Below are 144,179 nucleotides of genomic sequence, written 5' to 3'. Positions count from 1 at the left end.
TTCTGAGAGGCACCTGAGAAGATGTCCCACCTGCTTTAAAATATCAGGATGAAAAGAAAGAAAGAAAGGGAGGGGAAAGGAGTCTGAACATTGAATCTAGCCTATTGCAGTAAATTCTACTTTTACTATGGCACTAGGATATTAGGGGCTGTGTTACATGCTGGGTTCCCAGGATGGACAGTTCAATGGACTGCATACCATGTAACCATTGATTCGATGCCTTGAAACAGAGCTTATAGAGAAAGCTGCTGGGGGAAATAGCACTAATATAGACTGAGATTGGTTACTAAAATGGAGAGAAAAACTATTAGATTGCAATCATTTTATAGGAAAGTGTTCTTAAGTGCAGGAAAAGGAGTTTATGTTCCATGTAGAAGAATCCCTGTAGCACAGTTTCAGCTTATTAGTACTAAATTGACCACAGCAAATGAGCGCTACTATTGTCAATGACCTGGCATTTTATAAGCACACTGGGGCTCAGTTTTAAACTATTTTACACACATAAAGAATGTGAGATGGAAGACGAAAGCAAGGAAATCCACCCAGCAGTCTCAGCTTCAAAGATTGCTGCAGAAGAGTGCTCTCAGGGGTGCACATGTAAGTACAATGAGATTTGCTTTGCTTCTGAAGTTTGACCACTGGCACTGATATATGAGGCTCGAACAGAGTAGTGATAGCCTTTAGCAAGGGCATTGCTAGGGCTATGCACAAGTTACTAAACAGAGTGTAATTTAACCCTTCCGAAAGAGAGGAGGCACTGAAGGTATTTAAAAACCGGGAAAGTAATAACAGGCATTGGTGTGGGGGAATGAGCTGGTGCAAGAGACAGGTCCTGCTCCAGCCCTGTGTTTAGCATGGCCCAGTATTTTTCTGTGCTGTTTCCCAGTGATTCGCCTTGCAGAGTTAATCTCAAGCACACGTGTCACTTGATCTGGCCAGACAGGGGCTTCAGAAGTCCTATCACTCCAGACTTTGAACACCCCCAACAGAATAACCGTCCTGGAAGTCTGGCCTGCAGTGAGTGCTCTACCAACCTCTTTAATGCAAGTGCAACAAATATTCTGGGTATGTCATCATGCATGAGGCTCCTGCAGCCCTTTGTCAAATGAAAAGCCCTTACATCAATCCAAGTAAATTTGTCTCTCTGCAATTATTTATATTGCCATGTATTCATCCAAATAGAGCTGGGTTGACAGCATGCTGCTTCATCAAGTCTTCAGGCAATTATAGTATGTTCCTGTAATCCAGAAAGGCAGAAACAGAAAATCTAAAGACAGCAAGTGCAAGGGCCACCATTTTGGTGAAAAGTATCATCTTAAACTAGGCAACACTTGTTTCATGATGCATCTCTGGCTATGGCAAATACTGAAGAAGTGATGATAGCAGCAGCAACAGTAGATCCCAGGACACTGCTGGACTTCAGTGTGACATTTGATGAATACTTTTAAACAAAAATTTTGTTGAATCTCCAATACTGAGAATCAGACTGCAGAGAATAGCCACGCTTGGATAGACACAACCTGGATGAAAAAAAGGGTGCTGCATCTGTATCTTATTTTTAACAGGATATGTTGCAGCATTTGTTGGTGAGGCTTTTTGTGTTGTGTCAATAATCACAGCACAATTTCCTTCATCTAAATCCAGTGTTGATTAAACTCTGTGCTCAGTGAGTCCACATCTGAAGTCTTGACATTCATAGGATTTCAGATGTCAGCACGACAATCAAATAGCCAAAGTAGAATTGGTAGGAGGCCATGGGCAACACAGAACAACAATTTCTGATGCCAGTTTCCCCATGCCAACAAATATTTACATACCATCCAGCCTATCAATCAACAAGCAAATACTTTGCACTCAGATACTTTGGTGCTCTTTGAGTTTATTACACTTCAGCACTTTCATCCTCTAAAGCTCTGAAAATGCTCTAATTTGGAACTCAGATTTTAAAATGCACAGAGCTTCCCAGGTACGATGTCTAACAACGTTAACAATGGCTGGTTTCATAACTCCCAGAAGAATTTGTATGCAATTAATGTTCTCCTCCTCTGAACAGAAACCTAGAGGTTTGCAAAACACACCATATGTTTGTCAGTTTGCCAATGAATCAAGATGCTTTTGCAACCTTCTGAGTTTCAATAATTAATGGCAATGTCTAAAACCTAAACCACAGTTCAGGGGCCCAGAACAGAACTTTTGCTGTGCCCAGTGTCTTCAGCATCATCACGGCTGAGATGGTTCAGCTGAGAAACTAAACACTTGTATTAACTCCCATTTTCCCCTTCTGTCTGATCTCCCATCTAGTTGCTGCTGACTGGATTCACGCAGAAGTCTTATTATACAGAGTAACACTATTACTCCCACTTCAGGATATAATCTCAAATACTTGAAATGTTCAGTACTCCAGTGTAATCTGCCTGCGCTGACTTATCTTAGTGACTAAATGTAATCTAACAGTTTATGGATTTGCAAATATGTTTTATTCTCATCAAGTGGCTCGTTATTCACTTTAGCAGACTATTTGCAATTAATTAATATAACAAAGTTAAGTAAACAAAATAAATCAGTTAAGTCTTAAAACTGTGTTCACGAGCAGGCTGGCTGATTTTTATGAGCCATATTTTTTCAATTATTATTTTGAAATGTAACTGCTTGAAAGGCTGATCCAAAAGAGAGGACTTAATGTTAATGCCTTGTGTACCTATTTCCTTTATCCCAGGATAATTCTTCTGAGACTTCCTTTGCTTCCACACTTGTGCATGAACAGTTCTGCCTTAGCTGAGAATTTATGAGTAGGTTTCTTTCCTTTCGGGTGAAGATTTTACTTTTTGTTAGTCTACTAAAAGTGTCTTCCTTTTTATTGATTCCCAGATGATCTGACCTATTTCAGTCTTTTTTTCTCAGCTAGATCTAAATTTGCAGGTCAAGAGAACTGATAAAGATGCAGAAGACTCCTTAACTATCTACAATATGCAGGATTGCTTCCCTCTTTTTTCTCCTCCAAAGCAGAATTAGTACAGGAAGTGTCCTAATAATAAGATCACTAATGCTCTCGATTCAGAATTTAAAACACCAGTTGAAATGGGTTATTCTTTAGTTTTACTCTTATCAAGCTCATTTTAGTGTTATTAAAAAAATTTGAACAATCAATGAATTTGATGTATATTTGATTTGCCATATATGTTAGCAATTCCCAGTATCAGCGTATTTGTTGATTTTTCTCAAATGCACCATAATAAGGTTGGTGTCACATTGATGTGAGAGACTGTGCATGTACTTTAGCTCTGTAAATGCAGTATGTTAGAAAAATTCAGAGTAATTCCTTTAAGAACCAACCAACGAGCCAGGCAGCGGATACACTGGCACCCCTCGGACCACCACCATCACTTCCATTCCTGGGGTAAAACTGCTTCTTAACAGCACCCAGCAGGAGATGCAGAACAACGCGCCATGGAAGCTCTGGGCAACAGGGGGAGAAAAACCAATTGTGAGAGTTGCGGTGGAACATTAAGTGGCCATAGGCGTTTCATTATGGACTCTCTCTTTCCTTTTAGCACTGTGAGTGGCAGTAGTAAAAGCTTAAGACATCTCTTAGTATTTCTGGGATTCCTGTGCAAATGACTACTTACTTGCAGTGGGGTTCATCTGTTGCTAAATTGATACAGCAGCACTAATAGAGTGCCTACTATGAACAGAAAGAGTGTTAATGCAAATTATGGCTTGCATCGATGTAGCTTAATTCGGCTTGAAACTGGCAGCAGAAAATCCCGGCACAGATAACATCTAAATCCTATTTAGCTTAGCACAAGACAACATTATTGAGATACAACCCTGGCTGTTCTTTAAAGATTCACTATCTGTTTTGTGAATGCTATATCCAGTCCACCTCCATATGGTTATTTTAAAACAATTTTAATCCAAATCATTTTGCTTCTATTTTTTGATGGGAAGTCTGATTATCAGCTACATGAAAATGGTAATGAAAAATACCTGCCTTTCCCCAAGAGAAAGGTAGATTTTGATCAAAGAAACAACTACTCCAGAAAGGAAAAGGTTTCACCATTCAGGCAAAAAAAAAAAGAAATCTTTGAACAACCTCCTTGTCTAGTCCCCAAAGTTATTTTCTCTGGAAGTGCTGGTGCAGTGACTCCTGGGCCCAGCAGGATGAGTATCTCATAACTCTCATTTCCCATTAGAAAAATCTAGGCTGCTTCTCCCTGTATCCTTCCAGTGCACCACATCCCCAGGCTCCTGCAATGCAGGTTTGCCAGATCAGCTCGTGGACTCTGTTACGGGCTTTTGCTTGTAAGACTTGCAGTCTGGGCAGGATGCCAGGCCCACAGGGAAGGGTCGGGGCATGGAGAACCAGCACTGAAATTGCACAGGAAGAAGCTAAGCAGAAAAATTCTGACAAAACAATTTTCCACTGGAAACTGCCAGTTCAGCAAAAGGGGTGGTGATTTTTACTCACCTTGCAGGGGAGCAAAGACAGGGCTCCAACAGAGTACTATCTGCTTTTCTGCCAGTAAATCCTCTCCCCACTCTCCAGCAAGCTTAGAAATCATCAATGTCCTGAGGGCTGAAAAAGCTTCTAGTTTCCCAGATGGAGACTGTGAGCTCAAGAGCCCTCATGGCCACAGCTCAGCCAGGACTCACACGTCCTCGAGCAGAATAGAGTCCCCCAGGAGAAGCCTGAGGGAACAGATGCCTTGAGAACCTGAGAACTTGAACTCCTCCAGTGATGCTTCCTTCTGAAAGTCTTGAGTGAGACATTTTTGATAGTTTACAATTGTTTTTTTCAAAAAAAATCCCTTCCAGAGGGAATTCCAGAGAGAAAGTTTTGGCTTTTGGGGTTTTTTTTGTTTGTTTGTTTGTTTGTTTGTTTTTTATTTTTTTGAGTATGAATTTTGCATAGGATGGATTGTCTAGCTTTAGTTTGGATTCAAATGGCAAAATATTTTCCAAAATATATTGGTTTTAAACAAGGTCAGGGTTTATAACATCAAATTCTATAATTATTCTCTTAATCAAAACTGAAGGCCAGAGAGACAAACACATTCGAACATGAAAACAAGAAGTCTGAAAATTTCCCCTAAATGGACAAATCTTCGATTGCTGTACAGTTGCCAACAGGACTTTTAGGTCACCTTTTCCTGGTCCCCAGTGCATGAGAACAATCCATAGGAGAAGGGACTACGAAGAGGATACCAGTGCTAGGTCATTTGCCTCAAAGGGCCCTTGAGGCCCTGGGTAGCCATAACCATATGTCTGCTTTAAACTTATATTGAGGCCTAGTGCAGTCTTTCAGCAAGTTAGAAAAGAAGTGAAAAAAGTTAGAAGTTATTTGCAGAAATAGTTTGAAAATACTTTGTTTTCTCTTGTTTTACATTGAAAAGGGCATGGATTGACTGCTCCATAAATACCATCCATACCATATATTCTGAATACTACAGACCGGATGACAGCAGAATATTTCAGATATGGGCATGCCAGTGCCCAAGTGCGGCCAGAGCTCCCAAATTCAATAAAGCAGCTTAGCAATTCAAACAGCAAACACCCACTGCACTCATAATGAAGGACTGGGAGAATTAAAGCGTATATCCTTCACTGACTCCCACCATCTGATGATGATATAAAAATGAGGATAGGCAGGCAGATTTCAGCATTGCCATACCAAGAGGAATAGAAAACTTGTTCCCTGCAGATGAAATAGGGGAGCCATGAAAAAAAAAATGCTGTCACACTGCTAAATGCTGTTATAAATGCAAAGGGCAAAAATACATTTAGCAGTGATATGTCCAGGATTGTACTACGAGTTCGGGAAGTAGCTCTGCACCTGGTGCAACAACAACAGCCTACTGTGCTGCCGTTGCGTGGTGCTGGAGAGAGCCAGAGTAATGTGGGTGCCCTTGCAGAGGGCCCCATGCCAGTGGGGACAAAGTGCTCTCGGAAGAGGGCAGCGAGGAAACCTGCGGCTGACTCCTCCATGGGAGCAGCCGGCAGGGCCTGGAGTGGTGTTAACAGCCGGTGAGGAGGAGGAGGCTGCTCAGAGCATCCTCCAGCAGAGATGGCTGCTGCCATGGCAACAGCAGCTATATGGGAGAGGAGGATAGAGACACCATCTGTGCTCGGGTGATTATTTTTTTTCCCTTTTTTTGTGGTAGAGACGCCCTGAATGTAGCACATTCCCTGCTGTTGTTGGATAGAAAATGGAAGTGTGCGGATGCCCCTCTCCCAGCAATGCCGCCCTGGGTCCTGCAGCCGTCCGGGTAGCTCTGCCCAGAGTCCTGCGGGTGTTGGTAACACAGCCCTGAGCGTGGGGTGCTCCCAGCGCCGAAGAAACAGACTCCTTAGCAGCATCCTGGTCTTACTTGCACTGTTTTTACTGCAGCTCGCTCAATAATTTTAACACAGTTGCTCCTTACTTTCTGTAGATGTTCAACAACAAGCATCACTAAACTTCCCCCTATGTTGTAATCTATAGACTACTGCAGTATCTGCTCCCAGCCACGCCACCATACACCTCAAGGAGCTTCATCCTCACTCCAGAGGACTCTGACAACCAAACTGCTTCCCAAGGCTATTCTGCCCTAGAGCCTCTTGGGTCAAACTAAGCTCTTTGGTGGGGCAACTCTAATCCTAACTGTGATCCACTGAAAGTTAGGTGAGCAAGTCTAAACCAGCCATCTATATCCCATTTTCTCTCAAGGGCATCTGCTAAAGGTGAACTATCCTGCCTACTGAAAAGTAGTAAAATCACACTCTGGTAATGCATATCTTTAGCAATGCATAGGATCAATCTCTGAAGGTTTCTATTTCTTTTTAAGCGACACACTACTCACTGGATTAAAGTGCAACTTTCAAAGGCTAATGTTAGATGAAGAGATGCTCATCTGTAGAGTAATGGTGCCAACAGGCCTATGGAGTCTCATTCACGTCACACAATTTACTCGCATTTCTTGCTCCCTGCAGTCGCGCTGATGGCTCACACTTTCCAGGCTGTGCTATAGCCTCTCTCCTGCTCTGGGACCCCCCATGCCAGACACAGCTAGGGAAGGCCCTGCCTCCTCATTGCAAGATGCCAGCTTCAAAATATAATGTGTTTCTTCCAGACAGAAATTATCCGAGAAATGTGATTAGCAATTGTACCTACAGGGCATATTCTGAACTCCAGTTACTGTGTGATTACCCAGAGAGTCCACTGAAACTCAAATAACCCATTTCAGTACATTTACCAGTTATCATGCAAGGATGGGTAAGAAACAATTTGCTGTTTAAAATCAGCAAATGAAATCAAGACAACTTTCATCTTTATGAGTTTCATTTGATTTTCCTTTACTCCAGATGAACATCCCCCCTCAAACTAGAAGTCACAAGTGATTAATATATCTTCTACTGAAAGCCACCAAGGGCAGTAAATTAAATCTACAACGTTCTCCCTCTCTCACTCACACACACAAATGGTCTAGAAGCCCATGCAATGCTTCCTATTGGTGTGAGATTGCCAGTCAGCCTAAAAGCTATTAGTACTGGTTAGAGAGTCACAGAATGATTTAGCAGAATTTTAAATGACTGCTGCAGCAGCTTGTTCCACACTAGAGACTGGAGCAGTTCATGGAAATGCAGGTGGAAAAAACTTATGAATTTAAAGTTATTTGACAGCTATCTCTATTTCTTTTTTTTGAAGGATCCTAATTCATGCACATATACATCATCTTTTCATAATTTACTTTTAAACTTCCTGGTCAGACATAATATAAATGTTGCTAATTTTAACTATTTCTTTCAGTCATCTATGCTGGTAGATGCTGTGCAAATGAATGTTTTCAGAAGGATCAGAGATCCACTAACATATCAAAGGGGAATTCTAGTAATAAGTGACAGCTGTACATCATGTGCATTGCAAGACCTGTGGTTTGGGTCTACCAAAAGCACATGCTACTGAAAGTCACTTGTAAGTGTAGTAGTAACTAGTAAGTAAGCAGTAACTAGTAAGACAGAGAAACTGAAAACCCCTAGGTCCTTCAACCCCACCTTTATATTATATGAAAGGAAAATATCTAACAGCATATATATTATTCTATTCATATAGCTGGTCTTTACAGGCTCTTTCTCATCAGCTGTGAAGAAAAAAAAAATCCCATCATTACAGAAGCTAGAGTTAAATTTGGATTTTGGACCTTGAAGTTTCTGTTTTTCCCAGTGAAGATCGAATACCGTAAGACTTGGGATCAGCAGGTGAGGAAGTGAGAAAAGGGACAAGTTGCCATCTTTCAGATGTGACTGCACAGAACTTTAAGCTGAACTGACAGCTTGCAGTTTCCACCCAAAGTGGCAGATCAAACTAAAGACTGTGAGAAAGTATGAGTTTGCCCAGTCGCACTAACCTCAGGCATTCTCTTGGCAAGGACTTCACGTCACTAGGCTATGCAGGTTAAGAAGGAGCCTTTTCTCGTTTGAATGAAGGCAGACCCTGTCTGCACGGGAGAGATCCTCTCATGTTTCTGCATGCACACAATGCACACAATTAATGTAGGTGGGATCCTTTCTCTGAAGTGTTATGAGCTAGCTAGGCTAGCTAGATCACATGCAGGTGCTAGCATTTTTGGCTCCCTAAGATTCAGTAAGGATCAATTTTGATTTGTGAATGTACAGCAAGAGAAAAATCTCACATTCACATGGAAGACTTACATTTTTCCTGGAGGAATCCAGGCAGAGAAAAAGAGAAAGGCTAGGAGAAGTAAAGCTTACATGTCAAAGACATTCTTCCCTTCTCATTTGGCATGGCAAAATGATTTATAAGAATGCTCTCCTATTTATCTTGGAGTTAGCTTGTTTGGTTATAGGTATAAATAAATGGACAGGATTTGTAACCACAGCCTTGATTTGTCAAGAATTACAAAGGATTAGTCACAGAGAGGGGAAATGTTGATTCCTCAGACTCCATAAACCTCAAACATTTAGTAGGTAGGAAGGTTTCTTGACTGCTTCTCTATCTCAGTTCTGCCAGTCAATGAGATCTTATGCCACACAATAAAAGCTGTTAAAATGATGAGTACTGAGGTAGTTACTCAGGTGGGAACAGACTGTTTTAGATGTCTAGTCTAGTTATTCCATGCCACATTAATTTTTGTACCACGCCAATTCCTATGAAAACATGCCACTGTCGAGCAGTGCAGTCCCTCTCCTGGTCTTTCTGGTGCCAACCCACCTTCAGACTGCCTTCTGATCCTCCTTCATATTGTGACACCCATCTCCACCTCATTTCTCTACTTCTGCTTGTCTTCAGGCTGATCTCATCTGCACATTATTCAGTAGACATGATTATAGACTGGTAGAAGTATGATCTAGTTGGATTTAGCTGAAAGAAAAATAAGACGAATGGCTTTTGCAAATTCATTTTTTCCCCCCATAGAACCTGGATTTGCGATAATTTCTTCCTTTTTCAGTACAAGAAACAATGTGAGCTATAGGTTAAAGCCAGTGAGCTAGGAAAGCCATTTCCTCAGGAAATCCAGCCTCAGAAGGATGCTATGATGTGTCAACACATCACTATGAAGTTCTTGGTAAAACTCATATTAAAGGCACTGTCATATAAAGGCTAGATCTATTGATCATTTATGTCTATGCAAAGACTTCAGATAGCTTTGAATTAGAACTTTAAAAAAACACTCAGCATGAGAACCCATAATGCCCCAATAAGTCCCTGATCTCTGACTGGCATTTTTTTTTGATAGAGAGGGAGAGAGGCTGGTGAGTGCTACAGCAAGTGCGTTCTCTATGCACTCAAGCTCAAGGGCTAGACCCTTTTCTGTCGTGCAACCATTTGTTTTTGCTTTAATATTTGAGCCTTTCCAGCTAACCATTTCATGTAGGTGGCAAAAATGAGCAGGCAGGTTACTTTTAGGCCTAGAGAACCATTAGCCAGAAGATAGCCTTTGGCTGGCCATCACAAATTTCCCTCAGTTAAAGCAGTCCTCAGGCTCCCCCAGCTTAGCCCTGAACTGGAACCTAGGTCAGACTTAGGCTGATTTTCATTTCAATTTTCTGCCTGTCCAAACTAAGGCAGGCCTCAACAAAACAGAGCTGGAATTGCTGAAGATACCATTTGTGAAATCGCATTTGTTTTATAACTCCGTGACAGTCATACTGGTGTGGGAGAAGAAATCCTAAATATCCTGAATCGTGAAGCTGCAAGCAGGTTGTCACTTAAAACAAGAGGTCTGACAAGTGAGATCCTCTGAGACCGAGGCAGATGTTTAGAAACCTGAAAGAATGTCAGAAGTCCAGGCTATGTACTGCTTGCTAAAACTCTAGTACATTAACACTTCAGTTTCTGGACACTATTCCTAAGCTAATAGAGTTTTTCTGCCATGTTTAGGGGGACAGTGGGGAGTTGGTTATTTGGATTTTTTTTTTTTTTTTTTTTTTTTTTGCTGATTTTTTTTCTCCAGGTATATATTCATTTAGTTTTATGCCAATTTTCCCCATGACCTTCATGCTTTTGTAGCTGACCAGAACCAAAAATATGAGATTTTTACAGCATAGTTAGAGCTAAAATAGATCTGTGGAACTATTGCATAAGAAAAGACAAAGCATCGAGATTTTACCTGCTTGTCACTCTTTAAAGTTTAAATCAATCATTCAAACTTAAGTCCATTCTGTTATTGGCTATTATTATCAGGTTCTACCTTCAACATGTTAATACTGCGTGCAGTCTTGCTGATTCCCTTGTTTTGACAGACACAGCCAGATATCAGCCAGCTCTCATTCAAGCACCTAAGGCAGGAAGGCGGAATGGATGAAATACAATAATCTTACACCCATGACTACAATTTTATACCCCTACTGAGCCGCAGTGGGAAACACAGGCTCCACTTCACTGCCTGCCTGGGGAATAGAGGGCCACCAGGTGCACACGGATACAAGCACTATAGTCATCACAGGCTAGGTGAGGTGAGTCTCATGATAAATTTCTAGAGGCTGATAGGAGGAGTGACAAATGGATCTACCAGCTTCCACTTTCCCACTGTGCACTGCATCACCCAAAAATGATGATGGGAAACCTCGAAATGTAGCTTCTCCAAATTAGTGCTGCAGAAGCGTTCATCACTCTAGGTCCACTTGCAGAAACTCTGGCTCTGTCAGGAGCCTTGAGCACCTCAGCAAGGCCAACTGGAAGACAGGGCGTTTGAACAACCTCTGGTGCGGGTTCACTGACAATGAGAAGGGACGTGAACTAGGCTGTTCCCACTGAGCATCACCCATCTGTCCTTTAATCTACCCGCTTCGATTTCTGACATGGCTGCCTCAGAGTGTTTCAGACTTGCACTCACTTCATCATTCATTCATTCCAGTGGCAGCCTATTGTTGCTACAAAGCAAATACATTTTATCACACCTCAGGGAAAGTTTCAGCAGATATGAAATCCATGAATTAACCAATCTGCCTGATTTCTATGTTTCTTTTTCAGTCCCATATCTCTTCTCTCAGAAACCTCTTTCTTAAAATCTCCCTTACCTTTACGATTAAAACCAACTGCAAATGTGAAGTTATTTATTTATTTAACAGAGCAGTATCTACTACAAGAGTTTTAGCTATCAAATCATTTTTATGGACAATGTAGTAGAGCTGTCAACAAGAACAGATGTGTGGGAGGGTTGAAGAAAAGGCCACGCACCTAACGCAACAAATATTTGGGTCCTTTCCCATGAGTAAAGCTTGAAATCTCCTTGACACTTTGCAGGCAGTGGCTGTTCACAACAAACTATGTGCATACACAGTAGAGAGAAGGGTTTTAGAGGGCTGATTGAAGAATCACACGATCACACTAACTGCTGTTTACTTTTTTCACACACACACATACAAAGTGAGGTTTGGAAGGGTGTCTGAAAAACTGCTGCTGCTTCTGCTGCCAGTTTCATTAACTAAAACAAATCTCCCTTGGGAAAAAAAAAGGAACAGAAATGTCATCTGCTGACATTGTCATTCCCTGCTGCCTGGTAAATAAACATAACATCTCTGTCACCATGGAAACATCTTCCATGGTCCAAAGTATGCAACGGAGAGGTATTTGAGAAACCCAGAAGTCTGAGGAAATGAGTAAGCATCTAACGTAGCATTTTATGCGGTGTCTCTCTTTTAAGTATTTGCACTTTGATATTTTTTTCTCTAAGGTATAAACATCTTAGAAAGGGCAGCAAGCACGTATCTTAGAAACAAAGCTTAAACATTTGCTTAATGTGTTGCCTCTGCAATGCCTAGCACTTTCTCCCTCTCCTCTGCCAGGGAGGGATTTCTAAATAATTGCCTTATTTGTACATCGAAAGGCACTTGTTTCTCCAGGGACATTGCATTTGTTCTCCTCATCTGATGCATCAACGTTAGAAAGACATTGCCATGAGCAACATACATGATGTATTGATTTACATCAACAAAGCTGCTCTTCTGCCCATGCTGTGTATACAGTCACCTGGAGGCCTGGCAAACATGTCCCCCCTTCCTGTGGGGCTGCGGTGCCACTGCCAAGGACCTGTCCACCCTGCCTGCTCCAGGCTGGATGCCCTCTGAGGGGCGTCTCTGTGCTGGCAGCTGCTAATCCTCATAGCAGCATCTCTTTCATCCAGACCTTATATAAAATATCTAGGATCCTGATACCTCCATTTGCATTTCCCCTAAAGCAGTTACAGCATGATCAAGGCAAAAACAGTCTATTCTTCTGGAATCTTTTATCATAAGGGTTAAGCTAGAGTGCAGATATTGGAAGAATATCCTGCTACATGTGAAAAGATATTCCTGTTTCTAGTTATCCAAAGAGATACAAATTTGGGAAGGCTTACTCTTCTGGTAATCCATACACTTTTTTGGACAAAGGAAGCCAAAAGAGAAAACATCTGTTTTCATGAATACCTCTAGACAGAGCAACTTGTTACTGGCTGTCAGCTACATTAGTCATATGGCATGAACGGCCTTACTGGAAGCTAGCATCCCACCAGAGACCATAAGCTTCAAAAAATGTAGGTATAAGCCATGTTTTGCACAGTTAATATGCATGCATTTACAGCCCCCTGTAGAGAGAACCCACTTCAGGGTAATGGTAGTCAACCAGTAGACTGACTGCAAACAATGTTTGCATTTCTACCTGAAGGCTAGCTCCAGAAGGTAATGAAAGGGGAAGGTCTGAGATGCTGATAGAAAACAGGAAATTAGCTTCATGAAAGTGAGGTGTAAAGGATTTGAGACCTGGAAACAAAAGGCGTTATAGCTGGACAGCTCCATGAAAACATAGTCGATTGGGTTTCAACAGGGATTGGGTTTCAAACAGGGACAGAGAAGAGGTTAACATATAGTAAAGGAGTGACATCAAATCTAGCTGCAAGGGCTAGGAAACATCATATGGAATGTAACAGATATGGAATGTAACAGATTAATTACAGTAATTACATTTAGAATTGTGTTTTATGTGTGATTTATTTCTCATCTGTTTCCAACCTCGAGTCCAAAAGTGTGATTTAATGCATAACAAAAGATATGTATTTATGACTAAATCCTAAAGAGGTATACCCCAAATTAAACTCTTCTGCCAGTACAAGAGAAAGGGCGAAAACACAAAACATCTCCCGGCCAGGTTCTTTCACATAAATGAAATCCTTCTTTTAAATGCTTTCTCTCATTCTGCAAATCTCTTTCTTATGATAGTGGAATCATGCATGCTCCATCCAGCGAATACAATTCCTAAACTGGGCTGTCCATAAATATTCTGATGTTAAAATGAAGTGTGAAGGAATTCATTTGAACACCACAGTGCTGGGAAGGGTCTGTGAAAAAGACTTAGAAGGCTTTGATGAATAAGAACTAATCAGCTTAAGAGTATTAATTTTCCACCTTCATAAAATCTCGATCCACACATGCTCTTTAGACTCTTCCACAGGAGTACAGTTGAGAAGACATTTGGAAACCAGCCTCAGCTCCACACTTGAGATTTTCCATTCAGTTAATTGCTTTATCCTGGTGAGAACCGTTTTGTTTCAATGAAGTGACTACTAGCTTTCACTGATATCACGGAGAGCAGAACTGATTCCTCCAGAACTACTCCTTTCTGATTTGAAAGTGTTGCTAATATTACAAGATGTTTTCTGAATATAGAGTTTATCTCACCCCCGCACCCTTCTTTTGAGTATCACAGTGACAATATCTAATTTCTTGGGGTTTTTTTTAACAGTTTATCACTTCTTTTTGGGACTGCAAGTGCTCCTTTTAAATCTTCTCACTCCCCTAGGATACATGTTATTTCTTCAAAGAGAGTCTAAAAGATTAATGTTTATGTAAAAGCACATTAAATCTTGATCAGAACCCCATGAAGTTAGTGGAAATGACCTTTGCCTTTTTACCCACCTTCTTTTTTTTCTAGGCTTGATTCTCTTCTCATACCAACTGTACAACAGTTTAACTATCCATCAACTTCAGTTATGTAGTCTTGATTTATTCACTGTGAGAAAATCATTTGTCTGGACCAATTTCTCCAGTACCAAGCCTTGGCAATTGCTTTTTTTTCTTATGCCTGTTGATTCACTTGATAGTGCATGCCCTAGTAATACCCTTCCAACTGCTAACAATTATGTTTCCTCCCGCCCCCTCCACAAGAGGAAGGGTGGATAAAGGTTCCTTTTGGACAAATTTTTAATATATATTTCCTAACATCCTTCTTTTATTTAGGAAAAAGTGCACAAGTCCCTGTAAATAATGGGATTCCTGATCTTTGGCAATGGAAAAAATAGAAAAGACATGAAGGTGAGTACTGTAATGCATTTTAGTTTTACCTTTCACGCTGGAAAAAAGTTTTGACATATTAAAAAGTCCCCATATTTCCTATAAATAAAACATGGGGCCATTTATTCCATATAATTTCTTGTTGATTTGTCTGGACCTGGGAAGTCAGAGGTGATACTGGTCAGATGTAACTATGATGGCTGATCTTCAACAAGAAGCTTGTGCAGCTTTCGCCTTCACTTTACTTGACTTAACCATGCACTCTTGGCCCCATATTTTCAGAAACATTAAAATTCATTGAATTTAACTATTTTTTCATTAAAAAAGGAAAAATGGCACACTTTTTTAGCCTGTGATTAGGAAGCACTCGTTTATTTATAGAGTCATTTGTTGCCTAAAACCATTTCTTTTCCATAATTGCTTTTTCAGACTGTTTGCTTATGTCGATCAGAAAATGTATTTTGGGAGATTAGGTCATTTGTACTTGTGCAAATCTGAGCAATAATTCAAATAAAGCAAGGTTAGTTTAAATGAATACCATATCTAGCACAAGGATAAACCTATTAAATTAAAATCACTGAACATAAGACTCTGCTGATCATGTACTTACAGCAGAACATGTCAAATGGAAACATCTTCTGTTTACTAATTTATGTCAATGCCACAAAGATGAGATGAAATTCCCTTTAAAGTTGCAATGTGTTTAGTACATATTGGAAGGTCAAATAGAAACTGATTTCCAGTTTGCAGTAAGTTAATGCTAGCTCTATCAGTCATTGTCAATAGCTAATTGTAGAATGTTTAAAACCCAAACAAACAAACAAGAGTGGTAAACAGTCAGCCAGTCAAGTTTATATCATTGTTGTATTTTAAGAATATAGTATATGTAGTATCTAGTATTTGTTTTTTGAAACAGCTTGATAATTCTGTCCATAATATTGCATATCCAGTCATTCATGGACAAAAATGTTGTTTCAAATGCATACCTCCAGCCTGCTGAACGTCACATGTGAGAGTAGTTCCACCAAACATGGAGCTGCAGTCTTCTTTTCTTTTGTCCATGCACTTTCATGAGTCTTTTCTTTTATTCTTCATAGTCACAATTTGTCAATAATCATTACACTGTTTGGATGAATGATTTTCAGGATGTTTGTAAAATATTCTTGTAAACCGTTTAGATGCCTGAACCACATACTATGGTTGTGGTTTCTCTTACAATGACTGAAATGGGAACTTGTTAAATGAAAATACAGTCATCTTCTGTGTTTCAGGAAAATACAGAAGAACATGCTTCAGGTAAAGTCTGTACTAAAAGGCTTTGCCAAATCAGGCCCCAGTGGATATTAGAGGAGAGCTACACACTGGTCATTTTGATAACCATTCTGCTCTTATAAAACTGGGATATTTCAGGATTTTTCAATATGCAGAGAAATCTTCTTCCATTATTGAATGCACTGATCAACAGGAAGCCCCCGAAGGAACAGATCTCTGGAGCAGCTGTGTGAATGAATTTGTCCCTCAGGTTTCTCACTATTTCAACATTTTGTGGGTGCAATATTAAGCAGAAATTCATCAAACTTGGAGTAGGCATTCCTGTGTCCTGTGAGTTCATAGATCCTAGAAGAATTCTGTGAGACCTGAGCTCCTCAACCCCTTGGGCAATGGGAAGGGATTATAACCTGCATGTGGGCATATTTTACATATGTATTCATGTGTATGCAGACATACATATGTATGTAGACATAAACTGCATCCAGCACACTGGTGGAAGGATCCCACCTGCACCTGCAGCCACAGGGCATAAAAAAGTCTCTGTCCAGGTAGAAACCATGTTGGCTAAAAAATGAATTGACCTGTTTTGCAGGAATGTAAAGGTGCTGGCCCTCTCTCCCACAATCTTGAGGCCCAGAAAATGAGTGATATTTTCTGCTGCAGGCTGGCCTTTGGCTACAGCTCGGTGTTGAGCAGCCTGTTCCCTGAATGGTCTGCTCATGCCTTGGCCATCTGACCACCTTGGCATAACACTGGGTATGGTACGTAGCGCAGAACCACGTCACACACCTACATTCTGATGGGCTACAAATTCAGTCCTCTTAATTCATTCACGTGTGTTATTTGCTCCTTGATGCTGAGTGTCTTTTGCAAAAACAGTTCCTCTTGACTCTTGCGATACGCCACCCGTTTTTTGGGGTTTTTTTTGCCCCAGTCAAAGTAAAACCTTGTCTTAGTCACGAGGTGGCAGCATTCTCAATGCTGAAAACGCCTGGTCCACAGGGAGGCTATTTGCTTTTTCTATACTCGGTTCATCAAGAAGGTATAAGTCATAATTTGTAAATAAAATTGAGTTTAAATACATTTTATTGATGCATTCTGCTTCAAGTATCCCCTAAAATGTATCACTTAAAGCTAACATTAAAAGAAAATATTATTAAGAGGGCATAAGGTAAACTCATTTAGTTGCTCAAATTGTATAACACAATGAATTAATATGGTAATGCATCTTCAGAGACCAGAAGTAGATAATAGAGGTGAGCAGAGGTTTTCTAGCTTGGCTTTGGAAAGGCAAAAGTAATTTATCATTATGTTGCAGTTCTGGAGAAGAGCATTTCTCATTTCTTCTGGCTCTCCTTCTGAAATTCTCTTAGTTTCATTTTTAAAATATCCGTCTGGGAAATTTTGTTTTCTTTTTATTTCAGACAGAGCTCCTATTGAAACAGCTGTACATAGCTTTGCCTGAAGTCAGCAAGCCTCAGATGCCTTTAGTTTCAGCTTTGTGCTTACACTCTTTAAGGGGCTGGAACAACCTAGGATATCTCTCTCATATATTCAGGTTACTTCTCCAACTGGTATAGGCAGTATATGAAAAGGATAAAATAATCCACATTTACCCCTTGTTGGCTTCTGTGGTTGGGTTCAGGGTGAAGCTCCAGCTATGATCAGTGCATTATGCATAACCTCACTCCTTCATGGCCATACAAATACATACTATGTCTTTATTACTTACATGCATTGTCCTATATGAGCCTATTTTTAATTAATAGAAAACAAAGCTCTTTTGACCTTATCCACAGGAAATATTGCCTCATTGATGCTAACCATAAATTAAGCTAATGCAGTCTGCATGCCCAGCATATTTCTCTCAGGTAACATTCACTCAAATATTAAACAGGGAGAGAAAAGCAGGGAAATCCTGTTACTAAAGCCGTGGTATCATTCTGTAATTGCTAAAAGGCATGTGAGAGAGAGTGTTTTTGCTGTGCCATATCAGTTTAAAGGAGAAAGCAGAGAAAAATATCTGATATAATCAAAACAGAGAGAAAATTTAGCAACGAAAAATCTAATTGCCCAGAAGGGAATGTGGTCTGATCCTATAGGGAGACAAACACCTTCAAAGGAATCCTGTGGAGAAAAAGACCCATTGCAATGGAGAATAAGAGCTGCTGTACAGATATATACTAATTAACCTTACTAATTCGTCTGTATTAATTAGATAGTCTCTGTGTTTTTTTGTTGTTTTTTAACTCCTAGCAGGACAAAGCAGCAGCAATACAAAGTATTTTACTTTGCCTTATGTACGCTCAGAGCTGGCAAACAGTAGATATCTCCTCACAAATGAGCTGTCACAAATTACTCCTTGTTTGGTGGTGACATCCTTGGTCTACATTATAACTACAGGAAGCCTAATCAATTATGCTCCAAAAATGAAATAAGAGCTCTATGGTGCCAGGGGCATAGCTCATAAAATTAATTACAAGGCAAGTTTACATATTGAAGAACCAGTTTATGGAGAGGCTAATAACTTTTGATGAGACTTTGACAGGATATTACTCACAAAGATTATGAAAACACAAAAATCATTTGCAGCTGGCTACTCCGACAGTGGCTTGCTTCTCCCAGCTGTGCATCCATCCATGACCCATAGTTCGAACCTTTCCTTTGTCAAGTGCAGACAAAGATGCCCAGCGATACCCTAGTATATACCCACGTAGACAACACAGAGCAGTTGCTGGTAGCCTGCTACCTATTTCAGGTAACTTCTGATCTGCTTGTCTCTCCCTCCTACATCCTGAGAAAACCTGCAAAATATAGCAATAAGGAAAAAACAGACCTGAACAGTTTTTTAAGGCCAGGCAACATTAAAAACATTTTAAAAAGCAGGATGTTATTAGTGGCTACAGTGAGGAAAAGGCTGCAGGGTGAGCCTTTGGATGCTGGTTCAATCCCAGGGAATCCACCCCGGAATGAGACCTCACAAACACCCTCAATTCAGGGCACTTCCAAGCACTGATAATAAGAAATAAAATTACTCCGACATTTGTGTTTGCTCAACTGTGGTGCATAAAAATGTAAAAGGTGTATAGTGACAGATGGCAGATCTTTGGGGGAAACAAGCAATTTTAATGGTAGAAACAAACAAAGCAAATCGTGGCACAGATTAATGAGGAATCTTCCATGCAAAGATTCAAAATGTGTTGCAAGTCAGTCTGCCAAATGGGTGGGAAGGCAGATAAATACTGGCACAACCACTACACAACTGGATAAACAGAGGCACCGTGAGGACAAGCATTTGCTGGTACGACAGCCTGAGTCACGAACCCAAGAACACCACTACCACTGGTAGTACATGCCAGCCACTGCTTTCACTGCTTCTCTGATCTGCCTACAAACTGTCTAGTGAATTGCCTTTAATAAAGCTTCAAGACACTGAGACCCATGTAGAACGTCAAATGATAAATAGCCTGCCTCAAAGATGCTATTCATAATCAAATCTTAAATATAATTCAGCTTAATGGAGTCATTGCTCTTCTGTGTACCATTTACAAGCCTGGATACTGTTCTCTGTGAGCTATAAAGGTATGTTGTTTGGAAAGACAGACTGTCAGCTATCCTGCACAAGAGCTCAGGAGTGATCTGCACAAAACCACTCTGATTGATGAACTTCATCAAGGAAAAAGTTACTAGAGAAATGAGAGTTCTGAAACTAGTGTATGTGCATATGTGTGTGCATGTGCATGCATAGGTGCCTGTTTCCCTTAATAACTTTCAAATGCATTGGCCAGTTTCAACCAAACATGTTCCACACATAGCAATCTCAAAGACACTGTTTTAACAAGTATTGAGTATTAGGAAAATAGGTTGCTGAGCAGGCAAGAGAGAGATCCTATCTATGACCCACTTCAAAAAAAGCTGTAGGATGAGTCAAGGGCATCATCCTAGAAAGCTTTACAGCACCTTAAAGCAAATCATTCATTTCCCAAGAACAAAGTACAAGCGTGTTCTTTCAATTATCACTATAATGTTGCCTGTTACTTAGACTGGGCAACAGATTTTCATTTAAATGAAGGTCTCCTCAGAAGTGCAAAGGGGCCTTTGGGGAGGTGCAGGGGAGAAAAAATGTAATTTTTCAGGCTCCAACTGTTCTTTTGTGTTTTATAAACAGCTGAATGACAGCTCAGTGATTAATAAGTTACATAAATAATTATAAGCGACATGTAGCTGAATCTAGTCCACATTCCAGACATGGTACATTAAATAAAGAGAATTCTGCTCTTCCCCCCAGAAGAAAATTTATCTGGCAACAGCAGATAAATCAGAAATGATACTATTAAAGCACACCCAGTTCTTTGGAGAGAGAGCTCATCAAAAACAGAAGTTTCTACTGAACACACATTCTCCAGCAAATCGATTCATTTACTTCAGTGCTACCTCACACTGATTCAGTACAAAAGCTTACTTTCTCCCTTTATTCATTCTCTCTGGTTAAGCTTCATTATTTACCTGGAAGTGCCTCTGTGAAGACGAGTTTTGAACCAAAACCCTACTAGAGGCTCGCACATGGGAAGGGAATTGCTAGTTTGCAGCACCAGCAGCAGAGCTCGCCAGGGAGGCACATCAGCTGCGTTTAGTTGGTCGTGTTTTACAGCAGCATGAAAAAACAGCTTGTACGGGACCCCTCTCTTGGGACAGACATCAAAAAAGTCAAAATTAAAGGTAGCACATGCCTATGTTTTGTGTTGTGAAGGCATGTTTATAATATATAGGAACTGAATAGCATCTCTTTAAGTAGTTTCTGACGTTTTTAGAGGACCTCTTTGTCTTCTACGGCAAAAGGCAAGAGCATGTAATAGAAGAGTAGACTGGCTTAGTACAATGAAGTAGGGTCTGCAAACATGTTTGTCTGGACCCCAGCTGTGCCCCAAGTTTCCCTCATTGTGCGGAGGGTAATAATGTGACCTCCAGTAAGAGCACCCTTTGGCAGGAGTGATCCCCATAGTCAAAAACCATTAAGAATTTTGCAATGTTTCTGAGGCGATTAAAAAGCCCTAATTAATACGCAGCTCCTCCTTCCCAGACTTTTGTTTTTATGTGTGTTATTTAAGTTTATATATATATCACTTGATTTTTGTGTCATAGCTCTCCTCAATGTGAGTGCTTCATAACTTCTTTCCTCTCTCAGGGAGAGGGAGGTCAAACAGTGAGCTACTTCGGTGTACATTAATTTCTATCATTTTTATATTCTAACACTAAGAAGTAGCTTTCCTTATTTTGATGTTCTAATGAATGAGTGGACATAATAAAAAAAGAAGAATTCTGGTAACAAATGCTGCTCTTTTCATGAATTTCAATAAAACACTGATCATCTGGCATATCATCTTAGCAGACAGTAGCCACATTTCCAAGAAATGTGATTACTTCAGTAATGGGACTGTGTTTCAAATGGCTCAGAGTGCGAAAATGAGGCATCATTTTCTAGATTCATAGATTTGGGGGTCAGAAGAGGCCTGGATGATCATCTGCTCTAAGCTCTCTTGTAAAATCACCACAGAATTTTGCCCAGTTGTTCCTGCAGCAAATACATTGCTTTTGGTGCAGCTAAGTACAGCTTTTTCCCAAGTGGCTTTTCTTGTTGTTCCTATTTGTTAGAGACAATAGTTAAACTTTCTATATTTATACTGAATTGCATCTTCATTCCTTTTCTTGCACTTAGGATAATTTAATATTTTTAAAGTAGCTGGTTGACAGCAAGACGAAGACTAAGATTTGGTTCCTGAAACCCTGTATATACACTTATTTAAATTAAATTTCACTCAGCGCATCCCCAGAGCAGGAGTCCTGCACTGTTTTTTCCAGTTATCAATACCAGAAGGAACAACAGGCATGGCTGGTAGTGTCACTAGCCAGGACCAGTGCCAGCTTTTTGCTGGGCCATGTACATTTTCAAAATGGGCTGTCTTCTGGGATTAGCAAACCAGTCAAATCTGAGAACTGTTCTAGAAAACTGGAGCTTCATCAGTTTTTCTGAGGATCAGAACATACTCAGGGACTCTGTTAGGTGTTTCCTATATAGGAAAGTTTGGCCTCAGAGCTGCCTGTCACCAGAAAAAGAAGTGGACCTATCTGAATGTCTTGCCCGTGTCTTGCCCATGCCTTTCCTGGGCAGGAGGATAAACATTTATTCAACCCTTGCTCTCTGAGCTCTGGCCATGGGCAGAGAAACCCTGCCAGCTCCAATGAGAGCTTCTATGTGAATGTTATCCTCCTGAGTTTCTTTTCTAACTTTGATTTTATTTTTTCTGCAATGCATAGAAAGTCCTCTGGCAGAAATGTCACTTTTAATCTGCTCTTTATACTTCTGTAGTACATGCTAGTGACCCCTATTTTATTTCGCAAACTTTGCCCTGACACAGCATCAGTTTAATTCCTTCATTTAGATCCTAGCTGAACAAAATTCACCTTGTTTTCATCTCCTGTTCTAATTCATTCAGAGCTCTTACAAGAACTTCCAAGATTTATTCTGTCATTTTAATCTGTTCTGGGAGAATAGATTATACAAATAGATGCACAGTTTATTTTTAGGATTTCTGATTTGTAAGCTGCAGTAAAAGTGGAAAAAATGCAATCTTCAGTAAAAACTGAAATGTTCATGGAAATTCTGGTTCATCTCAGTGACTACATGAGAAATACAATCAAACAAGGCAAGAGCCCCAAATATACGGGGGAAATATTAACAAGAGGAGAACATTTGCCTGTTTATTATGGGGTACAAGCGCTATGCAGAACAACTCTCTCTCTTCTAAGACTTCAGTTCCAGGCCCTTTGAAAAACAGAATCCTCCAGGAATTGGGGGAGATGGATATAACCAGATTAAAAGTCCTCTGCCTCATTATACATTGATTTTGTTGCTGATTTTAAAATAAATACAGTACAAATTGCAAACTTTTATTTTGGTTTTACCATATTGTACATCACAGTATTGTTCTAGTAAAGGTAGTTTTCAGGAGAGCAGCTCAGATAACAACACCGTAGATCTTGTGCAACCTGTTATAACCACCTGCATCCTGCAATTTTAAAAGGTCTTAACTTTAGGGACAATAGATGGGTCTTACGAAAATGAAAGCCGTAGAAATAAATCATCCATCAGTAATGAAAAAAAGAGAATGATATAATTTCTATTTGTCAAGGTATAATGATGTCACCATCCATTTATCCTCTGCACTTAAAGGTTGAAGCTATTCAACTAATCTCTCCCGAGCCACATACATCTGTTGCTTTAATGGTGGCTATAGCAAAGCTTTCTGATTAGTTCACACATCATTCATCAATTAGAACAGAAGGTAGAAGTTATTTCTCCCTACCCACAACGCTTCATTAAAAAAATAGCCTGTAATGTAATGAATGACGGCAAAATCAAGAAATAAATAAGATGAGAGCCTGTGCCTTAGCAGGTCACTATTTGAAGAATTCCACCTTTTTCTAGAGCAGAGGGAAAGGAGAAGAGATAGGCAAAGGGACACTCGACATCTGGCATGAATACATGCTTCTCTGGCTTAACACAATGACCTCAGTAAATAGTGGCACCTATATACATATGGTACATTACATGCAGGTTTACCAAAAAAGACTACTAAATAATAAGAAGCAGTGTTACTTACATGAAAAATTTGTATAGACCTTTGTCCATACTAGTGGTATAATTCTCAAAACCCTTGCAAAGCAGAGTAGAGTGCATTTTACCACTAGGGCAAATGAGTGATTTGTCTAGAGTTTCACATGAATCTTTCAGGCTTTTTTTTTTTTTTTTTTTTTTTTTTTTATATATATATATATAATGCATATACTGAAAGATGCAGTTCCAGTTCCTCCAAATTTATTAGCAAACAACCATCCTGACTGACAGGTAGGATATTCAGCTGAAGGTGAGAGGTACAGATTCTGTTTTTGTTACAGGTTCCATAACTGTTTTTCAAAAATGTATACAAAGTAGAGTGGCATCAGCTGGGGCCAGCTGTGACACCTCACTTCAAGCATAGTAATGCGTGGCTGCAGGATGGCAACGTGTCCAGCCTCCCAGCTGTTTCTCAGGTGAATACCTGACTATGGTATTGCTGCACAGCTGTAGCAAAGGGTCCCCAGGCACTGGAGGGGTCACAACTGGGAACATGTGCACTGATGATGTTTGAAGCCATTTTCATATATGTCACAAGTTCTGGTCTCAGCTAAGCCAGCTTTGCAGAAAACCATCCTCATTGCCTTACTGACTTCTCTCTCACAGCTGCCCAATTTGTTAGTCAAAGCCCGTTTTTCCCTCTCTCACAATGCTGCAAGAAATACTAGTGCAAACCCTGAGCTCAGTTCTTCCTCACTATAACTTCATTAGTAATAATTATTTCAGTTGAGAAGAGGGAAGTCAAGCTGGAACCTGATCCCACCATCCATTTAGTCAAAACTTCTGTTGAAGATGCAGGATTGGGCTCCAAGCCAGAGAGACTGCCAAGGCACAGTATGCCAATAAAAAAACCCTCCTTTTCAGTAATAGCAGTCACCAGCCTCAGTACATGGCAGCTATCTGCAGCCAGGAAATATTTTCAGGCTCTTGCCAGTGTCCTCACGAATGTCGTCTTTACTACAGCCCCTTGCATTGGCTTTGCAAAGCTACAGTGGCCAGTATGAAATAAACAAAACCTGTGCAGCTGGTAACCTGGGGGTGGATTTTCCATTGACTCCAGTGGGCTTACCCTTGGTGTTAGCAGCACCATGCTCTAGCCAGCTGAGTTAAACCTGCCCCCTATAACCCTGCGTTAGGATTAGGATAGACCTCCTCCTGATGTAGGTATCTACTACCATCCATAATATCTATTCTCCTGAAAGCTACCTAGGAAAAACATTGTTTCTTATTGATCAAGTAGAATGTTCATTATGCCAATGGTTTATATATAGAGCAGACCACACACAAATGTGATATTCTAATACTGATTGCACTTGGTTTGCTCCTATTTGTTATCTATTCATTTAAAGGGCTCTGGTATAACTATGTCTGCAGTTAGTAAAAACCCTGATGTCTCAGTGGAATGATATAGGTTAAACAGCATAGTGTATTTGTATCCGTGTGCACATTTGTGCAATCTGCGAATTTCAAGAGCTATGAGCACAAGCTTGCCAGTACGAAATGCATTTTAAGAGCTGACATTAAAGTTAATATGAAAGTTCAGAGGTGCAAAATAATTTAAATGCACAGAAGAGGTAGCAATAACGTTTCTAAACTGAGGCAGTGAATTATGTATATAAGAAATATTAAAAATGCAAAGCTGACTGTATTTGCATTTGGAATGCCCCCTAACCGTTACCAAGAAGGAGGAAATTGCTTTATGTTGAATTCAAGGGCATACTACTTAGCGCTCTATTTAAGTCAAGGAGGAATATCACTCATTTTTATTCTACCACTTAACTTGGGCTTATGTAATCTGTCTGGTAGCCAAGTCAGTTGTCTTATATTATTTTCTATCACAGAAAGAGAATATATAATTCAGTTGTTCAGCCTTTATTTTCACCAGCTTTGAAATCCCTCAGAACCATATCGCTGCATGTAAAATATGGGCTGTCATCAATCCAAGAGGATGGAAATACCAGTGTTGGGCAATGCTTTTCCAAATCACTTCTAGATAATCACAGGCCAAATTAAACTTAATCACCATTTAGAGAATACGTGGATGTTGTAGAATGACTGAATGACACCTGGTTTACTTGTAGAGAGTGGAGGTAAGGTAAGTTGGAGGTAAGGTATCATTTCAAAGTACCAGTACACAAGTTCATTTGGTTCATCTAAATGGATTTAAACCCTGCCTGGGATGAAAATGGGCTTTCTCTATCAAATTCTAACACCACAGTACTGTAGGATACATACATAGAGGATTTTTGAGAGCTGGGTAGCTCTGCAATTACTCCACCTCCCAGCTGTATTCATTAGTGAGCCCATGGAAATGTCCTTGAGGGTGGACATGCTCTGTGGCTCCCCATGCTGGTCTAGAGGCCAGTGCCTTTTCCAAACTACTGGCATGGCCAAGAGACAGCTGAGCCTCAGGCTGCTGGAACATGAACAGCTGCAGCCACATGTCCTGACATGATGGTCTGCTACCCCCAGCTGTAAATGAAATTTGCCTTTGTTGGCCACAAGTCCAACAGCTGGGGGCTGGCCATGAGCAGCTCCTGTGGATGACCAGGCAAAGCTCGCAAGCCTCAGGTAGCAAACAGACTGACCTGGAGCAATGCAGCTGAGCCAAGGGTTAAAGCCATTGTACTGCAGTCTAGAACAGGGATTTTTCCGTAGTCTTAACGGCAAGGGAAATTAAACCAGAAAGAATTTGACAATAAAGTATGTTCTTATCTGTCTCTGATCATATTATTTCCTTACCACTTCCACGTTTTCCATCCCGAGCAGCAAAAATCAATCAAATTTTGACTATATTTTTAGTTAGTCAGCTTCACTTCCAAGATCTGTGTTATATTTGTGGCAGGAAAACATTAAAAACCACATAGCTTCTTCCTCTGAATTTAAAAAGAGAGTAAGAGAATAAGAGGATCAAAGTGGAGTTTACACATTCCCTCTAGCATGTTGATTCACCTTTAGGAGTCTGCCTGCTGACTCAGAGAGAACCATTTCTTTATTAAATCTACTCACCAGGCCTGGATTTAAAATAACTGATCAAATGAATCCCAGTTAACTGTGGTAAACAGTAGGAAATAGTAGCATGGACACCCTTAAGGGCAAGATACATTTAAGTAGACAAGCAGTTTGCTAATGTATCTATTTATTCTCATTTATATTGTAGAAGATATGTAAGGTATAGAAGTATTATTTTGCAATATCAACATCTTGGTGTTTAATAAAATACATACATAAAAAGCATTCGAATTTCATTAGATATCTAAGGCACCTCTGTATCCCCAAAATTGCACAATATGGTATGAACAGAAATGAAAAATGATCCTTTCCTCCTGAGCTCTCCCAAAATAGCCTCTGAAAGAACAATATGAAGAGGTGATATTCAGTCTCCGTGTCAAGTCACAATGTTGCTTCTGATTTTGATGCTAGTAAGGAATTAGGCCTGAAGGTGGTACTGACAGAAAAATCTTGTAAACTGCTCTTAGGATACTTCTGCTCACAACAGCAATAAGTTATCAAAACTGAACTCAGTTTACCTCATGAGAATCATCTTAAGTGTAATTCTAGAGTTCTCATGGGATCAGCTATTTTTATGAAATGACCAATTCTCACCTGATATCTCAAAGGAACTTCTTTTCTTGCATAGTTTTGGTTGCATTTTATACAAGTGAGCAAAAGATGGTAGGAGAATTAGAGCCAAAACTAGGGAGAAAAATATTGCAGATGAAATTCAGACACGGGAATACAAACCTTCCATTTGAAGAGACATTGATACGAACCCCCGGTATTCTTGTGTCTGAGGGAAGAAGAGAAAAAAAAAAGGGGGGGGGGACACTGAGGGAGAAAATAGAGCTAGAAAGTTCAATATCTTCTTAATGAATATTAGAAACACAGGAGCAGCAAATCGACAAGTCAGAGGTCATGTGTTGTATCATCAGTGTCAATGAGAAACAAGGAAATAAATGAGACTTGCCAGAACAGACTTTCTCCCCAGACTGGGATACTTGGGGAGGAAGGGTTGAACACAGGGCTAGAAAATAGTGGTGTGTCTGCAGAAGAAAATGAAGAATAGATTAGCAGATCTTCAGCAGCTGCTGTAACAGAAGACAGAGAAGGGTGTTGAGGGCAGAGGAGAGGTGAAGTGGGTTGCATTCATACAGCGTAGTGCAGGACAAAAGGAGCAGCTATTCTGCAAAAGCGATGTTACAGGAGAAAGGTCAGATCCCGCTCTATGGAGAGTATTGCTACTTTGAAGAACTGAAGGAAATATTTGTGGAGAAACTTAGAAGAAGAATACCATTAATACTTCAGCCTGATATATTTTGTTTAAATATTAAAGGGCAAACTTATGCTGACTGTTAAATCAATATCAAATCAAGATTGGAATCTGTTTTACGATCACGGACAGTGAACTCCTTACTTTCCTTACTGCTGGAGTCATAAATGATGTCACATTTCAGCAGTCCTGTGGCTGAAAACACAGAGGTCAGAAATGCCCATTTTAATTAAAAACTTTAATTTGAAAGACAAAGTAGCACTTGCTGATAGTGAGAAGTCCCCCTCCCTGCTCCTCTCATGCTTTTGGAGTGCTGTGCAGGGCAGAAGCCAACCCACGTCCCGCTCAGCACAATCCGTCCCCCTGGCAAGTTCCCACCCAAAAACAAGCCTGCAATTTCCAGTATCCAAACAAGGCTGATGCGAGACCTGAGAAGAGCATAGGTCTTGAGATGACCCCTGATGAAGAACTGATGCCTCCTACTTGTGAACAGCACAACTCAGAAGTAGCCTGTGCATTTCAAACATAACTTTGCCAGAATGGGAAAGTCCATTCCCTTACCTTTCTCACCAGTACCACTGGGCAAGGTATCATTTGCTAATCAGCAGGGTTTGATCTGGCTTTCTTACTGTTTTTGCTGAGCATGAGCTGGCCACAGGTTCCCCTAAAGATATGTGGACTTAGCATCCTCAGCCTTTGAATGAGATCCCAGAGGATGAATTTCATCGAGTGTTTCATAACCTATAATGACTGAAATCAACAGAGACGTTTGCCACTTCCTTCTCAGTATTGCAACGCTTGGTGAATACATGTCAATGTTGGGAAAGGCTGCACAGGGTGTCATTTTTATACTATTCAAAAGGAAGCATTATTTAGTCAAAACTTCTGCATATTTTAAGGATTAAACATGGGCCACAGGTCTTTTCTCAGGGATGAAAATTTTTGCTGGCATGAGGTTTGTTGAAGTGATGTCTCCAATAAATCCAAAGACTTTCTTGGAGGCAGAAATTGATTCTCTCTTGCCTTACTCCAAATCCCTGCTGTAGATCCATGATGACACATAAACGTTGAGATTTCATCATCACGAGTTCCTTTCCTGGGTCCAAATTTCTTGTGTGGCCCATGACTGATGGCTGAGTACAGTTGACATCAATCACACTATTCAATAAAAATCTTCCAGCATAGTGACAATTACAGGCTTTTACGCTAAATCATTCACCTAGGAGAAATAGTAAACGTTGAGGAGATTTCACCAGACATAAACAGTGCCAAGAAATTTTGCATTGCTCTAGACTAGAAGGTCCCACAAAATAGCTGAATGCAGTTACTTTGCCACTGTAAAACACATGTGCATTTATTCTCTAAAGCAACATTTAATAAGGAGAGTTTTCTTAGCTCTTTGTCTTCTTTAAGCAGACAAAAAATAACCTTTCTGCAAAATTGATGCCTACTTATAAATCTTAGGGCTAGCTGTCTCTTTTGCTTTTAAATTTGCCCCAGATCTGTCAAAATTGCTTTCACAAGTGAGGCTGACATGACAATAATCTAAAAAAGACAATACTAATTGGAGCAGGACCTGTGTAACAGCTATGCCACTTTACAGCGGTAAAGTAATGCTTTCTAGTTCATATGCTATAATAATTCCTCTTGAGAAATTACATTGTTTCTGCAAGATTAGATTTTTGCTATATGGTGTAGATCTTAGAGTAAAGACCTAGAAATATTCTGCAAGTTTCCTCAAAAAGCTTTTGTGGAAGAGATTATGGTTTAAGATCCATTGAGAGCTTTCAATACCAACAGCAAAACGTCTGGTGTGAATTCAGCGCTTCATTTTACCACTGCTTTTCAGTTCAGAGAAACTGATAAAAGCAAAATATATTCAGTTAGGAAATACTTTTTACACATCCCATAACTTAATGAGTAGAGTTTATTATCTCAAATTTAATAAAAACCCCACTTTTTACTTCACAGAAGTTAAAAAAAAATTGTGAGTAGACTTCTTCCACTCTTACCTACAATAATTTGTGTTGGACACTCTCTGACTAAGGACATTGAACAAAATAAACTGACAATCCAATCCACTGTGATCCCCCTTATCACACTGTGTTGTCGATTCACTGTTAAGAATATTACTTTTAATTGCTTTATTTGAAAATGGCAATAACAGCCTATTAACCTGGAAATTAACTCTGGACAACTCTTCCTATGAGATAATATATGGATTCGATTTCGTTGAAATCTCTGTCTTTATGTAAGTAGCTTTTAGCTAATTTTGTTGGCTATGAATGGGTTCCCCTATTTCATTTAAATTAGGACAGAAGTAAAGGACTGGAAAGTTTCATGATGAGACCCATGTCTTTGCCTTTTGTCTTTAAGAAAAGCCTCTTCCTCACAGTGTAAAGGTTACTCTGTAAATGCAGTAACTTTTTTGAGCTAATTTTTTTGTATTTGAAGCATAATTGTATCCTAATTATGCATGTAGCCAAGGTCCATGAACAACAAGCAACATCCTGGATGCTTTAGCCTGATATGTGCAGATCTTTCATGTTTGAGAAAGTATTTGACACATTCAGTAGCAGTAGCCACAGAGTACGTGCTGATACTGCAGCAGCAGTGCCATCAGCTTCAGCACTGACCTGCTGCTCACTGCACCCTGACTCCTTTGCACTGCCAGAAGTTGCTTCTTGCTATGAAAGACAGCACAAAAGCCTCAGTGTTGCTTCTATCTGCAGGGCCTCTCGGTTCTGAATTCCTTTTTTATTCTTTTTCCTGGTTTCCATTTAGTCAGGCTTTTCTCATTCCCAGTGTCAGGCCAACTTTGACAACTCACAAGCATCATTTTATTTTTCCTCAAGGTTCTCTCCTACACATGGCCCAAACAGGTCATGCAGGGCATAGCACCACAAGGTGATTACAGCAGTAGCGCACAAGGAGGGCAGTGTGAACACAGTCCAGCTCTCACACTTTCCACATGAGAATAATAATCCCCGTGACAATTATGCCATTTAATGCTTTAGGGAAGGAAATAATGTTCTATGATCTCCATTCAACAAAATAATAAGTACCTATGTAAGATGTATGCCCTGCTGCCTCTGGAGTCAAAAAGATTAGTCAGGTTCTTGCAGTTAAACACATGCATGAGTATTTAATATGTTTTAATGATACTGTGTATTCATTTGTCTATTAAATGACTGTAGTCCTGGAAGTCCACAGCAGAAATAGAATGAACCTCATACATCAGATGCCTTCAGTGCACCAAACCCTGTTCCATGGCAGCAAGGGAATACATAACCAGAGGTTTTATATTGTGCAATGAAAGGTAGATATATTTCTTGTAGAATGATATGAAATATTCCTATTTAATTGTTTCTCTGAAAGAGTACTTAATCTAATGACCATTTCTGTATTTTAAATAATTTGCATACATGTAGACAACATTATGTTCAAGGTTGAAATCGTGTTCATTTTCTACAGGCTGTACATGAAGTATAAGAATTTGAAACCAGTGAGTATGCAGCACTTGCAAAAGGAGATAAATGATGAATAAGAGATACGCATGTTCATTTAAAAGATGTAAACAAAAATATTCTGTGCCTTATCCCTTTCATAAATCCCAGTCCTGGCTCTCAGCTTAGTGAACAGAGTAAAAATAGCAGCACCAAAAAATTTAAATTAATTTCCTTAACATAAATCAAGCTTTATAACACAGTTAGATCCATCATTACAATTTCTGATGTAAATAACAAAGCAGAATAAGACTGAGAAACCATAAAGAAATAGGCTATAAGAAAATACAGATGCATTTGAAATGTTCTTTCTCTGTTGTCTCTTCTGATGTCTACTATTGTGCAACAGACCGCAGATGTGATTGTGCCAACTTACGCCAATAGAAAACCATCAAGATGGACTTTCACTGTGTATTTTCTTTTTAGCCTCTGGATCTCCTATATTAAACAATTTTTATAACCTATTATTCTGATTTTATTCTGAGATTTACTCAGCAAACAGTAAAAATCCTGGTTATCTTCAAGCTAAATGAATCCCATTTTAGGCAAATGGTCTTTGGCTGTTATTGTAATTTGTTCTTAATCGCTGAACAGAAAAGCGATCAAAATGTTCGCTTCTGTTAGAACTATTCTAGCCAGCAACAGCTTTAAGAGCTGTATTTCTCCATGTTATATGAAGTAGAAGGTAATTCTAATTCAGAGCAAGTTTGTTGTTTCAACAAAGAACTTGTTTAAACAGCACAGGATCTAAGCAAGAGGGGCCTGCTTCCGCAGTGCGGTCACTCCGAACGGCTGCAGACCTGGCTTAACCAACCGATTGATGTGGGTTTATGGTTGCTTTGCACCGTCAAAGCAATGCGGATAGCTGGAGTTTATCAACACATCTTACCCTGGATATTCTAGCATTAAATGCCATATGGTCATTTACAGATGTGGATGCAAACTCTATTCAGACTTAAAGCAATTATCTGTTAATCAGATGCCATAGCAAGCTGTGCAGCATATTATCCTTTATTTTAGAAACAAAGTAGAGAGCACTGCATCACCTTGAATAGAAATGGAATAGATTAGGATTTCACAGGCTATATCTTCTTCCAATAAATGCTATTTCCAGTCCTTTGTTGATTCCTATTGCTCTTTTCTCCCTGACTGAAGAGTCTGAGCAGGCAAACTTACACCATTGGGTTTTCTAGAATGTTGTAATCCTTGCATCTTTCATATACTCCTCTGATTTTCTCAGTTAATTCTTTATCTCCATGGGCCATTTTATTTCAGTTCTTGAAGTAAATGGACCTCTGAAAATCAAAGCCCCTTTTTTTTTTTCCCTACCTCTGAGACATCATAGGGAGCTTCAAAACCTGAATGACTTTAATGACACTGCTAATGTCCCTTAAGTCTAAGCAGCAAGAAGTGTCTTAGCAGGAAAGAGTCACATCACAGGCCCTTTGACTGATTCAGCTCAAAACACTAACATGCGTTCTAGCTGCTTTGCACTGATTTGGACACCATATACTCTTAAGATCTCACTCGAAGGACATCCTGAAGCACAAGTGTACATTTTAAATTGTGAACATTCACCTACGTTAACTTTCGTGGATTTATTGTATACTTAAAGTTATGTATGTGCTGAAGTACTTTGTTAAATGGAGGCCGTACATGACGGGAACGACCTACTTATTCCTTGTCATCGTAATGGAGCAACTGTCACATGAGACCTCTGGTCCTCACCGATCGAGAGTTTCAAAGCAATAACTTAGTGCCAACTGACTCTACTTCCAGATGCCAGTCTCCAGAGCCAGACAAACCTCCCTTATTTCTATTCTTCATTACTTAATCATAATTTAATGATTATGGTGTCTATTCAATGATGTGAAGGTTTTCGATACCGGACTTTTTTGTCACTGCATTGCTCATGCATGGCTGCTTATTGTATGGAAGGCAATGGTAAAGGTCCTTTTAATTTCTTTAAAAAAGTACTGGGACCCTAAGTCAGTCACCATGTACAAAATCCATATCTCTTTAGTTTCCTCCTTATTCTCTCAGTCCTCCAACATGAAATTAGGAGAAATATTTCCTCATATTTCTCATGTCTGAATGTTATATCACTTGAGCCTTCTGTGTAATAATGTTCTGGAAGTGCCTGGTTAACAATTGGCAAGGCACAAGCAAGTAGCTTTGATCAATCTAAATCCTCATCCCTTGACACTTTAATCAAAATAATTTAAAATTCTATTAAGTACAATATGCAGAGCATTAACACTCTGAACCAGTGAGTGGTTAGAGCGTGGACACTGAGTGATCTGTCTGAGTAACAGCCTTGTTAGAAAGGCTATCATGCTTTGCTCCGTGCTGAATCATCAGGGAAGACAGTGGCAATATCGCTCTTTCATTGCTAATGTACGGCTCAAAGGATCTGACAGGGAGCTTAATGTCTGGCTACCTGAGAAAAGCTGCATGGCTTTCAAACCTGTGAAGGGTTTTATTGCAGTGTAAGTAAAATATCCCTTTCCTTAAGTCAGTGGATTCCACCCAGGAGTGCAGGCAGCACCCAGCCATCCTCTCTTCTGATTCATGCGGCGGTGCAATCCCCCAGCCCACGCAGTACAGCTGCTGCCTTTAGTTCTCATTTAGTTCAGGTCTCCTGTTCTGTCCCTAGTCTGGTGCTTCATCTCTCTCTCAGCATTTGTTTCTCCATTCTTTTTCTTAATGCCATAAAACCATACCCAGTGTCCTGAAGGAGAGCGCCAAGAGACTCTTCCAGCCGACGCCGGGCAGCTGCCATCTCCCACTGCAGTTGCAACTTAAGAACTGAGAACACCTAATCGCCATTCAAAGCTTTGTACTCCCTAAATGTACCCTGTCCCTATTCCCTGTCCCTATTCGTGTAGAGGTTTGTTTTCAGTAGCAACACTGACATCCATCTGAATAGCGACAAGGGAAGGTAAATGTTTTGGGTTGTTCTGGCTGTGCCTCTGGCCAGGTCCAGCAAGAGAGCTTCACACAGAAATCACAGGCATCCCCTCACCCCACTTCCTGCAGAGCAGAGCACTGTTCTTATTTACACAGTGCTTAGGCATGCAGATCTGACGCAAAGGCCACACCTCAGGAACTAGGACCACATACAACCTCATTTTTGTTGCCTTATTTAAAATAGAATGGGATAGATTTAGATGAACTCTCCATGCCCTTTCAGCCCTACTTGCTATAATTGTATGAAACTAGATAAACAACATACATATACACACACACATATTTTTCCTACTGTGTTATAAACAGGTCAATACTTGCATACAGATTGAAACATGAAAGGTGATAAAGTCGAATTTAAATTTAAGAAATGAAAGCAGAAGAAAATTATAGGAATTACCCACCTGAGACAGAGCCTACAGTCATTCCTGAACATTTTCTCTGTAATGCAAAGAACCACTTGAAACCACTGGAATACTGGTATTTTTAACCATCAGATGTCATACTTGGAAAAAGCAGTTTTCAACAGTCCTGTATACAACACTAAAACAAAGGGAAAAAAAAGAAAGAAACACACTAGAAGAGCTCTGAAAGCTTTTAGAAAAGCTTTTTCAACTCTGAAAAAAATGCAGGAAATATCAAATTAGTAGTACTCGTGAATTCTTTAAGTTGCAAAGGGTTAAATCAGCAGCTGTGATTATCAAAATAAAAACCTGTGAACATACAGAGATTTTTAGTGCAGTAAGTGAGATCATTACTAATTCCTCATTGCCAAACACATACTTCATAGTGTGTGTGAGAACACAGCCTCTAATCATTTTTTCTTTCCCAGTAAGATCTGGTAAAAAGCTGCTTCACTAGGTTTTGAAGCCCACTGGAAGTGCTGTACATTAGCTGAGAAGACTGATCAACCCGTACAGTATTAAAAAGACATTTGTAGACTCATTTAATCAATAATGTACAGTATTAGTGTGCAATTTAGTTCGAGAGAAGACAGCTGTAAGACTGTGATACATCAGCTAATGAAAAAGCAAAGTGAGTGTGATTCAGATACGTAGAGATGCCAAGAGGTAAGTCCTCAGGTGGTGGGAACAGTCATGGCAGCACCCCGGGGGTTCCTGAGCCTAAACCCCAGCTAAGGATTTGTTCCAGAGCGGTGGGGCTGGGGAGCTCTCTCGCATACAGCATCCATTCCATGCTGAGAGCAAGAAGTTTTAGGAGCCACAAAGGCATCACATTACTAATGGAGTCAAACAAGATGATAAAATGGCCCTATTTGACCTTGAAATATTTCAGAAGGTGACAGCTACCCAGGACATTTCTACACACGTGTTTGCCAGCCCAGTCTGAACTCTTCTCTGATTCCAAGCAAAGAGGATTTTCAGGGGAAAAATAGAATAAATTCTGGAGTGTCTGAATGAATTACCCTAAAATTGGACAGCAAACCCATATGGTAGCTTTTAGAGCCATTTTCTACAAGAACAGTTATCCTGTTGTAAGGGCTGGAATCTCCTTTCAGATTTGGCCCTATCTTACTGCTAGAAAAACTTACTGTTCTCTTTCAGAATGAATTTTCTAGATAAGAGGATGCCCATGGGCCAAGCTGGCCCTACGCCTTTGTTCCTAAACCAGTTTGGCAGCAGCTAGCGAGCCACCATGCAGAGAGATGGCAAAGCCCAGAGCAGCAGTGCTTAGCTGGGTGACCAATCCTAACATACTGTGCCCCAGGGTCAAAACTGTTCTGAGCTGCCCAGGAGTTTCTGCCAGGATTGAGATCAGCAAAGGAAGTAGGATTCAGTACTTAGAGATGGCTCTTCTTCCCATTCTCTTCTACCTTCTTTACATATCAGGTAACTGTGACAATTGCTTCATGGATGCACCGTCTGCTGCTCTCGCGGTGTGACCAGTTACCTATGTTTCACGGCACATTTCTTCTTCCTGGCTGAATGACTTCCCTTATCCACAAGGTACTCTTTGAGAAAGCAGTGCACAGGCTCATGTTGTCAATACTTCCTCAAACACATATGCGTTCCCATGAGAACAGACACGCTCATCTCCACGTTTTGCTATGGAACCATGATACTCTTCCTGTTCGCAGTTTTTGCTAGCAGAAGTCTGCTCCTTCCATTCCTAAGAAGGTGCAGGTAAACAGTGCAGGAGAAATTAGCTCAGTTTAGCATATAATGACTGGCAGACCTGGGTTTTTAAAAGAGGTAGAAGACTTTCTAGATCTCCTCAGTCTTCTCCTGCATAAAGCATCACATGTCTCTTTGTCATTCCACACATCACAACTCTACAAAGGCCACTTTAATGGGAGGTATGTGTGAGGTCAACTGCTGGCAAGGCTGTTTGAAACACCTAGGATTTGCTGCAGACAGTGAAGATTTTTCCTGTATAAAAAAGGAGGGATTTGAACTGCTATAACATGACATAAAAATCATTGCAAAATAAAAAATTACATTCATAAAACTTCAAGCTTTCTGAATTTTTTTGTAATCACTAATTCTCGGTTTCTCAGTAATGCTCAGTGTGTCTTACCTTACATAAAATCACCACTGATACAAGTTTAGTTTTATGTAATACTCCATATGGTAGATTCATAAAAAACTTCTACTGGGAATACCACCGTAAACTACTATTTTCAGCTATAAAAAATAACCATTAAAGTCCAGACATGCACAAACAAGGTAATCTTCCATAAATTTTGAAATGATAAAATACTACAAATGTAAATGTATTCAGCTCCCATTGCAATGCATGTAATTTTCATAGCTTTATTAGAAATCCTGCCGTTGCAGTGGTTTAGCAATAGGTTATAAATATAGCAGGAATGAGTCAGCATGCAAATCCCTTCTGTGGAAAACAATTTGAAAGATTTTATAGCCCAAAGCTGTTTATTATTTTGTAAGAATAGTAATGCAAGTTCATGTTCAAAACCTGCTGAGAGAAGAATTTGCAAAACATCCCATTACAGAACAGCCAGGAAAAAAAGCATAAGATCTATGTAATAGCGCTCAGCTAGAACATTTTCAGATCCCCCATTTAGTTGATGCTTTTCTTTTCCTGACATCCTCACTAGGGTCCTCATGAGATTATCACTGTATCACACTAATAAAATGAGAATGTAGCTAAGGCTCAGAATTTAATTTGTCAATTAACACAATAGTCCTCAATACCTCCTCAATACCTAAGACAACTCACAGAACAAGAAAGGTTTCTGGAAGCTTGGATTATGTAAATGAATTGTAATTCATTTTGAAAAGTTGTTTTTTTTTTTTTTTTTCAAAATTATTTTCTGTTTCTTTGAATATAACTGAGGACAGAAAATATTTCTCATGATTACAAACCCCTTTATAACTGACTCAAACATTTCTCTGTTTTACGTAATAGATTGCAAAGAACAGGTTCTCCAAACATGATCTAGGCAACATGATCCATGTCGCCTCGGTATACTAGCAAGCATAGAAACCTATTTGCTTTCAAGGCTGTCTCCATTTTGCATCTCATGCTGTGCTGAGAAACGTGATAGGTGCCAATGAATAAACAACGAGGAAGGTTCTGAAACTGGGCTATGGTTGGCAGCAAAGGCAGAAGGGTGTTTTGCAGCTCTCAGTGCCCTGTGCCCAGCAAAGACTTTCTCAGAGAGGAGCTGTTTCTTGTGTATGCGTACCACACAAGTGCTGCGTTTTTGGTTATACGCCATCCCTGGGGAAGGAAACAGAGAAGGAAACCTGGCATGAAGAGACGTTACAGTCTGGAGTCTGCAACCAGAACCCCCTACCAGCATTACCGTTGCTCCCTTCCACCTTCTGCTGTTGGAGATCTGTGGTTTCTCTGCCAGCAGACAGCAGCCCCATTGGTGCTGGTCTCCCCCAGCCCTTGCCATGGCCTCTTCTGCAACAATCTGTGGATGTCCTGGGGTTCATTAAGGAACTGGATTGAAAGCATGAGTCAAGGTTGCTCAGAGGCAGTATGAATCAACATCAGGGTTGGCCTTCAAAATCCTCCTCCATCCCTTTCCCTCTTCTTCCTTTTGGCCCTTCTCCTTCACCTGGACCCACTCTGGCAGTGTCAACACAACATAGTGGTGGCCTAAGGCCTTGTGGACACCAGTCACCTGGTGTCTTTCCAGTGTAACGTCCCCAGCTACTGATTGGCATCATGGGAGTCAGAGGAATTCAATGTATAATGACAGCTTCTGCTCCCACCTATAAACATCCTTACTACAGCCCCTGTGAGATGCTAAACAAGATTTTGTTTTTGTATACCCTGGGTGCAGATCAAACAATCTAAGAGATACTTATTCACTTAGCTAAAATAAGGAATACCACCCAAGTATCCCAAACGAAAGGACCAGAAGGCCCCATTTTCTATAAGCAGTTAACACTTCCCTGTCTAAGTAATCAATATCATCTCTGCAATTTCCTTCTCCAGTTTAAAAGAAAGTTGTATTTCCATATGCATGACAGGCTAAGTAGGATTTTTCCTATTAATAAGAATAAAAGGACTGGGACTGTTTCAATCCAACTCTAATTCCATGTTTAATTATATTATTTTTAAGAACGTATCTTCCCAACAAGAGATAGAATTGCATGAAACTCTATTCTCCCCCATGGCAGTAGAAACACAGACAAACCCCATCACTTCTAACTGGACAGAAAAAAATGCAGCAGCAGAGATCTACATCAAGAGCTGAAAGCTACTAAAATCATTTTCACTCAGTCTGTTTCCTACCTATGCCCTAGTCCTCCAGTTCAACAAAATTTTTCCTATGCTTAGATCCATCATACACTTATACACTTTGCTTATCGTAGCCCTGGAATAAATAGTTCTATTCTCAGTCAGTCAAAGGCATTCAGGACCCGGAGAGCTGTGGTTTAAAACAGCTCACAGATGGCATTCTCCTCCAATTCCTTATCTTTTCCAGATAGTTAAACCCACAACAGCTATATGTTACCCACAGCATTTTAAGCCTTTCAGTTCTAAATAAAGCTAGGATATGTTGATGCCAACACACAAAGTTGAAAGTTAGTGAGTAAGTTTTGAGCTAATCGGCTCCAGCATCAATAGTAGATTGATGGGAAGTTACCAGGAGGAAGCAGGAGGCTCTGAATTTCAGTTGTTACCTTCCTCCTCATCAAACATAAAATCCTCATAAAATTTTTTATCTTTCTAGAGTCTTTTGAGGGTAAACTAGGTTGTCTGCGTAAAACATTTTGAAATAGAAGGCCTATGGCCAAATCTTAAATTGCATTAAACTCTGGCTTAAAACAGCACAGGAGGAGGGGAAAGAAGGCAGCTTTCAGACAGTTTTCATCTTTTTTTTCCCCTGCGATGCTCTGCACTATTGTCAATTATGCTCTTGGCAGAGCTCCTCACAGGGACTGTCAACCTAATGGAGCATCTGGAGATGTGCTATGTCCCAGGCCTGTCTCTCTCCTTGAAAGCCATGCTTCTCATGCACCTCTCATAATCATGGCCCCATCTCTGTGTGAGAAGGTAGGAAGCAGATGGTAGAGAATTACTACTGTTGGCCTTTTGCCATCTAAATGTCCCTCTAAACTAGGATCCAAGGATCTGAGCTCTTCTTGAAAATTGCATCATAGGGTATGGATTTACAGGAAGGCCAAGGTACCTAAGCTATTGTCACACTCAACAGCACAATGCCTAGAAGCTATGCATGTATAAAAGGGAGCAAGACACCCTGAAGGTGTCACCTCCATTGGAGAAGACAGCTGAGAAGAGTCTTTTTAGGATCTGCTATCAGCCCTGTTATCTCTTAATTCTGCATCTTTCTACAGCAGGAGACTTTAGTAAAGAGAAAGCATGGACATATACCTGACTTTTTAAATTTTACCTCTGTTCTCTGGCTGACCTGGGCTCCATAAGCCATAATACTGTGGCTTAGTAAACAAGCCTCTGGAATTGGCAGGTTTCCACCAGCAGCTTACACATGTGCAAGTGTTTTTTCAGGTTTGTTTAACAAAAGTTGTGATTTCTCATTTCTTTCCTCTTCTGCTGGATCATAATTTAAGATCTATCATTCAAGACTGCCTGATCTTGAGCCATGTGCATATATCACACAGAACATTAAAACCTGACCTTTATACACAGGATAATAAATACCTGTGAGTCACTTACAAGGTAGTAACTCACTCTCACAGTTCAGCAGAGAGTAAGGGCTGAACCTCAACATGAAAACCTTCAGTTGTAGCCAAATATGAGGGGCCTGAGAATAATATTTTTACATTGGGAAGCCTGTAAAGAAGGCTAAATGTATTTCAAAAGTGTGATGATTTATAAGTAAATAGAAATGCAGCTATGCAGATGCCAAAACAACCAGAAAATCCAGGCTGCTGTATTTTCTGTCTGCACAATGCAAGGAAATACTGCATTGTGCTAGGAGCCAGGAGCATCTTCAGCCAGCTGGTCTGGTCTGACTTCAACACAACAAGCAGTGTGTCAGCCAACTCAGTCGTCAGCCTGTTTGCTTTTACCATCTGATTCAGCAGCCTCTGCAGTAATATTGTTGCTGTTAAATGGGGAGTGGGTTTGCAGGGCTTCTTGTCTCTCAAGCTGTGCTGTTTGAGATCTGAGCCATTCCAGCTCTCCTGACAAGCCTGGCTGAGGTAAGGCTGGTGAGCAGTCAGAGAGAGTCACAGGCAGACTCAGTATCTGCAGAAGTGACGAAGAGGAAACATGAGATTTGCCTTTTCTAGGCTTCCATCAGGCAGCATAGTCAATCTGGGCCAGCTAGCCATAACCTTTAAAACACCATACAAGAAGAAATATTAGCATGATTTAAAGGGATGGTGTCCCATGGCCGGGTCTCTTGAAACCTTCCCCTGTGTCTTAGTTATAGTTAATATTTGCACAGAGAGCTCCTGAATCAAAAAAAGAGGAAGGCGAAAATAAGAAACCGATAACATAATTTCAGTAGTCAGAAACATAATATTTTCTGCATTCATCAGCACACAGTTTATATGACAGGAAACTGGAGACTGTGTTCTTCCTTTTGCATGTTAAAATGCACCAAGAAGCAAGCAGACATAGTGAGTGCCTCTTTGCTTTCCAGTGCATTTTCCAATGCCCCTCAGAGGAAGGGCTACAGCAACACTGGGTATGTCTTTTGTGCCACCTGAGGCATGGTTTGTCTGTCTCACTCTTATTCATTCCTTGCAAATACGAGCTGAGCTCACCAGCTATTCTCCCATAATTTTGTCAGGAAAGTGGTAGAGGGGGAGTTACTGCTGTTCACCTACCAGTGAATTACAGGCTTTTGCCTCATAATTTACGCTATCCTTAGAGGCGACTCAAGAAAAATTAATTTATACAGCCTAGAGAAAAGACTGCTAAGGAGCTCCTGTCATGGGTCATGCGCTGACTTCATTTATACTGGTGTAAATCCTACAAACCCTAACTGAAATCAGGGGTGTTATGAAAAGCTTAGAAGTAAAAGGAGACTTTGGTTCACAGTCCCTAAATACCAGCAGTGAACAAACTTGGAAGACCAGCAGATCGTTATTTTCGATATTCAGTATGGGAGCAAAGAAAATTAATATCACAAAATAAGCAAAGGAAACCTTGAAATGAAGTAAGGGAAACCCATTCTAAGAGAAGGTTCAGTGAGATCTTGGAATGACCTGCTGAAGGAGGACATGAAACCACTGCTGTTTTGTACACTTCGTTACTGGCCGGGGAGCCGAGGAGAGTTGTAAACAATCCAGTGTTGACAAAACCCCATGAGGCAGGCGACAAGCCCAGCCTTCCCGTGACAAAATACCTTCTACCAGCCCACAGTGCGTCTGAGGTACTTCCTCACAGATGCTACCTGGTCGCCAAGCCGCAGGCAGCGCACGGAGAGGATGGCATGCTGCCTGCTCTGGTCTATTGCCCAGTCGTGCCAGGACAGGGAATAAATGAGGGATCCTGTTGCCTCTCAGACTGTTAACTTGCCTTGCCCTTGTGCAGAATGAGGTGGGTAGAACCTCCGTGAAGCTTTCTTGCCCCATGAAGCTCCATGAAGCCGGGGGGTTTTCCCCTTCCATATATTTTTTTCCCCACAAAGTATAAAATGTACAGAGTGAGATCCTTTTGTGCAGGCAGGTATCATTTTGAAAAGACAGCCGTTGGCATTAAAAGGTAGAGACATTTTAAAAACTAACTGAGAATTTTACTTCATTAGGTAGCCCATAAAATCAGGAATCATTGAGCATCAGGGGGAAGATACCAGAATTAGTCAACATGATAAATGCCTGGTTTCACCAAGCCATAAAGGCTTCATACAGCTCCACCTGCTGATCTGCAGGCTGACGGTGCTGGGTGAGGACTACTCTCACTGGTCTCCGATAAAGGTTCATTCCTTTCAACAGCACAGTAGCAAACCTCTTTGAATTAGAAAGGGCTGTTTCTGCATCTCAGTCATAGTCCCACCACTCTTCCTCTTTGCTGAACTTATTATTTAAAATGTGACATAAGAAAGCCCTGGCAGAGTTGCCTTTGGATGCTGCTAAGCTGGTGCTTGGTGAGTTAGAGAAGCTTTTATGCGAAGCTGTGCTTAAAATTTCCTATCTTAAGAATTTCCATAAAATCCCCAAATGTATGTAGTACAATCTGTTTCCCTCAGACTAAGAAACAGAATCAAACCTCTAGTGACTGTTAGGCACAATTTTTTCAGCCTGCAGAAGTCAACTCTTTCAGTGGTCCCATAGGTAGCACTGCAGAATGCTTCCAGGAAGAACGTTGAGGGAGGAAGAATATGTAATTAGGGATAATCTTTTTTCCTTTTGGTGTCAGAGAACTTATACTTTCCTTTATTTTTTACTAATTTCACCAAAAAGATGTATGGGTCCTAATCTACCCTCCTGGAACAAATGTATTTGCACAATTCCATACGACGCGACATGAACCAGCTTTTCTGAAAAAAGTGCAGTATCTATTATTCTTTATGGCACATAATCAGTATTTAAATAAACAAAAAAAATCATTACCATTCATAATTCATTCTCTATTTATTCAAACTGGGTAGTAGTTCTGCTCTGCTGCCTCTTTAAAATGACTATGTTATAAGCTGGGATACACTATCTGCTGGCACCCCAGCTTTGTTTTAAAGCATCTAATACAGAATAATAATGATCCTGTGAACACAAATAACATTTATAGCATGAAAGAAATAGTTATAAAGCGGTTAAGAGAAAATGCAGACATTCTTCTCCCCACCATGTTAGTCTTTCCCGTTCCTCTCTTCATTCTGTAAATTAACATTTTTTGTAGATAAAAAAGACAAATTCATAAATTACTGCATTTGGCAGTGGAATGTAGCGATGGCGGCAAGGCACAGCTGGAGAGTTTGAAATGTGGCAGCTTTCTTCTAGGCCATCATTTTCTTGCTCCTTTGGGAATCACTGCTAAATGTGGCTACTGGTAATGTAATGAATATGAATCCATGTAAATCTCAGATGCAGAGCTGGGATCTGTCTCCCTGTGGGCAAAAAGGAAAATTTATTTTTTTCCTATGCAGATTTTTTGTGTGTATATGTGTGTATAACTGTGACCTTACCCCGACAGCTCACCTGCTCTTATGTATCCAGGCCCTGTTGAACTTCCCATTTTTCATTCTGCTGCAAACTAACAATACGCACTCACTCCCCTTTGAAGATCCCTGGCAGAATAATACACCACCTGTTCAGGCCCCTTCCCACCCCCCTCCTTACTAATTAAGCTCTGAAATTGTTTCCAAACAGAACTGGATTTCTTTTCTGCTACCCTCCCCTCTTCTTCATTCTCCTATTGCACCTTTGTAAACATTTTTGATCAGGCAGGAAAGATGATAGCGAAACAGTCGTGACTAAGGAGACCTGTCGCTGCAGCCAAAGCCATTAGTGCTGCATGGTGAACGGGAGCTGGGGTCATCCTGAGTGACTGTGGGACATGCCCAGGGACAGAGAGCAACAGAGAGGACTGCTAGCAGTGACCAAAGGGACATTTCCGAAATGATGGGAAAGACAGGACAGAGCTGCTCGGCTCTCATTTTAGCCAGCAGAGGCTACTGGTTGACTGACTCATTTTAAAAGTAGGACACCTGGATAGCTGACAGGCATTTTCCAAAGAGGAGGTGGCTGTGTTATGTATGCATATTCTGAGTTTGTTTCCACTGAGCAACAGGCAGTTGGAATTTTAATCCATGTAACTTTTTTCTCTGTGGTAGTACAGTGCCTCATACAATGGGTCTTTGTCCATTGCCAGGGTACTACTGCAATACATACCATAAATAATCATTGTAATAACAGTTACAAAGCTAAGACTTTTTTTAATGGTCTCTAGGGCTAGAAGTCTTTTCTGGGCAATTGGCATTTTTGAAAATCAGGTCACCTAGTTAGGTGCCTAATTCTAAACACAGAGTCTTATTTTATCACTCATTTTCTTTAAAACACATATGCCTCCAACTTGGCTCATGTAGATAAATATTAAGTGAGAAGGAAGTGGTGGAAACACTTGTCAAAATAAACCAAGAATAATTATTGGATTCCATTCACAAGTTTTTGGAGAGGAAAGATCAGGTCAGCCATCAAATAAGAACAGCTTCAGCCAAAATCTACAAGTAGATGGACGTTGTTCTGCTTGACAGTTCTTCATTGAGGTGATTAACAAGCCTGACTGATGACCCTTTGGGCTCAGATATACAGTCAGGGTACCGCACATCAGCTGAGCTATCAGCATATTTCCTGCTTGCGTGGCCTTGCAAATACAAAATAATGTGACTTGGCTTCCCCTCCTTTCACAGGGTCTAATCAAAGTCATATTGTCTTATACTTGCTATCGTTAAAACTAATCATGAATATAGCACAGGGCTCAGTTGTGGCACAGAAGGGCAATACTGGCAGCCATTAAAGGCAACAGATTAATTGCAGTTGGTATTCATATAACTAAAAGTTATATGTTCCTGAGACAGTCTGAGTGTCATCCACCTTCCCCTAAAGTACAAGTCTTGAAGTCAGATGAATTGCACCAGCAAAGGGTCTGTTTTGCTTCCCTGGTTTTGAAGGGACTCAAGTCAACCATCTCAGATGGACAATTAAACTATAGGCAAATAACATCACCTGACATGAGTCCTCTGTTTGTACGAGCTCTTAGATGACTACTCTATTCTACTGTTCCAGTCCATACACAACAGCAGTGTAGCACATGGCTGAACTCCCTTGTCGCAGTCCAGAAGGATGTGCCTACTGCATTCAAAACCCTTAGAGAACTCCATCTCACGTTCCTTTTCTGGACTTCTTCAGGGCACACTCAAACTAGAGACCTCAGGAAAGGCCTACAGTCAAAAAGGGAAGCCTACAGTAATCTCCTCTAATGTATCTCAGCAGAATTTTTATTCGTCTAGCTAGGATTCGGCTGTGCAGTGCTTCCAGGCTCACTCGATAGAGTTTTGCCACATCCTGATTCAGAAACCAATTCAATCAATTTCAGGCAATTATACATCCAACTTGGGAGTTCCTAAAGGGGTTGTATGGAGCTCATGCCACCATGTACACCCAGAACATTGCTGGAAAGCAGGGTTTTGGCAGATGTTCTACATTACCTGGGGAAAAAGAGATATTTTGGCTGTGAAGAAATTATGAAAAAGTACAAAGATAATTTCAGTGCCAGATTTTGCTTTAATATTTGTGAGTCTATTCCTACTCCCATAAAAATTAATAGCAAATCTGCTATTGACTTCAGCAGAAGAAGCACTGAGGACTTTGTTCTACAGAAAATCTAGCAGTAAAATACACAAAATTCATTTTAGCTATTATATTTTGGATGGCTGACAATAGCCTTATGACGAACTGAACCTGCATCTCCCAGGGAGACATATAACACTTAAATCACTAAGCCATTCCCTTTGATACCCATGCTGTATTATAAAATTAATCTTTCGTAGCAATTAATTAGAGTAGTTATGAAGAAAGTCATGCAGTCTGAGTCTCACATTTATTGCTCAGTGTGGCCTTGTTTGTTTAGTCAGATTCCCTTAAGCCATTAATAGAGGTTTATGTTAATTTCCTTAATGCTTCTGATCAGCATGTTCATAGTTACAATACCACTATGGCTTCGCAGATTATCCCAGCATATAGCACAAATAAACAATAGACACTGTTTCTTGTGTAAAGCTTCCTGGGCACCCTAATGAGACTACAACTATGCCAGTAAAAAATGGTAGAGACGAGTAAACGAAACTCCTCAGGTTGTCACTGAACTCTCTCACTCATTCAGTTCTGAAGGGGTTAAAAATAAAAAACTGCCTGGGTTTGTTGCTAAAACTGCAAATAACTAAAGAAAGCAAGTAAATTCTTCAGCCTCTTTTCTCCAGTGGTATTTCTCTGGAAATGCTTGAAAAGCTGGGTAAAGCACAGTCCCAATTTTCTGGAAAGGAAGTAAGCCAAGAGTAGATCTTGAAAATGCCAGACCTAAATACCAAACTGGAATTTATTCAAATGCCTTTCATGTGTGATTCATAAAGCCTGGTTATTCCATCAAAGTCACTTTAAATCAACCCTAGGTGCTTAAACATGTGAAAAACCCTAAGCTCATGTAGAAGATTCTGAGCTTATGCATGTAACTTAACAAGAGGGGCAACTCTCCCATTCATCCCAGATTCCACTAGCGATATTGAAACCACCTGGCACTTGTTTCCAGGATGCCAGAGAGCAGTAAGTACTTTTGTCACACTTTCCTAAAGAAGTCAATCAATGGAAAAAGTAAACACCATTGTCCCCAAAACAAATCATTGCATCCCTTAAAAAACAAATAAACAAACAAAACTCCCAGTCCTATACTCAGCCAGTGGCAGTCACTGCACAATGGTTGCTTAATGCACTTTGTTATTTACATCGGCTTCTTCAGATTCCAGAGCGGTTACTCACAACTGCAGAACTGCATTAACTATACCCAAGCCCTTCATTTCTGCAACCAGGACCGGTAAAAAAGGGAGTTTAGGGCTTTTGCAAAAAGCCAGGAAGCCCCTGGCACGGTGTAAATGGCAGCTTGAAGGTTAAAAATCTCACATACAGAGAGACCAGATGCTCCATGCCACAGTGGTAGAACCTCCCGAGCTAGATGAGGATAGGGCCAAACCCTCTGAGCTGCTTCAAGCACTAGGATCGTCTAACTCTGCATTGGGTCAAATGACCTTCTCCTACATTTACCCACTAAATACAACATCTGTGGATCTGCCTCCATTTTCTCCAACCCTGCAAATCACCCAATGTTGAACAATCTCATTGTCCATTGGTGTATTTGTCATGAGTAGTTTAAAGCTAGCTTGGGCATGGCAGCATTACTTGTAAGAACAGGTTAGAGCCCTAAATATCTCTTATTTGCTGAGTATAGCACTGCCTTTATTAAAAATCTTTTGTCTGGCCCTGATTATAAAAGCATTTATCAGTAAGTCTGTGTCCCCATTTACATGCTGGATTCTCTTGCTGTTACTTATGATAGAATTATTTTTTTCACCTTGAAAAATGAGGGGTTTATCCTCATTTAATTTTTCTTCCTTCTGCCCCCCCCCCCCCCCCAAAAAAAAAAAACAAAAAAAAAACTAAGGTTCTTGCCTATGGTTGAAAATGACACTCTGCAGATACATTCACTATGGTTCAAAGGCACAGCCTTTCTATCAAGTTTCTGGAAGAGACTCTAGTATAGAAAAGCTGTGGGACCTAGAAACCATTACTGAACAGCTCGCTGAACTCTAAGATCTTTGCTCCAGAGATGAACCTGCAGAAAAAAAGATGAGCTGTATATTCTGAGAGAAATGGATATGTAAGTGTCAGTGGTATATCAGTTTCTAATCAATATTAAACCTCTAACTGCCAAAATCAATAAGAGTTGCAGGGTTATAGTTGTCACATAGTTTCTCCAGCATATCGGCTAATAATGATTTTTGCTGTGTCTTTTATGTTTAGTGGTTCAGGAATCTCTGCTTTCCTCTCTAATATTTTCAATATTGAAATTTAAATATGCTGTCATGATGGGATGTCAGGCTATGAGTAAGCTTCCTCCTTAGCTTAACAAACAATAAACACAATACAAAGACCCTATACTCTTTCCAAAATGTAGTTCTATAATACGGAGATAATGTGGAATGGGAGGCTCTTTCCAGTAATGGAATTGTTCAATAGTAACCAAAGCAATACCACAGCCACTCAGCATGATACCTAAATGGGAAGAGTTGCTCTGCATCCTATTGTCTACCACACTTTAAAGAAAGGCTAGCAAACTGTCAGTGCTTGTAGATCCTCAGGAATACGACAGGTGGATCTTCTGATAGTGTCTGAAAGAACCAACTACTTCAATATCCTTTTCTCCTTTTTTTTTTTTTTTTTTTCTATTTCCATGAGGGGATGATGGCTCCCAAAATCTCAAACAAGAAAAATAATTGCACCGTATGGTGAAGTTGTAGCTTTGTTGCAGTTGCAATGCTACAGAAATGGGCAGGGTTTAGACAGAAGTGTAATATACTTTATGAGACTAAGCAATGTTGCAGGAAAAAATGTATACACTCTAAGACATACAAATTTTTATTCAGTTGTGAAATAAAAGCAGTAGGTTTTAGAGCTAAATACATATTGAAAATAGCTGTTCTAAGTTTAACTGGATAATGGTGATTTTTAGACTGTCCGAGAGCAATGGTAATTAGTTCCAGAAAAAAAGGGATGTGTTGCGAAGCTTCATTTATACAGCAAGTTTCTCAGCTGCAGAAACTTGGACAGTCACGCAGGAAATTGTAAGGGCTAGGTGGTTTTGTGCTCTTTAGGTGCATCATTCCTTGCAGTCTAGATAAGTCAATGTGGAGTTGCAGTGTGCCCTGATGGAGAATTGACAAGAGCTTTTGCAGTGCCCTGAAAGCAGAAAAGGAAATGAATTTTACATATTTTTTTCCTAACTCTTTTTTCACTCTGATTATAGTATGGCTGAATGAAGGCTCTGTTCATCCACTGTGTACCAGTCTATATTGTTACAGGAGCTGGAGAAAAAGCCCTACACAGTAAGCTTTCTTTGCCAAGTTATTACCTACAGTGCCAACTACAACACAGTGGGGAACATTTCCTTTATTCCTCTGTGTGCCATCATGAAGGAAGGGCACAGATTTGGTTTAAATTAATTGAGCTAAAATTTGGATTAAAAATGAGTATTTTTTCACTGAAAAATACTTAAATATACACAGTACATAATTGGTGTACATACCTTGGGAGAAAAGATGCTTGCTTTTATTGTTTCATTTAATAATTGCATTGCAGGATAATAGACATAACCACCTCAAAATTGGGCAAGATTTTAAAAAATGAAGAGCAGAATTTTTAATGCAACCAACCTTTCTCTCTCTCATATTACCCGTGAGTTTTTGTGAATACCAAAGCTTATCATGAATGCCTCCAATTGATTGCCTTTTGCTTGGTTTCAGAAGTGTTTTCCAGTGTTGATGTTCAACGGTTTTACAAGAGAAAATAATGAAAGCAAGTAAAACCTGTAATCATCCCCAGCAGGGCAGAAGTCAAATGAGAGCAAGCTGATGTCTTTGAGCTGACTGAGCCACAACAGACAAGTCTTAACAGAGTAAGGCATTCCAGAGGCTGCGTTAGCGACTGTCAAACCTACCTCACTAACACCAATTAACTGGGAGAAAGGGGGATCTTAGAGTTTGGATCAAAGCCTTTCTTGTCTAGATGAAAGATCACATCAGCTTTGAAAAAAAGCTCCAGATGTCTATGAAAAAAAAATCTCTCTTCCATTCAGCATGTTTCTCCGTGAATTTTGAATCACTTTGTTGAGAGGAACAAAATAACATCCCAGCTGGAGAACGTGTCAGATGTTTCATTTAAAAACAATACGAAGATAGGAAGGTAGTAGCCAACTCAGAGGGATTTTTTGATCCTCTCCCAAGATTCCATCACTTTTAAGGCAGAGCAATGTAAGTCATTCCCTTTAATCAGTTCTTTATTTAAGAAACAATTAAAAAGAAACACACACACACACACACAAACCAACAAACTATGTTTTCTCCTTCATACAAGGATGTCGTGGTTGCAGCACGTAGCGCATGATACCGCAAACCACATCCAGGAATAATGATCTCACTGAGCTGTAACTCACTAAAAAGGTTACGGTGGTTATCAACCAAATTGGCTTAATAGTGTTCCATAAAAAGTTATGTGAATAGTAAATTCAAATATATTTGATGCATTAGTGGATCAGAAAAACTTACCGGAAAACAGTATCTGACACCATGTTCACTGCCTCATCCATTTCAGAGAGCATATCAGATGAACTGATAGCTTTAGAGATTAGTGTACACAAGTGCTTCATTGCTAGCCAGGAACAGACGTATTAGGGAAAATGAAAGAAACGCAGCCAGACATACCCACAGACTTTGCTTTGGGGACGGAAGCTGCAGGTTTAGTGTCAGTGGGCATTCTTCTAGAGTAAGGCTGCAATATGGGCTCTTTCTCATGTTCATTTATGACGATTCCTTGCATGTATGTTTTAATTCTCAGTGAGAATACAGCCAAGGCACATATGTGTGTAATACAAGTGGATCAACAGTCTAGGTTTATGTTAGCATTTGATGGAAATGATTTTTTTTCAGGCAAGCTTTCACAGACTACTTAAAAATGCAAGATGTCAAGAACAAAGTGTTGGAGCAACCAAAATGGTTCTAAAACCGGGCACTGTAATAAGAGGATTTTGTAGACTGGTAAAAACATCCAACAGCTATAGTCTGCTGGTTCAGGAATAAACTCCACTGTGCTATACTGACTACATTATGTTCAGAAGCAATTTTATCCCTGCCTGTAAGAATCTAGGTATTATTTTAACTCCCTGCTGAAATATATTTACCACAAAGAGGGGTATAAGCCAAACCCAAAGAACAAAGTACTCAGAGTTTGGTGAAGCATGGGTTGAATTCAGAGCTGCCTTTCTTGGCTGCCTTTCTCTGAAAGAAAGAGGAGGATAGTTTTGGACCTAAAATTCACCTGTATGCAGTTACCTATTTTGCATAGAGATCAGATAAGTCAAAGGCACATTCTGAAAACTGCAGAGTGGAAAGCACACAACGGCTTGAAATGAAAGACTGAAATTTCTGGTTCCTTGGGTTGTGTGAGCATTAAATATTTGGCTCGGAAATATGCAGTACTAAATCCTGACTTTCAGCTTATTTTGAAAAGCAACAAACTTTCAGGTGATGTGGACACTGGTTTATATGGTGTTTCTGCTGCTTGGGTTTTGCTTTGATTTAAAATTACAGAAGCAAAATTAAAAATATTCCAGCCTCTTAAATACCAATAAAATGCATGAATTATCTTATAAATAAAAAAGTGCATAAAATAATAGACTCAGAAATGTTCATACAAATATTGTCCTTTAAATAGGCCAGCTGACTGAGCAAAATAAGTATATAAATTTAGGGAACAGTAACAGCAGAAAACAATGAACCTTCATTCCCTTTGGAAACCAAAGTGGATAAATAGGTTTAGTCATCTCTGTCCCAAGAGAGCCTCATAGCATGCATTTTTTTTTCAATGTAAAGTGTGAAGAATTGCATTGCATTTTGAATTCCATTTTAAAACTAATTAAAGGCTTGATTGTGCCACTCTCTCTGTGTTGGAATGCACTTCAATATGTACTCAGCTTAAGGCATGTGCTCAGGGAGAACTACTTGAATATTTAACATCATTAAGTATGATTTTATGTGTTTTGCTGAATCTGGGCCTAAATGTATAGAGCTTATTACTAATCTTGCAAATGAATGACAAAAACTAATGTCAATTAATGAAATGGATTTCCTCCAAGTCTAGGTCATTATACCTCAAAGCAAGCAGATTCCTTCTCATTTAATTTAAATGTCCAGGTTTTAAAGTCAGACACGCAGGGTTATATAGAGAATTACAGATTTTGTTTACAAAGTCATCAGAATTCAAACTAGTTCATAGAGACCAGGTTAAGTAATGGGGATATTTAAAATCTACTTTGATATACTTTCTTAAGCACATTATATTTTTGTTTATTATTGTATTTTAGGCTAGTGTCACTTACTATAATTATTTGCTAAGTATTTTTGATTGCAACAACAGAGCTGAAGAGCAAGTGACAATTTAGATGCAGTAAGGCTTCCCATCTTCATATATTTCCCAATCGTTCCCTAAAAAATGCTCTTAAATAAATATCTCATGCCCCCATGTGGTTAAAATGAGAGAATGCTGAACATACTCTTTAGAGCTGCTTTTTTGTTATCTTTTTATTTGCATACAGAGTATTTACACCATTGTGTGCCCAAAGAAAGAATGATCACCAAACTGCATAATAGTCTAATTTAGATACATTACTAATGATGAAGGTATATATTTAATTAATGTTAAATGTTAAATCCAGAAAATGTTGTAGGCATTACCATGGCCTGACCTTGGATAGAGTAGCAACACAGTAACATAACAAAAATGCCTTTTGTGAAATTGCAGTATGCACTGACAAGTGCTTAGGAGGGCACTAGCTAAAATTCACCTGCTAATGTCCAGACATCTTATGCTTTTAGGTATAATTTAATTAACATTTAATTAACAAATGCCTAATGAAAATACCAAATCATGATCTAAATCAATTTATTTGATTTAGCTTGAAGGAGACGAGGACAAGTGTCGAGATTCTCTTTCCTAAACAAATGTCCAATATTGAGTGTCTTGGCAAACCAGAGATTCATCAAGATAGACTTCTTAGCTTATTTATTCACATTCCAGACTGAAGAATAAGGCAGACTTATTATGATACTTCAAATCCAGCATCTTGTCAATGAAAATACCCCCCCCCGTGACTAATCCCATGATTTTGCAAAAGTAATTTTCTGCATCAAAAGTGAAGATAACTCAGTATCTGTAATAAAAGTCCATTCCTATAATTTGTGTTCCTCTAAAATCACAGTCCTGCAGACAAGTCTATTATACACTCTGCATACAGAGAGAGGGGGGTTCAGTTCCTTTCGGCAGCAAACATTTTGTCCTCTAGTTAAAGCACTGAAGATGGTATTTAATGATGCAATTAGGGACACTGATTTTTTTTTAAAATGCCAAGGTCTGTTACATCCACAGAAATCAAAAGCCTCTGGACATTGCCTATCTCTCTCCTCAAACCCTTTTAAGGATCTCCCCAGCATTGCTGCCAAGTTTATGTTGCCTCCTCTCTCAGTGCTCAGAGTGCAAGGGGTAGATTGTCTGACTGAGCTTTGGGTTAGATGTGGGTTTTTTATTTATTTGCGTTAAATAATTGGCATAATTACCTGTGGAGCAGAATACAGCTATGATGCTACAGCAGCCTAGAGCATGACACTGAAAATTAGCTACCTACCGTGCTCTTCCCCCTTTTGCTGTGATTACCTCCCTGCCATGCTCACAACTAATCAAATTAACTGTTATGTCCATCTGTTCTGAACCAAAATCCATGGGACTGCTTTAGTGTGGGATCAAGCCCAAGATCTATTTCTTGCTCAGGCCTGGTGTCTGCCTGCGATGAACCATGCTGTCCTCCCCTCGGCTTTCTATTAAGGTGACATCCTGTACAAGAGACTGGTGAGATGAACCTTAATTGAGAAATTAATATACAGCAGGGGGCAAGAAAGAGAAAAGAAAATATGTGAAAATGAGAACCATACAGCTGTTCGTCATACAGTGATGTGAAATTGGTAGTTGTTATGCCCTCCTGTGTCTGGACAAATAGTTACTAAATTAAACAGTCTTTTCAAGAGACAGAGAGGCAGCCGAAGTAGCTTCCTCCCCCTGCCCCAGCCTCTGGCAGCCTGCTCCTAAAGAATGGCTTTAATTTTTCCTACAAGAACAGATGCAAGAGTATAGGAAACTATACGATAGAGCTAGGTGACTGTTATCAGTATCTCCTGTGATGTACTGTAGCAAATAGAAAAATAAACAGCTCACTACTGTAAAAAATTACAGGGCTGTAAATCCACCACAGGATTGTGGTGATATCGTAAACTACAGGAGCAAAGCTCAAGTGGCCTTATACAGTCACCACAATCCAGCGACGGAATTATAGTCCTATAACTCAAAATTTACTTAGTTCTTACACTTTATAGAGCAAGGATCGGAGCTCTGGATCAACACCCTGCACAGACTCTCCAGGTCTGCTATTTTTTATCTCCTGCTGCTCTTTCTGCTTCTGTCTCTGTTACTCTCTTCCTTCACAGGCACCACGCAAAGCTCTCATTGCTCCTAGCATTTCCCATAGCTCGGAGAAACTGCCATTACAGCTCAGTTTTGCTACTAGGACATAAGAATCCTTGATTTCTTCTCTAAGAAAATCTGTGCAAGATTCAGGGAACCAAGTAGCAAATGAACTGACTTGGCATTTGTGATAAGGATTTTGACAGACAACATGGTATTAAAACTTCCTCTAGTGCATGTTTATCAGATGTCCTAGCCAATACATCAAGAATTATAATGTGTCTCTTTCAGGCCATTGCTAAACCATCCCAGAAACGTTAGACAATACTGATAAATACAATCAGGATTGATAATGTTCTTTGCTCATAAATTTGGGCCACTCGGTACAATGGTTTTTAAATGTTCTCTTTCAAAACAGAAGTGAGGTTTCACATACCTTTTTCAATATAGGTGGGCCCCAAATCAATCAAATACCCTCTAATTCCAGCAACCTGAGTAATCCTTTTTATTTCTGTAAATAATTTAATTTAAAAATGGCCTGTTGTGTGCTCTATTCAGGTGATAGATTTGTGCTCTCAGCACTTTTTACATATTTTTGGGGGGTCCTTCCCCATTCAAATAGCCTGAAATATCAGAGAGGAGCTGCAAAAGAACCTGTGCGTGGACTCTAGTACTCACTTGCACCTTACCACTCAGTCCTCCCATTAGAAACCCACTGGTACCATGGTCACATCACACTGTAGATATCAGTAGATCAGATCTTCACAAAGATCTGTCCTCTATATTTCAGATGTATGAATCATAACAAAAAAAGGGAAAAAAAAAAAGGAAAGGAAAAAGGAAAAGAAAAGGGAAAGTCAGAAGGAAAAGGGAAAAAAAAGAAAAGGAAAGGGGAAAGGGGAAGAATTGAAAGGGCGTTGAGAAGTCTTCTAGTCTCTCCCTGGGAAGCAGCTCCTGCAGGAGGCATCCTCAGCCCACCTTGCTGCTCTTGGGCCTTAGCTAGCCTGTGAGCCTGATCCAGCTGTCTCAACGGCTTCCTGGGCATGTCTCCATTTCTTTCCCAGGTGAGATTACAGCAAAGAAGTCTCTCAAGCTTGTTTCTGTGGTCTCAGTCTACTTGATCATTGGTAACATGGCCAGGACCCTACCTCAGAAAGCAACTCCAGAACCAGCAGGCAAGTCATGACAGGCTGCTTCTTGGGGGCCCATTTTCAGAGGCAAACACAGCCCACCTTACCCCTTGATGCTAGTGGGGAGACTGAGTCTTCTTGCCCTTTTTAGCAAGGGTTGTGAATGATTACTTCTGCACAACCAAAACAAAAGACTCCCAGTCATGGACCATGGCCCCAGTGCAGTGGCTGTGCTGCTTCACGTTCCCTGTCATTCCTCAACAACATAAGAGATGTTACAGGCCTCATGACTAACACCTGGTTCAAGGTTAAGTGATGATACAGGAGATGACTCCTTCACTGCAACATGCCAAGTTCAGTACTTCCTAGTGAAATGCTACTTGCCATTCCAGGGTACTGTCTAACATCACTGTCATAAAACAGCACGGGTGAAAAGAATAATTTCAATCTCCTCTTTTCCCTTTAACAATCTACATTTAAAAAACAGAGAAAAACTTTATTTCAATTAAGCTAGATATGCTGCTCCAGCTTTGTCAGTAAAACACTTGTGGCCTCTTTCTCCCTCCAGGAAATGTAATTTCTGCCTTTTTCTCTCTCTCTCTCTCTTACATTGCCTACTTTTTTTTTCCTAAAGTGAAAATCAGACCCTGTAACTCACAGTTCAGCTAATAAATAGTGTAATCTTCACGCTCATCAGTGTTTATATACAAGGCACAGGAGAGCTATTAAGCAAGCACAATATATCTAGAAAAAAATCACTGAGAAAAAGGGAACATGGAACCAAAGTCATCTATATCTGTAAGTAACACAGATTCCAAAAAGAAAAGTGAAAGGGGGCACAGAGAATAATGGATCTATTAAAAGTCCCTTGCTTAACAGTTAGCTTAAAAAAAAAGCTGCTAATGATTTTTTAAAGTCCTGAAAGAGTTTTTAAGATATAATTTAATGTTATATTTTTTTTTCTCATACTCTTTCCATTGCTGCCTGTGGACCCTAGATTTAATCAGATTTCACTTCCTTCTCTTGTAAGACTTTATGAAGTCTTTCTTGATTTACAGTCAACCAAAGCAGTTTTAATAATGTATGGTAAAAGGGTTTAATTTTTAATAGACAAGAATGGGCTAGAGCTGCTACACATGGTAGTAGACTGGTAAATACAGTATTATACTCTGCAGAGTAGTTAGTAAAAAAGAATAATGTATTTATAGCTCAAATGTTATTGAAAACATGTTTATTTTATTACTAACATGAATGTATAATTGAAGAGCCTGTCTAACCTGAAATTATTGTTCACACCTTATTTACCAAGAGGATAAAGTTGTTTTCAGACAGTTGCCATAATAACTCAAGCCTCTTATTGTTTTCTGTCTCTCATGCTGTTCTGCTGCTCCAAAAGCTCAAGAAAAAAAAATTAAATGTGAACTTACACATTCATATCCTGGATTTAGCTAATCAAGGGGGAAAATATCTTCTGACACTGGTGACTGATTCATAAGGGTTAGCCTTAAAATAAGATTATTTGTATCTTGATGTTTGTGTGCATTTGTCCTTTGTTTCTAAGCACCAAGCTAACAGGAAAGCTGTTCATGCAGATGAAAAACTGGTTTAAAACCAAAAGTCTGATTCTGAAAACCAGAAGGGCAGTTCCACAGGAGTTGTTTTTCATTACTAAGCTATAATAGATGAAGAAGGGGGCTTTTATAGTAGAGAAAATTCCTCCATTCTCCTGCACAGTCCCAAAAGAACAGCTAATGCCTTATTAATAAAGGCAGGAATTATCACCATGTTTAACACTAATGGTACAGATTTTGAGGCTTTATACCTGTAGCATTTCAGTGGAGTCATTCTTGATTTAGCATTGCTTTCCTAATGAAATGAGGCAAATCTGTTTCTCTGTGTGTGAATGTTTGCCTGTCAGTCACCCGTGATAACTATCTAATCCAGAAGCCAAGTTCAGCTGAAATGTGGCAGTGGGAGAGAGATGTCGGTGAAATTGTATTTTATGATAACAGGCAAAGCAAGAGAGGATAGTCACGCAACTCACGCAGGAATTCTACAGTGAGGTTAATCCTCACTGGACTTCAGAGAATCTACATTAGCATTTAGTTTTCAATCACAAAGTCACAGGACACCAGGTTTCATCAGTGTTACTGATCACTGAACAATTAATTATTAGTAGGACAGGAACATCAGGTCTGTAGATGTACACAGTACCACGATACTGACTGCAGTGGAGGTATAACTCTGCGTAGACCTGTATGTATCCCAGCAAATACATCTTGGTTTGTGCCCCAGAGCCTATGTACAACACAGCAAAGCCAGCATAACCCCTTGAGTGCCATAAGAATGAGTAAAAAATATATGGGATTATTTGCCAATGAAAAAAATTTATACATTTTTAAATATTCTTACTTCAAAATGAGCCATCAAATAGGTTGTATAACACATAATGGCAAAATGAATGCATTATGAATGATTTATTATTATGGAAATGCTCAGATGCTTATTGGTGACATGAGTCATATAACATGCAATTTTCACACAATATGTTGTTAATAATGGATAAGGATTTATCAGTATATTATTATATAAAACAGAAGGAGCAATATTAAAATTTACTCTTTCACTGGAATCAAATAACTTATTATGCACTGAGTTGCTTGTGAAATTGAGCTGTTCATGCCATTGCTACTAATTACACTTTAATGTCAAATTTCTAAAGTAGATATACATCAAGCTACTGAAATAGCTCATCACAGATCAAATCTAGATCACTGCCGTGCCACTAACCCAAAAGAAATGCTTTTCCTAAGCCTACCTAAACCTAAAGGAGAGAAAAGAAAGAGGAAAGTACTACCTTTGGCTAGTCTATAGCATGCACTCTTAAAATTGTCCCTGCCTGTGAGGCCTGTTTCTCACCCAAATGGGAAAGCTCATTCCTATGTAATTACTTCAGGAATTTTCAGAGCAGGAGTTCAGTTATGGTCAAGTCCTCTGAAGAGCCTGGCTGATGAGTGATGTAAGACAGCAGGACAAAACAAGCCTGGGACAACAGGCTAGGAACTCAAAGGCTATTTTCAACAATGCTTAGATACTCTCATATGCCTTAATCAGGCCTTTTGTAGATCGAGTTGGAGTAACTTAAGAAGACATAGCCCTCTTCCCCAACATTGTTTGTTGCCACCACTCTGCTAATGCCCACCTTAATGTGTCTTCCCTCCCCAAATAAAACACTTCAATAGACTCATCTGCCTCAGATCCAAGTCACCAGCTCATGTTGCTATTGAAGGTGGTCTAAGCTGATGTAGCTGACTTTGTAGTCACATCAATGTGGAGTATCCATTTTGATACTTGAGCTTTAGGTGTGATAAGCCCCACATTAGGAGAGATGATAGTGAGCAGTTGTGGTAACCTCTTGATTTGCAGTTTCCAAAGAGTTCCTGCCATAGTACCATCAAAGGCAGGACTAAACACACAACAAAAAGTACAGCGCCTCTGCTACGCTGTGACAGTCTGGCATACAGCATACCTGAAATCTTCACTTCATGATTGTATTAAAAAATCAACATATATAGGAGACAATAAATAGAAGACAAAGCTAATGTCAGGAAAGTCTTAGACAGCCTGGAGAGCAGCAATACATTTTATTGTCCTACCTTGGGAAAACAGAATCTGTACTTGTGCATATAATTCAGGAGAATTTTTTAGATCTTGCCAATTCCATTTAACTGAGAGATCAAATATCTCTATAGAGTTAACTAAAAGACCACTGATCAAGAGAGGTCCACAGTCCAGCAGGAAGGTAACAGGAAAGCCCAATGGTAAATGACCACGTGCTAATATTAGATATTAGCAAATGAACTGCATTCATTATCTTCTTTATGGTTATCATAAAGACATTTGGGAAATCTGTTTTCCAATCTGTTCCCGCAGATATAAGCCCCACGACATGATGCTCCAGAAAGCCAGGAATCCCCAGCTCACAGCCTTTGGTGAAAATAGACAACTTGTCAGAGCTCCAAGAAGGCTCCTCTATCTGAGATCTTCTCTATTGAAATCTTCCTTTTACCCCTCTGTTTTCCAGAGAATTTGACCTAGATTTGCAAATACTTCTGGTATCCCCCAAACTTCCCCTTTTCCCCCCTCAGAATATGTTATTTTTGGAGGGAGGAGGAAGTCCTCTCATGACAGAGATTGGTTTCCTACTTCCTACATACATTTGTACGCACTCCTAGTGTAGCTGTTCCTAGTGAATCATTACTGGTCTGCTCAGCTTTTCTATTATGATTTCCCTCCCCATCCACCACATCCCACTGTGAAACAATGTAAAATGTAAATGTAAACATGTAAAAGGGCTCAAAGAATGCAAAGGGAAGCATTGCCTGTTCAGACTATGCAGGGCTGTGCTTAGTTTCCCATCATATTTTTTCCAGCAGTTTTTTGAATAAGCCCCAGATATCTGAACCCAGCCTTTTCTGCCGTCAGCTAGTGCCCTAAGGATTACAAACAGCAAAGAAACCAAGAGGAAATAACGTAAATAGTGCCTACAAGAAAAAAGGGAAAGCTGCACACAAAAGTCAGTGACTGATTAAAATGCATTCTTTTCTCACAGGGGCTACTAATTAGCTTACTAATACCACTCTTATCTATTTTAATAATGTAATGGTCTCCTGTCACATAAAACAAATGGACAGAGTCTTTCACACCATCTTCACCTAGGGAAGTTTACTTGAGAGAAACTCTTCCCTTTCTGCTTCCAGCTCTGGTAGTGGGATTCCCCTTTCCCCTGGCAGGGGGTGAAGCTTCCCCACTTGCACATTGTCAGGCAAGTTCACCTCAGATAACAGTAACCAGCTAGCTGGGTAGACTCCTTTCCCAAAGCTCACCCCCAACAGCTGTGCTTCCACATGTTAACATTGCATCTCTCCCTCAGGTCAGCGCTCTTATGTGATTGACCCCCTTAGCCTCAGCCTCGCCAGGGGAATGGCTAGCACATCAACCCCTTGCCTCATTGTCTGAATGTCTAGATGTCCTTATCTCCAAGAGGGATGTGAGGTTTCCTCCTAACTCATCCCCCAGAGTTCAGCGGGCTCATGGAAGAAAAGCCAGTACCTCTCCAAAGCAGGTACACCATTAATCTGGAATGAAGATGGAGAATGATGACAGGTGGGCTGGCACAGAAGCCAGGCTGAAAGAGTAGTATGTCACAGGAATTGCTAGGCCAGGTCAGACACACAGCCTATCTAGCCCACTGTTTGTCACTCTCTCACAGCAACTTGTCAGATGCTTCACTAGGAAGGATAGTAGTCTGGTGGTACGCATTGTGCAACACGTCCCCCATCCCCTCACTTCAGCCTGACCCCATGAAGACTTCTCTCCACAGCTGCTTACCCATATCACCTTCAAAAAGACACTCCCAATACACTGTCCTCCTGTCCTAGATGATCCCCAGTAACTGGAGGAGTTGGGAGAGAAAGAGATCATTCCTCTATGGGGAATGGGGACATGGTGGTCCAAGGGAGAAAAGAGGAGTGCTGCTCCTGGTGCTATTGGATAAGGATTAAACTGTGGGAGAGGAGAGGAAGGAGAAGTCATCACTCCTTCACTCCTCCTAGGGAGATAATTCATAGATAATTCATTGGAGTTTCTTTTTCTTCTTCTTCCTTTTTTTTTTTTTTTTTTTTTTTTTTTAACAGTAAGTGGCTCTAGTACTCAATTCAGGTAATAGACTGAGTTTTTCTTGTTATCTTTGTCAAGTTAGTGTATCATCAGTCATGTCAGAGCAGTTTCTGGCACATGACACTGGCTCTCATGAATCAAAAAGGAGGTGTGAATAGCTTGTTAGTTCTAATACAAAGCTGCTTACTGGCTCCAGGATCTTGGTTTCAGAGAGTATAAGGCAGAAATGACTCAATGCGTGTAACACAGTTTTAAACTCATATAAACAGCAGCTTAATTGTGAAAGGAGGTTACCTGCAAACTAAAGCTCTACAGCACAGTTAATATAGTAGCATACTATAAACAGAAAAACAGTCCATTTTATCTCGGCTGCTTACAGCATAAAACATGTCCTCTTGGGACAACTTTGTCAGTGCTGTGATGGAACGGACATTTCACAGCCCCAGTGCTGAACTGCAAAATTACTTGTCTAAAGTCCAGTTTTCCAATATGGGTATTTACCCTGAGTACTCAGATTTGTACTTATGTAGCTGACTTTAGGTGTTCATATATGAGATATAGGCAACCTTTCTAAGAATTTAAGAATTTAAGAATAATAAATGGAAGAACAAAGCAATATGCTTTTTTATGGCAGCCTGGATTGCCAGTCTAACTAGCAACTGATTCAATGCGCCCTTTAAGGGCACATTCAATGTGCAGCCTGAGTCACCTCCACGGACAGAACACACAGCGGCTGTGCCTTGCTTTCTTTGTGTGCAGCAAAATGGCAGATACCTTTTTTAAATCTGCCATTGGGAATTTGGCCTTAAGAATATCTATCCAGTATGATCTTTTGAAACTTCTAAAAACTTTGCTGATGGTCAGGATTTTAAAAGCACATTCCTATTTCAGACTGAGTACAAATTAACGTGTTCAATTTAAAGCATGTAGACTATGTACGTCAATAGATCTCATTGATGCATAATGTCTCTCAGGACCTGATCAACAACCTCAATATACAGCACTTGATTTCAATGGGGCAAATGTCCCTAGTTGTATATATCTAGAAATAAGCACCATAAGGTCCAAAAGGACCACTTATACAAAGGAATACATATATGAAGAAATCTTCCTTTCATAGTCTTTCTGAGGGGCTGATCAAAAAGAAAGAAACAAGGTGATTTTGTCTACATATAGTGATGGAACATTGTGACTGTTTTAAGTCCCTACTGCACTGTGATGGCTCTCAAATTTAGCTAATTAAGAGATGTTTCATCAGAAGAAAATATTTGTAAAGTCAGTGTGTTCCTAACAAGAAGCTATGTCGGTTACAAATGTTCACAAAAGAAATTCTCAACATTCTTCAAATATAATCAAATTACTTTCCTAATTAACATGAAGAATTAAAGCTTTTGAGATTGATGTCACAGCGAACAAAATCGCTTTTTGTTTTCTGATCATATAAAATGATGGTAGTTTCCTTTTCTCTACAGATTGTGAGCTCTCCAAGTAAGCTTAATTTGAGAAAAATGAAAGTCTTTTTAATCAAGTTTATTCTATTTGCTTTAGTGACAGTGGTCTTTCTAACATCAAACAGCATATGCCTAGCTGAACTGATGAAGTCCAGCCTGCAGAGCACAGAAGACTATGATGACAAATATTATGAGGTAAGGTTTGTGTTATTACAATGTTATTTGGATGAACTGTGGGTCAGATGCTGTATGCTGTGAAGTTTTTGGCAAAGGCTTCCCTAACCTCATTGCACAGGACTGGGCATTATCATGCTAACAGTATGGAAAAGGCTTTTTGAGACAATTTTCAGGCAATTCATTTGCTCTGACACACATACTATGTAAATCAATTCATGTTTCAATTTTCTTGCAATACAGCTTTGTGATCAGGCTGAGACTTTTCGTGATATGTTTCTTACTCTCACAGTGGGGCCTCAATTAACATTCCTGTCAGGCATTTTATACACATAATATAAAAGATACATTATTAATGCAAAATTAATAAAGGAATACTTGTAATGCTCAAAGAATAATGATAAACAGAGAACATTATAAATCTAATGTAGTTAATGGTCTTAAAATTCTTCCCTGGAAATTGACTATAAAAGTATCTTTGCAGGGTTCCACATTTATTATTTCTCAATAGATGCCAAATAAAATTTGCACAGTTCATCTGTAATATTTTTTTTTCTTGTCTGCCCTGCAAATACTCCCTAGGAAAGGAGATCCAACCTCTCTTTTTGTCTCAGGTACCTTTGCTGCTGTAATAAAGATTCTTCAAACCAAAATACAACTTTAATTATCCCAGTGACATTCCCTGGTCCTCAGATATATTTTATTTATTTCAGAAGGAGTGTGCAGGTGCAATCCAAGGCAGAGTTATTTAACATTTTACTCGCGGAGTATGAACTGGGACAGTTTGTTTCCTTTCTCTCCCTATAGATGGGGAAGCTCTTGAGGAAGTCAGCAAACTGGGAAAATGTACTGAAATTAGGACTAATAGCACTTGTGTCTTTAACTGAAACCAAAAATTATATTTGTGCATGTTTGCCTTTAAGGCTGAAAAGCTTAATTTTGTCGCAAAATAAAGAATGTACAATTTTCAATATGCCCAGGGAACACTGCTACATTGGAAAGTCTTATTTTGATATAGTTATTTTTCAGGCTACAGCTGCACTTTACATCATGAGACAGATAATATACTAGGTTCAGTTCTACACTGTAGTCCAGCATAGCCACAGGAAAGCAGATTTTGTGCTGGTTGGCTCTGACAGCCCAGCAGCTCCTAAGGCATCCTGTGTACTAGTGGAGGATTAAAACAGCTTAAAACTCAGAGCATTCTCTACGCTGCAAGGCCAGAACAGACTTGAAGTGGACTTGACCCAAATGATTCCCACTCATTTCCTTGCCTGCTAATCCAGCGGTATGTTGGATCAAAAGCGTACAGCCAGTGCTTAAGAAATCAACTATTCCTCCAGATGGCTCATCACATCCTCCTCCCGCTCATCCACACCAGATGAATAGAAGCTCACGTCTGTATCAAAGCCATTAAATATGGCCAGCCTTTTCCCTCCAGAGTCCTTCAGCTAGTAACATGGAAAATATGGACCTGACTCCTATCCACACTTAGCTCATGGCCTAGTTACCGATACCTATGCCTGGAAATATTTCCAATTGACATCACTTGAACAGTTGCAAAAGCTGATACAGAGAGGTGCTCCAGAGGTTAGTGAACTGAAGAAATCTGCATGACAATGTCTCTATATGAAGTAATCCACATTAGAAGAGAACTTAGCAAATATAACTACGAAAAATATTAGATAACAAAAAGTCTTACCCACTAGCTTTCTAGGGAGATATGAAAATGAATACTTTATGTGACTGGTGTGTAGCTGGAATAAGACTCTATTAAAATTATATTATCCATTTTTTCTTTTCTTTTAGATTAAAGACAATATACTAGAAGAAAAGCAGAGAAGTCTCAATTTTGAAGAAATGAAAGACTGGGGATCAAAAAATATCATTAAAATGAACACTCCTGCAGTAAAAAAGGTGCCAAATTCAGTTGCTAATTTACCTCTCAGATTTGGAAGAAATGATCCAGAAGAAAGAAGCATTAAGCCAATTGTTAATTTGCCTCTGAGATTTGGGAGGGCTTTTGAGGAGAGTCTACTTAGACATGCCCCACATTTATCACACAGGCTTGGGAGATCTCCAGTTGTTAAAGGTTCCATTCAGTCACTTCTAAATTCGCCACGGAGATTTGGGAAATCACTGTCCATCAATCTGTCTCAAGATATACAGGAATCTGAACCAGGTAATACTATGTAAGTGTTCAAGCCATATATTAAATTGGAAATTAAGCTGCAGTTTAGCAATGATCAAGCACAACAAACCTGCCTCCTGGGATATTCCCTGAGCATTTTAATGAGTCTAATTTACCAAAAGAAAACTTTGGAATTCATCATATTAAAAAGCATTATCACAAGAGCTAATTGAGAATCTCTTTATGAAATGTTTTCTAATGAGAAGATGCCAAATGGTCAAACCTGAAAAACTTCATATGACAAGATTAGGTTTAAAAATACATTTTGAGGTAAGGTTTCATTTTGAAAAGTTTAAAGCTTTAGGGGAAAATATGCAGAATCATTAAGATATCCCACTTCAGTGGGATAAAATGACCAACAAAAATTACTCTAAATAATTTTTCATTTTCTAAGTTTTTGCCAATTAGAGTAAAAAATGACAGGATTTAAAACTGAATTGAGGCATTCTTAAATGATCAGAAAAAAATTTTCCTTTTCTCATCCAAACCTATTTGTTTCAGACTGTGATACTGAGGCAATGTTTGACATTTTGATTTTTCATTTCAAGTTAAGATGAGAAATTTTTTCGACATCTCAGAATTTTTTCATGCTGGAAAAAAATATTTCCTGCCCATTTCTAAGAAATAATTTTTAAAAGCTCTTCAATAAAGGTCCTTCTTTTCATATCTGAAAATATATTATTTGTTTCTGTGTGAAAGTTGGCTTCTGTTGGCTTCAGTCAGCTTCAGCTGACTGCACTAACTTTGCATCTGACACATGCATAAAATAGAAGTTGGAATAAGGGAAGATAACATATATCGGAAGCCAAGATTTCTGTCTGTTTGTTTGATTTCTTTCATTTCCTTGTCACTGTATCACCTAATAATAACAGTTTTTGTTTTGTTATGTTTTCTGATATTTTTAGGGATATGAATTTTAATAACTAAGTTGAAACTGGAATCAAATGATGAAGACTGAAATCGAAAGACTTGGAAAAAATGCAGTCTGTACTCAAACCTAAAAGTCATGAGAAGGAAACATATATGAGAATTTAAATGCAAACTTGTCTTCATATTATGAATAATATTGTATTTATTCTGTACAAACCCTTGATGTGCAAGGCAATGATAATTATAGTGATTGTTGTACTAGTTTACTTCAGTGGCAGTAGTATATAAATTCTAATTTACGTCTGTATAACTGATGTCCTGTTGGTTGTAAAAACTATTTTCAGAAGAACAGCTGTATAATTGAAGCATTCAATTTAATGCTTCTTTTAAGCAAAATTAAAAGAAGCATAGTATAAGTAAAGAGGCATGGTATGAATAAAGAGAATCCCACCGTCTGAATAACAAATAAGCAGGACTGAAACCATCAGTACCTTTGTGTCATATGTAGCTGAAAAAAAAACAAGTAAAATACAGAGAAAGCATTTTTCCTGTTGTTTATGAGTCATCTTCGATATAAATCTAAAGGGTGACTAGTAAGGAATTTTCCACAAATAAAAACTAGTTTCTTGGACCCCCTCGGAGGAATAACATCTAACCAAAGTCATTTCATAATGCAGTTACTCTTTTTCTTATATATCTGAAATAATGCTCTCTCTAATGTCCTACAGGATCTGTTCTGTGGGCACTCTGGTTCCTCTGTTAATGTGAGTGACATTACACCTACACAGTAAGATCTACGCCATTATGAACTAGCATTTTCACTCTGTGTTTCTTATCAAAACTATTCTCTTTTAAGTAGAATATTTTGTGCTTCCATTTCTTCCAGAATTCAGTTGTCAGTAAGTTTTGAACAGAAGCTGAACTTGTAACTGCTAAAGGGAAGTCAAATCTGGTGGGCTGCAGGACTCACAGCTTGCTACAGCCTGGCTGCTGTGGTCCCCTAATGCTTGGTCCAGCCAGTAGGGAGGCTGTGCATCCCCAACACACATAGACACCCTATACACACACACAGACTATAGAGTCACAGTTGACTACCTACATGCAACAGGATGATGTTGGCACCACATACACACCCACAGGACTCATATAAGCATGAATCGTATAAATGACCTGATCCTGTTCTTACTTGCAGGCTAATGAGCCTCAAAGCCTGCTAGCAGATCTCATACACAAACACACACAAATTGGTCTCTCCAATAGCTGGTCCAGGCATAGGGCCCCTCCAACAGCTAGCTCAAACATCTAGTCTCTCCAGTGTCCAGCCCGTAGACCTATGGTCTCTCCAGTAGCTGGCTCTCAGACCTCTTTTCCTACTCACCGGCTAATGCAGCTTAAAGTTCACACTGCCGTCACATGCACACAAATAGGTCCCTCTGGTAGCTGGTCTTAGACAGTCAGTATATCCAGTAGCTGGTTCTCAGATGCCCAGTCCTTCCAGTCGAGAACACTCAGACCTACAGATCCCTTTGACTGGTGATCTCTATCTCCAGTAGCTGGCACTCAGGCTGTTCACTCTACTTGCTGGCTAGTCTGGTTTGAACTTTGCTGGATCATGCAGCAACGCACACACACACACGCACACACAGAATGGAGAGTACACTCACATAGGAAAGTAGCCACGAATACAGTTTAATAAGAAGACATGACAGACTGTGGTGATCAGGTACAGGCATGGCCATACAGGCATACTGACAGCAGCTTGTTTGAGTGCAGTTCACCCTTTTTATCCTCTCTTCTCCCCATTTTTCCCATGTTTGTTCCTCCCCTATGCACCTTGCTCCCTCCCTTTGACTGACTTTGGCTCCTCCCCTAAACATCCCAAAATAAGTTTATCACTTTTCCACAATCCCCTTAAAACATCCCATAGTAAGTTTACAGAGTCCCATAGGCCCATAAGTTTGCTCTTTCTCATGAGAGCCATGATAATCAGTTACAAAGTTCTGGCTGAACCTCCTCGAGGCTTCCAATGGCCCATCAGTCACTGATTTAGGAGTTCTGCACTTTGCTATTGTCTTGGGATCTCCTATTCCTTAGGATTTGGGTGTCTAAGTGTTTATTACTTCTCCTGTCTCTTGTCTTAGTCTTTAATGCCATGGGTAAACAATAACCAGATATTCTTACATTCCATGTTTCCTTAGAGGAACCTGAAAAAAAAAACCACAATCAAATCAATCCCTTTTATCAGATAAATTCATAGGTGGGCAGAGCCTGCATTGCCATTAATTTTTTCTGCTCCTCTATAAAATTAATGAGGCTACCTGAAACACCACTATTCAACTTATGACTGGTGAACCTAATTCTATCTAAAATAGTGAAATGCTACAGTCCTGAGAATATCAAGTCTCTCTATTCACTCAGACTTAAAATGTTGAAGAGATAGGGAGTTCTAAATGGATTAATTTTTTCAAGAGACTATACCTTCTGAAAGTAAGAGTCCTAAATCAATCTTTGGGCTTCTCTCTGAGTCTCTGAAAACACTCTAAGAAGTGCTGGTGAAATACCAGTTTTGTTCTGATGTGGCACTGAAGTACTAGAGATACCACTGCATTCACAGAAACTTACCCTGTCAAGGTGGGAAATACTAGGCCATGTGAATGCCACCAGAGCCCTGAAAGTGGCAGATGGGTAAAGGATGACTTTACCATGAGAAATATAGCCCTTATTTCATTCTTTGCAGCATGATGCTTGGGAATGACCGCATAGTACTGCTGCCAAGTCAATGCTGAAGAGTACTGATCAACAAATTGTCTGCCTGGGGCAGTGTCCAGGCTTTGGCCTCTGCAGTGGAAGTTTTGCCATTGTCTGCCACCAGAACAGGATGTCATTCTTCCTGTTTTCAGGAAAACTGTGGGATACTTTAGTGATTTCTAATCAAATGAATGGCAGAAGGAACTTTTATGAACTTTGAGCGGTTCTGGTCCTGCAAATCTCACAGTACATCATGTGAACCTAGAGCAAACAAGATTTGTGAGAATCCCTGAGCAGCAATAGGAACTGCTTTTAAAGGCACGTATCACCTTGCAACAGGGAGAGGGTACACACCAATTGCCATTAATGATGGCTGCTGTGGGAGGAAAGCAGAAGCCTGAACACTGGCCCAGCAGCAAGTACAATTAGGCTGCACTCTTACTGTAAGCTCCATAGCATGGATACAGGACATGACTGGTGATTTATTTTCCCTCAGCAGAGGAAGAACTAGGTGAAAAGTACATAAAGGAGGAATTATGCTATGCTGTGCAAAATTTCTGTTTGGTTTGAGAGAATGTGAGCCAAGAAAAGAATCACTGGATAGTACAACAGGAAGAGAAGGGGCACAACAGGCAACATACATTGCTATAGCTATTACTCACCAGATTATTTATCATCCATATACAAATATTATTCATGAACAGGGAAAAAGCGAGGAAAGGACTAAAGTAAATCAAGTGACAGACTATCAAGGCTCACCGGCATGAATTTTAGTAGGGTTCAGGAGCTCCCAGCCTTCCCTGCCATACACATAATATTTATGTCTGTCGTTAAAGCCTCCATGCAAAAACAACATCAGGCTTATTTTAGATTCTGACTTAAGCTCATAGAGAGGACAGCTGACAATCTACTGATTAATTTAAAAGTCTGAGGGCTCATCATGCAGTTGATTGCAATGTATCATTTGGAGAGATTTAGTAGAATAAAAAAAGACAGTGTTGTTTTACCCTCAGAAGAAGCCAAAGACTTGGGCATCTGGCATTTGAAAATTCCTATCGCTCTGTCAATTTTCCTTTGCAGAGGCAGGAAATCAGCCTCTCTCATTTCCAAAGATGTAGGGAGCCAGACTGAGCTGGAAAGTGGAATTCAGACCATTTCTATCTTCGTATTAAGAATCTGGCATGCAAATGCACAATGAGTTTACTGGCATGACTATGGCCTCTTGGCAAAAGGAGCAGTCCTGCTTCTCTCCACCCCACAACCATAACATCCTGCCACTTCTCTAGTTCCAGCATTAGCCATCACGAAACTGTATGGATGGAAACTAAAACCTAAGCCTATAAAAATCCCAACAATTTATTTTTAGCTGCAACAGCTGGCATGGTCTCATGATCACTAGTGCCAATATAGGGAAAGGAGCAAGGTCAGCACAGGTGAGCACAGGCGAGCACAGGCAGTCTTTCAATTTCAGATTCGTTTAAACTGCTTCTGCAACTGCTCTTTTCAATTTCTTCAAAAGGTGACAACTGAGTTAGTCTTGGTTCAAGTGCTTAGAGATCAATAGAGCTTTTTAAATGCAGAACAAGATGTCTGAAGCATTGTCCTCCCCCCCCAGTAGCAAGAGTTGGAAATGTTTTCGTTAGTGACATCTACTAAAGTGTGTATAGCACAGACGTATGGATATTCATAGAAATCCAGTTAGCACTTGTGCTGCTCTCCTGAGCACATAAGGGGTAGAGGGTTCTTAGTTAGTGCCACTCAGATCTTTTACGCCATGTAATACAGATGAGAAAAATCTGCCCTGTTAGGAAAGAAAAAGAGATTTATGAGATCCTTATACATGTTTTATCTCAAAGAACCATGTAACCACAGTAAAATACATTTTGCCTTCTTTTCGTGACTACATATGTAGATTTTATGAAGTGATTAGCCAGGAGTTTGGTCATACTGCCATAGAAAAGTGTGATGAAAATGACCAAAATTACTGAAATAGCTATGAAGACTAGAACTTCTCAGGTAGGGGAAGAACTAACCAACAGGGGGAATGGAAAAGACCTATAAAATCAGGACTGATACAGAGAAGATGGATAGAAAATGACTATTCATTGTTTCTGACAACACAAGAACACAAGAACTTTTCAAAAGAAAGTATGAGTGAGAAGCTTTAGCCTAAGCTAGAGGAAGTCCTTTTTCATACAAAACACTAATGATGGAGGTCATTGCTATGGAGATCATACCCAGTTTAGAAAACAGCTGCACAAATTCCTGAAAGAAAAGTCTATTAAATACAGCAGTGCAGATGCAATCTCTACTTCAGAGAGTCTCTAAGCCACAGTGTGCCAGAAGTTGGGAAGGTAGCCTGGAGAAATATCATTCAGGATAGGAAACCTGTTGTTATAGTCTTCCAATATCTGCTACTGGCTTCTGCCAGAAATAGGTACTTGTCTCAAAGGAACTTGTCTTAGCCAGAAAGGCCGTTCTCATGTTTAGAGGCAGTCTGAGAGCTGCTGGTATGAGATTTCACCTGAGACAGAAATCCAAATTATCAATATTGTATCCCATTCTGATGCAATCAGCCATATCTTTCGACAGGCTCTGGGCTTAGGTCCTTTCCTTTTATAGCTGCTGTTAGGCAAGGTTCTATGTCTCCTAAGCATTTTTGCCTTGTTTAGGTGATCTACATCTGCCTTTTGTTACATCCACAATATATAGCTTTTAAATCATACAGAATGTGATAGGAAAATACTGAAAGATGGAGATACTGATTGTTATGGCAGACTGATCCTTCCTGTATAATAGATACAAGTGTGGCCATTATGGAAAATAGTAGGAGAATTTGATTTGAGATCCTGAATTTCATTTGTCCTCTTAGCTTGAGAAACAGGCATGTAAATACTGTTTCAAATGGTAAGTAATGGTTTGAACAAGGCAAAGTTGGTTTAATTGGCACTCCTATTAGAAAAGAACTTCAACAGAACTTAAGAGAAGGAACAAATTGCTTTGATATCCACAGAATCCTAACAGCAGTGAGCTGGACTCCAGACTTCCTTCTAAAAGTCTGGCAGAAGATATCCCCAAATCGTGATTTTATATCCTTTCTGGAGAATGGTATCAAAGTGAAAATATGATTTTCCAAAGAATAACTTCTAATTATTAGTGTCATCCAGATCCCATCTTTGCTATCTGTTTCAGTGATATTAGGCCTGGGTAATGTAGAAACCTGGCATTATGCAAGGATATATCTTGTATAAGCAAGCAAAGTTAAAAACTGGTGGCTCAAGAGTTGTAGATGAGTCATATGCTAAGATTTATGGAGAGATGCTGACACTATTAAGATCTGTCAATGACTTGCTTCGCTTTACTTTCCATAACATTTTGGGGATTACCAGAAACATACAGAGAGTAAAATAGAGAAATCAAAAAGATGTCAGCTTTTGATCTTTGTTTTTTCCCATTGTACACCAAAAGGGACAGTAATTTTATTATCACAATGTGGTATTTGGAATCAAATCTCTCCAGGGTCATTTGTGGTAGATTCTTTTCTGCTCAGGTTTTCTCTCTCCAGAGAGATGAAGTTCCTGGGAGTTGATTTGGTTCAGGTGGTACTGTTCCCATAGCTGAATTGTTTCTTCACAGCAGCAGTCTAGTCTCACACCTATGTGTATGTAATACACAACTGTGGCATCACTTATCAAAATCTCAGCCTTCATTTCCTGTAGGAAAATCAGGATAGGCTGCAAACATTGCCCAAAACTTCAGGATGTTTATACAATTGCTGTTACAGACCACATTCCTCTGATCAGATCTGGAAAGATATATGATTAAAATGTTGGTGGTATCAGCAGAAGGAATGGATTTCTCGTATGGTTGTCACAACTTATTCACTTAGACTGGAAGAAATACTCCAGATAAGTCTTTAGAGAATGCATGTGTATCTTTGTAGGCTACAATTGTGCTGGTACCGTAAGGAAAGCACATGCCTACAATAGCTTTCAAAAAACAGAAGCTTTAAATGCTACTGAGGTTCAGCCCATCCCTTTATCAGCATCTTGTGATCTATGGATTTGTATAAAGTAAAAGGAAAATCAGAAAAAAAAATGTTCCCATTGTCTGCAAGTCTAAAAAAAAGGAGACAGGTGATTAAGATAGACACACGTAAAGAAAATCATAAACAAGAAAGTTCATTTTGATATATCCCAGATTTTGAAAGACACCGAAGAATTGCTCTGCCTCACACAGAGATAAAGAACATCACCTTTTTTTTCTTTTAAGGTCCTGGTTTCAACAGAAAGTTGGACCCAATTCTCTCCAGAGGTCTTGTCTAACCCACACTTTTCTATGATTCTATAATTCTTCAAGTTTGGGAAATGCAGAGCTAAGGCAAAACTGTTACTTTGCAAAAGAACCTTTATCTCTATTTCATGACATTCTTTCATTAACTTTAATTTTGAGACCAACACCATAACGTAGGTCACTGGTCACAGCAGAATGTTTCCTAGTCAATAGCAGGAATGGTGCCAACAGTTAGGTCATTTAACTGTTCATATCTTCTAGAACTTGATTACCACTTAGCTCTCTCCTCTTATTTAGGGCACTTTGTTCTGGTTTTGAAGCTTCTGCATGAGACATTTATCTCACCTCTGACAATTATAATAAGTGACTTCTTATCAATCACCATGTTCATTGCCCTGAGTATGACATCCAGCCACTTTAACTCTTGCAACACATTGAAAATGATTGATACAGGCCAGAAAACAAATAGAAGTCAGTTTACAGTTCAACAAACAGAAAGAGTTGAAAGCAATGTGTATATCAGAAAGCTCCCTCTTTCACTTGTCTTGGGATTTCTACATTTCAGACAGACATGGAGGGCTGATCTTTAGAATACACTACACAGAGACAATAAGCAGGTGAGGAGTTTTCAAGCCTTTCAGCTACAGCTTCACATTGTACCTACAGCAAAATATTTATCCTTCCCCCCTACATATATTTAATACTTTAGTCATAATGAATGAATAGTTAAATATTAGAAACAGGAGCTAAATTTCACACGCTGCATATTGCACAGATGCATAGACATGCACAGTGCAATACGTGTATTTTATGGGCACATTAAGTTACCATGTCTGTTTTTGGAACGATCATATTTGTGCATATACAGGTAACAAATAATAGATGAGCACTAGTTCAAAAACAGAGGCAACTGTTAGCCATATTCTAGTTTTGAGAATAAAATGCAAGGAAAAAAACAGTCACTCAGGCAAATATAATATATACTTTAAATCTCGTGCTTCTATACTGCAAGAGGTTTTTTTAAAGACTAACGAAATAGAAAGCAGAAGTAGAATAGAGAAAGGGAATTATTGTGTCCTTCCATTTCTGAGCATGTGTCTAGAGGAAGAACATATCTGCAGTCACCTAGCAGAAAATCCTAGAGAGAGACACTGGAAGAAACTGAAACAATCATATACAAGATGAGGCTTGAAGAGGCTTGAGAAGAAGAAAGTTGTACACACATCAGTGGAGGATTGGTGGAGACATGACAGTATCAGTCAAGTGGCATTTTTAAGAATGATAGCAAAGAAACATTTCTCAAAAACCCTGCTTGGATTTTGATTTTTAGTTCCCAAAGCCACCCTGCCTCAAGAACACATTGCATCACTTTGTATCACATTACTTAGATTCAAAGTATACAGAGGTTATCTTACATCTCAGAGGAACTTTAGACTAAATATTCCAGTTGAAAATAAATAGATTTAAAATTTGTGAAGATGCTGAACAGAGCCAGTAAGGTCTGATGAGCTCCATGTGTTTTCATTCCCAGCAGGGCTTAGCTGGCCCTTTGCATGAATTTGTAAGGGAGAACAGAGATGAACTTTTTAAAAAATCAGCTGCTTCTTTGAGCTGCTCAGTTCTCTGAGTACACATAACACATCTGCACCTCAAGGCAATAAAAGTGTTTAGAATTAACTGTATTATATGACTAATATAAAGATTTGTATTTTTAAGAGAACTGAGATAAACTTTCTCTGAACCCTGCTGTTGAAGAGAGAAGCTCAGAGAACAAATAAATGCATATGCTGGAGGTGTTGAACTCACCCTTGAATGCAGCTACTTTTTTAACCAACTATCTGCTTACCCTTTATTGTCCATCATCCGTTTTGAGAGCTGCAAATTTGCCCTCTCTGAAGAGACATTGCAAATGAAATGGTGCAGCCTAATGCAGCTACTGATTTCCACTGGCAGCCAGGAAAGAAAAGGTACCCATTTAATTTAGATGCCTATGAAGAAATTAAATACCAGTGACGGTACACTAGGGTACTTATAATGTTGTTATACTGGGATCACATATGGCTTATGAAGTCTTAAAATAGGGAAGTGTGAACACAGTTGATTCTGAACTGCTCTTGAGCTAGAAATGTCACTTTTGTGTGAAAAGAGCAGGGGAGTGGAAAACAGCCAACAGTTGTCAGAATGTACTTCCTGCACTGGTTCAGCCACTGCTTCAGCCATATGCTTCTCAAAGTTCCATATTTCAAGACATTTCCTAACAAATACTTGTACAGATTTATACTGCATATGAATTTATGAATCTCCTGGGGCGGCATGGAGGATTGCAGAGCCCACCGCCACCTGAACTTTACAACTAGTGATAAATTCTTTCTGGATCTTATCTACCTCTCGTGCTAAGTACAGATGGCGCACATCTTGGCGCTGGCACAATACAGCAGCACAGGCTAGGCCTGTGCAGTAGCTCTCAGTGCAGATTTACTCAGTTACCCCAGAAGTCAAAAAGACAAGGACATGGTAGCTTGGTTTGACTTTGAACACAGGAGAAAGTTTGAAGGTACTGTACAAAGTAGTGGCTACTTTTTTCTGTTTTCCAACATATAACAGCAAATTATTCTCACCTTGTTAGTATTATCTTGGAAATGAATCCATGCAACTCTTATTTTGTCTTATACTGTTCCCTGAAATAGCCATGAAGTTATATGCAAGCACATATGTCTGCTACAAAATTTCCTGTTCAGATCCCCACCAGCTAAAAAGCACGGGGTATGCATATACACATATTCTGTCTCTGTATACTTGATCTTAAGAAAAAAACGATAAGCAGTGCCAACTCACTTTAGCCTTAACTAAAACTGCACAACTCTCCATAATCCTGTATTTGATGACATTATTCCCTTAAACTGCATAGTGACTTTATAAAATATAAATTTGCATTATCATCTGATCCTGTCCTCATTCTAAGGTAAACCTAAAGTAATTCCACTGGTAACAATGTTTTTATTGATTGATTGACATGACAGGGAAACTTTGAGAGAGATTTTTATTAATAGATTGAAGAATCACTGAAGAAGTGAAGCTGCTGTGTGCAATTATGTAGTTTTTTATGAGAACAGGCCAAAAGCGAGGCACAGACCCTTGAACTAAAATTACATTAATGGGTAGAAAAGAAATGATCCTTACCTGTTTCTTCGAACATGTAAGACTCATCTTCATATTCCGGGTTATAGGGTAAAACTAAGAAAATTGAATGTAATTAATTTACATCTAAATTTAAATCTAAATGGTTAAATGCTGTACTCAAATGAAAGATCGAAATAAAAATAATATATACAGAGAAAGTGGCTTGGGGATATGAATTTTTTTCCCCTAAAACAAAGGAAAACATTTATGATTACTAAAATGCAATGCGAGTAATTCGAAACCCAAATAATCTGCAAAACTGCTGCGTTGCCACAAGAGGGCAGAAAGAACACTCATTTAAAAGCAGGTTTCCGCAGGAGAATAAGGTATTCCTTCAAAGAACGTGTGCTTTACATTGCCATAAGATGCTACTGGCAGAGTTAGGAAAATCTGAACGATACAGATAGCTTTACAAAGACTATCTCGTGCTCATTCAATGTTAACAAAGGCTGGTAATACTGAACTCTCAATTTTTAAACATATAAACTGTTCCTAGAAAATGTAAACTAAAAAAAAAAAAAATAATGAAACAACTGCAATGGCAATTGATGTAAAACCTGAAAAGAGCATTTCTTGAAGCGTGTATTCAGCAGTCTATCAGTGTGTTCTATCTTTTGTCTTTTAGCACTGGCATAAGGATAGTAATGTGTATTATTTCTCTTTCCAAGAAACAGTTTGCTTTGGCTCTTTTTGGATCTGAATGCATCTGTAGCTCTCATCACATAATGGATATCAAAATAAGTGAGAAGTCTGGAGAATGACACCTCCACACTCTTTGTCCAAATGCTCACATTCCTCTGTTTTCACCACTACAATTGGTGGACGACGCAAATTAAAGAAATTACTTTTCTCCCTAAATTACTTTTCTCCCTACTTAGCTGAGCTAGCCTCACCTTTTCTCAACCCACACCCTTTAGGTAACAGAAAAACAAATTTAATCAATAAGGAATGATCTTTTTGTTTTCTGTCTCCACCGACTAAATCAGGTTATGTCATCTGCAGCATTTGCAGTTTCAATGTGGAGAGATACTAGTTTAATAACTGCCTCTACAAATCCAAATCTTCTCTGCATTAGGTAACGGGAAGTTTGAAATAGCTCTGATTTGAGATCGTAGATCAGCCATAGTCAAACACAGATGATTATTTTACCTGCCTATCAGAGTCCCTGTATCCCTGGAGCTGAATATTTTGCTTCAAAGGCAGATTATGCCTCCAGTTCAAGCCATGCCTTGCTCTTTGCCCCAGCACATCCACAGCAAGCACAGTTATGCCAGAGCCTTCATTTTGCTTATCCTACGTTTTTCTTTTCCCTCTTTTCACACAGCTTACTTGTGTAGATAACTTAGTAAAGATGTCATGCTTGTAATTATCATGTTTAGGATTGAGCTAAGGTCAACTTTTCTTAGATCCCCTGCACAGCCCAGGAGGAATTCTCAAAAGACCATATGCTTCTTAAAGCCTCTCATTTTTGCTTTTGCCTCCTGATTTCCACAGTGTTTTAGAACTAAAACAGTTGTGACAAGCTCATTCTCTGCATTCTATGTACCAGACAAAGTCCTTTCAGGTTAAATTAATGGAGTCAAGGCCCAAGATGAGACCCAGAGCACAGCAGTCCTTGGAAATCTGTTAAAGTATTCATCTTTCCCTAAGTCCCGTGTCACATCAGCAAAGATAGTCATTGAAGCCACCCTGCTAAGCAATACTAAGAGATATCAGGGACTTTTGTCCACTAGTTCTGATCCCTAAAGAGAGTTACTAACACCTGAAGACACAAGTAAGAGATGATCATATAGCAGAGATACATCCAACTTCTTGGAAGGCAGTGGTAGATCTACTTGTGGGAACTCTCTTCTCTCTGAGGGTTTAGAGGGTACAAGTGATCATCTGAGAGTTTTTCTCCCAGCCAGTTCATCCTCTATAATAACAAATAATGCAGGTCAATCTTGTAGTATCTTAAGACTTCAACTCCTTATTGTCCATGGACTTTTTTTCAGAAGGAAATAACAAAGTTTTTCAAAAGCTGAATAATTAATGAATGAAGGAAAAGATTCTGTTGAGCCTCTCTATACATTCATCTCTAGTCTAAGAAGAACTACGGGGGCAAAAAAACAGAAATAATGTTTTGGGGGAACATATTTAATCTGTGAATCCAGGGGTATTGATTGAGCTATAGCACTGGTAGATGGCACAAACATTAAAGGGTAGATTGCTGTAACGTGGTGGCCAAGCCATCCATGTTAAAAACAAAGCAGTGTTCCAAAACCACTATGAACAAATTACAGTCTCTATTGTACGCACAACAGTGTGTATAATAAGTCTTCAAGAAAGCTATGTATGCATTATAACTTGCCAGAAGACTTGCTTACAGCTTTCTCCTAATGCTTTTCTGAGAAAGGTAGGTCCTCCAGCTCATCTTACCCTGCTTGGGTAAGAAACTGCAGAACAAAAATACACTTTCAAACACATCCATTTATTTTGATACCAGTTCAACTCAAACAAAAAACATATTGAGAGAAAAGAGGAAAGGAAAGGTCAGCAGAAGAAAGCAAAACCTATCAAATTCTATCACTATGTCTGTCAAACACAGGAAGACAGAAACTTCCAGTAAGCCAACTAACTAACTAGTATCCAGACTCCAGCAATAAGTCCAACTATTTCAGCTGATGATGTGAAAATCCCACGCAAAACATAAGCAAAAGACATTGATATCTCTGAGAATGGGAATAAGAAGCAGCGATTCACAGAAATCCTGCTGATGTGCTACCTGTCTTATTTGAAGTATTTTATGCTCACCCAATTTGTGAAGAATTGAACTAACACTCAAACTACTACCTTAAGTTCTTCTCAGACATATTCAAACATGATCAAATTTTCTGTACTGAACTGGCTTTTGACTTGGATCATGGCTGTATTTATTACTTTATCATGCCTACCATTATTCAGGAGAGGTAAAATAGACTATCAGCTACTTCTGTTTCAGACCATAGTTCCCAAGTATGCTGTTTTCATGCACTAGATAACCATCTGTTGACATCACTAGCTATCTTATTCTATGCATCATCCCAAAAGATGCTCATCACCCTCTCAATGTGTTGTCAGAAACTACAAGAAGACAGGCTGAAATATATTCACAGTGTACTACACCGAGCTGGAAGGTAGGCTTAGTTCCTAGTTTTGCTCTATTCAGTTTCCTACTAACCTTTTTTTTCTTTTTCTTTTCTTTTCTTTCTCTCTCTCTCTTTTTTTTTTTTTTTTTTTTTTTTTTTTTTAACAATAGATAGAAAATTTTGCCAGGAGAGAGGACACTCCCCAAATATTTCTCCTCATTCTGGAACAGTATCTCTCTGGGGTTGAGTAAGCACAATATTCGAAAGCCTGCTACTTTCAGAAATTAATTTTTATTCAGGTATCATTCCTCAGGACATCAAGTAGAGTTTTCCTGTGTTTCCCTACTTCCTCCTACTGGAAATTCTTCTTAGTCAAAAGGCTTATAATGGGATAATTCACTCTCCTAACTGGGGATTTCTGAAAGCCCTGGGGATGAAATGGGAAAGATGGTGATTTCTTCTTCAGAGAGACATCACCCTGGAAACTAGTGATTTCCTTTGGGGCTGGGCTATGTGAGTAATTTGCCCAGAGACAGCAAGGACTTGAGATTTTGTTCCTGCCATCATCATCTCTCTCCTCGTGTTTTCCTCAGCTGTCCATTACAAGTCCTCTATCCTGAGTGGCCTCACTAAGCTATAACCTCACAGGCGTGTGTGAAGGAATGAGGCCAGTTTCCCAGGAGACAGAACTAGAAGGACAGTGAAGGTTCCTTCTGCATGTGCTGTACTGTATCAGGAGTGCACTGCTCATAGGCATGGGGATGCCTTGACCCTTGGTTTGGATCTGCTGTTAAAGGTAGCAGTCCAGGGTAGGGAAATTACCTGTATTTCCCATCCCAGCCCCCAGAAAGTGCTGTGCAACAAATCGTGTGTCTGGAGCTGAATGCAAGCTTTAGGGTTTGGAAGAGGGTTTGGAGCAGTGCAACTGCAGGGACATGGGATGTATAGGTTCAGACCTCCCTGGATTGGGAGACATGGACTGGTGCCTCACTGGTGGTGGGCCAGACTGCAGATGGGTGTAAGTCTGCATATTGTGGATTCAGAGCTAAATGCAGTGAGATTCTGCAATGGACTATAGTTGAAATGCAGAGCATGATGAAGTAAAATAGGTGGCATAGATCCCTGCCTCAGGGGTAGTTTCTATTGCGGGGCTGCAAAGAGAGAGGCTGAGTACTGTGGGACCTGCCTACATGCACAATGGGCATGGGTAAAAAAAAAGCCACTAGTCATAGGCCCCAGCAGTGGGGACCTTACATTTCACAGAAAGGATAGTAAAACTGGATAGAGAAGAATTTCAGCAAGGGTCTGAATAATGTGGACTCAGAACTGTATTACATTACAGAACCACAACAGTATGTCTGGAAGGAAAGTCTTGCTTCTATTTCTTGTCCCTCACAGTTTTCAAATCAACAGCTCTGAATATTTTTCTCTTTGCAAGCCACTAGTATTTAAATCTCAGTTATCAGTATGAGATTTCCATAGTGCTCACATAGATATCATAGCAGATCATCCAACACTCTATAAACTGCCAGAATGACAAAAATTATTTTGACTTTTCACTTGAAATTAGTACATCAGCTACTTTTCCTAGAATACATCTGGCCAAACCCTCCAGACATCCTAGAAGAATAATACATACAAATATTTTCACATTAGTTTCATACCTTCATAAGGAGAAGTGAAATGTTTTGCACTTCCCTGACTTACGGCCAAAGAGAAGGGGACTTGATCAAAATATCCGTTTTGTCAAACCTTTGCCAAAGACAAGATGGCAAGCCTATACCAGTGAGATGAATATTTATTGCTCCTTCCTCCCTGAGACCCTTCTCAGACTCATCTTGCTGTGGTAAGCTCCATATCCAAAAGCTAGAAGCCCTTCAAGTGCAGAACAATACAGAAGTGGATAAAAGGTACAAGTAAAAATATAAGATGGGAAAACAAAGGCCCTTCAGCCTTTTCTGCATGATGAGCCATTGTTTTTTGTGTTTTTTGTCACAGCTTGTGGAAAGAAAAGGGAAAATCAGTGCATCCTTTCATTCCTATAAACTTCTAAGTGTATTACACTCCAGTATTGGGCATGCGCTAGAGCAAATACAGGCACAAGGGCTTCCGCAGGAAAACCCAGGATTCTGTCAGCTGAAGCAGGGCACAGACACAAGGGAATGCTCCACCGGTTCCTTCTGAGGAGTAGTGCTTCTTTGCGTACTTCATCTATGAAGTTACTGGTACTTTTCAGAACAGACTTCCACTGCTGCGAACGAGAGCTTCACTGGTAGAAAGAACAAGTCCCAGTGCTTTTCTCTTGTGCATCTGAGCAACTCAGAACAGAGGCAACTTGTACAGATATTAATGGCTGTATGAGGTTCCAGAAAGTAGAGGGTTTTAAGCTGTCTCATCTTGCACCTTTCCACACACAGAGCTGTTTAGAGCACCTGCTCATGCCAGCAGTGTTGAAATACAACTTCCTTCAAGCGAAAGGAGGAAGAAATCATATCCCCTCAGAACAAAGGTAGAAGGAAAGACAAACCATATCAATTAGAAGAAAATTCTCCCTGTGAGAAGTATCAGGGATTATCCTTTTCAGAGTACAAGAAATGCTTTCTGAGGGCAGGTCCAAACCTTCACCTGCCATTCCTTGAAAGACTTTTTCTAGCTCTTGCTCACAAGTAACAAGCAACAGTATCACACGCCTTTATATAATCTGTCTCTTTTTCTCATTTTATTCTGTAATCTGATACAAATTACTAGTAGCAGTAGTAAAAGCAAATGTTGTTTCTAGCCTATACTTGACCAGAGTTAGGCAGAAATCATATACGTTTCCTCCTTAGCCTCATAGTGCACTAGTGGAACCTCTGGTCATTTGATATTTCATCCCTGTATCTTCCCCTAGAAGCTGAAATATGAAACATGACGATGCTACATGACTTGGCCCACTACTATAGAGAAATGGAGGGAACTGACAGTCTGTCAAGAACCTTTGAGTCTAATGAGGTACTAACTCCACTTCAAATTCCTTCACGTCCAACTGTCTCACAAGATAGGTAAGAACTGAAAATAAATTTGTTAAAAGTATTTGGTGTTCATTTGCTAGCGCTAGAAAATGTTTTCTAACAATTATATTTTTTGAGCCTGGCACAAATTCTGTAACATTTTCTTTCTTTCTTAACCTCATGCAATAGTCTTTCAGTTCCCTGGGAAATACCTTAATTACAGCTGAAGAGCTGACTAGTGAAATATGTTATAATGTGACCTTAGTGCTCAAAATCTCCTGAAACAAATTTCAAAAAGAATAGAAACATGTATACTATAGTTCCTACTTTTGAAAAAACAAGCACATTCCACAAAAATATCACCAACTTTAATCATCTTATTCTTTGACCTACTCCTGCTTTGAATCTTTTCTTTTTTTCTAGATTATTGGTTGACCTGGAATTACTGAGATAGATTTTTAAATAAAAATTTTAAATATCAGGAAGCCTGCATTTTGCTTTAGTAGTCACCAATGTGTAGTAAGAAAGTTTCAGGAATCAATATATTTTTATTATATTTTTACTGAACCAATCATACTATTAGCTATAGGGCAGTGTATCACTGAATTCCACAGTTTTTATAGTTTTGGAAAGCTAAACCTCCTTGTTGCTCAAGACTCATGACAAAATTATTTTTGGATCTAAACTTCAATTTTTCATATACATAACAGACCCAAGAGTTAGTCTCAGTCCTTTACTGTTTTTTGACATGAGATTTTATCTCTATTGTTAGGAAACTAAACTGTTAGTTTCGATCTAACTTAGAGTCTTCTGTTCAACTATTACTTCTGACTCTTGCATTATTTCTAAGGTCTCATAACTGACATCTGAATTCCAGACAGAGTACTTTGATGTTATTGAGTCATCATACTTGTTAAGCTATGACTCAAGTCACTCAAGTTGCCTCACTAACATATCTTCCTTGAGGCAAACTTTTGTGCTTTAGGTTTTGTATTATAGGAGTTTGACTGAGTTTCCATCTGAACTGTTTTAATGACTGACAGACTAGTTTGCTGAATTATAGGCCTGATCAAAATCCCAATGAACATACTGGAAGGATTTCCACTGGCTACACAAGACACCCAGGAAAAGGATGAACTGAGCTCAGAATGGACCACAGAGTCAGGGTCTCAACATACAAGCAACGCATCTTTCAGATGACAACTATATTAGGCCCAATACTGAAACACAGAAAAGTACCAGCACAGATAGGTTATAACATGTCTTTTCTCCATGGGCAGGAAAACATGTATTGTAATATAGACAGTGAGCTACATTTTCTGCTAACATAAACACCTACTTTAGTGAACTCATTCATTTATAGCTGAAAATTATGTGGCCACATGTTTTAGAATATCATACATGTTTTTAAAATGGTACTTTTTTATAGTCATATATTTACAAGCAGATTAAATAAATGCAACATAGTTGTCTCAGCTATTTAAAATACTGCATTTGTGAATTTTACTACTTTATCATCTTGGACTATATTATTTGTCATCAGTATTTCTGCTGATAAACAGCACTCTGAAAAAACGGAGGCATATTTGTGTGTTTGTATCTGCCTAGAAGCGAAGTACTCCAAGCATTTTACTCTGTAATCAGATAATCAGATTCAGTAGTGATATAACAAAAACCTAATAGGGCAAATTCAGTCATGGGATACTGAGTCTGTGAGTTAGATGAACACAGAAGAGGTTATGTAGGGAAAACTGGTAATAAGCCTGGCAGAGTGAAGGTTACCTGGTATTTCTTGTTAAAAAACACTAGTTTCAGCTGCTTGTAATTTGGCCTAACTTTAGTTATTCAGTCTGAAATTTATAGGCCAACAGCCAGCCTCAAGATGCCATATGTAGTTATTTATACATTTATTGGGCAAGTGTTAATAAAAAGAAATGGTTCAGCTGCTTAAAAAAAACAGAGGTGAAAAAGATATTGTGTTTCTACTATCTACTAATTCATTGAACTGTTCGCAAACCCTATGCCTTGAAGAAAAATGTACCAAAACTGGCAAAACTGTGGATTCTGTATTTCACATTCTTATAGCAAGTCTCTAATTTATCTTAGTGCCTTTCTCCCTTACTTTTCGTATTCAGAATGTACTTCTACCCTTCAAGGTGAATCCTGCATATCCGATCATATTAATTCTCTAAGGTTTTTAACCAATGAAAACTGAATGTAAAAGATGCCACTCTGAAATACACTGGTACAGTCACCCAATGCAGAGAACTGACTAATTATATTTCCTGAATCCCAAATCAGGATGTTACCTAGTGACAATGGCTACATTAGCAAGTATTGTGGACTATGGGAGAAGATCTGTAGAGTGAAACAGTGGGTGCTGAGAGTTTGAGGTCCAGATAAAACGCATTTCAGATGTTTTTTACCTCAGATTACCTCTAGTATGGTTCCACGGACTAAATGCCCATCTGTCACTGAAATATGCTCATGATGCATTCCTGGAGCACCTCTTTCAGGTTATTTAATCCAGAAATAACCCAGTTCATCTGCTCCAAAACCAAAGCATTGCAAGTAGCAGCCATTGGGAGATGCGTGTCAAAAGTGCACTCCTGATCAAATTAAAGCACCGATGTAAATGCATCCTATACGAACTCATGCAGAGCCAGCTCCTACCTACTCCCCTGAAAACTCATTCTCCACAGACCTTATGGAAGCTCTCAGATATTCCTTAAATGCATTAGCTTCAAATAAATGCTGATCAAGTAAATTAATGGATCCCTTCCCAAGTTCACATTCTGTGATACTGTATTTATACACTTAGGTTTGAGCTCCCTACAATGAGACAAAGTTAGAGGCAAAAATGTAACTTTTTGATTAAATAAAAGGAGCACTAAAAGTCTTGCAAATTCATGTGATCTCAGAATGTTAGTATATTTTTGTGCTGTTTATTGGAACAAAAGAGTCCAAAGCTAGAAGTTGACCATCAAAATTCAGAATAAATCTAGAATCACGGAAGTTAGAAATGGAAAGTCTTTATCAACTCATTGGCTATATTCCTGAGACAGTGAAGAATTGTTCACTATATATATATACTTTTAATGCTTTGTCCACTCTAGCCTTCCTTTGGTATTCTCTGAGCAAAGACAATATTTTTTTTCTATGTCCTTGAGATGTTTAATATCACTGGATCAATATCAGCTATAAATGTTTCTTTGTGAAACACAAACTGGAAACATTCTGAACTTAGCAAAGTCGTGTTTGGTCTGAATGGCTGATCAGACTCTGCTACCTTTCTGTACAATGTTTGTCTTTTCTGTCTAAGGCAAAGTGGTTGTTCTGCCACTTAGCAATCTGTAGACAGAAGTCAACAGGAATGATTTATTAATGTTTCTAGTGAGAGCCAGCTTAATGAATACAAATACCACAGTCATGCAGGTGACTTGGCATCAGCCTTCCTACTTTCAGAAAGGGGAAACAAGGCTTTAAACAGAACTTTCTCAAGAGATAGATGCTTGGGTTCCTTAGCAACTTAAAAATAGAAAAGCTCTCTGATAGTCCACGGCACATCAGGTGGTTATTTTTGTTCATCCCTTTATGCCATGGCAAAATGTAAAAAGGAATAGCATTGGGCAGCAGCAGAGTGGTGGTAAAGAACAAGTAACAAACTAAATGATATGACGGTACTCCACTGCCAAGAAACCACAAAGAACAAAGTGGAGTACAGCACTGTCCCTGCCTTGTGGGCCAAGATCTCTCTCAGAGATTTCCCTAAGGTCTGTTTGGATACCTGCTAGAATTAGAGGCTTTTGAGTTAAACATACTCTGAGAAGAATTTTTTTGCATTTATTTTTTCTTCCTTAAAAGACTTTGTGACCAAGACCAGGACTGTAATACCCACTTCATACTTACATATTGAAATATATCAAATTAGTTTATGTCTCCTCACAGTTTAGATGTGCACTCAGGGCCGTTATTCTGCTTTCATAGCAAAACAAGATCAAGTCACAATTAGGGGGAATCTTACACTGGAAAAACATCATAAACTTGAATCCAGTTAGGACCTGCAGAGTGGCACTTTTTCCCAGTATAGCTTAATCCAGACATCCTATTGCTCATTCCCCAAAGTTTGAGTTACCCTTTAAAGGTGTTCCTTGATAAGGTTTTCAGAAAATTCTGGACAACTAAGTCAAGATTAAATCACCTTTTTCTGTTCTTATTTCTTTTAATAAGAAAAGGGTTGACTGGGTGGATTTTCTTCTGACTGGAAAATTGTTGCCACTAAAAAGAAACTGAAGTGTTAAATTAACAGTTCCACTGTGTCCACTTTCACAGCTCTAAACCAAAACTGTGTGAGGTGAGCATGCATCTAAACACATTGAACTGCTTGATTTCAAATAATACAGATATATGGAAATGTTCAGCTACTAGCACTTCCATGTGAACGCCTGATATAACTTGAACTCAGTGTGAAATACAGCTACTGAAGAACAGTATTTCTCCTCCCTCTCTAGAGACAGATTGGGGGGAGGGGGGTCAAAGAAACAAATAACAAATCCTGAAATCAGTGGGAATTAGAGGCTAAACCTTCCATCTTTGCCACTGCATATATTCTCTGCCTATATTCCACTTCTATTCTACTGAAGGGAGTGTTAGTATCTATGTGTTGGTAGTTATGCCTTGATCACATTCTGAGATACACATGCTGCACATATCTGTCAGCTTCTTCCTTCCTCTTACTGATCCAAACATAATGGACTTGATCCCATCTTCATTAAACGATGGCCATTCACCCTTCTGCTTCTCCTAGTGCTGGTTCACCATCTTGGCTTTGCTCTAAAAGAAGGCTGGGTAACTCACAGCCAAGAAAGTAAAGTCAAGTTTTCATTGTTAAGAAAATTCAAGTAACTATCACTGTTACTGCTCTTAAAGGATGTTTTGGGCGTTTCTTTCTTTCAGATATAAAAAGTTCAGGAAATCCCTTCACTGGTGCAGGCTTCCCTGCAAAACAGAAAGGGAACACGGAGCAACTGCACTACTCACACCAGAAGAACACAGGCCAAAGAATGAGCCTCCCTGTGCATTTGTTAAAGGACATCAACATTATGGTAGTGCTATAGACCCCTGGCCAAGGTAGACTATACAAATACTTCACATAGTCAAAATGCTGAAGTGAAGGGTGCTTAACAAGAATAGCACTAAGCAACAAACAGAGAGCAATGCAGACTGAGCCATGCAAATAGGTGAGGTGGGAGGGCTGGCTAGCTAATAGATAGCTTGGCAAATTGCGCCAATTTTGTGTTGTTGAGACAGTTAGGAAGGTTTCAAGTCATCAGCATTCACTTACAGGAGAGTTTTGAAGGCAGAGCATGTTGTGGCTCAGGGCTGACCTGGAGGAGTTCAAGGATAGGTTTCACCTCTGTAGGCATCCCTAGAGTACAGGAAGGGAATATTCAGGACAGGCATCTGCATGGTCATTCCAAGAGTTAAAACATGACTCAAAGACTTGAAACTCTCTTCCTGTCCTTGCTCTGCTCTTTTTGATCATGAGCCGCTGCGTAAAATGAAGCTCGTAGGACTTCCCTCCCAGGAGTGCAACAAGGTTCTGTGATCCCACAGTGACAGGATCAGTGCAAGAATGCATAATGAACCCAAGACTTTTTTTTTGTTCTTGTGGGTTTTTTTGAATATGAAATTCCTTGTTGTCTAGGCACACTAGTGTAGAGCCCCTGATCCATCCTCATTATTCCCAGTCTGATGAGAAAAAGAGGTCAGGAATCAAGCCTTCTCTTTTCTACAGTATGGAAAAAGCCTAAGTGTCATGCAGTCTGTGTAGCTCTGGCAATGTTCCTGTTCTCACCCTGTGAGCAGGAAGAGGGTTTGGCCAGTTCAGACACAGTACATAAGCAAGAGTTATGAAGTGACTCCCCATGAGAAGGTAAGTAAATGAGACAAGGGAGCTAAATTCCTTCTCCTAGAAAACCAACTTAGCAATCAGAAGGGAGAAGAGGCTTGCAAGCCAGTTTACAATACCATATTGGTGTTATCCTTTTGTTGTGTGTCCTCACAGTAGGGTGATACTGCAGAAGCCTTGTGCAGAGCATAACAAGTGCTCATAATCCTGTTGAGGTCACGACTGGTACAAAATAGAGTAGTCTCTCTTCCACACTGAATTTCTGAGTTACTCAGGGTAGCTTCCAGATAAGTAGCAGAGCTACCGTACCCCCAAGGATGCTGCCTTTGCAGGTCTCAGTGAAACCAACCAGATATGTAAGCTAGAAAGCAATTAGGAACCTACTGTAGTGTGAACAATTATGGAGGAGAAAGCTGAAGTGAGCAAGATGCAAATGAAGTATTTTTGTGGCTGTACAGAGGTAGCATTGGTTGATAGTATTGGCACAAATTTCAGCAGGAGAGGTATCATAAGCCCAAATAAGTATGTTTATAATGCAGCTTGTAAATAAAACCCCAGGAAATATCCACAGTGAAAAATAATTTATTTTTACAGAGTAAACATTGCTTGCTCACGAGCACTTTACAAAAACTGTTGAATAAAACAAATCCTACTGTTGGGATTGATTTAAATATAGTCTTCTAGCAAATAAGTTATTGCTAGATTATGTTAATATTGGTATTTTCTATATATTTGTGGGACTTGGGGCTGTGGAAGTATTGTGCGCAGGGCAGATACTGGTGTTCTAGACTCTGTGACCTGAACACAAACTAGTTGTAATAGGGATGTGTTTGCTTGTGCTTCATTTTTCTAAATCACTTTGCAAGATGTCTATGAAATTTTATGAGAAGGAACAGAGAAAATATTTTCTTTCAGCTACCTCTATATAACTAATATGTGCCTTTTATATCCGCTGGTAAATTTCCTCAGTACATAAACTAGGGAAAACTCAAAGGAATTATTTTTACATGAGAAACTATGAGCTGGCAGAGCTGGTTTGAACAGGAAAATGAAGTAATGCTCAGTGCTCTCCAGTAGATGTCAAGTTGCAAAGAGTGGGAGGAAAACTCAGGAGCGCTGAAGGGTTTCAAAAGGGTTCAGGTCAGAAAGATCACCAGGAGATTGCCTAGTCCTAACCCCCACTCACAGCAGGGCACCTTCTCCCAGTTAGAGCCAAACTGCTACAACTAGACAAGCTTTTCTGGGTGGGAAAGGTAGGGTCCAATGCAAAAATCATCCACTCCTTGATTCAAAGAAAGTACAAGGCAAAGGACATTCTTATCATCAGATAAAACTACTGCCAGGTTGCAGAGACACTGCTCTGAAAAACCCCCAAGTGTCTTGCTATTGAATCATGCAATTCACACATAACAAACACACAGAAGTGAGTAGTAAAAAATAGGTCTTTAAAAGCACAGCAGTTAAAAGCAAGCAAACATTAAGCACTTTCAGGTCAGTAGATTTTTATTTTAATGCTGGAAAAAGAATTTGTATTACAACAATCCTACATATATGTTGATAGTCTCAAAATCAGCATTCATGGCTAGGACTTGACTATAACTAGAATGCTAAACTGAGTATTGCTGCTCCACAGATGTTCCCTCCTGCAATACAGCCTCACATGAGAGCAGGAAGGCTAAATCTGATCACAGATGTCCATGTTTCTAGACTGATCGCATCCATAGCATGGAAGCATATAGAATCGTAGAATCATAGAATCAGTAAGGTTGGAAGGGACCTCTGGAGATCATCTAGTCCAACCTTCCTGCTCAAGCAGGGTCACCTAGAGCATGTTAGACTGGGTTGCTTCCAGGCGGGCCTTGAAGATCTCCAGAGAAGGAGACTCCACAACCTCTCTGGGCAACCTGTTCCAGTGCTCCGTCACTCTCACAGGGAAGAAATTCCCCCTCACATTCAGGCGGAACTTCCTGTGCTTCAGTTTCTGCCCATTGCCTCTTGTCCTGTGACACGGAACAACTGAAAAGAGTTTGTCCCCGTCCCCTTGACACTCTCCCTTCAGGTACTTATCCACATTGATAAGATCTCCCCTCAGTCTTCTCTTCCCCAGGCTGAAGAGGCCCAGCTCTCACAGCCGTTCGGTGCTCCAGCCCTCTGATCATCTTTGTAGCCCTACGCTGGACTCTCTCCAGTAGCTCCATGTCTCTCTTGTACTGGGGAGATGCTGTATGCTATACTAGCCTGTGCTAATGTGGGAAAGTAGATGTCTCAGCTCCTTATTGGACTCCTGCAGAAACCCTGGCCCAGCAATGGCAGCTTAAAGAGGAGAGAGAAAGCAACAGTCATTCTGAACTAGTGGTTAGGCATGGAGTATACAGAGCAGCACTGTAAGGAGATTCCTGTTAGACTGTGCTACAATTTCCAGCCTCTGAGAGCCAGGCATAAAATGCAAACTCATGCCTTCTGATTCTTCATCATTTCCCTCCTTTTCTTGCAGTCTCCATCTGTTCTTCAGCCATGCAGTTAAATCCACCCATTCCTCTTAGCAACAGACTCTTGATTCATCCTTTTGAGTCTGTTCAGCTTTAGCAGGGCAAGGTGAGAATCAAGGCTATTTCTAATGCCAGGGAAATCTTACTGAGTATGGCTGATTTTTCTAGCTGCATTTCCTTCATTTTGGCACTTCCATTTGCTCTCTCATTTGTTTTTCCCTGATGCCCCAAATTAACTACTTTGTTTCCTTTGTTTTAACTCTAAGACAAGTATGGTGCTGTCTTGACACCAGAGTCTTTACAGTGACAAGCATCATTCAGTGTGGTTGTATTCCAGGAGTCCTTTCACATCAAAAGGAGCTGAAAGTGTTTCCCATAATACAGGAATAACTCAACTTCTGATAGGATTGGATCCTGGAACCTGCACTCATTCAAGGCATTCCTAGAGCTTCTGCTGAGTGTTAGAGGTGCACGGTCAGGGCCTGAAAGGGCTGGTCTTTCAAAGGTGGAAATGCTCAGTGTTCTCAGAAACTTTGGATTCAGGAATGTGTGCTCAGTACTTATCAAAATCCAGCCCTTAGGTTTTGAATCTGAGAGTAGATTTCCACATTAGTAGTATCTATGAATTTTGATATTAAGGGTTATCTGAGAAATCAAGAGAAAAGCACACCTCTTATTACAATTTTTTGCTTATTATAAGTGTATTTAGCATATGCTTTCCATAATTATGCTTTTCTCTTTGCACAGAGGCCTGCCCATTGAACAATACTATTATGTCACCCAGATGAAAAAAAGTGACGTGCGTATGAATGATGAGCTGTAAGTTTTAGCTGCATTATCCAGATTGTGTATTTAGTGAATAAAATACCAAACTGAATATTCACTCCATGCTAATCATATTATGCACATACAATATGAAATGCACATATGATACATGAAATGTGAAGGGACATGTTCTGTAAAAAGGGGTTAGCTACAAACAAATGTGAGCAAATACACTTGGGAAGGACACTCAGAATATGCCACTGTGCCCCTTCATTTTGGTATGTCTTCAACAAGAGTCTACGAATCTGTTTTACCGGTTTTGTGTTTATCAGCTTGTAATACTCAAAAATATTGCTAATTAAAATACAGGTTACTGAAGTAACCATGATGCCGTGTGTATATCACTCTGTTTTTCTGGTGAATATATACAGAAATACTTTAGAAGAAGTCTTGACAAAGATTGTTTTCCTCACTGCTACTGTTTAACAGAAACCACATTGTAAATTTGGTTGCTGGAGTGCTGCAATCCAACTTTTTGCCACTTGATGGCACCAGCAAAGCATTTAAACTTGATTAAACTACCAAGATTTTAGATTTAAGGTAACATAAAGTATTAATGTAATTCTTAAAAAGCAGAAAATGAACAAGTTGCACCTTTCACATTAGCATTAGCTATACATCAAAGTATAGTTAGATGGACATATTAGAAACCTGAGAATAATTCTGCAATGATTTTTCTGGATTATATCTATAGGACTGTGAAGGCCATTGTGTGACCTCCACCAGTTTCTCTTTAGCTCTCTCCATGGTACCCGCTCCCCATTTTGTGTAATCTCAGACACTCCATAGAAGCAGGAAAGCTAAGTGCAAGCTGGCCACAGAAGCTACACAAGGAAACCTGCATTACTGCTCTTCGTAATCCACTCCCTTTATTATTAGCCCACTTCACAAGCTTCCCTTATTACAGTATGCAGGACAAGCAAAGATGAGTTTGGTTGTCTACAAGAGTGCATCACCCAAAACTCCTTTTTACTATGCCAGATTGTGGCCTTTGACCAGCAGGGAATATTAGAAGCACTGGCTGAGCTGCTTTTGCATAATTTAATTAGGACTACAAGGATGATGTCTTCCTGCAAGTTTCCCAGGCACTACATGACAAGATCTGGCCCATCAGAATGCACTTTTGTAAGAAGATAATGGATCATTTGAAAATTGCTTTAAGATTAATGTCCATGCAAAGTGGGCACAGTCCAGTCCATTTTTGTACTGTGCACATAGTGTCCAAAGTTGGAATATAACAACATGGGTGCAGAATCAGGCTCACTTACCTTTTAATCCTGACCATTTACATGGTTTTGTCTCTCACTTGCTTAGTGAAGCTGCCTGATTCTGTTTTATTCAATCTTAGAGGGCCTAATGCAACTTCAAGAAAACTCCACTGACTGCAGTAGCGTGATGCCAGGGAATAACTGCTCCTCTGTAGTTTGATAGCTAAATAAGTGTCCCATTATGTGACACTTACACTGCTAACTCTGATACAACAGTAGAAGCACAGGCAGATTGATTGTGGAGTAAAAGTAAAAAACACCTATTGCATGGGATAGGAGGCCTGCTGTGTTTTCAGTAATTCCTAGGCTAGGCCAACCTCAAATGGATCTTGGTTAAAGATGCTTTGAGATCCATTCATTTTCTAGAAAGCACGTTCCTCGTGACAATTGCTCACCAGAATGAATTATTCATATACCCAGACTAGGATAGAGATCATTTGCTGGGATTTTGCTTCCTTAAGAGGAAGTACCAGGGACTGCTGTGACTATCTGTCCTTGTGATAGCTCTACAAGGAAGAAGGATATTTTACATAAGAGTAGATCAAACTCTGCCCCAGTACATACCGAAAAGGATAGGACTTTAGACTGTTTGACCAATTGCATATTGATGTACTTGCTCTATCAGTTTTGCATTCCCATCCTAATCTGACACATGACAGGTCTCTAAAACATTTTATGGTCTGCTTTATACTAGTTTGAGGGTTTTTTTTTCCCCAAGAGGTTCTATTTTTCTGTCTTTTAAAGACTTTTAAATTGAAGGAAAGAGTATTTCCTTAAAAAAAATAAATAAATATATACAAAAAAGATCTGCCATGTTGGTAGTTCAAGATCTTTCATAGCAATTGCTCTCCCTGCTGTCAGAGGCTTTCAGATGGTGACAGTCACACTGAACCTTTCCTGTAAAATATCCACTGAGTAGTGCTCTGCGGGCCTCCTTGGAAGCTATTAACTCAGTTTATTTACCTTATAGCCTGGGAGGCCTCCTTTGAGCCATTAGTCTTTTGTGGAAAATTAATTACCAGGCATTTGCAGTAACTCTGTACACCTTCAGAGGCAACTCTGCCTTTGCCTTCAGTATGCACACTACATATCCTTGTGCAGTTTTGCATTAGAATGAATCACTTGGCTCACACATACCTATTTTTGTAAGTGCATTAGCAGTGGGCCCTATCTTCTCTGCCAGTCAAATGTCCTAAAGAGAGAAACACAATCATCTCCTTCCATCCCAAGAAAGGTGTAATAAGCCTTCCAAAGCTCACATTATTGGCCAAAGGGATCAAATAAGGCCACAAAAAGTCTGAAAGGCCTTTGTTCCCTTTTAGAGCAGCCCACACTAACTAGATGATCATCTTCTGGTAGGTGTCACTAGTTCCACAAACAACAAACACACACTAAGTCAGGCTACAGTGTTGGTCGATGTCCTTGCAAGGGTAAGTCATACCAATGAGCTTTTGGGTGAGTTCAGTGACAGAAAAGAATGAATAAATACTGGCCTTTTTTCCATGTGGGTTTTAATTTTCTTTCACTGCTTACCATGCAACATAGCATTGCCACTCTGGCTTTCCTCCAGCTCCCTGACCCTTGGTTCCCTGACCTGTAGCTCCTTGACCAAGCAGGTTTTAAGGTTAGGCAAGATAAGTGATTGCCTCCTTTTGCAAGAACCAAGTGCAGCAAAGAAAGTCAATTTACAGATGTGAAACATTTCATTCTCCAGTAGCACTTTTTGCTGTTAAAATTGGCAAGAGTAATAAATCTTACTCTCTTAATAATTTGCTGAGTACATAGGGAACTAACAGGAAAGAGCTGCATAAAGTTCTCTGGCCTAATCTAGAAAAGCTGAAGGCCGTGCAGCTCCTTGCACTGCATCATTCTCAGGCCAGTACCATACCTGTGATAACAACTAGCTCTGTAGAGGCACCTACAATGCATCTGACAGTACAAAACTTGTGGGAAGTTGGAGCCCTTAAGGAGGTCACACAGGTTTCAATGTGTCTTTCATTAGCATTTCTGAGCTATTGAGTCTCTGCATCCTGTGGTTTGCACTACACCACAAGGGGAGACACAGAACTACTGCAGATGAAGCACAAGCAGAAGTGTTTTCCATATGGATACTCCCTGACCTGCAACCTGGTTAATGCCTATTTTAATCAAAAACTGTTCAATGACTTCCCACAGTACTCCTTGCTACAGAAAAGGGACAGTCTCCATGCCTGTCCTGGAGGACCAGGTATGGACCATGCCCTGAATTTGTTTGGGGCTCTCCAAAACTGAGAGCATAAGTCCCTCCAGCTTGAGCACGACTTCTTTTCAAGAGACTGTGATAGACCCCACATTCTCTGTGGACTGAATATAAAGAGGCACATAACATACTACTGAACAACTGTGATTTCTGGCAAACTTCAGCAAAATCTGCTAGAACTCCAGTGAAGGCATTTCAGAATGAAATTTGCACAAATTACTATTCCTTTCTCCCTTCCCAGTTAGAGCTCCACAGTTTCTATGCTGCCATCCATCCTAAGCAGCTTCAGGCTTGATTACCCAATTTAAGTTTTAAAATGTAAGGAATACTCTAAATAAGTGTCCACTTTTGTAAACATAAGGCTTTGTAGGTTGTTACAACCTGAGCTCACAAAGTCCTTCTAAATCATGGTGGTCATGGAAATACACACTTGTCCTTATTTTACTGCTGTCTCAAGTTTAGATATTATAATGGAAAGTGATCTATAAAGGTATGTAAGTAGTTCTCCCATGCTGCAGCACAAAGGATACTGATTCTCTTAACACTTGCTTGTTTATATCAGGAATACATCCAATATGGAATGCAACAGGGAATGCATTCCAACACAATAGGAGTAAGTGAAGAATAAACATTAAGTATTGTTCTTCAATCTTATGTCTTCACTGTCAATTTTTGTTCTAACTGTAGAAATGGAAAACCAATTTAAAGTATTTGTAGAATAAATATGCAAATAGGTGTCGGAACCTGATACATTTTTAAATTCTGTTATTTTAACAGCATCACACATTAATAGGAAAATAGATCTTTTGTTCAGCTCAATAGAGCCCTGATTTTTTCTGGCATGATAATCTGAGATATGACACCTTATGGTGATTGCACTGAGTCCAACAGCTTCACTTTTGATAAAACAGATTTCACGGTGAAATGTGTTATTTTTGCATCTTGCATCAGAGTTTAAGCAAAATTGATCTTATACATGTAATTCATCAAAACACTCACAGCAGTGTGGAAATAAATGAGCTCAGGATTCATTTATCTAAGCTCTATCTAGCTAAGCTCTTTGAGGAAGCGTCCATGTTTCCTCTCTGTATTTGTAAATCTGTTTTTACGGAGTCAGTTTCAGTGACGGAGAGGCTAAGTTGCAGCTCTTGTCATAGGCAGCATGAACAGAGTTTGAATATAGCTCCTATGCCATGGGTATGCCATTTAACCCAGCTACTGGGTAATCCCCAGCTGTGGAAGGAAGGAAGTTCCCCCAGGAACAGCTGAGGCTGAAATCATGGCGTTCCTGCAGGGTCTAACAGCATCCCATGCAGCGCTGTCCTCAAACTGAACAGTGGAACCCTGAAAAGTTATCATCATCATTTGGGAATGAATCCTGGGTGTCTCTCTCCTCACTGAGAAATACTAGGGCTCTTGGTTGTGTGTAGGTTTTGGTACATGGCTTGTAGAATCAAGAACATTGATATGACCACATATAAATAATAAAGAATAATAAAAAAAAAAGATTATCATCAGGCAATCTTTCCTATCCATACATTGTTAAGATCTTTTCAAGTAATGCCTGGGAATTTAGCCTTCCTCAACAAATACGTAAGATTTTGGAGCTCCTGAGAAACCACTTATTTCTATTTCAGATCATACACACATACAGTAATATTATTGTTAAAACTTTTTTCTTTTTTTCATCGTACTGCAAAGAACCTCTAGAGTACATTAATTACTTCTTTAACTCTTAGACATTTTCCTGTCATGATGTAATTACCAAGAGACTCTGAGCTAGCCTCATGGATGAAAATCTTGCCCTTTAGAGTTAATGTTCTCTTTTCATTGCTTTTTTAAAATTTATTTGAAGCAAAAGATAAGTCTCGATAGTAGAACATAAATAATTTATCAGCATGGAATGAATGAACAGTTTCGCTACAACTATGACTAGGATGATATATTTTCTGTTTTGCATTACTGATAAAATGGTTTTCTTTTTATAAATAGTGCATGTAGTTGTTTATTAATGTAGAGCCTTTTATACAAAAATGTAAGAGACTGGATATTTTCCCTCACTCCTTTCAAAAAGACATTCTGTGCATCGCTTGTTCCAGGAGCCTTTTCAGCTTTGGCACTTAGCAACATAAAGCATTTCTCACAGAATGAGTGATATCAGTAAGACTATGGTCTACACTACTTACACATTGATTTGTCTCTAATGTATATTGACTGCACTGATTCAAATTAAATGTGGGAGGTGCAAACGTACACGGGACATTTCAAGTTATTTACTTTATATTTTTCTTCTCTAATACAGGCTTCATAAGCCACCAGACAGTTTGGCTAAGTAAGTACATTTCACTTATATTGTACCTTACCTTTTCTTAATGAAATAAAGAAGGCAAGTCTTTTCTCATATAATCATAACTGCACAGTGTAGGTTCCTGGGCAATAAGCAGCAGCAAAGCTACTACGCAAAAAGCTCTTACTTGAATGAGGCATATGATGACAGGGTTAGCAGGTCAGCAGTGTTTGCCTAGTACACCCATTCTACAGGCTAATCAAGTTTCCTGGTTCACTTGAGTATAGCCTATTTACATGATGTGAATTGAAGGATGTGGATGTGGGAGTGCAGACAGGGGATCTATGACATGGATACAGTAGATTTATGGGAGAGAAGCCTAGCAAAAGTGCAAGTTGGTGAGACATTTCGTTACCTCATGGTGCACAGCCTCAGGAGTTTGGCTCCTGTATACAGAGGAGGCTGTTTGGTTTTGTTTTCTACAGCAGTTGGAGAAAGGTATTTGTTCTCAGTAAGCTACTATACGCAGTGATGGTAAAGTTTAGAAGGATCAAAATGGGGTGCTAGTCTCTCTTACTGGAATAAACCAGTTTCATTTTCACTGTTTCATTGATAAGAAGATCTTTGCCATTTGAGAATTTTAATCAGTTATCGAATTACTTCATCAAGAAAAACTGAAAGCTGAAAAGAACAGCTACAGCAATGTGGACACTCTCCATGAAATTCCAATTCTCAGTATCCCACAAAACTCCATTTTAACTTTATTCTCCCTCCTCCCAGAAGTAAATGTCTTTTTAGGGGAAAATTTTGATTCTACAAGCAGAAGGTCAGTTGTTATTAACTGGAGCTGTACAAGAATCAGAAATCCGTATTTCCTTTTCCTTAAGCCACATAAAAATAAACACAAGTTGGTATGACTGATTACATACAAAAGCTATAGTTCTTTTCCTGCTAAGGAACAACATAGCTAATAAAGAAGCAACTACTCATTTGTCCTTTCTTCTTGCTACTTATCTGAGCATCTGTAAGCACGCACAATTTATATTTGACTGTTTTACGGTGATAAATGGTTGGCAGCTACCAGAGCCAATGAAATTGGATACTGACCTAGCAAAACAGTTAATTATTCTGTTTTCACATGAGTAGCAAACAATGCTCTGATCCAATGACATTAAATCCCTGTACGAATATTAATGTGCACTGTTTTGGAGTTTTTTTCAACTAAGCCCCAGATTTGTTTAAAATAATTATATCTAAAGGGTCAAAGTATGTTTCTGCCACAGAGGACATAGTTACTGTAACAGGAAATCACACCCAGTGTAACTCATATTTAGAGATACCATAGTCTCCTGTACAGCACAGAAATGTACGATTGCTGTGTGTGTTCACTGAGCAATCTCCTCTCCTTCTTCTGCTTTCTGCCTTAGCCTTTTTTACAGTTCTGCAGACAGCGTGAATATTTTTTCTAAATGAGTACGATTTCATCTGCCATCCTTCTCTGGCCCTTCCTAAAGCCAAAATCTTTTTCTCTGTTGAACTTGTGCATAGCAGATAGGACTGTTTCTGTTTTGATGGATTTTTTTCACCAGTTATTTTTCCCCTTCTTTTCTTTTCTTCACACTGTTCCTCATGACAATCTTGCTTTACCTATCCCTTCACCTCTGTCAGTTACAGTGTCTACAGGAAGTATTTTTTTTCCCCTGGAAATCCTTCTCATGAGTTCTTCAGTCCTTTATTGCTCCTAGAGCCCCTCCCTGCAGAGCCTCCCATTCCGCATGCCATTAAGGCCAGGGGAAATTCCTGAATATGATGCTATGCAGTATGGTTTATGATAGACTCATAAGAATAATGTCACTCTGCAAATTATATTCATATGCAATTGTAGCTAATGGGAAGATTGTAATGATAAAAGCCAATATCTTTATTTGCATCCAGGGTTTGACACTGAGGCATCCTTTCTTGAGTTTGACTTGGGTCCATCTTGAAGCCTCAGAGAGAAATTGATGAATTCAACAGGTACCACATTTCACTGTAGAGTTTCTCCAAGAGGCATAGCAACCTATGGAGCGTCAATGGTGTAGATGTCCAATTCTGAAAGTTGCAAAAACAAACACAATGGTTCTCTTTTATGTAGCAGAAGAGGCAGGTCATTGACAGGTATACAGAGATCATTGTGAACTCCTTGTAGGGTGCAAGCAAGAGAAGACTGAGGAACTAAGGTTTCTCTGTTACTCCTCTCCTAGTTCCTGTAAAAGTGTTATATTAAATGTTAAAATGTCTGTGAAATGTGAAATAAGGAAACTTTGGTTTTTTTCTGCCTTTTCTGCCAACCCAAACAAATCCAAGACCACTGTGCCTGCCCTTCCCAACCTCTCATCCCTACCAGACACACATCTCTAGATACGCCATGTTCCCAAACTTCAGATCACCTGAAGATCGATACACTGGGGTTGAGGCAAGCCATCATCAGCCTTTTCATCCCAATATCCCTACCAACGCTTTTGATGTGGTTGTTTTGAGGAAGACCAAAGGTAAGAGAACATGCAGTTGGTTTTCAAGGTACTCTTGACACTTATTTAGAAACATTATTGAAGTCTTGTTTCTCCTTTAAAATGAAACTTAATAGAGTCAGAATCTGAGAATTATTAGTGGTCAAGTTAAGCACATTGGCTTATATTAGAGCTCTCCATGCTGATAGCTGCAGACTCCATGGGGGATATCTCAGCACTGAGAATGCTGAATTAATCTCTATCTCACGTAAGCACCTTGCAGTCTCAGGAGCTATTTGGGTGTTACTTCTCTACAAAAACAAGGTGCATCATTCATTGTATCTGATATCTCCAGTCAGGCAAATAATTACTCAGAGTCCTAGGGAGTAGCAAGAAAAGGAAAAAAATCTATCTGAAGAATCAAAAACTTGCAGTTCCTGGGCCTGGCATAAATCTGCTGAGGACAACAGTGGTACCCCTGGAATGAGTGCTGAATGATTAAAAATATTTAATCATGACACAGATGGTAGAACAAGCTCGAGTGACAAAGCAATCCTTTTAGCCCTCATAAACCCGTAGACTTTCATTATATTCAGATTACCATGTAAGCTATCACTGAGATATTTGTTTTTAACCCTAGCAAGGTGACTTTTTTCACTAGAAAATTAATGCAGATTAGAGCAGTGTTCAATTACACTGAGTTTTATCATACCTCAGAGCCAGAGTCATCAATCTCGTTTAATGGCATTTGGCTCTGAGAGTGGCAGGAAAAAGAGCATGAGATTCTTGGTCTTGGTCTGCTTTTCCCAGAAGGCAGCTGTGTCTGCATTGTGTTTTTGCAACATATTTCTTTTTGGAAGACTTTGCAGATCACCTGCAGGAATTGATGAGCAGCTCTTGACAGCTGTGATCCCATAGGCTTATTAGGTATTTGGGACAGCAGAAAGCATGAACAAGAGGGTTCCTAGTGCAAGAAAGTTTCTGCCAGCACCTCAAGTTGCCATGGCAATGCTTGCCAGGAGGGGACTCCACAATAACTACATAAAACAAAAAGTGCATGCTGGTGTGGATAAAAAGCTTTCAGTAGAGTTAAAGCTGATAATGTCAAGCAGGATGTCAATTTGCATTAATTAGCTGCCATTCCCCATCATTGCCACAGTACTGTACAATAATGTTTTAAGTTGTGTACATAAGCAGGTTTTAATTCATCAAAAACAAAAAATATCTCCATAGAATATGCCAGAAGTAGTCATTTTTGATCATTTTTCACTGATCATTGTACAATATAAGTAACAGTAATCACATGCATGGAGGTGAGCTTGTGAAGCCTATTTTTGCACAACACAAGGATCACTAGAGGACAAGATCTATTCCCAGCAGAGCTTATCAAGTTCAGAATTACTAGCTTAAGGGGCAGCTACTGCTGATACTTAGAAAATACTTGAACTTCATTTGCTGTTCCCTCCATATGATTTGACCTCCTCTGAGAGCAGGACATTCCAGGTCTCAGCAACTGTGGGAGAAATCTCTGGTTAAGTCCAGATAACCCAGAGCACATCAAGCTGACTTTTACCACTGAAAGTATATATTTAAAAGCTTTGTGCCTTTTCTACATCTTACCTCTACAAAGTTCAGAGTACCATTATATAGTTAATCCTGGCAGCATCATTGTGAGGTATATAGGGTAACTGAGACAGAAAAGCTGAAGACAAAAAGCAGTGGTAGAGTCAGGGTTAGAAATGAAGCTCTTCTAAGCATGCACTGCAGTCCCATTTTTATAAGACATCTAATGGCACCCAGTTATTCCTCTGAAGGTGACTTTAAAGGTATAGAGCCACCTTCACAATTAATCAAACCTTATTGATGTTATTGTCTTCTTGTTGTTTGTAAAAACCATCCACACAAAATGCAGTAAGAATCTCCTTGCTGGTGTCTGGATTAATCCAGATATCCTGCAGTGGGTCATGGGCAGATGACCCTCTGTGAAGTCAGCTGTATTTAAGGAATTCAGCCCTCAGCTGCTTGTCACCACTTTTTTGCCTGAGACAACTGACCCTGCAGATCTGCTGGTGGAAATACTCACCTGAGTGCTTCCAGAAAGGCATCTGGGTTAACTTCAGCTGATTAGATGTGTGACCTGGGCTAACCCTGCTCATTTGGTGCCAAGAGTACAGAGCAGTTCTGCCTGCAGATCCATGAGGTCAGTCTCCCAAGGTAGAAAAGATATAATCAGCAGCTCACAGAAGCAACCTCTTCCACCAACACAGTTGCCTGTATAGTGGGCATAAGTCTATACAGCTTAAAATGCAGATCTATCCGTCATTTTGATCAATGGTGTTACACTGGAATATGTTAAATCTCTCTGCTGCAGGCAATCCATATAGACATGAAGTGGTCAAGATTCTCTCTGACTCCCAGAAGGAGGCTGTGCACTGGCCAGGACAGCACGCGTACTTTCATGTATGTAGTCAGTATGACAGAGCAAAATGTCTTTCCTTTTATTTTTATTCTAATCAAACCTGACTGCATCTCTGTCATAGGGGCAATTTTACACAAGGAATTACTATATTGTTCTAAAAACCTGCAAGTCATGAATTAGCCGTCACATAAACAAAACAAAGAGCAAATGACTTTTTGCTCTTAGAGAGAGCTTTCATCCACCTCAGCAGTATATAAACAAGATCAGAAGCTAACAGGCCATCTTGTGACAAAAGTCTTTTAATTTAAGGACGAGCTACGTCTCCTATGACCTAAAGCAGCTGTGGAGATAAGAAGCACATGAAGGAGCAAAAATATCCACTGACCATATATCCAGGAGGCTCCTCTCTTCAGAAGCCCAGATAAGGCTCTGCTGCCTTTCAAAGAAATTGATTGGGGCAGCAGGAGATCCATGCTCTTCCTTAACTTTACAAGTCCTGCCAGCATACAGACAAGCTGGTGTCTCCATTTCCATGTCTTGAAGGAAACAGACACCTTCTCTGTAGATGATCTCTTTCTCTAACCTTGCCTTGTATAGTTGTAGGGCTAGGAAGGGCGAGGCTGGTCCATGAAGCAGAAGAGTGAATTTGTTGATGAATGATCAGGTATCTACTATTCTTCAGCTTAACTATAAAGCAGTTCTATTCCAAAAGGGATCTAGCCTAAAGTTTGATGACACATCAAATTTAGGAAGAGTGTAGGGAAAGACAGAGATAAACAAAGATATAGATACTACCTTTTTAGACACACAGTCTTATAGATGTGGCAGGGAAAAAGATAAGTGTCAGTCCCTTTTAAGGTATGCTATTCATATGACTGCAAAAGAAAGTATATATACTATGCAATGTTCTGCCTAGGTGTGGCTAGTAAAAACTTGATTCCAAGTTATTTGGATTGTGTTGAATTTAACTATGTACCTGTTATAGCTTCCACTTGGGTGGCAATGAAGTATTGAAGTTAGTTTTCCACAATGTTTTTATCAGCATTTTCTAAACAGATAATTTCTGTGAGTTTTATTTCAAAGCTTTAAAACAGTATTTTTATCCAAAACACAGTTGGTTTATACTTTACCTATTTCTTTTTTTATCCTTCAGCTTCCTAAATTTGCTGAACAAAAAGGTCAAATATATTATCCAAATCCACCAAAGATAGTAGCCCCTAACTCCACTTTTAAAGACCTAGAATACAACCTCTCTCCAAGAACAACCAATATGTTACGAAACAGTGAAAGGGCTCAGTGGATCACAACATACAGTCAGGACTTCACAGGTAGGCATTTTTTGTTAAAATAATTTACCTCGGACAACAATGAAAGAACACATGATATTAGCATGCAGTTCTCTCTAGAAAAATCATTTTCAGTCTTTCAGTAATAAAGAGGACAAAAACTGGAAATTACCTCAGATTTTTCTCTGTTTGTGTGACTGACAATTCTCACTTCTCTAACAAAAATGTGTGACAATAAAATATGTCTCCATTAAGGCAGAGGTCCTATGAACCCCCTTAACCTGGATGACTATGACATGAAGGTACTTGAAAGATTAACGCAAGAAATAGAAGACATGGAACTTGTAAGTACTGCAGTTACTAAGAATTTGATGCTTCTGCCACAAGTATTATTGGCTTGTAAAAGTACAATGCTCTTGTATTCCCAGATTCAGCTAGCAGAATTAAACCTTCCCTCTAGTAATACACAAGTGCAGGACAACGCCAACTCTAAAACAGAGACAAAAGTTCAGTATAGTAGATCAGCCCTGACAGAACTGTTTGACAGAATTTTTGTAATACATTAGTGACTTGTTCTGGGTTTTGAGGGGAGGTTATTTTAATTATTTGCTTATTTTTTATCTTACCTTTTAAAGTTGCCACAAACACATGACTGCAATTCAAAAGACCTTTTGCCTTAAGAAGTATGAGTAATAATCTCCATAAAGTGATTTGGCAGCTCTCCTGTGAATGGTACAGCACTGCAGAGACTGACACATATTGGGTAGATGTTCATCTGGTATAAATCAGCCTCACTCTAGTCATCAGCTTACTGTTTTTACTGCACATTGCCTCATTTGATAAAAACCTTAGTACTATTGCAAGCTATTGCCTCCTTACTAACCACACCAGCTTAGTCTGGCATAGTGCATTCTACAATCTATCCTCTTCCATTTACATGAGTTATTTGCCTTTTTACCTCAAAGGTACATCAGTAACATGTAATTCCTTAAAATCACTGGATTCTATTTTAATGCACAGGTACCCTGAAGAATATAAAACTAGATAGGGAAACTCCACGCTCATTGTCTTCAACAATTTTCATGCTCAGTGTGGTCTGTATAAGACTGAAGAGATACTATTTTTCTTAAACACTACACGTGCAAGCAAAGCATTATATGCTGTAAGCATAGCAAATCAAGTTGAGCTGCTTTTTGTTCCTGGATCACTGCCTATAATGACTTAAGCCTTTCCGGTGACACCTGTGCCTTGTCATGCACAGTATGTATACAAGTTTAATTGACTGTAACTGACTAAACAATTCTGCTGGTAAAACAGAAGGAACAGATTTCCGCTCACCCTCCCACAGCATTGCTGGCCTTACAGCACTTACAGGTTCAAACCTCTCTGTCTCTAATGCCTTCATGTACGATTGCAAAGAAGCAGGGCAGCTAAGTAACAATTTTCATAGTTATATTCCAGAAAATGGTCCTAGATGAAAAGTACCAAAATTGTCCTGCTTTTTCTATTGGATTTTTAAAAAAAATCTAAGTAATGAAATCCCTTTAAAGGGGTATTTACAGGTTTTTGATAATTGAATCTGCATATCTGAAATGGAAAAGCTGTCTGGCTTTCTCTCCAATGTGCTAAAGGCGCAAATATTTAACTTCATGCTGAGGAACATTTTAAAGAACACTTTCAACAGCAACAGCTTGCCCCTGGAAATTAAAATCCAAACTAGCAGCTTATATTAATTCAAAACAGAGCAGTTTTACTGCCCTCTAGTTCCCAAAGTGTGATTGGAAAAGGCCTACCCTAGGCCATGCTGCTTTATCTGAACAGTATTATCCCATCTAAAGGATACATACATTTAATATCAAATACTCAGATTTTTCAGCAGGGTAACTTCTTGACTGTCAGTTCTCTGAGTACAGCTCTGATTTACTTTGTTTGGACAGTTCCTAGTACATCATTTTGACTCTGTGCTAGTATCAAAAGCATCAACACTACAAATGATTAATACAGGATAATAGTACTTAGGCAGTGGATCAAACTGTGATTGAAGGAGCTAAAAGGCCACATGCCAGAGAGCCTCCTTAGTTCCACTTGTAACTGCTCCTAAACAGAGTTAAAAACACACTAATGCAAGTAAAAGTCATCTTTTATATTGTTACATTGCTTTAGGCATCACAAATTGCAAGATAGATCCTTGTAGAAGAAAGGAGAGGTGGCACAGGACATTTCTACACATTTATATCTTGTGCATAGGGATGGGGCAGAATATTTAGTCTTTTCCAAAGCATAAAGACTGAATCTAAACTCCCTATATGGCAGGGCAGAGACCAATGTCTGGCTGCTCCCCTTCACAGCATCTATTTTGCATACTATTAGAGAGAAGCAGAGTCCAAGAGTGACACGGCTCCCATGCCTAGCACAATACTTGCCCAAGTTCCCAGGTGTGAAGCTTCCCTGATTTTCCACAATGTGCAGTACTAAAGACAGACCCATATCTGAACCATTTCACTAGCTGCAGACAATGATTACAACAATCCCTGCTAAAATAAGAGTCTCAAATGACAATGTTAATTCTGTTCCTTCCCCCATTAGAAAGAAACATTTCTGCCTAGTCTTTCACAAGTGAGACCTCTTCAAGGGCGAACTGCACGTTTACTTCAAGGTCGACGTCCCCGTGAATCAATTCTGCAAGTACAGCACTCCTCCAATGTTCAGATGCCTCCACTTTTATACAGTGTTCATACCATTGTACCCAGCTACTCAGATACAATGCTGAGGAAAATAAAAGCAACAGCCAGCCAGCAGTGCAAAGTGACAGAAGACACAGATCAGAAATTGAATGAGAGCCAAGAGCAGACTCATCTGTCTCAGATATGTTACCAGAAAGATGATAACCTGGATACAAGGCCACGAGCAAATGAATTTCAGAAAATCATTGACACATGGCAAACAGAAGCACTGTACAGGAGGCAGTTTGCAGGAAGGTCTGAAATTGAATTCTTTCCAAAATCTGTATGTTCACTTTCCTGTAAAGACTTGAAGCCCAGCCATTTGGACCAATATAGAGTATGGAACAACCCAAATAGTCTGTGTATGGCTGGCTCACCACAGCAGGATGAAAAGAGAGAGGAAAATGGAACCTTCATCCACAAGCTTTGGCATCAAGAAGCAAGGCAGCCTCTATGGAGATCAGAGGACAAGCCAAGGAAAACAGCACTGCCTGAATGTATCCCCAGCTATGAGGTTCCTCAGCACCAGGCAACATTACTGGAGCTGCAGGATTCCTTCTCTAAGACAGCAGCACACAAACATTTTCATGATTCTATTAAAGGAGAGACAAAAGATCTCAGAGATAACATTACTGAGGGAAGGAGACACAAATTCTATGGTTTCAATTCTTTTTATTTCTACAATTGACACATTCCTTCAGTCTTGAAGAACAGAGTAACAAATAAAAAGTACTTCAATACAACTTATATGTCCTTTCCTGGAGAACAAAGATAAATTCAAACAGCAGCAGGTAAAGAGAAGAGCAGCTAGGGTGGCCCAGGATATGTGCAGCCTATTTGAAAAGAGAGGACAAGAACACCTTATCCTGGTGAGCCTACAGGCTGTGGAAACATGATTTTTTTCTGAGAAACTCATCAGTGGGATAAACACTGGTTAATGAAGGAGCTAGTTCATTAAGTGCCAAAACAGTTCAAGAATAAGCTCTGTAGACTAATGGGAATAAACTTAGGCTGGAAATCAGAAGATTTCTGATAGTCGCAGCAAGGAGATTTAATATTCAGTATAAAAGTTGAGGATCAAAAAACAAGACTGCTTAAGACTGGACCTGACTAGTTTATGAAAGGAATTATGACACAGTTAGGCAAGAATTAGAGTCAGTGATTCAAGAATTTCCTTTGCATGCCCTCACAGGCACCTCTATGCTTCCTGGTAAAAAAAAAAAAAAAAAAAAAAAGGACCCTCTGCTAGCCTGGAGGGAGTCTAAAGCCAATCACATCAACACCACTGCACACCTAGAAACAGATGTGATGCATGTGAACTGTGGAGTCTCTTTGTGTGTGCACAGCACATTCCCAAAGCCTCCATACTCCTACACTCACCAGGTCCTTCTCAGACCTGTATTCCTATGTGGGACCTATTCTGGCTTATGTTTTCAACTCTTCATTTTTCTAATCATTTTCTAAGATCCAGGAATGTTTAAAAGACCTGGAGAGTCAATGGAGACTGTATTAAATTGCAATAAAACCTGGTTTAGGCAGGATGGGTTTCAGTATTCCCTTTAGGACTTTAAAGAACTCTAGAATGAAGCCGGTAAGCTATAGAAAACATGCAATTTGTTATTAGCAGTTAGCCTGAGAGGGCTGCAAGTGCCAGTATAGTAGCTAAGGATGAGCAGTAGGAATTAATTTGGTGGTTACAAAAACAGTTAAGAAAACTCAGAGATAAGGACAGGACAGTTCTGCTGCTGTGTTGTGCTTCCTAAACTGTATAGGATTCCTGTGTAGTGTGAACAGAAAACAAATCACCAAATACAATACTTTTAAAAATAGTAAATCTTGTTTGCAAAGCCCTTCGAAGACAAGAAAGCCATTAAGGAAACTCCAGTGGAAAGCCATCTCGTGGATTAACAATGGCTTTGCACAAAGGACAAAAAGAATAAGCTTAAATTGCTATTTTCAGTGTGCTAAGAGATTAATATTGGTGCTACTTAAAATTCACCAACACAACTACTATCGGTTCAATTAATATCTTAAGAAGCTAGGAGCTAAATAGAGATTAGAGAGATGGAAACATCAAATGGCTATTTATTCTTTTTTAGCTGGTTACTTGAATGAGAGCTTCTTCAGCTGTTTCCCAGAAAGGACCTGAAAAGGGAGCAAAATACCACTGTGTTTTTCACTGAAACTTTCTTCACTGTAGGTCTTCTAAGTTGTCTCACTAAAATAGCACACATTTTCCCTTTCCTTCCTAGTAAATCTCTACAGTTCAGCAGACTGCCAGGATCATATTCACAGTGCACAGATGACTCAAACAGAACCATGCTTCCAGGTATGCATTATCCATTGTATTTTCCTTTCTTGTAAGAGGTATCAGCAAAGAATCATGGCTGAAATATAAACAACTGATTATTTACACGTGAGATCTTCAGAAGGCCAGTCAGGAGACAGTGCCCCAGCAGTGCACAGTTTTCTGCATTCAGAGTATAAAGGGGCCAGCATCTACCAAGAGAATAATGTAACGGGAGTCAGAGAGCTCATGTCCCTTTAGGGGAGGATACTCAACCTCATATCCCACCTAAAAACACATCTCAGAAACAATCAGACTTTTGGTTCTTAAAACAGGGGCTATTAAGGCATTCATTAAGATATGAGAAGAGTACAGGAGATTATCCAGATGCAGTATAAAAATAACTGAACACAATGGCAGACGAGATTTAAAAGTCAGGTATGAAAGGACATACTGCAAGAACAGTTTAAGGCAACTCAGCCACAAATAGGTTTTAAACTAGTTGTTACCTCCTGAAGGAAAGATTTCAAAGTAAGTATAGACTTCCGCTCAATCTACAGCACTATTTAGAAGAGATATTAAGCTGCAGGGAAGATAGAATTATTATCAAGCCTTATGTACCCTGCATTTTGTTCCTTCAGCACATTTCCTAAGCAACAAATTATAGGTAAAAAAAAGTCTAGAAGAGAACAACAAATATTAAAATCAGGTAACTGGACACACTTGAAGAAAGATATATAAAGATTGAGTTTGACCTTTAACAACAACAATGAAAAAGACCCTACAATTTTGCAACAAGCATATTTACCACATAAAAGTCCTGTCAATCTTTCATGTCCCCTGTCTCTAAATTCCATAATGAAAAGCTCCGAAGAGCTCTAGGATGTTTTGTTTGGTCAAATTAATCAGATCAAAACAAGGAGCTCAAGGAGCTCAGAAAGTACACTTTAATTCACCTGTTTAATATTCTGTTTGGGACACAATTAAGACAGAAAACTTAGTAACATTTTAAAAGAATTAGAGACAAATCCTAGGAGCATAAGAAAAAAATCTGCAATCCTAGTAGTCAGGAAAAATGTTCTCAGTGCTATGACATCATGCTTTAAGATATAAGCTCATCATGGGCAGTGTTTTGAGTCTATGAGGCATCCAGTATCGCCACTGTGAGAAACAGCACTGGATCACTAATATATTCTGATATAATTCTGATATAATACTTGACATATTCCTAGAGGTGTATTGCAAAATGAGCAGACAATACAGCTGAGATATTAAAACCTGTTTCTAAAGCTACTATTCAGACGATTACTTGGTTACAAATGTCTCAAAAACTTAGTTCAATAGGTAGCAAAAATACTGGAAGATCTCTTCACAGAGGAATCCCAACTCTCCACTGATGAAAACATCCCATGGGGTGCTACTGTATGTGGCTATGTGCTGCCCTCTCAATCAAGAAGATTGTCTGCAGATCCTTGAATCGTGAACCTGTTATCTATTCGCATGGCCAGACTTCACATTCAAAAGATCTTTCTGCTGCTGTATACAGAACCACCATAGTTCTGCAGAGAACTATGAATACACTTACAAGCGGTAAGCCTCCCATTCCACTAGTTTCCTTTCTGCAGGAGAACAGAGCAAAATACGCCAGATTATGGCCTTATTTGTACACATTATCAGCGGTTTCTCCTTAGAAAATTCTGAGATAACTCTGGCTTTATTTTTTAATGACTCTCAACTGAATCACAGGCCCATTCTAATGCTCTTATTTTAAGAAAGGTCCTGCTGTCTCACCTACTTAAATACCAGAACTGCATAGGCTTTAGTAGATTACATTAGATTAGCATATCATCATTACATAAGGAGACTCAATGATAGAAATCTTGTTATAAAAGGAATCTTAATTTGGAGCTTTTCTCAAGGCTAAGTTGACGCTTTGGAGAGCAATTTGACACTTAAGCTGCTACAGAAGCACTTATTACTCTATAGCTTGGATTATTTAAAAGATAAAGTCCCAGCTGATCACGTACATGACAAGACAATAATCTTTGGCTGCAACAGATACACAAAAGCTATGTACTGTCAGTGCAGGCAATTGTCATCCTCTCTGAACAGGACATGGCTTGAAATCCTTGTAACAGCTGGATTCATTAGAAAGAAAGACTACTAAAAATTAAGTGGAAAATGTGGTAGATTTCACCAGTCACTTGACACCTATGAACAAACCTGGGGGCAATGGAAATTAGTGGAATTGGACTCTTGGATAATGCTCAAGGACATTCATTATACTTCTATTATCTCAAGCTTTCCAATAGACTGAGCCAGACTCCATAATAACATGAGATTAATTTTAAAATTACGAAGCTTAAAATGCTGATTTACCTTTTATTTGTCTTTCAATTCCTGAGCCCTTAATTTTCATTTTTAAGCTTCTTCCAAAACCTTGAAAGCAAGAAAATTATATATTTAAGAAAAAATAAATTTCTGATAAATTGATAGGTCCTGTACCTTTGAAATTTGAAAGTATTTGTGAGGTAACTTAAGTAGCTTTTTTTCCTTACATCCAAAAATGTTCATTTTTAAAAAAAATAGCTTTGAATCATCTATCTTTTTAGCCTACTAACACTACAAGAATGGATTTACAGAGATTCTGAATCAGTTTTCAAATGGTAAAACAGATGTTGATGCAGTCCCATCCTGAGACAACTCTTGCATCTGAAAGTCTACCCCTGCTATCCCAGGCTTCACTGTAAATTACCTGATTTTATGCATCTATGTTTTATACTCACTACTTCTCTACACTCATGCTGACTAGATGCCACTGCTGTGTTACAAGCCTAGAACTAAGAACCGATTACAGAGCAGCTGTGCACTTCTGTGCATCTTATACTAAGATCTCCAACCTCATATATTCTTCTATGAGTCTACAGATCTCTAAACTTCTCAGTCTACTAAAACAGATACTTGGGCAGGCCAGTCCAGTTTCTGAACAAAGAAAAACAGCTCCAGTTATGAGCATGGGGCAACATAACAGACCTTATCAAGAAGTTCTCGTGGTTCTGAGCTATTATGACAAAGCCTCTTCTGCTTAGAGGACACAATAAGGACTATCAACATGAGTGTCAAGTCGAAGAATAGTGACACTGAATACCAGGTCTACTTAATCTACTCAGCACCTTACAGGTCAGCTGTTGGGAATCCTACAGAAACCTCTACCTACACCAGCCTTGGGGACACTTCACCATAAACTAAATAACTATAAAAGAAGTCTGCATCCACATGATACAAATTTCTAGCATAAAAGAATGGACAAAAATACTTTGATATTTTCATACCTGTAAAAATCATCGATAAATTTGACACACCAAATGGTTGCACTGCCAGAGTGACCTTAACAGGCTATAGAAATGGGAAGCTCACAAAAAGAGGAAAACCTCATGAAGTTCAGCAAAGGAAAGTGAAAACTCCTGTACCTGAGGAAAAATAACCCCATGTACCCATACAGGCTGGGGATGACTGGCTAGAAAATAGCTTTGCAGAAAAGCCCCTGGGGGTCCTTGTGAACAAGCTGAACATGAACCAGTAATAGGCTCTTGTGGCAAAGAAGACCAAGCCTCTCCTAGGCTACATTAGACAGTGTTGCCAGTAGGTCAAGTGAGGTGATTCTTCCTCTCTACTCAGCACTGGTGAGGTCACACCTGCAGTGTTGTGTCCAGTCCTTGGCTCCCCAGCACAACATATGGATGTACTGGAGTGAGTCGAGCAAGGGGCCAAAGAGATGATTAAAGGACTGGAGCGTCTCTCATACCAGGAGAGGCTGAGAGAGCTGGGACTTTTTAATCTGGAGAACAGAAAGCTCAGAGGGCATTTTATCCATGTGTATCAGTATGTGATGGGAGGGAATAAAGGAAACAGAGCTAGACTTTTCTCAGTGGCGCCCAGTGAAAGGAAAGAGGCAACAGGCACAAACTGAAACATACAAAATTCCATCTGAACATAAGGAAAAGCTTTGTTTTACTGTAATGATGGTGGAACACTAGAATAGGTTTCCCAGAGAAGTTATGGAATCTCCATATTCTAAATCCAAATGGACACGATCCTGGGCAGCCTGCTCTAGCTGACTCTACTTTGAGGTTGGACTAGACAATCTCCTGAAGTTCTGTCCAACATCGGTGGTTCTGTGTTTCTATGAAATTTATCACTCAGTAAATCATAGCATTATAATGTTGCGCAAATGTTTCAGCTATCAAATATTTTGGCAGTCTTCCAGCTGCCCACTATACTTTGCACTCTGCCTGGACTCACTGGTGTCTCTTTACATGTGCTATCTGTTTGCTGCTCTGAGGTCAGAAATGTGCAATGTCCCACTTTAAATGTTAAGATTCAGTTGTATTTGACCCACTCATTTTTCTAATAGTTTACTGTAGTGATATGCAGTGTTGCCTCACCTTCTGCCTAACTGGAGCTGAGAACAACAACCTGACCCATCAATTTTCAGCCTCTGTCCTCCTGAAACCTCTCATACTAGCATACCCCTTTTCTCCCATAGTTCCAGACAGCTGCCTCCACACTCACCCTACAAAGCCACAGGAACAGTAGATACAGGAAGAACTCTAAGGTCCTCCTTCCTCTGCAAGGATCAAATTCTTCGACTGTCACACTGCACCTTAAGGAGCAGAAAATATTTCTATATCACACTCCCAACCATGTGATCTTCAAGGCACAGACATGTGACAATACAATTCTTTTTAATTTGACAATAGCTTTTGTCTTTCCACTAATGACAAATATGCATTGAATGTAATCCAGATATTCAGTTTGATATAGCTCGTCATTTATTAAAAAAAAAAGCACAGACAAATGCAGAAAGCATAAATACACTGCCACATGACATGACTGTAAACAGGGCTTAAAACCCAACAAGGGCTTGTTTGATAAAAAATGCTACACAAAAGTATAGATTACGGACAAATTTAGCTTTGTCTTAACAAGGTGCCTAATATATTGTGACGCTTATCAACTGCAGTATCTCAGAGACTCTGTCTTTCCAGCTGTTCCAAAGAGTAGCACATTTACCTTCTCCAACTTAAACTGTGCAAAACACAGCAGGCAGTAAAGATTTGAGAGACACCAAGCATTTTCATCCCTCTTCAGTCTAATATGTCTTCCATCTTTGTTCCTTACCTCTTTGAAGTACAGCTGAACAGCTTCCTTTACTCTGTCCAAAAACCCACTAAAAGAAATAACAAACATAACACAATCAGTATCTTCCTTTCACCCTTGCACTGCTGAAAAGTGGTCCTCAAAGCATTGGGTTTATGCTTAGCTCAACTTGACTGGAAAAAACATGGAGAGCTACTCCTTCCTCCTATATAATTTCAAAACCAAAGAAAAACATGTGGTTCTCTGAACACACAGAGTCAGTGTCAGTATCATTCAGAAATGCTAATAATGTAAATTTGTCAGTACTGGTCTATGACTCAGTAATATTTATGACTCAGGGTATGGCAATATCTTAAAACCAGCTGACAGCACTATAGATGCAGACCAAATCACTGATCCAACAATGCTGAATAGTTAGTTGCTAACAAGCAGCAGTTCAGGCTTGGTCCATTTCCAAACAGTGATAGGATGAAAAAAAGGCCAAGGCACTCAAGCCTCCAAATCCTTATGATTTTTGTAAGAGGAATAGGTTCTGAGGTATTTGCCAAAGACCAAACAAGAACTTTCTCACCAAACTGAGTAATAAACCATGTTCTCCCAAGTATCAAACTAGTCCCACAAGGCCATCTTTCTTCTTTTACCTGAAGAGTACTTCTTAACTGTTTGGCTATTTTTCTGTTTTAATTAGTAATACACTTCAGCTACATTTAGCAGAGAAGGGTAAAATTTCACTACTAATCTGTCCTATTGAAGAAGGTTTCAAAAAGTAAAACACTGAGCACCACAAACAACCCCCCTTCCAGCACTTTCTCAGCTTCACTCATAGAACAATACTCACCATTGCATTGCTCCAGATTCAGGCTTATGTAACCCCCAATAGAATCAAATGAATTAAGTCAAGTCTTCTCTATTTGAGATACCCACTCTTACTGGTGAAAACACATTTTCTAAACCAGTACATGTTAGGCAGAATATCAGCTTCTACTAAGCAATACAAAAGTTATGCACCCCCATGAATACTCTGTATCATTTACACCTGTGTAGAATGGTACTACATCAAAACCAGAGCCAGTCACTCATAAAGTAGATGTCTGAATGGTCAGGTATGATACAGAGAAGAGACTGCCTCTGTTCATTTTACAGTATGATCTTTAGCATATTCACCTTTATGTCTGAAAGTCTCACAGATCTAATTGTTCCCTGAGAGCATATTTTTTTTTATTTTAAAGGTTTATCAAAAATCCATTCAACTCTCTTGAATTCAGGCACAACTTTCAAAAACAACTTCTCCAGAAAAACAAAAACAACATTGCTAAAATATCTCTGCACATGCATCAGAAGGATTATCTGTAAAGCTCAACATGTAATGCTCAGCAGGAATACACCCTTGCTTAGAATGCAAAACATACTAGAAATGAGTTACAAATAATTGAAGTCTGTGTTCTGTGAAGATGAGAAAGGAGGAACTTCTGAAAGAATGTCAGTGGGCTTCAGTCCACACTGAGTGCTCAGAGAAGCTTGCATCAGTCCAATCAAATGCTTAAACAAGCTTAAGAATTACTGTCAGTTCTTAAAGCAGCTTAAAAGGTGCTTTCAGCTCATTCCTCTTTTAAAGATAAAAAAAACCAAGGGTTTTATAGTAAGTCTTGTGATATTAAGTTTCATAAAGTTAGACACTCAACCCTTGTTAAAAAAATTACAGCCTACAGCCCGTACAATCATGGTAAAAAGTCTAAAAACAAAGTCAAGTTCATTATGAATGTTCAAAATCCAATATTGAATAATAGAAACAGAATATATATTTAATTTTTAAACAGACATCTCTTCAGTCAAACTCATAATTCTGGGAGTCTGGCATGACTTGAGTCTGGGAGAAGCAGAAGTCAAGATGTCTGTTTATGGTGGTTCAATTGTACATACATTACCTAGCTCACCATAAAGTGTATGAATTTAGTTACATATTATAAGCAAGTTAGTTTATTATAGTAAGTTTATAGTCAAGATTACAATCTATATAGGGTAACTATTATAGCTTAGTATTGTACTATGTATATACCTAGTGATGAAGTGTCAATAACTAGATAAACACATCTGTTTGACGCTGCAGACATAAGCAGTGAATAAACTGTATTACTCTCTGAATCTTGCTGTGTTTTGCTCTGTCCTTAATCCTTTCTTCTTCATATTGGCACTGCTCCAAGGCAGTAACAAGTCATCTAGTTCTGTGCATGATCACAGGTCAGTTTCAGCATAGCATAAGCGCATGCAAAAGAGATGTTACTTTTGTTCAAATACCAGACACTTCCAGGCAATTCTCCGTTCTGAGAAATACTGTTATTTTTTAGTATCCATAGTTAAACAATTCACTTTGTGTGACTGACCTACCTTTTGACCACTGGACATTATTACACTAGACTTTTTCTTTTAAGAGCTCTTCATTGTCAAGGACAGAAAGCAGATGATGGTTGCATCTGAAATTCAATATTTAAATCCTGTTTTAAACATCTGTAATTTATTGGTATCGGTAATTTTTTTTTCAAGCCACACAACATTGTCTAACTTTCTGGGAAGATGTCTGGGGTACCTTCCTCTTTCCTTAAGGTGGCACTTTAAATAATGCTCTCAATTTTTTCAAAACTGAAACATTTTAGTATCATACATGATATCTAAGATCCAGGTGTGCTTTTGATTCCTCTTCAGTTCTTTAGGGTGGCACCTTCAATAATGCTCTTTTTATCAAGTTTGTAGGATTTTAGCATCCTTTTGCTAACTGTGCTATTTCTATCACTTTATTCTCCAGCTTCTCTTAAATAATTCCTTTAAATCCAGCAGCCTTGAAGAAGGGGCTTAGCACCTTGCTCCCCTTGACTTAAAAAAGAAACCCGCCCGCACTCCGCACTCATGGTGACCTTCTCTTCATCCTCCGCAAGTACCACAAGTTGAAACCCCCAGAAGCAACGGGCGGCAACGGCCGTTGGAACCGCGCGGGGGGAGGGGTGGGGCTCTCCCCGCGACGTCACGGGGCCAGGCCCCGCCCACCTCACCGCCTCGCGGCCTCCCGAGCCGCCCGCTAAGGTCGCGGCCTCCTCGGGGCGCCCCGCTACCCCTACTTCGCGTTCCGATGTGCGCACGCGCACGCGACCCGCCCCGCGCTCGTGCTCTCTGACGTTCCTCACGCACCGGCGCTACGTGTGACGCCATTCCGCAAGGAGGAGGGGAGAGGAGTAGACAGTCCGGCTCCGCTCGCCGCTACCTACCCCGCTAGCCTCCAGCGCCGTGACGTCTATCTTGGCGGGCGGGCGCGAGAGCCAACCAGAGGTCTCCAGGGCGGCCCTTGACTGGCTGCCGCGCTGGCGGGGGGGGGCGGGCCGAGGCCGGCGTGGCTTGGTTGCAGCGACACCGGCTTACATAGGGCGGGGTACGGCGTGTCCTTGGGCTCAGACTGCGGGACGGTGAGGGAGCTGCTGGGCGTGTGGTCGCCGCCGTGGGCGCAGCGCGAGCGGGGCGGCCGGGCACGCAGGTGCGGGCGGGCGGCGGCGGCGGGGAACCGCCAGCGAGCGAGCGAGCGAGTCCCGGCCTCGGGCCGCCGCCGTGCCCTGGCGGGACCGTTAGGTGCTGGGTTGGGCGAGGGCAGGGCCCGGGCCCGAACCCCCGGGGCGCCCGCCCGCTGCCCGCTTCCTTGGAGCGAGGCGGGAGAGCCCGGGGCCGCAGCACGAAGGTCACCGTGGGGCCTAGTGCTGGGGGTGGCCGCGTCCTGGGGCGCCCTGAGGGGCGGGATGGGGGCGGGGGCGGGCCCGCGCGGGAGAGGCGGTCGCGCCGCCGGGCCTTTGCGGGGGGAGTGTGCCAGCCGCGGCCCTGGGGCCCTGCCGGGTCGGAGGAGCGCCGCTCTCGTGGAGGCTCTGCCCGCGCCGGGAGCGGGCTCCTCGCCTCAAGGTCAGGCTCGGCGCGCCCGGAGCACGAGCCGAGAGCTGCGGTGCCCTTGGGTGCTCTCACCACCACCACTGCATGCAAACACCGTTGCTCGTGGCAGGTGCTGAGGAGGCTTCCTGGCCTGTGGCAGAAAGCAGACAGGCCACTTGCTTGCCTCTCTCCCTTGGCTCCTTGCTAGGGCTGTGTGTTGGGGTGCTTCTCCAGGAAAAATGGAAAAATATGCAGATGGTTTGTCTTTCCTATTCCTCTATCAGTCTGTGTGGATGATCCTTTTTACACAAGATTATTCATGAGTAGGAAAGTTTCTTAATGACACTATTCAAGTTAAGTAATAGGAAGAGAAAAAAATATCACTCAACTCTTCAGAAGAGAAGCACTATTTAAATGCTGTGGAGCAATTACTTTGGGTGAGGGAAGGCTTTTTTCCTGCTCTTCAATCATAATATTTGTCACTTCGATATCTTCTGTTTAGTCCAATGATTCTATGCTAATCTTCAAATCCAGGAGCTGTAACTGTTATGCAGGAACACTGTGGAGGATGTCTGGATTGATCAGCCTATGCATATGGTTTTGTAAACCACTAGGACCCATTTAAAACTTCTGTTGAATAGTTGACCTCGATATTGTGACATTAATCTCTGTATGTGTTCTTGGTCTAGTACTGAAAATGGGAGATATTGAGAAGGGCAAGAAGATCTTTGTCCAGAAATGTTCCCAGTGCCATACAGTTGAAAAGGGAGGCAAGCACAAGACTGGACCCAACCTGAATGGTCTGTTTGGACGTAAAACTGGACAAGCTGAGGGCTTTTCTTACACAGATGCTAATAAGAATAAAGGTAAACTTAAAAGTGCTCTTTTGAGGTACTTGGGACAAAAACAAGTTTTCAGTGGTAGTTCTAGAAGTATTCACATCTGCCAAAAAGTAAAATTGCATGGAGGGACAAGAAAATAAATGTGTGGGGATTTGTTTGCTTTTTAAAGTCACTAACTTATTTATTTTCCCACCCTTCCCTTTCCCAGGTATCACCTGGGGTGAGGATACTCTAATGGAGTATTTGGAAAATCCAAAGAAGTACATCCCAGGAACAAAGATGATTTTTGCGGGTATTAAGAAGAAGTCTGAGAGAGCAGACTTAATAGCATATCTCAAAGAAGCCACTTCTAAGTAAAAGTTGTCTGCTGCCTTATTTATTTCACAAAGGAGATGACAATGGAAATGTCTGTGATGGTTTTTAAACTTTCTATTTTTACATATACTGTGTCTAACCTTAAAATCTGTCTCACTCACCAGATAATGTTGCTTGTGGTGGGTGGTTGGATTGCATGCTTATTTGGCAGCCATAACTTATCGAAACAATATGTCATTGGGTAGACTTCAAAGAATACAGTGTTCAGTCATTCTTGATCATGGAATTAAACAGAGGAAAAAAAAATCAACATCTCTTGCCTTTTCATTGTAAAAAGTATCAAGCGAGTCATTGTTAATGACATAATAGCTTTGATGGCCCAGTTCTTTGAGATGAAAAAAGCAGGGTGGGTTTTAGCATCCTTTAACATACATCATTTGTTACATTACCTGCAAGATAAACAAGGTAGTATTTTTCTAATCCTGACCAGTGCAATATGTGGTTGTGTATATTCATCTGGTTAAAGCTTGGGATGAGAATGCAAGTTCATCTGATTTTGTAAGTACTATTTGTGAAATAGCAGTTGTATCAAACCACCCTTATCTAGGGAAAGCTTGTTACCTGTTTATCCAGGCTTTGACGGCCACATGCACCAGTAAGAGGTTCAAAACTTTCAGGTTTTTGAAATGTTATTGAAACCCTTTGTTCAATAACTCTTTGGAAAATACCTGTTCATACAAAAAAAATCCTATACCATGCCGGAAGCTCAATGCTGAAGATCCAGATGAGCATTACTAAATCCTGTTGCTTCTGCAGAAGTGTTAACCTAAAATCTGTTGTTATAGTAAATTCTGCTGACAGGATATAGGAATGAATGCAGTGGTAAACTAAAACGAAACAGTCTGTGCCTATCCTTAGCTAATGTAATTATTTCCAGTGGTTCTGTTTCACGCAGTGTAAAATGGTATTTTTGAATTTGTTTTGCACAGTGTAGAAGGGTATTTTTAAAGTTTAACTGCATCTTTTCATACTAAATGAATTGTTAAGCTGAATGTATTTACTGTACCAACAACAAGGTACAATTCAAGAGTAATGAATGCTGTAAATTAAAGAATGGAAAATCTTACTTGCTGTACGTGTCTGAAGTTGTGAGAAACAATTGGAATGCACAGAAAAACTGATTTGGCTGCTGGTTTTACACTATCAGGGAGTAAGAAAAGTAAAAATTCAGCATGAAAAAAGTAAATGCTGACGGAATTGTGGAAAAACACTTACAAATACAGTGATGTAAGGTAGTCTGAACTAGAAATAGAAAAGCCAGGTTCTTCCACTAGTGTTCTCTTTAGCACTTTTTCTGCTATGCTTCCCAGGTTTGGCAGGAAAGTACAATTCAAAGCAGGTTGGAAGCTGTAAGTGCACTGTAGAGATTTGAGTGCATTTTAGAACTAAACAGCTTGCTTACGTCAAACACAATAACATGCTTAATGTTTGAATTGCAAAGGATTTAATCTGAATTCTTTTCATTAATTCCAGATACTTGTAGGTTGTCTTAATGAGTACTACTCTGTCTTGTTATGTCTTAAAAAAAAAAAATGCACAGGCAACTTTTTTTGCAACTGGAAAGGTAGACTCTTAGCATTAACCAACATCATATTCTTTACATAACCCATTATCATTTTCTTTACTAAAATCTCGCAAAAGATACCTTCAGGCCATAGTAGTTCATAGTTTCAGTTTTCAAAAGTGATGTTTATCATACTAACTTTGTGGCTATACAGAACTTGTCAGCTCTTATGCCAATATAGTGATAGAAGCAGTCACAGATACAGCCCGTAACCTTACGGAGGGCTGTAGCCTTTTGTGATGATGAAGGTGCCTGAGACTGTGGATTGAGCGGAGCTAGCTGTGACATTTCCTGTTTCGTCGGTAGGACTACCTTTATGATATGACACAAGACTTGTGACCTTCAGGTTGTCCTTTTTCTCTAGTTGATGTGGAGAAGAAATAGACTATAGAAAAGAGTTTTGCAATAAGGTATTTAAATTAATTGAAAATCTTTAATTCTGCAGAGGCAACAGCTTAAAAAAAAAAAAAAAGTGTCATCAAAAGAGCTGCTTCAAGAGAAAGCACGGTCATCCTTTGTCCAAAGTAAGCAGTACACTTAATTTAGTTTGTTTTAGTTTGTTTTAGTTTATGTTGTCTGTATCTCAAAGGCTTATGTACAATGCAGCTTGTATGTACCGTTGAAGATGGAGAAAACTGAACTTAATTCTAGACTGGGTGCATCCTTCTCTACATTTTAAGGAAAAGGTTCTCCTAACCTAGTGCGGGTGGCCTTGAAAATTTTATCTTTTTATGAATACTTAACAACTCCAGACAGCAATAGTTTGCAAGATTTCTTGTAAAAAGATGCTATTGGCCAAATACATTACTATAGTATTTCTACTTAGCAGGTCAGTGGTGTAAGAATATTAGTTAAGTTACCTGCAGAGAATATGAATGCAAGTGCCTGTTCTTGGGGTGGGGGGAAGCAGGAGAATGTCCAAATTGGTTGTGGAATCAAACTAGTTCTTTGATTTCAAGTTTTACAGAGTAGGAGGATAGAGACTTGCCTTTGTTTTGTAAAGCAGTAAGGATCAGGCTCTTTATATGTAGATACATATTTTGGAACATTACTGGATGCTAATTTGTTTTAAAAAAAATTCTTAGTAATGTAATTCTATAACTCCTGTAGATAAAAGGATGCAAACAGAAACTAATTATTGTGATGTGGGTGAATGTCTCCCTGATCTTTACTGAATTCTGATTCATAATCCTTTATCATTTATACAGGCTATCATATACTCTGCAGCTATTCCTGTTTTTAATCTTTGTCTTCCTGATACTGATATTGGTCTGGACACTATATTTCAGTAGTTCCTTTACAGTCCCAATTGAGGAATTTAAAATGCTGTTGCTAAACTTTGCAGCATCTCATAAAAATGATTCTTGTCCAATAGTTCACAGATTTGATGGGATATGCCTTTGGAACTGACCTTGCAATATTTTCATATGTGGTTATATGAATTTATTACGATTACCACTATCAAAAATAACAAAATGTGAAATTCAAAAATAAGCCCTTTCAAAGAATGATTTTTCAAAACCGAAATGAAATACGTATGAGAATTTTGAAATGAAAGAGGTTATGTATGCAGCCTGGTGAAATTGGTGAAATCTTTTATTTAATACGTAACAACTCCTGTTTGAACACTATGAACAGCTGGATTATGGAAAACTGTTGATGGCAGTCCAGGCAATTGTAGATAGTCAACTCACTCAAAGATTTGTTCATTTTAATTGATCCTTTGCAATTATAGTCTTGGGGGGAGTATATAATATTTTCCTCTTTTAGTATAAAATATAGTATCAGATATCATAAAAGGACTGCCATGCATTATGCTTCTCTTATGAAAGAGAACAGAAATTAAACTCACAATACTTCAGGAACTATTAAATACTTTAGTCTCTCCTGTATATCACAAGGTCATTAAAATTCACACATTTACATCAGTTATAAGCCTGATCATTTGCTGTTGACTAAAACACATCACAAAAACTCTTCGGGGCCTAGTTTCCATGTCTCTGCATATGGGGTGGACACTCTGAAACTGTTGTCCTGAAAACTGGATTATTTTGAGTAGGGAGCTGGCTGGAGCTAGCCATAGGAAATGTTAACCCTGGAGAAGGATATGAAATTTTGTCCCTTCGTAGCCCTGTGATGGCTGAGTCAAGATTCCAGGTAATTATCTCCATCTGCTCACGATAACGAAGCAGATAGACATCTGCTTGTATATAAGTACCTCCAAGTTTTTTTTCAGGATTGCTCTTTTTATCTGAAATAATACAGAAAAGATGATGGTCACCTCTCGAATAATTAGGTTCTGGTTAAAGTGCTCACAAGAGCTGAGAGACTAGGACTGCGTGCTTGTCTCAGGGTGACGGGATACAGGTTCATATCCACAGATTACCAGGAAACTGCTTTAACCACCAAGCAGAACATATGTGCTGGGAAAAAGATACTCTCTGCCTCTTTTAGGAACTGTCATTATGCAGAAAGAGGCTAGAAATAAAAAAATGGAGCTAACTATAGCACAGCATTCAAAACACTTACCTTGGAGCAGAGAAAAAGGACTGTTCCTTCCAGGTTGTTTATGTGTTTTATTTTGAACAGTCTTGGATAAAAATAAACCTGGCAGTGGGATCAGAAGTCATTACTCTACTGATCTTACATCTCACAAATGCTGTTGACTGCAGCTTCCTACTCTGGGCCAATGTTTGTTTAGGCAGTGTGACTCTGTGCCTTGTTCTTTTTCAGAATCACCCACTTTCCAGATGCATCTTCTTATTCCTCATTCCCCATGTATTAAAATAGTACTGTACATGCAACTGTGTTGTCCCCATCTTACTAAGCTGTGAATCTTTGGGTCAACTGTTGAACAGAAACATTGAATAGTGTTTCATCCTTACAGTTCCCTGCAGGAATTCAGTGTTGTGAATTTTGTGTTCAGTAGTGAATTCTGTGCAGTAATTGCTGTGTGATGACAACTTCTTTTTAAGATTTGTTTGACAATTCTGTGCAACATGGGCTCTTTTTCACTACTAAGTTTTTAATAGAGGGAACTAAAACAGGCGAAGTTTTATGTGGCTTATACCTGCACTATATTGCAGGATTTTTTCACTGTGAACTGCAAAATGGGAGTTGAGCAACAGTTTTGCTCATTCCCTGCTGTAGTGCTTCCAGACAAATAGGAAAAATGTACCACATACACTGAATTTTAGAAGTAAGTTGGTGCCACCTACCCATCACTAGTAACCTCAAAACCTTGGTTCGCTTGTACAGATGCTGTTGCGGGAACATGCTCAAAATGACTGTAACCAGCCTTTCTATGAGCCGAAAGGTAGTGAAAAGAAGTATATTAGTAAGCACAGACTGGCCAGTAAAGATGAGTGAGAAGGGAGGCTGCGTGAGGGTGTGCCAGCATGTAAGAATGGTTCAGATTCCTGCACTGAAAAAGAAAGTCAGCAAGAGCTGAGGACTGTCGGATTATTAACTGGGGAGACTTTCACTGGGAAGAGAAATACTGAGTGAATAGGCCTGCTCCCAACCAAAGGTAATTAGAGGGGAGAAGATAGAGAATCGTGAAATAGCGGGGAAGGGACTTCAGAAAGTTGGTGCCATTTGAAAAGAGGTTCATTATTGCCTTTTTTTCTTTTTTGTTCTTCCTAATATCCTCCATCCCACCCCAACCTCCTGGATGCTTTATTCTCTTCCCCCTTTTTCTGGCTGCAGCTGCAGTCTTCCCATCATTTTCCAGAGCCCTCTTCCTTGTGTGTGTCCTACTAGTTTGCTGCTCTCTATACTTCCAGATATATCCTCTGCCTTCTTGCTACTGCTGGTACTTCTGCTGTTGCCTTTTACTCTCATTTTGTAGGCTTCTGCTTGTGTCTCCTTGCCATGTTACCCCCACTTCCTACTGTCAAGTGGTACTAAAGGTCCCGGTATATAATACAAGCTTGGTAAAATCAATGCTGAATATTATCTTCAACTACATTTCTTAATCAGTGAAATTTTCACAAGCTCTCCAAAGTTTTTCATAGTTTTGCCAAATATTAATCAACAGAGAAGTATTCTCTTACCTGCAAAATATGTTCCTTCTATACATGCCCATTTTTTCCAGATCACTAATGTACACTTTAAAAATGCTGTTAATGGCAACAATACCCCAAAGTTACTGGCTGTTTGAGAAGTGACCATTTATTTTGGTCTTTGTTTTATGTTTCTTAGCTGCTTTTAATCTGTGAAAGAACTTTACCTGTGATTTGAAGATTTAAAAGTTTCCATGAGATGGACCTGGATAATTACTTACAGGCAATCCAAATATATGATTTTTTTCCTAGCATTCCTCTTTCCCTACTGGTTTGTTGTTCAGAGAACAGAGAGGAATGGAATTCAGGCTGTCCATATCATACAGCATTCCTCAAGGGATTCTGTCTTTTTATTTCCAGCTGTTCTGTCAGTTTACTTGTCATTGAAATTAAATCTAAAATTTTTCACAGTGTGATTTTTGAAGAAAGGGTACTGCATTTTCTGCTGCTCAGTTTTTTGGCATAGGCACTGATTTTAATTCTGATCCTCATGTACAAATTCTGATGGTTTAGCTTACCCATCCAGTGATCTTCTTCATTGAGCCTTGTTATTGTTAGCAATTATAATTCTTTTGTATTGACAGAACTGCATGCAGTTTCTTGCCCTTTGCTACTTAACCATACTTTTTAATTTACAAATCTGTTAATTCTATAGTGATCTGGCTGTTAAAATTTCCAGGTAATCACTTTACTTAAATCCTTTTTCTTTGCATTTTTCTTTGTTTAAAATCTTTTTTTAAAAAATCACTGGAAAAGGGCCTTTTTTTTTTTTTAAACAATCCCTCACACAATGACATTGTATTTAGTTACTTAATATGTAGCACTGTTTTGGGCTCAGCTGTTGTTATATATTAAAGCAGCTATTGTGTCCTTCATAGGGATACCTGGGAAATAATTTTCTCTTGTGAGCCTTGGAAATATGCTTCCAAAAAACAAGTACATAAGTATTGAGAAACTTCTTAACTAACAATATTTGATCAGTTTATTGTTTATGCCAAATGAACAGAAGGGGGAGCCAACGTACTAAAAAGCTGCATACAGTTGAAGGTAATTTGAGCAAATCTGTGACAATTTGGTGGACAATAACAAAAGTTTGTACAAAGACGCATTTTTACTAAAAGTACTCAGCAAAAATCGCTGGAGGTGACTAGTACAGCAGAGCACACTTATACCTCCGCAACAAGTTTAGGATTTTCTGAATTCTCAGAATACTTCATATTTCATCGGGCTAACTCAAGTTCGAAATAGTATATATTACATTTCAAGCACTTCAAATGGTGGAAGATTCAATTACAAAGCAAAATTTTCCTCTCTCAATCTTTCTCTAAACTGGAGATCCCCAGTGCGCGCTCTGCCTTTGTTCGTCCCATAGAGCTCATATCGGTGTCATCGGCTGACGTATTATGCCTGGAACAAATGTAAAGGTTATAATACAGTTTCTCCACAAAGCTGTTTAGATAAGAATATATTGGCTTTTTTTTTAGTAAAAAATATATTTTAATGCTGTTTTTAATACCATTTTGTGAGTAGTCTTTGATGATGGATTCAACTTACTTCTGAAAACCAATAATACACATATTACTAAAAAGTAACATTTTTACAATGAACAATTTGATATCGGGAAATTAACACTTTTAACAGTGAGACAGCATTTTATTTAGCTACGGTGTTTCTCATGAGATGTCAATGTAAATGGGACCACCAGTATGGCTTTTCTGACACATGCCCAAATATGATGCCTTTGCTCCTCTTCAGAAAGCCGCATGCCTTTCTTTATCATAGTCCGTGCACAACTGCAGCTTGGAACAGGTTCTGAATATGAGTGCCGTCTTCTATTATATTGTATAACAGACAGCATTATCTTCTGTGGTACTCCAAGACTTAAATCTGCAAGGTTTTGAGCTCCTGTGAATGCTCTGCTGAATCTGACATTACCCCTATTAGGTCTACTGACGTGTTGCAAGTGAAGCTTGTTTTGCCATGCCTAACTGTGTCAGGAGCAGTGTGCTCAGAAATTAAAAATTTAGCTCATATGTGTGTTTGCTGTCACTCTGAGTTCTCAGAAAGATGACATCTCTCTCTGTACCACTGTGCCAATGGCACATACGAAACAACTCCCACAGAAAGGAGCAATGCAAAGGGAGAACTTTGCAGTTGAAAGAAACTTTCAACATCAGAGAAAGCTCTCAAGAAAATGGAGAAATTCTCTACAAATGAACAGGGTCACAGGGTAGAAATCAAGATGACACAAGTGAAGCAAAAAGGAGGAGAAATAAAGTGGAGATAAAACAAGGGTATTACAGGATGAAACATTACATATTCTCATTGCACGCTCAGCAGTTGTAAAGATTGGCACTGTGCCTGGGCTTTAGCCTCCTGGGAAGATGCCAGGTATCATAGCCTGAGAGGAGAACCAGTGGAAACCTAGAAGCAGCAAAAAAAAAACTTGCCTGCCTTCAGCTGAGGGTTTGGCAACTCATTGTGTGTTCAATGAATATCCCTTTGGTTGGATGCCTGTAATTTTGCTTCAGCTCTGTGAAGCCATCCAGTTGAGGCTACCTGGCTCCAGCCCTCTGTATTTTGCTTCCACTTAACTGGCATTTTAGCGGTATATATTCCACATTAGCAAGTCAGCCAGTTGAGAGATGGTGTGATGTTTACTCGGTGCATCTATCAGATGACATTTTGCAGGGCTGTAAGCTCTGATCCTTCGTCTGTAACGCTAGAGCCTAATGTCCCCACTTGCGCAACGTGATTGAGTTACACATCACCTGATCGCTTTGAATTTTGCTTCAGCTTCAGATCTTACCTGAATAGCACAGGTCAGTGATCTACACTAGCTCCTGTGAACATAATACAGATAAAAGGGAAAGAAGGGATCAAGCACAGTGGAAAGGAGTCACGCGATAGTGTCAGTATGAAAAACAGCTTTTTCTTACCCAGAAGATATAAGAAGTGTTGATCAGGAATAGGGCCTTAATAATTTTTCATTGCAGATTTTTTTTTAAAGGATACTAGTGCTCTGTGCCAGTCCACAAGTTAGGTGAAAGTCCTGTCACTGGCAAAGGAAGACAAAGAGCCCCGAGCTGCATGAACCCACTCCTACTGCTCTTCTCTCTGGCTCTTCAGCTGGCTCGAGCCAGTTGTTTTTGTGTTTCTGGACAATGAAGACATGGTCTGGCTAATCAGGTTAGCCAAATTTCTGATTTTTTCCAGTAAATGGTTGCCAATAACTTTTTTCCTTTGTTTCAAGATTTTGAGAAAGCTATTCTTTGGTAAAGTGGTTGGTTTTATTTTTTCTCATATCAATCAAAATTCATAGTAACCATAAATATCTTTGTGTCTGTCATTCAGACTCAGAAAGCAGTCTGGAAAAGAAGAATGGGGGAAAGATCCCTATTTTATGGGCAAATACCTAGAAATAGATGGCTTGTATTTTCCATACACTCTGGTTCTCAGAGATCAAGCTATAGACAGGCGGGCATGGATTTGTGAGCTTGCTTTCTTTTCAGAGTCTGAAGGATGTTAGCATGAGCAGATTTGTCCCAAGTTTACATGCTTAGACCCAATATCTGGGGCACACTGGTTTCTCCAACCTCCTTTCTTTTAAGAGAGGGACAAAAGCATTTTGATTCTGTCACTGCTGGGAGACAGAGGAGATAGGGCATGTGAGGGACAAGCTGTTAGGACAGAATTATAAAGCGGCTTTTTAATCCCTTAGAAAGAGATTTCTTAATGTAGATCAGTGCTGTGTATAGCACTTCAGTATTGAATGAAGGAAAAATGGCCATAACAACCTCAGCTTCTGTTGTGCCTCAGAGATCAGGTTCTGAAATGTCCATTGACAGGGTGAGCATCAGCAGTCGGTAGGTCTGGTGGCCTGTGAACCAGAACTTTTGCCAACTGTATTATGCCCTGTCAATCCAAATGTACTCCAGAGCAAGGTGGAGTGCCTGAAATTCTGTAACGTTCAGATTCAGCCGGATGAATGCTCTGGTGACAATTCCATGACAGCTAAAAACACAAGACATTTTGTTGTCTTAAACAAAAACCCCTTTGCCCAGGGTCGTGTGGGCAAAGCAGCCACCTAAGGAAGAAAGATGCACTAAAAATGAGCTCCTAGGTTTCATACACAGGAGAGGGTAGAAAACTTGGAGAGAAGATTGTTGTGAGGTCCTTAGTGACATGCCTGTCATAGCAGCGGTCCAAGACCTGATTGAATGACTGCAGCTCTCTTGGTTATGTCCCTAGAAGAGAACTCTGGAAATATTAGGTTTGTCTAGATGAGTTGCCTACAAGGCCTCTGTGCTCCCCTTTTCTGTGCCAGCTCTGACACCACTCAGCTCAGCTCCTAGCACAGGGCTGCGTGATGCTGCCACGAGGAAAACAGGAGGGGGCAAGTTGCAGCAAAGTGTTTTCCCATTGCCTGCAGTGAGCTGGGGTTGTCCCTTCCCAGGGTTTCACACCACAGCCCACAGACAGCACTATCACCAGTTGTGCACCCACAACAATCTGGTTCCTGGCAGCTTTTAATGGCGTTTCCACTATGGCTGTGATGCTCTCCTACCAGGCCAGGGCTCCAGGAAGCCTCTTCCCATTCCGCTCCATGTGCTGTAGTCACATCAAGTCTATGCCCATCCCTAGTAAGGTTAAAAAACGGGATAGAGGAAGAGGCAGAAGCTGTCACCAGTCTGTACACTACGATGTGGGGTTTCAGTCTGGGAGTTTCCAGGTTGAGCCGGTATCAAAGAGATGCTTTGTCACCCAGAGTCATCCTTGATCTTGAACTTCGCACTGCCTGTTACCATGACCATCTCTGCTACCACTCTCCTCCACAGCGCTGCGGCTGCCTTTCCTGCGTGGCTGCAGTGGTAACCTCTACCCGGTCAGGAGCGTACTTGACTTTTCCTTCACAAAGGGGGGCAGTTTCCACAGCTGTTCCAGTGGGGTATGATTTTTTTTCTGCTGTGCTACAATTTCCAAATATCCTTCCTCTCTCATGACCTTAAGGATGTAGATTTTGTTTTTTGCTTTAAAGAGTAGCACAGGATGCTGTCCAGAGCAATGACTTCTTACCCAATGTCTCTTTTGGGCAACCCAGTCTTTTTTTTTAACAGAGTTGGTCTTGAAGTACTGGATAACTACTGAGTAAGAAATTCTTATTCCTTTGATTGCAGGATTTCACTTTGTTGGTGCACATCGTTTGCTCACTTTTTTTTCATGTACAGACTTAGTATTAATTCTGGAGCTTTTAATTTCACTGAAGCTAATGGTAAATATCAAGTATACATTTCATGACAGCACTCAATATAAAAAATATCAAAGACATTTTTCTTGGTTTTCAGTAGTGAAAGTACAAAATATGCCTCATGCAAGCAAGATGAGAATCTTTAGTTCAGAAGCAAGAAATTATTAATAAGATTCAGAGGAGCTTGACTCTCTGGTGACCCACCCTGCTTTCTTTTGCTGTCATCAGCTATTACAGCTACATGTCTTCAGAGAATCAAATATATTGCTATAGTGATCGGTAAAACATCATTCAGCTAGCAGGTACTTGTTTTAAATTAATTCTAAGAAAGCTCCTGTATGAAAACAATTGCTCATTCATTTTTATTTTATTTGTATTTAACTGAGGCTCTCGTCCCTCTCCCATGCACTGAGGGTGGAAGAGAAAAGGGCTAATGAACTCTGACCACTGTATAGGACCCTTTTCCTATAAGTAGCTGTACTCCTTATGGATGAGACGTTCTCTCTCTCTCTCTCTCTCTTTTTTTCTTCCTTTTTTTTTTTTTTTTTGTGTGTGTGTGAGCTGTTGATATATACAGTCTCTTTCCACACTACAGAAGATACTTATTACTGTCTAAACCCATCTATTCCAGTAAATGTGTATTTCAGTAGGTAGAATGAGTCTGAGTATAAACTCACCTCATACACACCTGTGTCTGGCTCTGTGTTTCCTTTCAAGTGGTGCATAGGGTTCATTTAATTAATGAAAAAGATTTCCCTGCTCTCCGGATGGTATCCTGAAAACTAAAATTGAATATGGACTTTCTATACTGTGGGGGAATATTACACCTTTTATTATTTTGTCTAAAATTTGCAAGTGAATGGAATTTTCCTCTCTTGCCAAACTTCGTAGCAACTACATAGCGCTACAAGCAATTTGTAAGTATTGAATAGACTTTGGTTAGTTCAAACATGCTAGGATTTTTTCTTACGGATTGGTAGATGTATGAAGCTATCAGTCTGCTAATGTATGTATAACCACAGAAAATGCAAGTTTTAGTAAATCCAGGTAGTGTGTACAAAGTGAGTCAAAAGTGCAAACTTAACTGTTTATTTTCTGCCAGTCCTATTAAAACCAGGGTGTTAAAATACTTCATATGTCAGCTAGAAATCAGTGTGGCCATGTATTTCAAACATGGCTTCCTAAAGTTAGGCTTCTATACTCAGACTTCATTGGCAAGGGTTCTGTGGGTAATACCCTCCATGTTGGCCTTGGTTTTAATTCCCTGTTACGATAAAGACTGGGAATCTTATTGTTCTGGTCATCATATTGACCAGGAAGCTTGGATGTAGACCATTGTATTAGAGCATCTTAATACAGGCTTGTGAAGTTGGAGTATATATCATGCTTGAAAGTTTGGGCTTTAGTTTTTCAGTTGTGATAGTTTCTGCCTTTTATGTCTTTTTCCAAATTGTTTTTTTTTTTTCCAAATTTAAAGCTGGATTCGAGCTCAGAGACCTATCTTTGCATTCCTGGTTTGAAGTCCATGTTATAGAAGACAAGGGATAGGCCATCCAATACTTACAAATAAACACTGCTGTTCCCTTGAATGCTTTGTGGAAAGAAAAGTTAATTTAATGACTGTAGCAACATCTTCAGTCATAAAGGCATCATATACCTGGAATCACAGATTCATGTCCCAGAAGGATCAACTCTTTATCCTTCATTTATCCAGTTTTAAACAGTCCATTCAGAAAGAACTGGTCTACATTGAGTAGATGATAAAAGCCTTCCTGGCCCATTCCGAAAAAGTTGTGGTTTATTGTAATGTCTCTGGCTGAAGTCTTGTCTTGGTATTGCTCTGCTGTTCAGTGATTGATTGCTCTCTCAAATACAGCCATATTCTACTTCTGCTTCACAGTGCATATAGAGATATCTGGAGATTAAACTCTGCACAATATTAAGCTATGTTATTACTACAATAATTATAGGCTCAGTGTACCAATGTGTTCTTTTTCTTTTTCTTTTTCTTTTTCTTTTTCTTTTTCTTTTTCTTTTTCTTTTTCTTTTCCTTTTCCTTTTCCTTTTCCTTTTCCTTTTCCTTTTCCTTTTCCTTTTTTTTTCCTTTTTTTTTTTTTTTATTAATGGCCCCTATTAGTTCAGAATTGAAAAATGGGATGTTGAATAAAGATATCAAGCTTAGGCCTGTTTTCAGCATCCCTGTTCTTGCAGGTACATTCATATTATTCATATGCATTTTCTTGATCAGTTTCTGAAGCTCAGGAGAGAAATAGTCAGGTTTTATCGGATTTAGATGTTACAGTGCTCCTCTGTTTCTAAGCACTCAAGTAATAAAGGCTTTAGCAATAACCTCCAACATGCAGCATTGCTATTTTTCCAAAGCTATCATTGCTCTTAAGTTTAATGACTAGTCTACAACTTAGGAGAAGTGATGAAGATCAAAAATGATGGCACCAGCAGTATAGACTGAAATCCAGAAAGCTGTGATTCTTGCTCTAAGAAAAAGATTGAAATGCATTAGCAGAACATGACTTCATTAACAGCATTAAAAGTTAGCGTTTACAGGAAGGCAAACTCTATGTTGGCAAATTTGCCAATGAGTGACAATACCTTTTCAAATATTTCAACTAACTTCCATAGATACCTAGTGTGGGACAGTAGTTCTAAAAGCATTCAAGATTACAGCAGTGTTCTTTAGAATAATTTGACAAATTGTTATTGCACTCACTTTTTTCATTTTAAAAAAGCAGCTTGCAGACTGTTTAGTGCTTACTAATGTTACTAATTAAAATCATAGGCAAAAGCATAAGTGTCATAGCTAAATATGTTTCCCAGTATCATTTTTTAAAAGACTACTGCTTGCGTCTTCTTCCTTTTTTTTTTCTTTATAGTAGAAAAGGAAACATATTCTAAATTTTGCTGCCTCATGGCTCTTACAGTTTTGCCCAGAGATGACTCATTTTGGGTGCTGGGGGATTGGTCACCATTTGTCTTGCTTCCTTCTCTTTCTCCTCCATTCTTGAAAGCTACACAGCTATCCTTGCTGCTTTCCTGCATTGCTAGCTGGCTTTGGGGAAGCTTTCTGCTTCTGCCAGCAGTGGGTCCTCTCCTAGGTACTGGTCACTGCTACTGCCGTGTTGAAGCTTGGTTCTGTGACTCCGTCCTTCCTGGATTTCTACAAGCCACCTACTGTCTTCTGAAACCAGAACAAGGATATGCCGCCCTGCAGCTCACAGGCTGTTATTGTTTCCTGAGCTGTCAAAACAACAGTCTGGATAATAGTTCTTAGCTGTTTTGACAATTGATTTTTTTTTCTCTAGTTTTGCCATTGTTACATGAACAGTTGCTGTAATTTTTATTTAAGACAGCATCATTTAATGTTTGAGAAAATTAGGATCAATTTCAATTAAGCTTTTCCAATTATCTTTTGCAGACAGAAAAAAAAAAGGAAGTAGGTAAGAATGCTATTGTGTCTCAGGGGATTTCTTGTTTACAGTTGTAATGCTTGATTCTCTCCTCTTTTACAGCAAGGCAAATCAAGCATGACTGCATTGTTGCACTGGTGTAAAAGCAGGAGGGAAAGAGGAAAAAATTGGGGCCTAAGAAGGACAAAATAGCAAGTATTTAGAGCACTCTTGGATTCAGATATGGATAAGGAGGATGGTAACAAACTAATCGTACGATAAGGTCTGAAATGTGGCAAGCTGAAATTGCTGTGGATAGAGTGCATGACTTTTTAGGCAGAAAGGGCAAAGGTGGCCCATGAAGCCAAATGCAGTCCAGGAGTCTGAATTCAAATGCTGCAGAAAAGCCTCAGAGGTAGCTGGTTTGACATCCCCGTCCAGCCTCACCAAGATAATATGTTTTCAGGTAGGGTTCTTCAGACAAGAAGTTCAGGCAAGACACTTGGCAGAAAGAAAGGTACTTAGAGTATCCAGAGGGTTTCTGCAGACCAGGAGAGCTTCTCGGCAGCTGCGAGGCTGGAGGTCCTTCCTCTCCAGCGGGAGCTCCCTGGACCGTGCCCATGCCGGGCAGGTGCTGGCGTAAAGCAGACTTCTCTCCCAGGCAGTCAGACACGTCCTACAGGCCTCAGCCGCTCTCAGCACGTCGTGAAGGAAGTGATAGCCCCTTCGGTAATGGACCTGGGCACTGTAGCTGTCATACTGAAAGGGATAAGAAATAACATTTAAAGAACTGTAAGGAGAAAGCAGGAATATAAATAAAGTTGAGCGCAAGTCTACTCTGCAGCTCATTACAGCAAAGAGGAAAGGCTAGCAAAACAACATCCACAAAGTCCGTAGGGGAAAAGGAGGGTACTACATCAGCTACCAGCGGGAACTGAAAATGTGTGCGTTTTGTGCCTCAAATATTCACCTTGGTGCTCACACCTAATTTTCCACCAGTGTTTTCAAAAATAATGGCCATTAAACACTAATGCATGCTTGCCTAAGTGCTTGTGTTGTGAGAAGGATGTTCCTATCCTCAATAATTACAGATGACCTCATAGGATTAAAGAGTTGTCCAGGCAATGTGAGGACGTTGCCTGTGCCACCCACCAGCACAGGATACATAGAGCTGGCATTGCTGCAAGCTGCTGAACGTGGGCTTTGGCACCTGTAACCAGAGCTGCCACGAAAAGAACACCAAGAAAAAAACACCAAGAAAAGCAAAGTTTTCCTGAATGGCAGAAAAATCTGCTAAATATCTCACAGTCATTGGCAAGACTTCAGGGAGGAAAGAAACTGGAAGTTACGGGGGTGCCATCAAGAATGCTAGATAGAGAAATGCACACTCTGAAAGAAAGCGGTGAAAATTCAAGTGAGGAAAGGACTAAGGAAAAAATGGAGGGCAGGAAGGAGTGAAGGGAAGGCTAAGAGGGGGGATAGCTAAGGCTATGGAGGGAAAAGGTGGTCTCCATGACTGCTGTTCTCCAGGAAGAAGGGAGCAAAGTAACTGGAAATAGTGAAGGAGAAAGAAAGCTGGTGAAGTGATCACAAGGAAATTAGAGAGGAGACAGATCTGGAAATGTTTACCAGGGAGAGAGCACTGAAGGGAGACAAAATCATAAGGAAATCAGGTTTAGGAAGGAGGAGGGAAAAGCAAACGCAATTTAAAAGGACTAAAGAATTTCCATGATGAAAAATGTGAGAAATGAAAAAAAACTAAAGAAAATTCATCTGGACATAAAGGGATGATGCTGAAGTAAAGGAAAGAAAGAGTCACAGCAGGACTAGGATGATACTGGTTCTGTTTTATTGACTGCTTGCCCTGTCCAGCCTTCTGCCCTGAGACTGAATGACAATTGCTTGGGAATTTCCTTCCCTAGATTCTGCTGCTTTGAATACAGACTGTATCAGGCTCATTTGTTTCTTTCTGAAAAGCTGACAGATCTTCCACTCATATCACTGAAAGTCCATAAGAATTTGAAAAAATAATCTTGTAGCAAAAGCAATATTCCAATAGCAAAGCACCATGTCTCTGCAAGCAGCAGCTGCAGGAAGGGTCCTAATTTTCACTGTGATCAGCTCTTCAGCTAAGCGTTTGTATATGCTTGTGGCATCATTCTATGCATTAATAGAGAGGTGACAGCCAAGAAATACGGAGAAATTTCATCTTACAAATTATGCAACTATTTCATCGGTAATTAGAGCATATATGACAGAAGCACATAGGTACACAATGAAACAATTAAATTATTCAGATGAAACCACACTTAGCAAAACACACAAGTAAATTATGCTGTGTTTGATATGGTTTTGAGCTTTGCATCTTATTTGTTTGTTCAGATGTAAATCCTTTAATTTGTTCCACATGTAGAAGAAAGAGAACCCATGATCTCATTTTCTTCAGTGGAATTTCAGAGCAAAGAATATCTCTGGTAGCACTGAATAACTCGTTGGACTTATCTGCAAATTCATAAAATGTTAGCAATGCTCAGAAGCATCTTTCAGTTGTTACTGAAAATTGGCAGCCTTATAGTGTCTTCTTCTGATTAAAATTGCTTTGGAAACATGGAGTGGGCAAAATTATCATGAAAGCTATATTTGTATTCCTTTTAATAATATCTGCCTATAGTTCAGCAATAACCAAAAAATTTACATGTAAATTCATAGAAAGTTTATAGCCTCTGATAATAAGTAAAAGCTTACAAACTTCTGAGACACAGGGTTAATTTCAACTGGAAATGACATTTTAAAGAAGTTCTTGTGCCTCGAAAGAGAGGCTCACTACTGGATTTTCAATGATAGTACATTAATTTCCGATCAGCTTTCTCTATTTCCTGGATTTGTGCTTAGGAGAAGGTCTGTTTAAAAGATCATTTCAGCAACCCAGTAAAAATTCCTTTAGGAAGAAATGTTTCCTAAGTAAAACCAGAAATGGGAGCTTCTATTTTCTTTTGCTATAAGTTGCTCTTTTTTTTCGCTCTGAGCATCAGGTATACCTATGCTGTACAGTACAGCACAGGATGAAGATTTCCAGGCTAGCTCTGCTATTAAGGAGATAAGAGCTGCATTAGCAGAATACTGCGTGAGAGCCAACTTCTCCTGCTGAGAAACTAGCTTGGATGCATATACTCATTTAGCACTAGGTCAGGCGTCACAGTCAGGTACCACATTCTGGCATGGAGACACAGGCAGGACTTCTGAGGGGAAAGGGCACTGCCCACTTCTCCAGTCCTTCCCCTGATGATTCATCAGATGAGTTTACATATTAGCAATTCATGTGTGGTGGCGGCGTGAGCATTCCCAGGTGGTGCGACAAAGCCGAGAGAGACCTTTGCATCTTCGGCTCCTCACCAAACTGCTCGGTGAGAGGAAAGGCAGCCTGGTGGCTGCAGCTGACCTGCAGCATTGATCTCGGTATCGATTTGTTTTTCCTTCCAACCTGCGCGGAGCTGGAGCCTGCTCCTGCCTGCAACGGGAGCTGGCTGTGCAGGAGCCTGGAGCAGAGCAGCGTGGGGGGAAGCATCAGGGGTGTCCCTGCAGTCATTACGGCCAATGCCTCACGCAGTACCACGTGCAGTGCTGTCGATTTTGCTCCGTTCTCTTGTCATCAAGCTGAGTCAAGACCCAGGTTTTCTAAAAGCTGCATTAGAAAAATGTCAGCAGAAGTTCCACTGCAACACCACATATTGTTTAGAAAGCTAATGGGATTAGCTAGGCCTAATGCAGTAGGACAGTATATAATCTTTCTTTTCAGTTGTTCGAAATCTTTTGTTGTGGCAGGCTCTGCTTGTCCTGAGAGAGAGGGACTATTGTGCCAAATTTCATATTAAGTGCATGGAATTATATAAATCAATATTAATACTTAGCTTATTAGAACTGCAGGCTAATAAGAGAAGTCTAAATGAGCAATACTGTGTATTTAACTATGCATGAGATATAATTCAAGTAGCAAAAGGGCTGTGTGTTGGAGGCACCATCCATGGATTCAGTAATGAGGCTGTTTACTGGAAAACACTCACTTTCCTTTAGCCAAATGAGAAGAAATCATTTTTTGGGGTTGTGTGACTGTGCTGCTGCAAGTTTGGCAGTGCAGAAATAAACTTGAAAATCTAATTTAACACTGGGCAGTAGCTTGCAGATCACAGACTACACAATTTATCCTTAGAGATAAATCACATTGCCCTGGACAACAGCAATTAGTGTTCAGACATAGTGTATAACGGGCAATTTCAAAAGAGGATAATGTCTTCATCTCTGTGTCTCATAAGCACATGGCCAAGAATGCACTTCATTCTGCATAACCTTCAACAATTTCCTCTGCAAAACTTACTGTAACTGTTCCAGACAGTCGCTTCTTAAAGGATGATCAGAATATAATGAGATGAAAATGGCTGTGATGTATTCTTGAAATTGTTTGCTGCAACATTCTGACCTAGATTCCCCACTCCTGCACTGCACTCTGGGCAGTTTGCCCTTGGAAAGAGCATAGCTTATACTGTGTTTGTAGACTATGCTCCTAGGTCTTAAGCAGCAAAAGTCAAACTCTGTTTGCACTGTAAAAAAATTTTAAGTCAGAAGACGTTAAGAGGAAAAAAAGAAATATGTAATCTACAAAGAATATGCTGTCTAAAACCTGTGTTAAGACCATGTTTGGTAAATAATGCATGGCAAGAAATCAAACTGATGCCTGCCAATAAACCTCATGAGGATCAGGCCTTACCGTTGGATAAAATAAATGAGGGGATTAGCCATTCTCGCTAGCACCCCTTTAGGTTTGCAGTTTGGTATTGATGCTGGAAGACCATGCTGGAACTCACAATCCAGCTTTACAAATATGATCCTTATTTCTATCTTTTCCTGAAATGCTATGTGACATAGCAGGGCTCACAACTCCTTTTTCCTGAAGGCGGGCATTTATCACCCTAATTATACCAAGAAAAATAAAAGCTCATAGGAAGCATCATCATCTCCACTGGCTTTAGCTTATACCTGAAACTTACTGCTCTTTCCCTGAAGTAGTAGGCTGCCCTCTCTGTATTCTCATTCCTTGCACCCCCCTCTCATTTCTGCCTCTGCCTCTGCTTCTCCTTGAGCAGGTGAGACTGCATACATCCGTGACACCCGGATTAGAGAGCTGTGAAATAAAGCGGCTGAACGCTGATGCTAGCTTGCCAGATTTTGCAGGTGGTGGATTTAACCTAGCTGCAAGGGTGCAAGGAACGCTGCCGCAGCACAAGCTTCATCCACATCGCCTGTGTTTTCTGTATTTCTCCTTTGTTGCGTGCACTTTGTTTTGTCTTGACAGAAACACGGCTAAGTTCTGGGCAATGGCCCAGAAAAAGGTTATGTGTCTGTGAACTACACTCCTAGGTGTCTTAAGCAGCAAAACTCAAACTCTGCTTGCTTCCAGAGACTTCCAGACTTCCAGAGACTGTTTTCTTAGGTGCTTCAGCCCCTGAGATGACCAGGTAAGTGGACTAATACTGATTCCTGTCTCACCACTGCCAGACCAGACATATTCATCCTGATGGAGAGAAAATAAAGATTATCTTCTGCCCCTCTTACACATGCATGTGCATGCACATGCACGCATGTGTACACACATGCACACACACATACACACACAGTTTTCTACCTGGACTTTCTCATGCCTGGTCACCTGATTCTGATACCACCAGCCTGGAAGGAAGTTCCCATTCCTGTATGATTAGATTTGCCCAGGAGCATCCCACATCTTGAAAGACAGCCAAGATCCAGAGCAACCCTCACAACCTGCCAGCTACCCATTTGTAGCTTAATGAGCTGTGGATTGGAAAAATCAGCAGATGCTGTGTTACCCTACCTGCAGCTGACCTCTTCAACATTTGGCCCAAACTATCTCACTGTCAGTCATAGGACTGAGCAGACATGGGTAGCTAGACTCAGTGCCCCAAACCATATTTAACTATTCATTGTCATTCACAGAGACGATCACATTAGCCTTGCTCATTTACCTGGCCTATTTATTCCACTGAAATTAGCCCAGCACTAGCCACTCAGAGGCCATTATACAGCAATAGAAGAGAACTGCTAAGACTCTTCTGTACTTCTCTGGTGGTACTCTGGAGCCAGCACAGTGCAGCTGCAGAGCCTGAGGCCTAATTCTTCACCATGAGCAAAGCTAAGATGGAAATGTCTCCCACACACTTCAGGTCATGCAGAAATCACAACAGAGACATAGACAGTTTGCTGTAACTGATAGTGGAAGTAGACTACAAACAATCCAAAGTGCATGTAAGTGCATGTTATAAGTTAAGGAAAGCATATTAGAAGATTCAGAGAACAATATAACCTGTGAGGTTTCTATATGGCTGTTCTGTAACAGAGCATCACACCTAACTTCTTAGCCAAACAGCAAATCGTTTTAAAGGGCACAGAGAACTAAATTGCTAGGGCATGAGGCAGAGGAATACAAAATCTTATGGATAAACAGGCATTATCTGTTAAAGGAAGCCACCAACAGATAGGCTCCAAAAATAAAGAGAAAAGGGTCCCTCAGTTATTCCATCTTCTTTATTTTTTTCTCTCTGGGAACCAATGATAAGCCGAGGGGAAGCAGAGCTGTGTGCAGGGACAAAGGCTGTCTGTAATGGGAGGGAGGGCAGTTGTCAGCCAAGACGGAGGGGTGTGAGGAGTGAGGACCCTGGGGCTTCTCCATAACGTGGGGGAATAAGGTGCACTGCTGTAATGGAGCAGCAGTCTGCAGCTGAGATGGTTTTAGTGAGGTCTTGTCACAGAGGGGAAGAGAGTCAGTCCCTAAGTCGGCCAGGCTGTGGCCTTGCGCTCACACTTTTGGGAGCTAGTGCATGCACCAGCACCAGTCTGTGCTCCCTGTATCTGTCAACGTGGACAGCACACCTTCAGCCCTGGGAGCCCAAAGACATCTTCAGCTCCAGCTTCAGGAAAGTTTTGTATACTTCCTAAACCAGTGAAGAGCCTGAGCCTTCATATCTGTTGATCAGAAGAATATCAGCGTTAGCAAGTTGCAATTTTGGCTTTCCTCATTAGAAAATTAGTATTTTTGTATCATCTTTTTTTGTCAATGGAAGATTTTGAAACAACAGTGAAGCAAGCGTGCATATGTCAGGAATAATCCCCATCTCTGCTGCCTGTGCCCCTGGGAGCTGAAACGGGACTGACATTTTCCTCCTTTAATTATGCCAATTTTAATTTGCTGGCTGTTCATAAAGAAGCCATTACCTGGGAACAGCTGCTGGAGCTGTGTAAAATCAACCTGAGCTGCGTCTGGGCTCCAGCAGACAGGTGCTGCTCTGCACTGGCTGACGTACTTGGTGCTGACACCCCCTCTTGAAGCCAAGCGCAGAGGGCTGCGAGCTGGATGTGCCCAGGGGATCAGCATGCCCTGCCTTGCACAGAGTTTATCTTCTTAGGCCTGGGCACAGACGGACTTACAGGAGGAAATCAGGAGGAGTGTAATTCTCCTCATCTGTAAGAACCATAGGGCGTTCTGTATCATGAGATGGGGAAGTACCCATGGTAGGTGCTGGTTTCTCCCCAAAAATGCTATTGTAACTTCATCACGACTAACCCTGAGCTACGAACACATAGATGAAGTACCCCAGGAAAATCCCAACTACCTGCTATTCCCCTACTCTGCACCCTAAAGAACAAGGCACAATTTTTTGAACTAAGGCAAATCTGCCCTGGCTGGAAAATTTTACCTCAGTGAAAACCCAAGATGATTTCTGTGTGAGCGAAGGTGTTTTACTCTGAGAAGAGTGGTTAGTTTGTGTGCTGTTTGTCTAGGGTGGCTACCTCCAGGCTTTTGTGTTGAAATTTTTATCTCTGGGTAAGTATGGTTGGTGCGTATGCCCTGGTTTTACCTGTTCTCTGAACAATATTACGTAGCCTTCAGTGCTCCCAATGTAATGCTTGGGTGTAATTTGCCCAAAACTTTTTCTGTCCTGTCACTTTGAATGCGCTTATCTCAAACTAGGGCTGGGTTTCATGGGGAAAATCAGCAAGCTTATGGTGAGTCCAGTAGACGTATGAAGTCAGTTGGCATACCTTAACAAGTAAGAAACCTTTATGTTGAAGATTTCCTGCAGTAAAATGTCTTTAAGTCAATTGAGGGCACTCTTTCAGCAAGGACTAAGTCTCTAGGGAGGCTTACACATTTTGTGTCCTTTAGTCACATTACGACCACTTTAATCCTAGCTTTAGTCACATTACGACCATTTTAATCCCAGGACCACTTTAATCCTAGGAATCCTAGGGAGGAATAACCCTAGGCACCAGTACAAGCTGGGGGGATGACCCTCTGGAGAGCAGCTCGGCAGAGAAAGACCTGGGAGTGCTGGTGGATGACAGGTTGACCATGAGCCAGCAATGTGCCCTTATGGCCAATAAGGCCAATGGTCTCCTGGGGTGCATTGGGAAGACTGTTGCCAGCAGGTCAAGGGAGGTGATCCTGCCCCTCTACTCAGCCCTGGGGAGGCTTCATCTCGACTACTGTGTCCAGTTCTGGGCTCCCCAGTACAAGAGGGACATGGAGCTACTGGAGAGAGTCCAGCGTAGGGCTACAAAGATGATCAGAGGGCTGGAGCATCTGCCCTGTGAGGAACGGCTGCGAGAGCTGCCTCTTTAGCCTGGGGAAGAGAAGACTGAGGGGGGATCTTATCAATGTGTACAAGTATCTGAAGGGAGGGTGTCAAGGGGACGGGGACAAACTCTTTTCAGTTGTCCTGTGTGACAGGACAAGAGGCAATGGGCAGAAGCTGAAGCACAGGCAGTTCCGCCTGACCGTGAAGGGGAATTTCTTCCCTGTGAGAGTGACAGAGCCCTGGACCAGGTTGCCCAGGTTGTGAGGTTGTGGAGTCTCCTTTTCTGGAGATCTTCAAGGCCCGCCTGGATGCAACCCAGTCTACCATGCTCTAGGTGACCCTGCTGAGCAGGGAGGTTGGACTAGATGATCTCCAGGGGTCCCTTCCAACCTTACTGATTCTATGATTCTATGAATCCTGCATAAGCATATGTTTGTGGCTTTGGTACATGTTGACTTCCCACGCTCAGAGGAGTTGGCTTAACTTACTGTGTACCATTACAGACAAACTCTAAGTCTCCTTTGTTTTGTACTTTTGCAGTGTGCTACAGCAAAGGACTGCTGTGTCACTCCTGCTACCCCACGTGCCTGAAATCCTCTATGTCATTGATTCATTCCTCTTGTCGACCTATTACTCTCTTTGAAAAGTTTTGCAGGCTGCAAGTTATTTAAAGAAACAAATTGCACTCAACTGTATTGGCAAGCAGGCTCTTTATTATTTTTATTTTTGTGCACAGTGTTAGAAAAGACTTTGCCAAAATCTGCTAACTTTCTAAAAGACCTGGTTCATGGTCGTGACTTATCAGGACTACTTCATGCCTTGAAATTGCTATGTATGCCAATGTTTTCCTCTTTCATTCCCTGTCTTTTTTATTCAGAGTTGATCATTTTTTCTGAAATTATTTAGATGATGCTACAATTAGCATATTTCATATAGAACAGGCAAAGCAATGTACTCTCTCACTGTAATTAGAGAGAAAAGTAACACATCTGAAAATAAATTCCCAAGAATGAGGTGTTTTGTGGAACAATACAAGACAAGTGGGTGGACAGGAATGGGGAAACAGAGCCAGGATTCTGAGTGGTAAGAATTGGCTTATCTCCATTAGCTTGCTACAGCTACAATAGCTTGAACTATATCCTCTCCCATTTGGTGATACGTTGTAAAATGATAAATATACATAGGATAAGGAGAAGCACATCCTTCTAAGCTGTTCTTTCACTAGAGTTCTGCTGGCAACAGCGCAGCTTCAGAAATAAATGATCTAAACTGATTTTCCTGTAGCTGCACTCTTCTTGTATGGTTACCTCAAGGGAACTGAGCAGAACGGCGAGGTCTTTATGATAATCAGAATGACTGACATATACTGGAGGTAAATAAAAAGATTTATCTCTACTGTTCTGATCTGAATGACCAGGAAATATGATGATTCAGATTGACACTTTATGTTTTGTAATTTTATGCCATTGAGTGCTGGAGAGAGGAATGTTGAAAAATTCCTTGGAGTTTTTCCTCTCCTTGCTGGCACAGTTTCTTGTTTCCTGGGTTAAACTCTGGAGTATCATTTTTGAAAACGCCAACACTTCTTTTGAAGATTCAGGATACAGGTTCAAAATTCAAGGTGCTATTGGAAGTTGTAATCTCATCGTGCTAGTCATCACTAACTTCATATCACAATTCTCCTATGCCGCAGTTTCTGTTTATAGCTTCTCACAGGCAGATTTCTAGTTTGTGTAAATTGGTCAGGCTCCAGGGCTGCAGGAGACCACAGACAGTGCTCGGGAAATATCAGGCACTTAAAATCTGCTTCAACCATCATTTTGTTAGCACTAAGAGGAGAAAAGTAGGTGTTTCTGACTTCACTTCAAAGTGCAGTATCTATGTACAGAAAAGTGTCTTGAAGCAAGAGCTCAGCTACTCTTTTGCTGCTGTTTAAGGAAGTCAAATCATTAAATTCACTTATTTATATTGACCCTTACTTGAGAATTTGTTCTTCTTTTCTATTTTTCTATAAGTCAAAATATTTTATGACAGCTGCCATGAACGGATCTCATCACAGCTGTATTTATCAGTCAGAGGATAAGATGTGGCCTTTTTTTCCTTACAACTCTCCAAATATTTTGTTCTTCTCTTTCTTTCATTTGCTGCTTTTGGCTAACAGCAGCTCTTCAGCTGGCTTAACACAGCATGTAAATCTGTAAAACAATATGGAGCAACAAAGAAGGAAACTATGTTATACTATGCCCTTCCTCATTTTTCAGACTAATTTAAAATGCTGCAT

The 144,179-nt window shown here is 39.9% G+C and overlaps 3 protein-coding genes and 1 long non-coding RNA gene across 8 annotated transcripts; 3 read left to right on the top strand and 1 right to left on the bottom strand.

Annotated features, from left to right (window-relative positions):
• Nucleotides 1-43,869: 43,869 nt before the first annotated feature.
• Nucleotides 43,870-117,015, bottom strand: LOC134136932 (uncharacterized). Of its 4 annotated transcripts, none has more exons than XR_009957583.1 (6): nt 116,516-117,015; nt 116,242-116,327; nt 113,878-113,926; nt 113,269-113,359; nt 111,076-111,135; nt 43,870-43,937 (listed from the first exon to the last, which is right to left on the bottom strand). It is a non-coding gene; the product is annotated as an uncharacterized LOC134136932 (long non-coding RNA). The 4 variants fall into 4 exon arrangements; XR_009957584.1 differs by lacking the exon at nt 43,870-43,937 and adding an exon at nt 99,410-99,583 and having other exon boundaries at nt 116,901-117,014; XR_009957581.1 differs by lacking the exon at nt 43,870-43,937 and adding an exon at nt 99,410-99,583 and having other exon boundaries at nt 116,516-117,013.
• NPVF (neuropeptide VF precursor) lies at nt 62,978-65,290 on the top strand. Its single transcript, XM_062570828.1, has 2 exons — nt 62,978-63,115; nt 64,904-65,290. The coding sequence occupies exons 1-2, from the start codon at nt 62,978-62,980 to the stop codon at nt 65,288-65,290; spliced, it is 525 nt and encodes a 174-aa protein (XP_062426812.1).
• On the top strand, nt 82,391-107,097 carry SPMIP4 (sperm microtubule inner protein 4). Its single transcript, XM_062569238.1, has 10 exons — nt 82,391-82,524; nt 87,430-87,603; nt 91,621-91,692; nt 97,508-97,537; nt 99,839-100,023; nt 102,353-102,443; nt 103,628-103,728; nt 103,942-104,030; nt 106,273-106,384; nt 106,526-107,097. Exons 1-10 carry the CDS (start codon nt 82,391-82,393, stop codon nt 107,095-107,097), a joined length of 1,560 nt encoding a protein of 519 aa, XP_062425222.1.
• A 203-nt stretch (nt 117,016-117,218) lies between the features above and the next one.
• On the top strand, nt 117,219-120,039 carry LOC134136930 (cytochrome c). Of its 2 annotated transcripts, none has more exons than XM_062569240.1 (3): nt 117,219-117,308; nt 118,446-118,622; nt 118,807-120,039. In XM_062569240.1, exons 2-3 carry the CDS (start codon nt 118,454-118,456, stop codon nt 118,953-118,955), a joined length of 318 nt encoding a protein of 105 aa, XP_062425224.1. In that variant the 5' UTR covers nt 117,219-117,308; nt 118,446-118,453; the 3' UTR covers nt 118,956-120,039. The 2 variants fall into 2 exon arrangements, with proteins under 2 accessions (XP_062425224.1, XP_062425223.1); XM_062569239.1 differs by having other exon boundaries at nt 117,267-117,376.
• Nucleotides 120,040-144,179: the final 24,140 nt, after the last annotated feature.

Source organism: Rhea pennata, chromosome 2, assembly GCF_028389875.1.
Source record: "Rhea pennata isolate bPtePen1 chromosome 2, bPtePen1.pri, whole genome shotgun sequence".
In the NCBI taxonomy this organism is placed as follows: Eukaryota; Metazoa; Chordata; class Aves; order Rheiformes; family Rheidae; genus Rhea; species Rhea pennata.
This window is presented reverse-complemented; position numbering and strand designations above follow the sequence as displayed.

Bases quoted from the DNA above. Each gene is read 5' to 3' on its own strand.
- LOC134136930 (XM_062569240.1), top strand. From the start codon at position 118,454: ATGGGAGATATTGAGAAGGGCAAGAAGATCTTTGTCCAGAAATGTTCC. The intron at 118,623-118,806 runs GTAAACTTAAAA...TCCCTTTCCCAG, and splicing joins AGATGCTAATAAGAATAAAG to GTATCACCTGGGGTGAGGAT.
- NPVF (XM_062570828.1), top strand. From the start codon at position 62,978: ATGAAAGTCTTTTTAATCAAGTTTATTCTATTTGCTTTAGTGACAGTG. The intron at 63,116-64,903 runs GTAAGGTTTGTG...CTTTTCTTTTAG, and splicing joins ATGATGACAAATATTATGAG to ATTAAAGACAATATACTAGA.
- SPMIP4 (XM_062569238.1), top strand. From the start codon at position 82,391: ATGACGATGCTACATGACTTGGCCCACTACTATAGAGAAATGGAGGGA. The intron at 100,024-102,352 runs GTAAGAGAACAT...TCTCTGCTGCAG, and splicing joins TGTTTTGAGGAAGACCAAAG to GCAATCCATATAGACATGAA. The intron at 102,444-103,627 runs ATGTAGTCAGTA...CCCTAACTCCAC, and splicing joins CAGCACGCGTACTTTCATGT to TTTTAAAGACCTAGAATACA.